General features: G+C 45.6%; 2 protein-coding genes across 3 annotated transcripts; one reads left to right on the top strand and one right to left on the bottom strand.

Moving 5' to 3' along the window:
• Window positions 1-7,702: 7,702 nt before the first annotated feature.
• LOC120836564 (probable glutamate receptor) lies at window positions 7,703-20,598 on the bottom strand. The gene is made up of 4 exons (XM_040205534.1): window positions 20,557-20,598; window positions 18,471-18,571; window positions 12,725-12,812; window positions 7,703-8,098 (listed from the first exon to the last, which is right to left on the bottom strand). Exons 1-4 carry the CDS (start codon window positions 20,596-20,598, stop codon window positions 7,703-7,705), a joined length of 627 nt encoding a protein of 208 aa, XP_040061468.1.
• Window positions 20,599-32,043: 11,445 nt separating this feature from the next.
• On the top strand, window positions 32,044-106,219 carry LOC120836186. Of its 2 annotated transcripts, none has more exons than XM_040205533.3 (4): window positions 32,044-32,578; window positions 85,291-85,423; window positions 97,777-97,832; window positions 104,566-106,219. In XM_040205533.3, the coding sequence occupies exons 1-4, from the start codon at window positions 32,125-32,127 to the stop codon at window positions 105,573-105,575; spliced, it is 1,653 nt and encodes a 550-aa protein (XP_040061467.2). In that variant the 5' UTR covers window positions 32,044-32,124; the 3' UTR covers window positions 105,576-106,219. The 2 variants fall into 2 exon arrangements, with proteins under 2 accessions (XP_040061467.2, XP_042144845.1); XM_042288911.1 differs by lacking the exon at window positions 32,044-32,578 and adding an exon at window positions 68,570-68,953.
• Window positions 106,220-143,794: the final 37,575 nt, after the last annotated feature.

Raw genomic sequence — 143,794 nt, 5'->3', positions numbered from 1 at the left:
TGATGACTTGCTGAGCCGCCACGCGTGCCAAGACTGAATGCCAGGGAAGGCGCGCACCGTCAGCCACTCTTCTTTTTTTTGTTCACGATACCGAACAACCTCATTTTCGTCCAGATATACAAGATGCACGCCTTTCAGTTTCTTTGATAAAACGCTCACCATTGTCCTGGCCGTCTGAATTGCACTTACTGAACGTTCTCTCAGGTTGCTCAGCGTGGCCTGGTGCTTCACGAGTCCGCCAACTCCGTCACATGCATTTTTCCCATGTCCAGATGCAGAAAATAACCACTGGGCTTGTGGGCAATCGTCCTTTGCAAATTGGTGAAGCTGGTAGCGATTCTTGAAATGACTGGCGGCGCCGTCACTTACGTACGTCACGTACGAGTATACCGCAACGTTGTCTTCAACCCACTCCTTCACTTTTTCTAGAGCCAAGCAAGCGTGAGCGGCGTCGTGACACAGGTCCTCACTGATGATGGCAAAGCTGTTTGTAGATTTTCTTGTCGTCACTACACATGTAAATATCGAAACTTGTTTTTTTTTTCCAGTGATATGCTTGCACTTCGTCAGGAAGCACGATGGTCCAGTTTTCAGCAAAGTCAAAATGAAAGACAATGCTCCCGCGTTGCATGCACTGTTTTTCATCGTAGATCGCTTTACCTTGCGTTTGCCGGATATGGTTGTGAAGTACCCAACTTCCAACCGTCACTTGGATGACTTTTAGGAAAGTCTCAGGTTTCAAAGTTTTTTTCACAAGGTCGCCGGACTCCCATGTTGCAAGCACAATCTCTTCATCCTCCGGGATATCAAGTTCCTGGAGTGTAAGAAACTGGCCTTTTGGGCAGTGATCACAGTCTCCTTGAAGGCACAGTTCTGTTGCTGGGTCGCACAGAAATGCCGAGTTCATTTCACCAGTGTTGAATGTTGAGCCTGTAACGTTCTCTAGAGCGGCAATACAAAGATAATAATTGGCGCAGCGCACACAAACGCACACTTCCTGGTGTGGAATACATTGGACCATTCTAGGGCGCAACGAATAAAATTTCGTTAGCCCAACGCCGGAATCGGGATGCTTGTCTTTGTATATACGGAAGGCCTCTCGTATTGAGCGTGTCATGAAGCGCTTTGGCACGAACGTTTTCTCTCCGTTGAGCATGACAGAGATGACGTCCTTCTGGTTGGGACTTTGGCGCGAACATTGTAGCTCGTCTTTCGTGAAGTACTCTAGGGCAGCAGACAGGTTCTCAGGGCTCACCTTGCACCTCGTGTAAGGATCCGGCTCATACCACACGCCATGCTTTTCCTTGAGTTTTCGGGATTTACTGATGAGGTACATTGAGGCCTGTGGAATCATCTTTTGAACCTCATTCTTCGTCAGTGTTGACGGCAGGAGTGTAAGCAGTTGACAACGTTCCCGGAGAGAGGTGGCGGTTTCAAAGGCCTGCCGAAAGTTGTCCACCCACTCAGTGCATGTGGAGCATGTTGGTTCGGACGACCCCGATGGTGCGTCCCTGTCGTACGCAATACGTAGCCTTGAGCGTATATTCTTGACAGCAACCTGCTCCAGTTCTGTCTGCTTTCTCTTGACATAGGCAGGCCTGTCCCGACTTCTTACGACGCTTGGTTGTCTCAGCGGCGACACATCTGTAGGTAGTATGCTGCGATTTAGATCTTCAATTGCTTCTTCAGCTGGCACAAATATGTCAGGGCACTGCTCTGAGCTTCGCATCGAGATCTCCTTAGTGATGTGCATGAAGCAATGGTAGCACAGGTAGTCCGTCGCACTCACTTTGGTGGAACAGTCAGGCGGAAGAATTTGCTTCAACGAGTTTAGGTCCAACTCGCCAACACTTCGAAAATTCCGTTGCTTTGGTATAGTCTTTTTGTGCTTGCAAAAGTAATCTGCACAAAACACTCGTTCGGAGCTCCAGGACGTCTTCATAATGTATACATAAATAATAGAAATTAAACCCCAACTGATGGCATATAATTGCCAAGTGAAAGAACTACTGGGTGCACAAGTGACAAGTCTGAGGCTGAGGAGCTCACTCACTGCAAACGTACATTTGAAAAGAGAGGTCACAACTGAGGCTGTCGGCAAAGCTTGATCCACGTCAAAGGAAGAAAGAGGGAAAGTCTCCAGACAAAAAATTGTGGTCAGCGGCCTTCGAAAAAGACTTTCCGGAATCGCACTGTCGTCCCTCCACGCGCTGATATGAAAGCACCCGAGCTTCTACCACGTGGTTCATGACACAGCCTGAGCCATGTCGGCGACCGGTTCGCGAGGGGTTGGCGGTGGGGTTACGTTGATGGTCACTCGAATTAGCCCTTGCTGTACTGAGCTACCGCCTGCAGTGCCTTATCGCCGGCTGGTGTCAACAACGAGAACACACACACCCTGTCTACACCAAAACTACAAGCGTTCACCGCACACGCGTCGCCGCCGCTTTTAAGCTTTTGTGAAATTGCTTTTTTTTGCCGCGGAGAACCGCCTTATCTTAACTACGCGCCTGAAATCCTTCCAGGCGGGCGTACACAATATCAAGCGTTTCGAGAAATGCCCGTGGAGTAGAACTATGGGAAAATTCGGAGCCCGCGATGTCGATATCGTCGCCGTTGTGTTAGTACGCCGTCGCGTACTGCAGTCCCCCGTTGGGGGAGGGGGGGGGGGGGTCTTGCTACGATAACATGGCGACAGCGTTTACACTCTATGTATTTACGCGACGCTCGAGTATTTGGGGATATTGCTGCCGGTTGGTGTGCCCCTTTGTGCCTGATATTATCGCCCGTGACGCCAGCGAGTGAGATGGCGACAGGCATGACTGCTCAGTAAACAGGCGTCGGCGGCCATGTTTTGCTGGTTGAAGCGAACCCCCTTGTCCTTGACAGCGAGCGGGGAAATGCGAAAAAAAGATTGTATCGGCCGTTTTGCCAGAACTAGCGACGAGTGTCGTCTGCGGTTTCCGGCAACTATTTTGCCATAATCGTGAGCTTAGCGAGGAAATGATTTTTGCTAGCCACAGAACACTACCACGCAGAAAGGGAATGCTTGAACATGTTTTTGTTCTGGATATATATCAGGGATATATATGAGAGAGAGAGAGAGAGAGAGATGAAGGTAGAGCGGAAGAGGGAATAGCATATAGTGTCGCAGGAGAATAAAGTAAACAAAGTTACTAGTGGCCGATGGCTGCATGATCTTTTCTCGGATCACTAGTCCGTAATATGATACCTCTTTGTACACAGTAGTTTCTCCTTAATTTAAGTGTGTGAACGATTTATTTAGTTATCATTGGCCTCATCTGAATAAAAATACATAAAAGATGTGTGTTGGTTTCATGAAACTGGAACTCAGAGTCAGTTCTTGTATAAAACACTGCTAAGTGTAGGCTTTGAAAAAGGACCCTACTTTGGGGAGTTGTATCTTCTTTCTCAATAAAATGATGCAACATGTTTTAATGGAAATGAATGCCGAAATAGAGTATAACAGGTTACCTAAATTTAAAAAAAATCGAGGGTGGTGTTTTTTTTTTTATTCGCATCGGAATTTTTCTTTGTTTGATTTTTTTTCCATGTTTGACTAAATATATCCTAACTATTGTATCACACAGATACCTTAGTTATTTTTTAAATATTAGCTATATATTAGTAGAATAATATCTGCAAATTATATCATAATGATTAAATTATTTCATGAGATACAGACCTCCAAAGTTTGCCATTTGTCGTTCGAGCAGGCATGTTTGTCAATTTTTAGAAAAATAAATAAATTTTAAATAAATATGATTACTTTATATTACAAGCAAGCTATACCCATAGTTTGCGCCTAAAACGTATTAGAGTTCTCCTAATGTTATCGCTTTAGTTATTCACTCTCAAACGGGCCCCCTCCATCAGTGCGCGTTAATGCAACTGTCCACCACCTCATGCCTTACGATTTTTCCTGTCCCCAAGTATTTTTTCTAGTCAAAACTAAGTTTGGATTGTAAGCAGTGAGAGAGTGCAGGCGAGCTGGTAATCAATCGTCATCTTGTAAACCCTGAGATGGGGAACGATAAAAAAACGGACGAACACACAATAAAAGATTTTGTTGTGTTCGTCCGTTTTTTTATAAGTTTGGATTCGTTCATACCAGACACTAGACAATAACATATAAAAACATCAGTTGATTTGAAAATGTCGACTAGCCATCCTTTGGTCGATCTTATCTGAGATCACCCTCCTATACTTCCCAACGAATGGCCAAACTTTCTACATTTACGGCTCTGCCTATTGCCGGAGCGAGTCGATGAACTATTCAACGATTCAAAATCGATGCATGAGCATGTTTCAAGTTTCAGCGGCAGAAATTGAAGGTTTATTTCCAGCTAAATTACGTAGTAATTTTGAAAATAAGAAGAATCTGGTCGCGTTGTGATGGTCAACACAGGTTCACGGCGCTCCGGTATCGCGCAGGAGATCGCGATTCAGGAAAACCGATAGAACTAACTTTTCAAAAATTTCGAGCCACACCCGGCGGCGGAAACGAGCCTTCAACTAAGTGCTGTAGATGATAAAATTGAGTAAGTGTCACCACTTCAAAATATCGCTATTGAGAGAAATTAGGTCACAAAATGTTACAAGCTGAAACGACAATTATCAGGAGAAAACTTGCACGCACCTTGCGAGCGTACCCCATGTACATCGACGGTACAGCGTTCGGTGCGCGCTCCATTCACAAAATGTTCCGAGCACTGTCCAGAGGATGGCGTTAGGGAAAAGTAATTTCGGTTTATAGGTCACTACCCACTGCCGCCGAAAATCAGCGTCATCTGGAAAGCGATGGAGCTTAAAGACAGTGCAGTCGCACTCACCGGATTTCGTGCAAGCTACACAGGTCCTCGGACAGCACAGCATTCGACGCTTTCTGTCGTTATTCGTGCACCCTATAACCGTGAAGTGGTGTCCGGATGACCGGGGAACTGTCGCCATCAAAGCCCGTGGCTCTAATTAAGTCTGGGAGATTAAAACAGAGAAGAAAGCGCGAACGAAGTTGGGGCAATACGTACACCCAACACCGGGGAAACCTGTCATCCGGAACTTCCGTTGTTTCGAACGCACCAGCAAGGGGCAAAGCGCCGGTAGCCCTTTCCCCTTTTTTATCTCGCCCTCTTTCAATCATGGCAATAATATTAATATTAATAACAGTAATGACAATGATAATGATGTTGCTGCTGCTGCTGCTGATGATGATACTACTACTACTGTTAATACTTCTACTACTATTCCTACTACTACTACGGCAACTACTACAACGACTACTACTCTGCTGATAATAATAATCAATCAATAAATGTTTATTTGAGTGTTCAGAAACAACTTCTTGGGTTTTTGGTGCTGGCGCTCTTGTGAGAAGAAAAGAAAAATAAATTATTTAAGCGGAAACACCAGAGCAGTGGTGGAACGCAGTCCGCCAGCCTGACGCTAAAACAGTAAGAAATTTGAAGACTGTTCAAGCAGAAGGATTAAGCAGAACAACGAATTTGCTACACCAAAGCTCGCATATTCTAAACAAAGGCAAGTAACATGTTATCGTAGACACACACAAGTGATTATCAACTCTTTTCAAGCGTTAACTGCTTCCAAACAGAGGGATCAAAAGTTCTGCAGCACGAACCAAGATTATCGAAGGCATCAGAATACATGTAGCCCTCCGCCGATTTAAGAATAGGGTTTAATCGATTAAAACCTGGGAGAGTTAATAAAACCGTGAAGAACTTTAAATAATAACAACAAATCTGCATTAGACCGCGCTGATGCATGCTCAGCAAGTTCAAAAGTTCGGAATCGGTTTCAAAGTTGAAGCGATGTACACCACCCTTGACGTAGCGATGTTTAAAAATGAAAAGAAACTTATTTTGAACTCTGTCGAGCGCCAAGGAGTTAGTTCTGAAAATGCCGTTCCGCACAACTGAGGCGTATACTCAAGTTGCGATCTCATTAACGAGCGACACAGTGCCAGAAACGCAAACGGATTTTTAAATTCATTATGCGACATGTGGCTCCTAACGTGCGGAGAGACGAGTTTACAGCTTTTGTTCTGTGATCATCAAACCTCAAGCTCAAAACAATTATAACCCCCAGGCCCTTCATCTCATACGAGGGGGGACCCAGAGGTAACCGGAATGAATTTCTGGAGGGCGGGCTGTTCGTAGTACCAATTTTCGCCGCTAGCAGCGCTTAGCGACACCCTTCCGAGTGAGTCTGCCGACCTGCGTTGTCTGCTAAAGTTCTAGCGGCATGTTATGAAATATTTTCCCAAGCGCTTAAAAATCATCCCCTTTTTTTTAATGTTTTACTTGAAAAAACAGCGTGCGGCCGTGAAATTTTTGTTTTCTTTTAGGGAAAACATCGGTGAAACGCTTGTGATGCTTCAGACAGCTTACAAAGAAGATGCTATTAAGAAATGGCAGGCCTACGAGTGGTTTTTGTCGGTTCAAGGCCGGCGAATTATTTATCGACGTCCAACCTCGTTCAGGGTGACCTCAACCTCCTCAACTGATGGAAACATCGAGAAGTTCGGGAATTGTTCACTCCGAGCATAGTTCTAAACCCAAGACAAATGGATAGGGACCCAGTCCTGGATTTACAACTATGCCAGGGTGTAAGATGAACAGGTGGGGAAACGGCCCATAGAAGCCTACCGCAGCGCCTTGACCGGATTCTGTACTCGTCTGCTTGCGGATACCCCCGATTTGCGACAGATGGCGCTGCGGCGAGAAGAAAAAAAATCGGAATCGGATTTGCATGGAACTTTATGGGAAAGTGCGCAAAATAAACCGAGAGCACGACAGTCCTTCACTGAAGATCCACGAGAAACCATCTCCGTCGGTTTAGCCGGTCGCCTCCGGTCGCCCACCCGGAGTGAGAGTTAGCGGTGCTCCACATAGAAGGCGCCACAGAAAAAGAGAAAGCCGAGGGGGACACAATCCGGTCGCTCATTTGGCTCTCGTTTCCCCACCTGTCTATCTTACACCCTGAACTATGCTCAAATTACACCAGCTAGCCTGCTCCCTCACCATTGGTTCACTCCTAGTTTGATCCTCCTGGTGACACTGTTAATCAGGTGTTTTACTTGGGAGTTTGGCGACGCTTGCGCAACGAAGTGAGGCATAAACGCCCCGATTTGAGGGAAAAGGAGTGGTAGTTCCATCACGGCAATGCCCCGGTACACACTGCCCTGTCAGTGCAACAATGTTTAAACAAAAATGACATGCCACTGCTTCTCTCCGTATTCAACGAACTTCGTCCCGTGTGACTTGTTGCTATTCGCCCGTATAAAAAATGTCATAAAAAGAAAACGTTTTTTTTTTAATTTTTTAATATGGAAGGTCTTTCAAATAAGACATTGCAAAAAAGAAAAATTATTTTAATGCGCCTGGAGAAACACATCACCAGATGCCGCTATAACTTAGCAGACGATGCCGGTCGGCAAACTGACTCGGAAAGATTGCGGCTAAGCGCTACAAGCGGCGGACGCTGGTACTACAGAAATACATTCTGGTTACTTTTGGGTCCCCCCTCTTACACACGCGGTGACAACTCACTGCAGATGCTTTAAGCGAAAAATGGCATTCAATCCTTTGCGTGAAAATGTCATAACTTTCGTTATCGATCGGTTTAGACAAAAACCATTAACCAAACACCAAATGAAAAAAAAAAGTCATAAAAAAAAGGTAATGATTTTTGAGCGTTTGGAAAAATATCGGATTACGACCTTGCTGATCTTACCCTGCGACAGGATAGTGCGGACAAACAGGCCGAAGGCACTCGAGGCCTCTGCGCGGCGTCTCACGGCTCGGAGACGCCCCAAGCGCGAAGGGCGAGGAGCCCCGGCCAAGCAGGCCACGTAGGCGGCCCAGGTGGCCAGTAGCGTCACGGCAATGACGAACCAGACGAGGCCGGAGAAAGCGCTGAGGAATCCGAACACGTTCTTGGAGAACTGGAACGGCCTTCCGGCGAATATGACGATGTCCTCGTAGGCCCAGGGAAAGGACGGGTGGGCCGCAGAGACGCGGGAACTGGTCATGATGAAAGGGCCAGGTGATATGTCCGCTTCCTGCAGCACAAATGTCCCCGTGAGTTTCTCAGCTCTAGAGGGACCATGTTTTAACGTTGAATGTTTGGGTTCCTTGAGCGCTAGTGCAGTAAGTTATTAACTTGGGCTGGTTCGGTTTCAAAAAATCGAAACAGCACAAAAGTAGACGAATGACACCAGGAAGAAAAAATAGACGCAATGCGTTGGTACACCTTCAACTACATTTATTACCGCAGCGTCTTGTGTTCGCACTATGTTCCTCGTGTCCTTCGTCTGTTCTTTTCGCTGTTTTGTCTTTTTTATGAGGTGGGCGAGTTTTCTGGCGGCTCATATTACATTCCCTCATTCCGTTCCCACTCCAGTCCGGGTGGCAACTCATGGCTGAAATAGGACCTCAGTATGAAGTTTAAATATTCACCCTTTAAAAAAAGGAGTTACAACTATAAAATCCCTGCGTTTTTATTTTTCACATTCGGCACGCTAACCATTTCGGTCTGGCAAACAGCTGAAGGTCACTGTTGGTTCATTTATGAGTCACGCGAAACCATGGTGTCACCTGACGTTACGAAGTCACGTGACGCCCCAAAGTCACGTGACGTCAGAAAGTTACATGACGTCACGCGACACCGTTTCATAGGACATCCCTATACGCGATGAGGAGCTCGCTAGGGGCGCTTCTGTTTTTCTCACTATGGTTAGTGTCTCGCGGGGAAGGAGCGACCAGTCACACCGGAGTCCGGAACCCAAGTGTTTCATTATCACTTTTCATCGAACTGAAGATGACCCAGAGCATGCGCACTCGCAGAGACGGAAGTACGCGTCGCCGCGAGGCGCGCGGGTGGAAACTGTCGAGTCATCACTACATCTCCCCTTCTGAGTTTTTACAAATCCAGACGTACCGTTCGCCTAACTTGGTGGCCCAACCGAGTCACTGTTATCGGCGTATTCTCCGCCGTCAACGCCTCCGTCGACGTTGTTGTTGACGTGGGGTTCGTCAAGTTCGTCGGCGCTGGTGTTGGTGCAGGCTCAACTACGGTCGCCAGTGGTTGGCCCAGACTTGTTCTTGCCGTTGAGACCACCGGGCTGGCTGGAGCCGTAGTCTCGTTGGTCAAACCGCCAGGATCCGGAGCGTCGAAGACCGCCAGAGACGCATCGAATGGTACCAGGTGACAGCGGTTGCGTTGCAGGACTCCTGTCCCGGTCTCAACTACGTAGGAGCGGGGCCGCCTCGCTGGACTGAGGACTGTTGCTCGGCACCGCACGTGTTGTACCCACACGTCCTCTCCTAAGGACAGCGGGCGAAGTTGGCGAGCAGCGTGACGGCGATTTAAGTCCTTTCGCTGTCGTCTTCGGGACTCCCCGTCTTTTCTTTTGAAGTCCCGTCGTGATGGCCGCCCCGGCTGCAACGTCTCTCGCATCTTCGGTACCCTTGTTTGCAACCGTCGGCCCATTAGCAGTTGTGACGGGCTGTAGCCGGTCACTCCAGGAGTGTCTCGATACACGAGGAGGGCCATGTGCGGTCCGCACCATACGCTCCGCTTCCCCATTCGCCTGTGGGTAGCGTGGGCTGCTCGTGATGTGGTGTAAACCGTAGCTCTGGGCGAACTCAGCGAACTTTTTCGAAGAGAACTGCGGTCCATTGTCAGATAGCAGCACGTCGGGGATCCCAAACCAGGTGAATGTGCTCTTGACTGCTGCGATGACGGACGTTAATGTCGTCGACGTCAGGCTGATGACCTCTGGGAAGCGGGAGTAATAATCCATGACGAGCACGTTGTGCCTCCCCTCGATCTTGGACAGATCCGCACCGACTCTCGGCCACAAATGACTGGGAGTCGGTGTACTGATGAGTGGCTCGGAGCGCTGTGCTCTTGTTTGGGCGCACCGCTCACAGGCTGTCATCTACGTGTATCTACGGCTGGCTGTAGCGAGTTTCGGTGGTCGTGAGAGCCCTCGATACATAGGCCACTACCCGTATCTCGCAAGAGGGCTGATCTTGGAGCATGACGGCCCCGAGTTCGTAAGAACTTGCATCAACTGAAACTACTGTCGAGTATGACGGGTTGTACTTGGCCAAACAGATATGAGAGCTAAGCATGCTCTTTAACTTCTCAAAGGTAGCTTGCTGGCTTGGTACCCAGTACCACGAGTTGCGCTGTTGCAGCAGTTCTCTGATTGGTGCCGTGACGTTGGAGAGGTGTGGGATGATAAGATAACCCAGAGCATGCGCACTCGCAGGGACGGAAGTACGCGTCGCCGCGGGGCACGCGAGTGGAAACTGTTGAGTCATCACTACAGTTAGTGCACATGTTACCCACCCGGTTATGTTTTCATTTTCATAGTGCATAGAAGCTTGGCATTGCACGTGCTTGCACCAGCAGTGGACGCTGAAGTATCCTCACTCTAGGTTGTGAAAAATTCCACCAGGCGTCGATACATAAACTCTTTGCCGCGAATAGGCTTCTTACTTATAAGGCCGCAGGGCCCATACGCGTGTAACGCTGGAATGTGTCGAACAGATTAACCTGTTGTTTTTCTCATTGAATTCGGCTTATAAAACAGTTTGGCAATAATAGTCAGAAAGGTCACGGCTTTCACAGATCTACAACTTATTTCCCATTATTATTATGTAACGAATAAATACAGCGTTTGTGCTAATATTCTGATAAGCAAGTTGACAGATGTATGCTGTGAATGGACGTGCTCAATATATATTGCAACATAAAAGAATGTGTTTAAGGTGGTACAGCCAGCACGGAGAATGAAGACAGAATTCTTCTGGACGTATTAACAGCGAAAGATTTACCTGCAACAACACTTAAAAAAAACAAGCGAGCTGCTGGTGATTCATGGTAATAAAAAAAAAGTATCTTACAACCCCCTGTAACACTGAATTAGAGCGCAGCTCTTGAGGAGGAGGAGGGAAGGGTACTGAGGGGAGCGTACCTATACCCGTCCCTCCTGCACCTCCCCATCCTGCGTGCTACTAGACTCTCCGGAGGACCACGTGACGTCGTCGGGGTCACGAGACCTCACGGGGTCAAGTGACCTCACGGGAGTCAAGTGACCTCACGGAGTCACGTGACGTCACCAGGGTCACGTGACACCACGGGATCACGTGAGCCCCGCGAGGTCACGTGACGTCATCGCCATCGTTATCATCACGATCACGATGACGTCATCAGTGATGGTGTCATCAGTGACGTCAGCAGTGATGACATAATCATCGTGATGATGCCGATGAGGATGCCGTCATCGTGATGGCGTCATCAGTAACGTCACTGATGTCACAAGGGATGACGTCACTGATGGCGTCATCAGTAACGTCATCGTGATGATGAGGATGACGTCAACAGTGACGTCATCACGATAACGTCACTGATGACGTCATCAGTGACGTCATCGTGATGGTGACGTCATAAGTAACGTCACAAGTGATGACGTCATTAGTGACGTTACCAGTGATGTCACACGTCCCATAATGCACCGCGCGGTTACGCCGACGCCGACGGCGACGGCGACGCCGCTCAAGTCGGAAACGGGCGCCTAAGAGCTGCGCTCTAAAACCCGAGACTCAGGAACACAGAAAGGGACGAACACAACACAATGTCTCAGACACAGCTGAAAGTTTATTTGCCAGACACTCGTCTATAAAGGCGAGCCCCCCCGTGCCCCAACCGACATCCACAGTCCCGAAGGTCAAGCCGCTTCCTCCTGTCTGGTCCATCGTCAGCAGCCCTCCTCGCACACACATACATGCACATACATACATTCACACACACAACAGCCCTCCTTGCACATGCACATGCATACATAGACACACAAGCTGCGGCACCTAGCGCGTGTGCATGTATGTGCGTGCGAGGAGGGCTGCTGACGATGGACCGGACAGGAGGAAGCGGCTTGACCTTCGGGATTTTGGATGTCGGTTGGGGCACGGGGGGCTCGCCTTTTAGAGCGCAGCTCATAGGCGCCCGTTTCCGGCTTGAACGGCGTCGGCGTCGGCGTCGGCGTCAGCGTCAGCGTAACCGCGAGCCCCCCCCCCCCCCCCCCCCCGAGGACCTCGGGAGGATTTCGGGTTCCTGCGGGAGGACCTCAAAAGGACCTCGGGAGGACCTCGGGTTCCTTCGGGAGGACTTCGGGTACCTTCGGTGAACCTCGGGTTTTAAACGAGTGTCTGACAAATAAACCTTCAGCTGTGTTTGAGACTTTGTGTTGTGTTCGTCTCGTTCTGTGTTCCTGATTATTACCATAAAGGTTTAGCATCGGAAATTCTGTCGTATTGTCCCGTTACTCTCCTGGTGTCATAAACTGCTAGAGAAGGATTTGGTAACACGGTGCCGTATATGTTATGCCCTTGAATGTGCGTCACGATGACTTCCGTCACGGAAATGCTCGTTCCTTATTCTGATGCCGGCGTTTCCTCGTGTAGAAATGTAAAACAGCTGTCCCTCTTCTATTGGTCATGGCATTGTAAGGTGTCTTTTTCAAATCTTGCGGTTATACATTTTTTTAGTTGTATCCTCCGCGTGATAATGCTACTGGAGAGCATGAATAATTCGTGCAACACGGAGAACTTATTTAGAAGCAGTTCGTATCGATCCATCTTGAATGAACGCGGCAAAGACAGCAGTGGTTGTCACTCACGTTACGAACGAGCATTCCTATTTTTCCGCTCCATGTTCCGTTTTGCAGCACTCCGTAGCGTCCGTCCGCAGGCTTGACGAAGGTGCAACTGCCCGGAAGAAGGAAATAAACAGTGATGAGAACAGGTGGCGTAGTTTGCATAACTAACGTTCAAAGTAAACTTTTGACATCCACGAAGCATTGAACAGGCATAAGCGTATGCGCGGCAGGTTTCCAAGTCAAGAAAAGAGCGATGCATTTCAACTTCAACGATGCAGTTCAACGACTTCTGTATACCTCAGACGCTCAGACACGTGAACAGAAGGCGTTCAGTTACATCGAAAAATCTTCGTTTCTGTTCCAAACTCTAGACGTTATAATATTAAGATCAGAATGAGAAACATTTAAAACCAGTAGCGGCTTCGGCGCTGGATACCTCCCTGTTACGCAGTGTAAACCACACTATGGGTCGCGATCGCAAAGGAGATCGCGAAGCAACTCGGGAACTTTAGAAATGGCCAATTTTGTGTCTCTGCGATGGCGTGGATGAAAACAAAGCACAAGCCGCAGCTCAACATCCAGCCGATGTTGAGCTGCGAGCAAATCAAGTGCATGCCACATGCACGAACGCTGAAAATGGCACCGGCCAGAAGCCCGAGTCGAAACGCCGTACTGCTTTTCGCATTCGTTGCATAAACCAAGGAGAGAGTTGATAGCGATCCCATAACAACCGTGAATGTCTATGGCGTCGCCATCTTCAAAAGTCAAGAAGACGCAAGTTCGGTTGAGCCATGTCTTGCAAGTAACGTCATTCATTTTAACTTGTTCTTGATAACGAAAACAAATTCGGTGGTACAAAGTGTACTCTTCAAAAGGTACATCCTCAGCAGCAAGGCCACCCTAGAATCCCAATTGCAGCTGGTGGGACATCAGTGCAGGCGATAAAAACACTGCGCTGGTTTCTCCAATTTCGCTCGAATTTACGATCAAATAGTAAGGTTATGAGCTAGGCCACCATAATAGACCATTATCGGAAGTGTGCCGTCTGTTGAGAGCTGTGGAATCCATGCACAATGGCAGACACAAAAGACACCGCTAACGCTGGAACACTAGAAATTCTACTAATGCCACGACATCTAATGGTTGCATCCCGAGAGAACCTGCGGGTAACTTTCGGAAATCGGGTCAAATGTGTTAGTCAGTCAACGTTTCTCCTGCACAAAACTTCCTTCAAAATATGATACGTACGCTTCTTTTCATCTAGCGGTAAATGAGGAAGACTTTGAAAAAAAATCTGCATTCCTCGGATTTGCGGCTAGAGGCTTGCCTTTTTCGACCGTTCTTTGGTCAGCTTAGGCCCTACGATGGGCATGATGCTGCGAAGTCTTCGCCAAAACAGGGCTCAAAAGAAAACCGCCCTTTAGACTGTTAAATCTAGACCCGCGAAGTGTCGTCAACAAAACTGAGAAACTGGAAAGTATTTTTTTTTTTTGCATTCGATTTTGACGTGACTGTAAAAAAAAAGAAACTTGGTTGCACAGCCAAATTGAAGATAGTGATACTTTCCTAGGGAGGTTTTAATGTTTCCCGGCGTGATCACGGGGTTCTAGGAAAGTATCGGAGGGGGCAGGGTCGTTGCCCTACTCGTGAAAGACAGCCTTGCATGCATGTTTATTAAGCACGGTTATGACTGCAAAATGGTTTGGGTTTCCGTTCGTTATGGCTGCCAGTCGTTGCTCATAGGAGGGTTGTACAGGCATCCTCAAGCAAGTACTGATGTTCTTACGAGTTTATCGGGTTCTCTTCGAGCCAAACTTAAACATTTATCAAGTGTTGTATTGACTAACGACTTTAAGTTACCAGGCATCGACTGGAACAATGTTATTCTTATGAGCAGCTGCGAGCATTCGAGGCTACTTGTTGACATAGCTCTTAGCAATAATTTGAGCTAAAGAATGCACCACACGCCGGTGCAATGAGAGCGAATCTTTACTCGATGTCATGTTTTTATTTCTGGCCTTAGCTTAAAAAAATAGTTTTGGTGTATCAATTGAGGAGGGCATATCGTATCATTCAATTGTTGTTTGTGACTTACACCACCTCAAAGTACGCGTAGTGAAAATCTGTTGAAACGGTTTTCCGATTTCACTCGGGCAAATGACGTCGACATTCCTGATTTCCTCAAAGAAGCAGTTGAAGAGTTTTTTGTGATATGCAAAATGAACGGAGATTGTGGCTATAGATTATGTTTCTTTTTTAAGCATGTTTGGGGGGGGGGGGGGGGGGGGTCCTAGCATGCATCGAAAGGTTTGTTCCCGAGCGTACAACAAAAAGAAGCAAAATCTATGGGTGACGCGCGATATTTTACATACGCAAGATACACCGCATAGAAAGATGCCAACCGTGTCTAAAGGGTACGCTTCTTTCCCTTCGCCAACAACTACCTGTCCTCGTATGTAACTCTAGATAATCATATAAAAAAAAAAAAAAAACTTTTGTCGAAGAAACAAACATAGAAGAGAACGTTCCCTTTTGTGTATGTTCCTTCGACTAAACATTCTTTTTTTTTTTGCCTTTTCTGCATTGCGCAGTGAGCGGTAACGGTATGGCAGCGCTTCAACGGAACGATCCTGAACTGAGCGCACTGACCGACCACTTGGAGGCACGAAGGGGAACGATTCCTTGAGCCTTTTCCTTGAGCTCCTGGTAACCCTTACTTACTAGTCTTCGAGAAGGGATTTTCCAAGCCTAAAACGACGACCCGACATCTGATCACATTGGCTACAGCAGGACTCGCGCGAGGATTCGAGAGACGTACTACTGGCCCAAGCTCCCCGAAGTCTGTCCATCTCTACACACGATCGTGCCACGAGGGACAGCGACGGAAGAAACCTTCGACGAAGCCGGCAGGCCTCCTGCAGCCGATCGCAGCTCCGACTGCACCGTTCCAGTAGATTGAAATCAATTTAATTGGACCTTTCCCGCCGTCGGCGCAGGGAAAGCGTTGAATAATTGCGGCAACTGATTACCTTACCCAGTACGCCGAGACAAAGGCACTCCCGTCAGGAACCGTTGTAGAAGTAGACAAGTTCGTCGAGTCCATCGTCCTCCGACACGGCGCTCTCCAAGTCCTGATTACGGACCGAGGCTTATTGTTCATGGCGCAACTGACACAATGGATACACCACCTGAGCCACACCGACCACCGCCGAACCACGGCATACCACCCACAGACCAGCGGGTTGACGGATCAATTAAACAAGACCATCGCCGACATTATCTCGATGTGCGTGGACGTGGACCAAAAGACGTCGGAGGAGGTTTTGCCCCACGTCACGTTTGCATACGATTCGGCGGTTAAGAGACCACTGAGATTACACCTCTTCAGCTGGTGCACGTTAGAAAGGTGACGACAATGCTCGACTCCATGCTGCCCCACGACCTGACAGACGACAACACCGACGACGCCCAGCTGGCCACCCAACGGGCAGAAGAGGTCCGCCTGCTAGCCCGCCTTCGGATAGAGGACCAACAACGTGTCGACGCTGGCCGGTACAACCTCCGTCAAAGCGACGTGGAGTTCCAGCCCGGAGACAGGGTGTGGATGTGGAGGCCCATTCACCGCCGCGGTGCCAGCAAGAAAACTATTAGAACGTTAATTCGGACCGTGCAAGGTCATTCGCTGCATTGGTCACTTGAACTACGAGGTGCTCTCCGACGGAACCCGACCACCAGGACGCGCTCTCCGACGGAACCCGAAGTGCTCCACGTCATTTCACTCAAGCCGTTATATGCGTGTTAGAACTGTGACGCTGCATGTTTATTTCATCTCGCAGTATTTTTTATTCGCCATTCTTGTTTTCTTTTCGCGTTGCATCGGGACGATGCGCTTTTAAAGGGAGTGATAGTGCCGCGCGCGGGGCCGAGCAAGCAACGCTCGGTCACAGACTTCTAGAAGATCCGCATTTATTCTTACTCGGGACGTAGTTTTTATCATTTCGTCCTGCTTTCTTGTTCTCTGAAAGTGCCTGTTCATTCTCACCCCCAACGCTCGACGGTCTAATCTTTTGGGTAGAATTTTCGAGATGCTGCCGCACGCAAGGTAAGGAGCTGGGCGAGACTTTGTCGAGTGAGTCTCGCTCGTGCTTGCTATTATGCCGCCAAATCGCCGCGCGCTTTTCTGCTGTCTCGACGCTCGTTTTCTTTTCAGGCCGAAAGCCTTCGATGTCTCATCGTTCAGTAGACCTTTAGAAAACACGTCGGCGACACGAAAGACATCAAATCAAAAGGTGCCAATGATACGGCGCCAGAAGTGCGTCGTCAGAGAGCGTGCTGTCTTCGGAGGTTTGCTATCACCGGGACCGCAGCCAACGCCACGATCCGAGTGAGCCGATGAAACGGCGCCAAAAGTGCGACGTCAAAGAGCGCGCTGTTTTTGGAGGTTCGCTATCACGTTTACGTGACCACTTAGTCGGATTAGAGGCAATACAAATAAGAAGGATGACAAAGCGAATTAGGTAAATTAGGTGTCTGTCTTTAATGCACCGGCGCTTGAGCTTTCTGCTTCAAGTCATCTTAGGGATAACAAAAGAGACCCTATGTGAATTTTGGGGGGACGTCAAGGCCGGGACGTTTCTTAATATCGAGTTTTAAAAGCATATTCAATGTACCACGCTCACTCATTTAGACATCAGGCATAGGTAAGGAGTGAGCATAGAAAACTGGCAACACATCATTGTCTTGAATGAAAACGCATTTGAAGTGTTCATTAAATGCACCGTAAATTATTTGTTTGGCACAAGCTCGCCGATAAAACGTTTATTTTCAGTTCATTATTCATCGCCTCGTCGCCTTCATCCTTTAGATTATGATCGCGGGCGGTCGGCAGCATCGACTGCAAATAGTGGCACCATCCTTAGAAGGAGCAATGGACATTTCCAGATGTACGCAGCGCCCCCCATCATGTTTTTGACGCATTATGTCGATCCATCCGATGTACGGGGCAGTCTGTGAAATGGTATCCATAAATAGAAAGATGGGCTCATGTTTGTTTATTAGCACTTTGCGATTTCGGAGCAGTGGTAAGAGAGACGGAACTGAGCCGGTTTCAGGATCTACGGAGGGTACTAGCTGGCCCGAGCGATGCAGTGCCAACACCTCCTAGACAGCTTTCAAACCTGCGCGTCACCTGACATGACGTCACGTCCCGTAGGCCTGCCCGGGCACTGATTGGATGCGAGTGCCGTATCAGCCTTCGCGTGGGACTATGACAGGAAACAAGTCCCACGCGAACGCTGACGCGGCACTCGCATCCAATCAGCGCCTTCTCCGGGACGTGACGTCATGTCACGTGACGCGCAGGCTTGAAAGCTGTCTAGGAGGTGTTGGCAGCGAGTGATTTATGAGAGGCCTTCTGGATTTTTAGACCTTACGCGTAGACTGCCCCTTTCTTAAATGGGGGGAGGGGGGGGGGTAGTCGTGTTTACTTATGACGCGATAAACTTTCTTACTGCCGAATTCATAAACCTTATTCCCAACTGAGGCGCCCCTCCACTTCCTCGAGGAAGGCGCGAGGGCCGGCGCTGGCGAATGGCGAGGACGGATAAGCAGCCTAGGCCGCCTATCCGTCGTCGCCATGGGCCAGCGCCGGCCCTTGCGCCTATCTTGGGGAAGTGGAGGGGCGCCTCAGTGAATTCCGCGGTTAGGGTGCATAATCGGCTGTAACTTTTCAGTTGTTTCTAGAACTGACTCGTGAACGGCGTCTTACTTGAGCTTCAGCGCCTGAATGATGTGCATCATGAGGTTTCCCACAATTCCAGTGAGGATCGTCTGACCATTTCGCTGCACAGCGTCCAGATACGGTGGAAACTGAAACCGAGAAAAACTTGGTGAAGAGGACGGGCGATCCAAGAGTCTCACTTGTGTGCGTCTCCTGAGTTAAAACAGCCATGAAACGATCTTTCTACTTTCACTAAATACTACATAGAATCACTCATCAACGTTAATAACTGAATAAACGTGCCTTAGTTTTTCTTTCTAGGTAATGGCAGTCACCGAAAACTTACAGGAGGACGCTTAAGCTTCACCTTTAAGAGTGAAAGGGATAGCTCACTATAACCCCCCCCCCCCCCCCCCTGCCCCTCGTTCCCAGCCGTCCACGTGTGTCTGCGCGACCTAGCCGGTAGCGTGTCTGGCTCGCAACCGATGCGTTTTGAGTTCCATCTTGCTTCGCCAACATTTTTTCGTGATGTTTTTTAAGGCAAATCAATCACTTATCGACCAATCAAGATTTTCTCGTCCCACCGACAGGAGATTGACTTGAAAAGTGTTTAGTCTGGAAACGGTACAATGTTTTGTTGTTGTTATTTTTTTTGTTTGTTTGTTTTCGGAGGATTAAAATAAAAATGGAGCGTTGTTATGTTTTGAGCGTTCGCTGGTTAATTTTGTTGCTCGATTCTGGGTTCCACACGTGAAAAAAAGCTTCTAAACGTTGTCCGGCTGACGCGACGCAGGTTCCAGTACTCCCCCGGGTGCGCGCCACGAAGCTTTCATCAAAACTCGTCTTGCACGCCGCGATAATTCTTGCACGTCCAATCAGCCTTTCACCGGACAAGACCTTTCTTGTGGCTAGGGTGTAGTTGAGTGTTGTGCACGAACGCGGAATGCGTGAAGGCATCTCCGACCGCCAATCCGCGAGCCCAGAAGTTCGTCGCTTCTGCGCCGAAGCCTTCTCCAGCAGGACTATGCTTGTGTGCGCCGTCATCCTTTCGGTTAGTAAACCTAGTGGCGCTTTGCGTGAAGCCTTTCACGGTGTTCTGTTTCGATCTGTACGTAACAGCCGCGTACGATTGGTAGCAAACATCGATTTCTCTCTTGGACAACGACGTAACGGTGCGATGTTAGATTTTCGCGTCACTGTGGAGTGGCGAGCAGGTTAGGCTCGTCCTTGCTGGCGTCTGCTCGTCGTCTCCCTCGTTTGATGCGCTTGGGAAACGGACGAACCGCGCACATGTCGTCACGTGATCAATTCGTCCGCGGATCAGTCAGTCTTGTGGATCGACCATTAACATAGGCGGAATAAGCGCCTTGGCTCTAGCCGGTATTTTCCAGATGGCAATTGTTACATTAGTAGGACATCGCCGTGCCATCACGCTGACGATCTGTTCGTCGCGAAACTGAAACCAGAAACTGATAAGGGCGCCATGCGCTTCCAGTCCTCGGCAGGTTTTGAAGTTCAGCCTCCCTGCAACATTTGAAATCCCTTTCTTGAGGTTGTCAGCCAAGTCCTTTGCCGACTGAGCAATCCAGGGTCGGTGTTTGGAACGCACAAAAGCGAACTCGTGTTATGCTGCGTCCATCCCACGGCGTGTGTCGAAAATGAGAGCGAATCTTCGTTCAGGCACCATTCGCTTTTTCCCTGAAAGGCTTATCACACATACTGTACTTACTACACTCCGTTTTACCTGATGCTGTACCGCAGCGAAGGCTAGAAGCTCGAGCCCATAGCGTTAACAGCTGCCCCTTATGCACGAGAGCTTGTGCCGCCGAGATGTGCCCTGGAGCAAGGAGCTCGCGCTTGTAGCCTTCCGTGCGGTACATCGTAGGGTGAAACAGAGTATAGTCTTTGTCAGAAAGATCGAGCTTGTAATTTTCTAACAAACTGCTATTGCTCAAGTCACACGGTCGGACGTGTAATCATAATTTTAAGTATGGTGGTCTGTAGTACAAATCTGCGATCGCCATTCGAGTCTGATAATCACAGCCACTGGTTCGTTAATGACTACTGCGAGTCTGGCAAACAGCATGCTCTCAAGACTTAGCAACGTATCATTTTGTATGCCGCTCGACCTTACCGTCAGATATGCTACTCGTATGGGAGTCACTCCGGTGGGCATGTCAGGTATCTGCTCAAGCAAGTAGATAGGTCCCACACGGAGAGGTATCTGAAATTACTGAATTGAAATATAGCCTTAACTTCCAACAAACACCACCTCGCACGAGGCAAACTTAAGTCGATCGTGGTTCCGTAAAACCATTTATACCTGTTCATATATATGCTTACTTCGGTGGATGTCGATTCCATTCCCAGCCAATAGAAGTCGAGAGTACGCTATCACTCGAGGGATCATCGCAGGGGGCGTCTTTTTAAACGGGGAAGGGGGTAAGAGGAAAAAAGAACGAACACTCTTGGCATAATATTGTCATTAAGTACACCCTGTGTTCCAAAAGAGATTCAGTGTAAGTCACTCAACATGTTCGATGATTCATTTTAGAATTAGAGCCTACTACGGGAGGCTCCTGACCAGCTTTCTGACCCAGCTCTTTTGTTTGCGTTTGTTTTTAGCATGCGATTGGCTACTTTGTACATAGCGCTTCCAGCGGAAACACGCGATCGCCATTTTTTGTTGTTTTTCTCTTCAGAAGTTTGTTACGAATATTTATTCACTGCCAACTCAAAAAGCGCTTAATATATTCGCGCTCCTCGCTTCGAGAGACGCTCTTTGACCCTCTTATTGGAGCTACTTAGAATTGGCTGCCATAATGAGATGCCCCGAGCCTCGTGTTTCTAAAGGTGTCAGTGAGTGCAAGAAGTCCGATCCAAACGCGGAAAGGTGTCGCGCTAACAGAGCAGCAGAGTGTACGTTACATCCTTAATCTCGGCCTAATAAACCGCTGGGCAATAGACACCTTTGTTTGTCGAGAGCGAGAATCGATGGCACCGACCTCTTAAGAAAGGCAGGGAGCCCATCTAATTTTAGGTCCGCAGTGATAGAGATTGCGGCGGCGACAAAATCACGAAGCATGATTACGCCCACCTTTCTTAAACTCTCGGCGACCCTCGAAGTGAGTTAAATCGCGCGCTGGGGGCTTAACGAGCATTGTCCACGTCTCCCCACGATGAACCGCAGCTGACCTTACGGGCAATCCCATTTAATCAGGTGCTGCGATTTATCACGCCTATCTTGCGAAGGTCACGTGCAGTGTTGTACACGTTGCTCTAAAACAAGGCGGGTATAATTAGTTGTAACACGGCGACCATCGGCCTATATGTTTGTTAGCTAACACGACACGGGAAACCCGTAAACGTACACAACTGTGACCCATCCAAAACTGTGACCCATCCGTGTGGACATACGGGAGTACAACCGATCTAAAAATTAGCCTTTGATTTTTTTTTTTTATTTCTAGGTCCAGTTACTCCCTGAACGTTGTCGCGAAGGGCTCAGCAGAGCCCAGAATAACCGCCGGGCAGAAGCTCGCAGGGACGAGCCCTTTAACCTGATACACAAAACTTAAACCGCACCTATGACGACACGACTTCAACAGAGACCCCCTAGGGCATGTGCCTGCAACGGCCATTTTTACCAATTTTGAGTTGGCCGAATCACAAGGAAGTAACCCTTTCTTCGATCTGGGATCATACGACCACCACATGTGATTGTCAGATTAATGCCCAAAAATTGCAAATCCATTTTGTTGGGACCTCGGGACCTTAGACCCTGAGAGCACTTTGTAGAAATGTCTAAAATGTTCATAACCAGTTGAACACAGTCGTGGTCATGGTTAGATATAGGGTCAATAAGATAATTATCGACATATCTTAGAACTCTCAAAACGCGCTCATCTAGTCTCCAAGCAATGGCCATATCGCACTTCGCCAAATAAATATCCCTAAGCACAGGGGCTACGCTAGACCTAATACAGATGCACTCTTTTGCAAGGGGGTATCGCCCTTGTAGGCAACGTAGGTCGACTCGAGGGAGAAGTGCAGCAACTCCAGAAACGAGTCACTCGAAATACCTGAAGAGCTACTGAAGGCAACGAACCCACTGGTTTGGACACATTCTTACACGCCCGTCATGAGCTCACCATGGGGCATGAAATAATATAAAGAAAATATCCTCAGCATGAAACGACACATTGTCACACTATCCTGGGTTATCTCCCCTCAAGTCATCAACCAGAGCCTTTGAATTACGAATGAAAAAAGGGTAATTTAGGCTGAGCGAGGAAAGGTGGCGCTGGAGGAAAGAGGACACATGCAGCTTGCCCAAATACATGCCTTGTTTCAATCCCCACCCTTGTCCCTTTCAATCAATCGGGATGAGCGCCTCACCGGTGTGTAGTCGTGTATCACTAGTGCACGATGAGCGTTAAAGACCCCAACCTAGCAGTGGCATTGAACTGGCAAAATTTCTCATCTTTAGCTGAGACACCAGACGCCCAGAAGGCTGACTAAACTTACGCATAACACAAAATTAATACACGTCTACTACAACGCTTGCCCAGTGTCGTTAGGTAGCGAGGTAAAGCGTAGCATTTCATTTCGTATGTTACGTTAATCGACCGTCACGTCTCCCGGGGGCGAAGTGCGAAACTACCCTTTCGTTTACCTCTTTTGTCATGACGCGGACGACGTGATGTGCGATATTGAAGATGGCGTGTTACAGAACATAAACTGTTTGCGAGGTTGTTCAGTCTGATGGACATCAAGTTTTTCTCTTAATATTAGTCGCTCACTGCATACATTTGTGGCAGAGATGGTTTTCGCAGCGAAGTAATGATCTACCCAAAGTTCTGGGGAAATCAGTTAATAATAACAAAATCGAGTGTCGTTATCGACGGTGCATTTCTGGATCAGATTCGTCAATGCAGTCTTTATAATAACAACAAAACAACGATATCAAATGAAGCGATCGCACGTTAATTGCCTTCAGGTACAGGCTATGAGATTAGCGGTGCCCACTGTTTCCGAATTCAGAACGCTCTGAACTTGAGGCATAAGTGCATTTTTAAACTTCGGGCTTGTACAGATAGGCAGTAGGTATTTGTTTCTTTCGCGGTAGAAAAACGCGTCCTTACTGTGTCGTGAATATCGTCTTTTATATCTCTGCGTGTTAATGTGACCGGATTTAAGCACAGAGACGAGGCCGATGTTGATGCGTATACGACCCTCGAAGACAGATCTGGGTGATTGATCTGAAAGAACCATTTTCGTGGTACACACAAGAATCGAAAACAAACCATACATTTTTTTTTATAAAGAAAACATTACTAGGCAGGCAAACTGGTTCTTGTTCGACATACTAAAACCTGAGACGGAGGCAAAATGAATGAAAACATAACGTCTCAATTACTAGGTAGCTGAGCTGCTTCTTATTTAACATAGCCTGAGACGAAGAGAGAGAGAGAAATAAAAAATATTTATTTTAACACGCCTAGTCCGGCGCTCCCAATATAGCTTTACTACTCTTCCCCAAGTACGTTGTGGACGTGCTGGATCAGAAGTGGCAGTAGGTGTTGGTGATCTTTAGGTGGAGTGATCCAGCTATCCCAGGAGTTTGGGTGTAGGTCGGGGGCAGTTGGTGTAAGGTTGCAGATATGAGGGGTTTCGCTTGTGGACAATCCCACATCATGTGTATGTTGGAAGGGTGGCTTCCGCAATGGGGTGACAGTAGGGGCGTCCAGGGAGTCCTTGTATGTAGTGTTTGTAATGAGGGGTCATTAGAGTGTGAGTTTGAGCACGGCGTAAGATGGCACCCTCCTCGCGAGTGAAATGTGGAGGCGGATGGGGGAGAGCCGAGGCGGTCATACGCAGTTCTTTGAGGATAGCCGTTCGAGCTTTGTGGAGTTGCTTTCGGTGTTCACGTGGGTCGTAGGACTCAGGCCAGAGGGTAGGAGGCCCCGGATTTCCTTCAGCGCGGGAGAGCGCGTGCGCTCTTGATTTTCATCCCATGCCCTGGTGGCCTGGTATCCATTGGATGGTGACGTTCAGATGAGGGTGAGTAGTTAGGTGTTGTTGGATGAGGGCGTGTATATGGGGAGGGAGCGTGTTGTCCCGAAACTGTCGACAAGCTCCTTGACTGTCGGTGCGTATGAGAATCCGATCGTGATGATGTGTGGGGATGATGATGGCCTCGGCGATGGCAAGTGTTTCGGCAGCCGCAGGAGAGGGTACACCTTCATGCAGAGTGGTATGGGAGAAGGTATTGTTAGTCACTGCCGTGCGACATCGGTCAGGGTAATAGCTGGCATCAGTGAAGTAAAGGTCTGTATCCGGCGGTTCCCCTTGCTTCGTGAGACGTTTTACACGATCTTCTCTTCGAGAAGAGTGGGCTTCCGGACACATGTTTCGCGGTAGAGGAAGGACATGTAGACGTGGCAGTGAGTCCCATGGTGGGGAGGTTGGAGGGATGGAGGGGAGCTGGGGAGGTATCATAGTGCTGGTGGTCTAGTATTCGTCGGCCCTGTCGCGATGTACCTAGACGTTCATGTTGAGCGTGGCGATGCATGGTAATGCGCTCGTCCAAGGTGTTGAAGATGCCAGTTAGATGTAGTAGGTGGTTGGGTGCGAACCGTGGAAAGCCAAGTGTGAGTCGGGTGCACTTACGGAGCGCGGTTTCGAGTTTGCGGATTTGTGTGGTGGTGAGGGTGGCATAAGGTAGGTTGTACATGACTCGGGTGTAGACCAGGGCTTCGACCGTTTTACGCATCTCATGTTCTTTTAGACCTCGGTTGCGCCTGGATACTCTAGTGAGCATGTGTTGAATTTCGTTTATCTGCATGCTTTGTGATGAGTGATACCCACTCGTCCGCTTTGCCGTCCTGTTGGAGGAGGAAGCCTAGCACCCGTACGGTGCAACGGCGAGGGATGAGGGTGCCATTTATATGTAGTTGAATGAGTGCGCGGTAGTCGTCTGCCTTCTGTCCCGTAGCGTTAGAGACAACGATGTATTCTGTTTTTTGTGGGGGAGCACGTGAAGTCAAGTTGCGTTATGTGGGTGTGGATTGTGTCAGTCCGGCCTGCACCGTGGCTTCCTGGTCTGCTGGGGAGCCGGTGCAGCACCAAACGGTGATGTCGTCCGCATAGATATTGTGCTGTGGGTGCGAGATTTCGTGAAGTTTACCCGGGAGATTCTTCAAGGCTAGAGTGAATAATGTGGGAGAGAGAATAGCCCCCTGTGGTACTCCAGCTGTTAAGGCATGGTCAGGGGATATGAAGTCATTGACCTGTATCTGTACTGTTCGATCGGTTAGAAACGCTTTGACATAATTATACATTCTAGAGCCGGGAGCCGTGTCCAAGAGGTTATCTAGTATTGTGTGGTGCGCTACAGAGTCAAAAGCTTTGTGAATGTCTACGCTTGCTATGGTACACAGTTGTGTAGTACTGGCATTCTGGTATATATCTTCGTAATGCGAAGCATGGCATCTTGTGTGCTAACATGTGATTGAAAGCCCGTCATAGTGTATGCTAAGGAATCTTTGGTCTCTAGATGCCATTGAAGGCGATTTAGAGCCATTCTCTCCATAAGTTTGCCAACACAAGAGGTGAGTGAAATAGGTCGGAGGTTGTTGATGTGGTTGGGAGGTTTTCCGGGTTTCGGGATGGGTATGATGAGGGCCGTTTTCAACTCATGAGGGAGGAGAGGAGAGGTTCGAGGAAGTGCTCCGGTAAGTTGCGTAGTGTGGTGTAGGTGATTCCATCCATACCTGGGGTCGTGTTCCTTTTCAGGTTGTGAAGAGCTGCTTGTATCTCGTTCATGCTGAAAAGGGAATTGATCCCGGTGGAAAGAGAGTCGGGAGATTCGGGAGGATGGTTGGGCAGTGGGGAAAGGTTTGGTTTGTGTGGATAAAAGAGTTTTTGTATGTCTCGTGCAAGGATTCAGGGTCTCCTCCTGCATGCATGAGAAGCTTTGTTAGTGTGTGCCTAGGTGTAGCCTGTCCCAGGAGGGAGCGAAGGATCTGCCACACTCGAGGTGTGTGTAGTTGTCCGTTAAGCTGATCGCATGTCTGGAGCCAGTTCTCGGTAGTAAGGGTGCATCCATATTCCTGCGCCTCCTCAGTGATAGCCTGTATAGCTTTCTTGAGGGGGCGATTGGTCTTGTTTTTTTTTCCAGCGTTGTATCATGCGGTGTCGTTTGTCCCACAAGAAGTGGAGGTGTGAGTCTACATGTTCCTGGTCTGGAGTGTTTATTATGTGCTTTGTGTGTTTGCGGTATGTGGAGTTTAAAATGTCTACCCACTCTTGGTAGGAGGAGGGGGTGGTTAGTTCCTCTAGTTCCGTTCGGAGTTTATCCCATTTGGTCATTCTAGTACGCAGTCCTCCCTGGGAACTCTTTCGGCGTATATGAAGGTAAGTGAGCGAGGTCTGTAGGATGCAATGGTCGCTCCCCAAAGTTTCCTGGAGGTTATCCCATGTCGCTGGCACTGGTCCGTTGTACCATGTAAGGTCTGGTGAGCTTTCGTGTTCTACGCTGTTTCCTGTGCGTGTGGGCAGGGTGGTGTCACTGAGAAGGGTGTATTGATGAACTTCCATGGCCTGCGCTAGCTTGCGGCCATTTGAAGTGGTGCGTTTATATCCCCAGGAGGTGCTGTGGGCTGTTAAAATCCCCTGCTATGAGGACCGGATGAGACTTTTATCCTGCTGAGTGTTTAGCTAGCCATCCTAGGTTTGCGTTAGGGTGTTTAGGTAGCCAGTAGGCGTTCGTGATGATAGTTTCCTTGGTGTTGTGCCCTAGACGACATTGGACAGTGACGTATTCATTGGATGGTGTGTTCAGGTGGGAGGTGTCAATTTGCGTAGCAGCTACGTGTTTGGATACATAGGTAGCGGTCATGATGGGGACCGAAACGCCCGTGGGTGACCGCTTGTCTTTGTGCGTGATGCTATAGGTTGTGTGAATAATTCATATCCAGGAATAGTGAATAATCCGTTTGTTTCTTGAAGAAGAATGATGTCAGGTTTGGGGTCAGCCACCTTTATGTACTGAGTAAGGAGGCCCTCTTTGCGACGTACGCCTCTACAATTCCATTGCCATATGGTGTACGTTGCTTGTGGCGTGTACGGAGAAGGGTTAAATGCGGTGGGTGGTGGCGGTGGAGAATTAGACATCTTGGTTCATATCCATATCTATCTTGGCTGTGCCGTGGGATGTTTCTCCTTGGCTGCTTCTAGTTTGTCGTTTGCGTGGTAGCTCCAAGGCCTTTATGGCCTGTTTTAGTTTCAATATAGTGGCGGCTTCGTTATCGAGGCGACTAGCCAAGTGTTTGTTGTGTTCGATGATTTGCTCTCTGAGTGCGTCTCGCCTTTGGTTGTCCTGTTGCATCTGCTGTGTGGTGGACTGAAGCGCCGAAATGGCGTTTACCGGTTTGTCTACTTTAGTCACAACGGCATGCTCTATTGGCGAGGAAGCGGCTGTGAGTGATGAGTGCGGTTGCGAGTGCTGTGGGGTTTGCGTATAGGACGGGTGTAATGTGACTGATTTTGACATGTTAGGGGGTGGGAGAATAGAGGAGGAGAAGGGGGTCCCTGGAAAGCTGGCTCGCTCACATTGGTGGTAGGGATGGTGGTTCTTTGGGCCGACCCTGGTAACTTGGGGCTCGGGGTCTTGGGTGGTGGTGTTGTTTTGGGTGGTGTGGTTGACAGCTCTCTTGATGTTTCGTCCCGGGTTCGGCTCTTGCTTCTGCTCCTTTGCGAGGTTTGAAGGGCTTCGAACCGGTTGTGGGTGGGCAATTCTGGCTACGCTTGAGACGTCAGTGGTGCCAGAGATTGGAGTTGATGTCGTCGTTTCTGTAGGGCTTGCGTCTGAGCTGCTTGGTTTGCCTGCAGTCGGGCGGCGCAATTAGGGGAAGTGGGCGGGTGGTCTTCTCCGCAGTTTGCGCAGTGTGGCTCGCATTCATGAGGAGTTGCAGGAGTTTGACCCACGGGGAACTGTTTGCTGCAGTTGAGGAATGTGGTGAATTGAGTTTTGTTGGGACAGACGTCGGTGCGGTGTCCGATCACACAGCAGAGCGTGCAAAGGATGTTTCGCGGCTGGTAAGGGTGCAGTCTTATGGCGACGCGGTTCATAAAGGCGTAGTGCGGTAGCCGTGGTCCCTCAACTGTGACCAGGATAGTGTTAGACGTGCCGATGCGGCGGAGGTGCAGGAGCCTGGCGTGTTCCACTTCGAGGGTGTTGCGGATGTCTTCTTCTGATAATGTCGCGGGGATTCCATGCACAACTCCGCGTGCGTCTGCTGGATCATTGGCCTTGTATGTCCTGATTTCATGCTGTTTGCCTCGGATATGTACGGTTTTCAGAGCAAGTAATTTGGTCTCGGCCGAAGGTCTGTAAGTGTCGATTGCGAGGAGGTTCTGGATTGTTCGTACTTTTATATAGGTGTCTTTTCGCTCGATGGTGTTGAGGCCAGCGGCGTGAAGCACGTCGGCTCCAAGCATATGCGTGTCCACGCTGCCGAGGTTGATGTTGTCGGATAGTTTCACTATAATGGTCGTGGTGTGGGGCTGCCGTGGCGCCGTGCCGACAGTCTGCCATTCATGGGAGTTTACTTGGTCAATATCCATGACGTCGATGTTGTCGGAAAGTGTTGTTGGACCCTGGTCGAGCGGACGGTGGCCGGGCCGAGTGCAGGGTCAAGTCGGCTGTCTTTCCGAATGTCAGGCTTAGCGAGTCGGTCCCCGCACGGGGGGGGGGTGAAGTTGACCTTGGGCGATAAAGTCAGGTCTAATAGGTCCGGGATATTGCTGCTCGAAGGTCCAGGTGAGGTATACTGACCTTTTCGTGCAGCTTGAAAGGTCACTGGTGAAGTGTTCCGGGATTTTCGGGAAAAATTTGCGGAGCTCGGAATGCATCAGAGAGCACTGGTCGGTGCTTCGTCTTCTTTTTCCCTGAGACGAAGGCAAAAAAGAGTCGCAACATCTCACCGTTTCTTCTCTGGGTCACAACAGAGTTTAGGAGGTTACACTCCCAGTCTATTTTGACCATGCCTCCGTTAATAGCCAAAAGACATTTTGTGGCACTGGTGTAAAAATGTGACGCCCCCCCCCCCCCCTCTAAAACAAATTACGCAAATTAAGATAATTTTAATGACGAAAATAATCCCTGGAGAAGGGGAACAAGGGGGCAAAGGACAAACACCTCTTGTTCCCCTTCTCCAGGGATTATTTTCGTCATTCTTGTCCAGCTCGCTTGCACCTTTGCATTTAATTGCATTATAATTATAATTTTAAGTTTTTTTGTTTCGTTTTATAAAACAGAACTGGGAAACATGATACATGTGCAATCTTCCTGCATGTTTTCTGTTGCATAGAAATGCATTAAGGTTACTGAATATTAAAACAGACCCTTTCCGGAATTCAGACTGGCAACTTTGATCACTATCATCATCTGAAAAAATGGCATATGTGCTATACTAATGGCGGCCATCTGTTTAGTGATGAAGGAAGAAGTTGAAGATGCTCCTAAGCAGATGACTCGATGCCTATGCATTCTAGACGTTAGCGCAACGTGAAGCAGAAATCGGATGCAAGAGCTGCGTAAGCGTTCATTTCTAACTCGGGCCCATTCAATCTGTCAGTAGCACACACTCGGCTTCAAAGCCTCTTGATGTATATAATTTATCAAGGCGTCTATGTGGGCTGGCGCTTCGTTCTGACTGTTTGCATCTTTTTCGCCATCGACATCGACAGCAGGCCCATTGTGCCCTTTGTACCGGAGGGCGGCTCGAAACGCGATGCCTAATACGGACGGCATCAGTTGACGTGGACTTCTCCTAAAAGGGAAACGCGATGAAATCGATCATACTGCGGTGAAAAGCGGAACTATTCAGCGACGCAAGAATTGGCCGTTTCAAAACCGATTTATACACAAACGAGGCATGAGCCTCCAACTGCGCGCATTCGTTCACACCACATCGCCTCGTCGTATGAGACTGCCCGTTCACGGGGCTTTTGTGTTGCTGAATACATCTGTCCTGACGTCGAGAAGAGGGAGTGATTGCGATGTGTACGTAAGAAACAGCTAGCTTACTAGTGGATGCTCTTACCTGGCAGCGCTAAGCATTTGCTGATATCAAGACAGTGGAAGTCCACAGACGGACACAGCCGCGCAAAACGGTCAAAATGGGAAAAGTCACCTTCCCGCCAAGATGTACCCGACAACTCGAGGTCCTGCTTTCTACCTGCGTGTGCACACCGTGACACCGTCGCACGCTTTGCCGGGCTCGACGGCGGCGTGCTGTGCAGAGAAGAGGCGCAAGGAACGACGCCAGGTTGCGGTGCGAAAGCTCAACTTCAAAATGTTTTTTTTTTCCTCTTTAGAAGAAAATTACTTTAATTAAAGTTTCAAGAACAAAAGGAAATACACCCTATTGTAGAAGTCACAATGTTACGTATTTATTTGGGGGCCACCTCAAGGCACAATTTACGGCTCTTTAAACGGCAAAACGCAATTTTGCAAAAAAAAATTTTTTTTTTGCAAGATATTTAGGTGTACTGCCTGAAACCTTTTTTGTGTACAGTATACCTACAGGGCTGTCATTAAAAGTATTTACAGACGCATGCAGCAAAGCCATAGTTTGTAACAAAACTAAAAATAGTCTAAAATGCTCATATATTCCTTTTTTTTTTTTTTTAACTGCTTCGAGGATACCAAATTCCATGACCATGATCCTTATTACATAGCAATCCAAATACCGTAGGGTTTTTAGGCAAAAATATTCCAGTGTTTCGTAAAAAAAAAAAATCTTTTCATCAAGTATTGAATGACTCGTAGTTCCACCCCTTTTTTACTAGTTCAAGCCGCCATGACCCTATGAAGTTAGTAACAATTAGTGGCTGGAGAAGCATTCGGGCAGTCGCCCGTGTCCTGTGCTTTGCCAACCCCGGCGCGTGGGTATGACCAACATTGGCGGCATATAATCGGCTCCAGATCACGCGGCCGCTTGTTCTGGCCGCGAGTTGAGGCAAGTTGAGGGGGTGAACGCTGCTCGTTGTTCTATAATTTTTTTCCGGGACTTCTATTGCGTGGGGTGAAAAACGAACGCGTGTTTCATAGGTCATTAACGTCGGGGATCCGTCCTAAGCGGTATTTGCGCAAAGTACAAAAAATTGTTGCATCGCCCCTTCAAGCGTTTGCTGTTGTTTTTTCTACGCGACGACGCGACCACAGCCGAGTAAGTGTGCATTTGTCACCAATAACGGACGAAAATCCTATATTACGCAGTTAATAAGCCCTTTTACAAGACCCTCGTAAAAGGGCTCGGAAACCACTCGCAGCACTCCCCTCGTCACGGGACAGCCCCTCTCACGATCCTCGTCGCCGCGTTCAACCGAGCACGTGTTCACGGGGGCACGCATACGCAACGCGCGCAACGGGGAACGCAGCTCGCCGCTCAAAACGCAAAGAAAACGAAATCCTTAGGAAACAATCTCAGGCGGCTTCCAGTCACGACTTGGCGTGGCCGCTGTTCCGTCGCCGGCAACCCCCACTCCCCACCCCGAGATGGACCGCGGCGGAGGCAACGAACCGCCTCACCCAATCCAACGCCGCGAAGGCACCGCGTGACGAAACGCTCTATGACTCACTGCGCCCAACTTGAAGGTCGCCTGGCACTCTCTCAGAACTGGATTAGCTCCGATGCACCTGTGCAGTCCATCTGAGTCCGAGCAGGTCTACAAACGCCGTTTGGCCTTCCGATGGAGCGCAGTGGATGCTACGAGCCATTGGGACCAATCCCATCCCTCGTGGAAGTCACGTGTCCTTGAGAGGTCGCGCAGGAAGGGTCGCAGGTTCGCAGCGCTGCAATTGGCTGGGACGACCCGTAGCGTCTCACTGCGGTCCATCGTGGGGCGAGCCGGAGTATACGGCCGTTTCCGGTTATCAGCAGTGACCTCCCGAGAGGCGAGATTTTTCTTTTTGCTCTTTGCCGTCGATGGCGAGGGCCCGTTCTCTGCCGCCACAATGGCTCCGGCGGCGGCGGCGGGAGAACCCGACGGCCACACGCTTTCCTTTGTCAACTCTCGCTTCTTGGCGGACTGGGCGCGTCGACGAGGACGCCGCCACGGGTTCGCCGCGATGCACCTCACACCAGGTGAGTCCCAGCCATCACGGTTTTTAGTGTGGATAACTCCGAAAACTATAGCCTTCGCGCATGCATCGTTATCGGGAGTCGTTACTGGCGGTATTGGAACGATCTACTAAAACTCCGGTCACTGTTTAAGAAAGGCAGGCTGTTTCAATTTTACGATAAAGAAAGAGGGACATTAGGGAGTTTTACAATATCGTTTTCAAAGGGCCGCTACCGCTACAAGCGCGCGCTTCAGAGCATGCATCGAAGTGGCAGCGCGAGCTCTCGCTACGATTAGCGTGGTCTGAAAACATGATCTACTAAAACTCTCTATTGAAGACAAACAGACAAGACAGGCTTTCGTAAGTATAACGTAGATGTAGATGGTTGAGCGTGTTAGTTTCTTATTTACGATAAGGAAAGAGGGACATTCAAGACAAACAGACGAGACAGACTTCTTAATTCCTTTTTCCGGCGTTCTTACCGAGAATGTACTAGAATTGTGTTGGAACCTTCCCGTATCGGTAATCTTAAGCTGCCGCGCGTGTAGACCACACTCGCGACGCTGCTGTCGCTAGAAGGTCAAAATGTAATATAACGGAAGTGTGGGGTAGTGGATGCGTCGTTACGAAAATAAAAGCGCCAGGGAACGGTACGCGATATGCGTGAGAAACAAAGCGCTTTTGTTTTTCTCGCCTTTCTTGTCCCTTTCCCTGGCGCTTTCATTTGCGTCCTCAAAAATGGCTCAATTCCGCCGAGTTTGGCCGAGAGTGCGTGAAGGCGTTCGCAATGCCGTCTTTGTATTGTTTCATCTTCTTGCGTGTGTATGTGTGCTTATCTTGCGCATTGATTAATTGCGTCTGCGCGCTCACTACGATATCCTAATTCCCTGTTTGATCGCAATCAATTTCAAATTCGGTGTGTTCTTCCGGTTATGCAGATAGTGGACGCGTAGGAATGACGTAAAAACGCCCTCGACGGGAGGGCGACGGAACAGCTGCTGCTAGATTGGCCGCCAAACGCGCCGCACGGACTTGAAGGGTGCGATGCTGTCTCTTTTCAGCGTTCCAAAGGACAAAGCCGCAAAAGACGCTCGGGAAAGGATATTGCAAAGACAGGGCAGACGCCTCGAAGGAACAAGAGTTGTCTGCGTTTAAAACTTCGCTTCATCCTTCGTGATATCTTTCACAACCTGAACTACTGAAGGGCTTAGGGGGCAGAGGTTCTGTCAGGCACCACACCTTCATCTCTGCCCCCTATACACAACGAACCCGCGAAACGAATTCAAAAGAACACTGCATCTAATTTTTTTACTTTTTCACCTACCGCATCGCACGCGCACAAGCTCACGATTGTGGCGCCGGTGAGGACACCTGTCGCGATTTACACCACGCGCGTCCCAACACTCTTCCGTATTCTAGTACATTCTAATATACCTTTCACCGAATCACCCGAGCATCAAAAAGAATGCAGGGAACGTAGGTGGCGCCTTCAGCTGTAACTGTTCGAAAGCAAAAATCTAAAACTAATTGCCCTTAAACAACCGGAAAGAATAAACACAAATTCGGGACGAAAACTGGCGCATACAACTCTTTCAACTGCAATGGTGCAGATATAGAGTGGCAGACAGAGAGTTCAAAGAGTTGTATGTGTCAGTTTTCGTCCCGAATTTCGGTTTATTCTTTCCGGTTGTTTAAGTATATTTACCAACACGCTCGTTTTTAATGTTAATGGCACTTCGCAGGCGCGTTCCACGGACGCTTCATTTTGGATAGTTACATCGAATCTTTTCTGTGGGGAAGGCGAGCACAGGCAGAGCGTGCACCTACGTTCCCAACATTATTTTTCTTCCTTGGGTAATTTAGCGAAAGGTCTATTCAGTCCAGGCTATGGGCGCTCTTGCGTTCGTACACCTTAAGCGCCGACCACCGTTGCGCCGACCAACGTCGCGCCGTCCAAAGCTATGCACGCCCACACACACTTGACCCCAAGTAGAATGAAGCGTTTCTTACAAAACCGTACGGCGCGTGCGCGCGTGGTCTTCCGCTGTGACTGATTGCGGCACGTTCTCGGACGGCAGCGGATAGGGATGTTCTTTTGTCCTGATTTCCACCTTTCAGAACATAAACATGTACCGTCTCTCTTCACCTTAATGATCCAAACCTCCAGAATGGTTCCACGCACCTGCCGCTAGATGTCATCTTTACGCGGAAAAAATCAATTGCTGTCCGGCGAAAAAAAAAAAAAGACTTTGAAGGCCCTGTTGCGTTGAGAAAACACGGCGGCGACTGGACCACAACATATCATCAACAGTTGTTCAACTTTGTCTTCGGTCGTCCTGTTGCCCGACAAACCTGTCATCGCGGGACAACGTTATTAGGACAACTCAGTTGGGAAACTGCCATAGAGCCTGCTTTGAAAAAGTGGCTCCGATCTGTACTCCAGAACCGAACTAAAGGCGATCGCAACGCCGCCCTTTCTCCCACAGTGGCCACTCCAGGAACTACCATACGCCTGCACGGATAACCTCCAAGATCCCGAAGGGAAGCGTTCGCGCGCTTCGGGGTCTCGGAGTCCTTGCTGCACGTATTGGTTCAAGTCGAGTCGCGCAAATGCCGGTGGCGCCATCTCGCAGTGTCATTTCGCAGTAGCTTTATAAATTCACTTTCATGCTTTGACTCGTCGTTAAAGGGAGGCGCTGTAATCGTATCTAGTTTGGTCTCGGTGGACGCGAGTGGTCCGGGTTTCAAGGGTGAGTTTCCGAACTGGGTGTTTTAGTAACGTTGTCGCTGGAGCTCATCATCCTCACGGAGGTGACAGCAACAGCGTTGCCTCGGTGTCACAGCTTTCGGCAACAAAAAGAGCAGCAACTTGTGTTGGACGACACGTGTTGTCTATATCGGTGGATGAGCGAATTTTGTGCCGTCAACACAATACAGATAGTTTCGATGGCAGAGTTCCCTATGAATAACGTGTTTCCTTTTTTTTTTAAGTGCTGATTCAAACAAAGGTCTGGAAAACGTTATACAAATATTAAGGGTGGCGTTCATCTATACTATTTTGAAGAATGTTTTCACTGGGCAAGTAAGGAAAGCTATTGTCCAAATGGTCACAGCTACGGTCGTGAACATTGATGCGGTTTTGGAAATAGAACTTCCGAGAGACCAGCTCACATTACTGCTATTGAAATCAAATGTCATGTCTACTCACCCATTTGATAAAAGAAAAAGAAAAAAAGCCTTCACAAAAGCAAGAGATTCAGAGACCGAAACATGAAAATGACCGCTGTGATCATGATTGTTGATGCTTGGAACTTGAACACCGCCGCTGCCAGACAGCTGCAACGTTTCGAAAATCCTCAGGAGGTTTTGGGGAACCAAGCAGTCACAACAAAGTGTGATGGCAAATATACAGCGTTAAAATATCTATCTATCTATCTATATCTCTATCTTTCTCTCTGTCTCTCTCTCTTTATATATATATATGTACCACCGATTTTTATGAAGGCCGATCGTGTCTGTGTTGTTTTTAAGTATATACTGACAGTTTAGCTCAACGTTACGCAACAAATGACACTTTTGGGTAGTGCCGCTACCAACTTAACTTTACACGGGAATATGAATCGCATGAAAGACATAACCCGACAGAAACACTTTGTATATGGTGGCGTATACCAAGAACATAGCAGAGATCTCCTCCCCCACCAAGCTAGGGCCCGCTTCGCCAGCGAATAAAGAACATTTTGATAAAATAACAAGCGAAAAGCACACTTTCTGTCAAGCTTTCTAATGGCAGTACCTGATTGATGTCGTTCCGTGGTAATGTACGACTGTGGGAAGCCACTAGCACTTTGTAGCGTCACATTTCCAGCGGCGCCCCGCCGCGCACGAACGAAAGTAAACAATCAAGATAGCAAAGTGTCCCCCGTGTGGGCCGCGCTGTCTGCGCGGTGTGTTGTCCGACTTTTGGACAACAAATAGACGAACACACGGTTGCCGGGAGTAAAAAAAAAAAGTTTTCCGACAGTTTCTGTTGCTTTAATTTGACAGGGCCGCCGAAAACAAGTTCCCCGTTTGTTGATGGACAGAGTTGTCCAGCTGTTTCTTCAATGGAACAGCGCCCTTACGGAACGCGTACTCAAGACAAACTTTGAGAGTTTTTATGTTGTAGAAAATGAAACAACTCTTTTTGCGACAACGGGGGTTCGAACGAACACAAATCTTCAAACACAACTAGGTGACTGGTGCGCGACCGAAAAACACCGCCTGGTCCTGTTAACGAACCAGGTACCTCTCCATTTCCAGTGGAGCGCTCTTCCAACTGGGCTAACCAGGAGGTAGACCTGAGTAGAAAAGAAATGAGTCGCTTATATGGTTCACTTGCTTCGTGATCGGTATTGGCAAAAGAGGCTCACCTATTGGCGGCGAAAATGTTCTGCTCTCGCCCCGCCCTGCGCTTTTTAACTGTCCGTCACAGACACTTCTGAATGAAGCGGTGGTAGTTAAACACATTTTTGTGCATGCTTCCGCAGCACCCACCTCGTGTTCATTTGCGCGTATAGACTCCTTAACCAGGCCCCTACAAAGCTGCCCGTCGGTGCATGTTAGCGTACGTCTACACTTGATCGCCTCGATTTCAAATTGAAACTGATTCCTCTTATGATAATCAAGACCAAAATTGTCCGCCCACTATCAGTCATTTACCGAGAAAAGAAGAAAGAGATTACGCTCCGTTACGGGGATCTGCGGCAACATGTCCCGAACAACGCAAAAAAAAAAACAAAAAAAAAAACATTAGATTTTGCCATCTGACGTTACAAAATCCGGGTTACTGCGACCCTATTATTCATTCGCATTATCGCTCGCTCACAAACGTAGCGTTTTTTGTCGGTGAAGCTGGAGCGGAGAAAAGACTTGTCCCCGAGCTGCGTTGGCTCTTCGCGGCTCTATAACGGGACGAGCATCGATGTGGAAATGTGTCGTTCCATAGCCTCCTCTATACTCACAAAGTCTGGCAGTTCGATGACAGAGCCATAGAGTGCCCGGTCGCAGAATTGGAGCACGAGGATCTGGTAGCACGGAGCATTTCTGGGGGAGTTTGGTATTCAGCGCACAGCTTTTGCAGCGGCGAGGACCCGAAACACGGTTTTCAAACCCGACGAGAAAAGAAGCGGCAGCGCGAGGAACGCGAGAAGCACGAGCGGGCATTCCATCCCTAGGGACAACTGTGTTTCGGCGTCTCAACGCAGCGAGGCTCCCGCCATATGACTCTTGTAAAGACTCTTGTATAGACGCTTTGCAGAAGCTGTGCATGGGCGCTACTATAACCGACCTTCAATTTTTGTGTTCCCCTATTACGGTTGCTTCACTTCATCATGACCACAGCAGGGCAGGTTATTGCCATTTTTAGATTCTACTTCGTCCTTCTCCCCAGCATTGGCCTTTGTGGGATCTCGTCAACGCTCGCTTCACTGACTCTACATCTTGGTAAGAAAAGAGAAGGTCAGCAATGGCGGCTGGAATCTAGCGCGTGTGTAAAGCGTCCTACATGTCTGTCTGTCTCAGGGTGAAGACATCCATTGTTGCCCTGAATGTGCCAGCGCGTGACGCTCTCGCGTACTTGGTGCGTGACTTGGGCGGTAAAATGACGTCTATGCATTAGCCAAAGCTACGCACTCGAGCTGAGTGACACCGGATTGCGCGCGCTTCAAAATGCATAAAAAAAACGATTGGGCGTAAAAATGGCTGCGATGTCACCACTCAAGCAGAAGCACGTGTGTGTATGAATGCACTCTATAGACGCTTTACACACGCGCCAGATTGAGCCGCCATAGCTGCCCTTCTCTTGTCTTACCGAGATGCCGAGCCACTGAAGCGGGCGTTGACGGGTCTTCACAAGGGCCTATGCTGGGCACAAGAACACAGTAGCATCTAAAATTGCAATAACCTGTCCTACTGTGGTAATGATGAAGTGAAGCGAACGGAATAAGAGGGAACAAAAACTGAAGGTCAGTTATGGCGGCGCCCATGCACAGCTGCTGTAAAGCGTCTATAGACTCCTGTCTGCCGCTCTACGTTTTCACTCTCGGCGGCCGCGTCACGTGACGATCTGCCGGCTATGGTCATTCTCACAAGAAAATGTGCTTTGCACCGTATATTTTACGGCGATAGCTGTTACTTGCTCAACCCCCCCCCCCCCCCCCCCCCCCCCGGCTTTGCGGCGGCGTAAGCGCAAACGGGCTCAATCTTCCCGCTAAATTTAGGTGAAAAATTAACGTCGTGTGACCTATGCAACAATTCAGGCTCCCTTCTAAATTTGGCGGGAAAATTGATGTCACGTGACCTGACGTCCCGGGACCTACGCACGAATTCAGGTTCCCCGCTAAATCTAGCGGGAAAGTTTATGTCACGTCACCGATCCAGCAAGTCGGTTCCCGCGCTACATTTGCCGGAAATGATTGGCAACGATATGACGATCGTCGCCGTCATAAGCAGCACAGGTATACCGCTGTCATAGCCTCCTCTAAACTCAGAAAGCCTGGTAGTTCGACAACGGAGCCATAGAGTGCCCGGTCGCAGACTTGGAGCGCGAGGGTCTGGTAGCACAGAGCATCAAACAGTCATTTCTTGGGGAATCTGGACGTCAGCGCACAGGCTTTTGCAGCGGGGAGGACCCGAAACACACTTGTTCGCCCGAAAGAAGTGTTTTCGGCGTCTCGCCGCAGCGGGGCGCCAGTCACGTGGCTCTCCTCTCATCTGTTGTCTGCCGCTCCACCTTTCTCATTTCATCGGCCGCTTTTCGTGGCGATCTGCCAGGCTTTGCCAGTATAGACGAGGCTAAGGCGATGTCTAAACGCACCACGCCGCATGATCGTCCCCCACTTTTGATTCTCTTCATTTTATATCGTGTATTCGTAGTATCGCGTCAAATTTGCACCTTTTCGGCGCTCATCGCCCGGCAGAAAAATGTCGAGTCGCAGGGCTGTGAACGCGCACGGTCAATATTACGCAGTGGGAAGCTTTCGCGCATGCGCAGATTGCGCCCCACATCCCAATTGATAACGATCTCGCAGAAGGAATGGATAGATTACCCGGAGCCTCGCAGGGCTCATTATGTTCGCGCTTCCTTCTTGGGCCTTCTTATAGGCTCATGCCATACTCGCATTGCTTGAGATAATAAGAATTGGCTGCGTGCTTCATAAGTGGTCGCTGCCCAAGGTAAGCGTTCTTTTCATTGTCGCTCCGCAGTCGATAGAAATCAGCGACCCAGAAAGGGGAACAGGTCATTCGCTTACAGGCTATTAGTGATTACAATGACGCCCTTAAAGGGCCCATGAAACGAATTTTGGGCTCGGATAAATCAATTTAGATTGGGATTTTACTAATAGTATATCGTTCCGTGGGCAAAAAAAAAAAAAAAGTAGAAATTCAAAAGCCGTCGCCTTTATAGGAAAATTTGAAAACACAGCGGACTATTTCGTACCTCATTCCCTTCGAAAGCTCTCTGCCTTTTCATTGCGATACATCCGCGGCATCCAAAGCGCGTCACCAGGACCAAATGCACGTCACACGACACCGGACCTCACTTATTCCCTTCACCCGTAAGCTGACAGTGCGGTGGAAGCTATGCGCTTGCCAGGCCAATCAGCTGCCTCCCTTTCATCACCTGAACTCATTCTCTGCGCGTGGGTACGTGCGAGGGCGCGCGATCCCCTGAAAAAAGTGTGGCTGGCCCAACGAGCACGGAGCTTCCACAGCAGTGTCAGCCTAGAGGTGACCCGGGTAGGGAAAGCAACTTTTGTCTGAATTTTGAGCGACGAGCTAATCTTCTAGGAGGAGAATAACTGAGTCCGGGTACACAAACGAGCGTCCGAGCAAGAGGGGACTTCCCCCTTTCCGACTTCTTGAACTGTTTAGTACAGTACGCGATTTGTGAGTTGAGGAGGAAAGCTAAGAAGGAAAAAGTTGAAAAATCGTTTCATGACCCCTTTGTTGTGAACCGAACAAATACTTTTTAAAGAATCTTATGCTGCATCCAAGAGAACGTCGGAGGGCAGAAAATGAGATAAAAGCACCGTCCGATGCGGCTGATGAGCAACCAATCACAAAGTGGAGGCCATCAGCATGCATATAGGCACGTCCTTCTGCGACCACGGAGTTGGAGGACGTCCGAGGCGTTTCCTGCATTCGCGCGTCCGTGTATGCCGCACCTCTGTACGGATCGGCGCCTTAATTCCGCCTTGACGACATTTGAGGCAACGGTGACGATGGCGGCTCGATGCGGAAAAAGACCTTCGGAGCGAAGGCGCGTCCGAGAAAGGCTGCCAACGATTGAGCATCCAGTCGCAAGGTGAACGCGCTGGATTGGACACGCAAGATGTAAACCGTGGTGGGCTTCTTAGCATTTTGTTATTGGGAAAATTAGACGATCCGTCTATCGCTAGATTTGTGGTGCGCCAGGCTGACCAGACTGGCCACCTTTCTTGTGGCACGTGTGGCAAGCCGATCGTTTTCATGAAAAGTACTTGCCGAGAGTAACGATGCCCCGATGATCGACGTTCACTGAGTACGTATAAAGTTTAACATCGTTAAGGATGAAAAAGGCGTCTTCTAGAGACTTATTGGTTCATTCTTTGAGCAATGTTGTTTTGTATGACACATGTTTAATTGGAAATAGGGTGCTGCTGGGGTGGCACTTTCTGTATTTCTGAAGATTGTAAAGTTAATGTTCAAGGGGCTCTGCTGCTGAATAGGCTGTAAGCGACTTTAGTTCCCTTCAAACAGCTTTGAAGGATGTTGTTTTAGCGCTTATGCGAAATAGATATTACCTAAACGAATAAAGCCCTTTGCAAAATCTAAGCGATGCTACCGGCGCTGTTCCGCGCAATGTATATTGGGAACTAAATTGTCACAGTAACGGTTTCCATTTTCCAACCTCAATTCACGACATCACGACACGACCAAATACAGTGTATTCATTTTCAAAATGTGTGACTTTCCTTACATTTTCAATACTGCAGGTCAGAGGTTGCCATGCTGACCCGGCCTAAAAGCAGGGTTGGGCAGAAATACTCAAAAATGTATTTGGAAATACAAATACTGGGATACTTTAAAATAGTAGCTAAAATACTGATACTGAAATATATCTGTTTAAGTGTATCGCGATACGTATCGGAAATACATTTTAAATAGAGGCAAAAAGTATTTGGAAATACAAATACAGGAATACATTTTAGGGAGGGCAGAAATACATATACAGAAATACTGATACTGCAATACATTTTTCAAATTTATTTGAGACCAAATTAGATGAAGCTTGGAGTGGGAAGTGCAAGTTTTTGATCCTGAAATTACTTTCCAGTAGGCTTGGCACTTTGCCTTGAAGGTAGTGATTTCGGACGGCAAGGAGTCTTCAATGGGCTCAGGAAAACATTCTATCAAGAGGCTGACCGTGGTCCTTTCTTTGACATCCCGTCTGTCTGACGACTGATGCGAAAAGACCTCGACCTCTAAATGAATTCTCTGTCATCCTAAATCCCATCAAAACGTCACCACGCCCCTGTCAGATAAGGACGCCCCTGTCAACATTTATCACATGACGTCACGGTGGAATGAACTGGTATTCTTTATCTGTAGGGCTCCGTGTTTTCGGAGTTTATTTTTCGTGAAATTCGGAGGGTGCTTTTCGGAGTTTATTTTTCAGCTAAAATTCGGTGTTTATCGGAGTTTATTTTCGTAAATCCCCAATTCTCCGAATTTCGGAGATTACTTTCGCAGTGTTTCATATTAAAAAATAATAAATAATAACCGGATGCAAACGTATGCCAGATAAAAAATAAAACGCGCTTGTATCAATTAAGATTTCTTCAGTTGAATTTGGCGTTGATGTCGTTGGCAATACTAATTTGTCCCACGACAAAAGTCGCACACAAGTGTGGCTTCGATAAACGTCGATACTTTAAAATCAATAAACTGCCGGAAATAGCCGCAAGGAAGCTCCGTAGTCATACCATCAATCTATCCCACGGCCACGCGAGGTGGAGGGGCTAAGGATGTAATGGAGAGGTTTCAACTGGCCCCTCCTCCCTATTTTATACAATCTCTATGATCCATAGCTTTCGCTGTTACCCCCAGAAACATACCCTCTCCTTTCTCTAAATCCCAAATCGCATGGCCCAAACTGAAAACCAAAAGAATGGCTTTTGTCGTGACAGGAATGGTACGATCACCTGTTTCCTTTTATTTATTCACTTTCCCAGAGCGCCAGGGTAGCATTACAGCGGGGAGGAAATTTTCATCAATGTGATACCATTAAGCAATACAAAGGAGCATAACAGAACGCGCACATCCATACCCAGTACACGGGGAACAAAAAAGAAAACACTTATCACAATGCAGCAGAGAAAGCGTCATTGTCGAAAATGTCAACAACCTCCGAAGGCAATTGATTCCATTCGCTAATAGATTTGGGGGAAAAAGAAGATTTAAACTGGTTTGTGTTACATTTATATTCACGTACCTTTCGTTCGTGATCGACACGATGAGAGATATAATCCGGGGGGAAAATGTAGTTTTCGCGCTGTATACTAATTCTGCAGTGGTAAATGTTATGAAATAATTGTAGCCGTAATTTTTTCCTTCTTTTTTCAAGAGATTCCCAGCCCAAGAATTCCTTCCGACTTGTCATGCTGAGTCGCCTGTTATAATTTCCGGAAACATATCTAGCCGCTAAGTTCTGATCTCTTTCAAGTTTATTTCTATCAACAGCCCAGTTGGTGGGTTTCAGTCTCTACACGCGTACTCGAGACCAGACCTGATATAACCCTGAACCAATCTTGACGAGACAAGCCGTAAGACCCCCTTTTGATAACGGTCCGAGGCTTGAAAGGTAATTATGGTGTTACTTTCCCAGGACCATACTCCCTGCGCTGCTAAAATTGTAAAAAAAAAAAAAAAAAAAAACACTTTTTTTTTTTGCTTGGGGGAGGGGGGGCGAGGCAAGGGCACATAACAACTCGGAATTTATCGGATAAATCCGAATTGACAAAAATTTTACCGGCGGGTGTTTTTCGGAGTTTTTCGGATTTATCCGAAAACACGGAGCCCTATAAATTATCTGTCAGTGTGGCCTTGAACTTGAAACTATAACACGCTGCTGTATGAAAGGACAACACGTACTTTCGTTGTAGGTTACCTCATTGAAGATCGTGTAGGATTTTTGAGAATGGTGGACCACCTGAAGCATCCTGTAACACATGTCTTATCTTCTTTTACGGCTGAAAAAACGATACGGTGGCATCCCTGTTGTGAAGGTTCTACCTGCTGACCCTCCGCCACCGACGCATGGATTGCAGTCATCAAGTTTCGCCTTGCATACTTCAAATAGAGACCTCGTGGATTGCGACCTGATATTGCCGGCAGAGGTGCGAGCTCTCCGAGAAACAGCGCGCTCGAGACGAGTCGCAGGTGTGCGAAGTCTGGGTCGGCACAGCGAGGCCACGTCTGGCCTCCTTCCTGGGTTTCGGATCACCAGAGCAGCGAGTCACTTTCACGTCGGCTGATGACGTACCCTTGAGCCGTGCAATATTACGGGCGCAGCCGAAGACGCATTCGAATATCTGTTGAACTTCACTACGCGAGCTATCCTACTATTTCAAGTCAACCATTGCCAGGTTTGTGCTGCAACGGACTGTGACTCAGCTTTGCCGGATGTGTACTGTGTACGCTAAGGCACGAGAGACGGTTAGCTGCGGGCTTTGGATGCCCGCAAACAATGACTCAAGAAACCCCTACCTAAGGACCTGCGGCACAAGATGCTCTAGCTAACTCGATTCCTGGCACGCCACCTGGTTCGAGTCCCCGACTGCGCAACAGCTCTCAGAAGAGAGAAGAGCAAGCATAGAAAAATAGTTTGGAGAATCGGAATGAACCTTGGTCAGCATAGTAACAATGCCCCAGCATCTCCTTGACCCTGGTGCCCTCAGAAGTGAAAAAAAAGCGTTCAGACTTTTTTTTTCGGGGGGGGGGGGGGGGGGGGGGGGGGGAAGGTCGAGGGGGGAGTATTTCTCAAGAATTGTAACGAAATACATTTCACCCTGATTTTATCGCGATACACAGGAACATTCAAAATGTATTTCGATACAGAAATACAGATACTGGTGAAAAAAAATGTATTGCGATACAGAAATACAGATACAAAATGTATTCCTGAAATACAATCGCGATACATTTGTATCTCGATACTGCCCAACTCTGCCTAAAAGCCACAAAACAAGACAAAAGAAAAGTTCAATCTTTCCACTTTCGTGAAGAAGGAAGACCAGCGGAGCAGTACTCGATACACTGTGTGCTTCTTCTTTGTCGTCGTCTGTTTTTCGCGCTGTTTCCTACGATGAATTCCCACCAACGCGCCCAACTATATCCATTATTCTATTATAGCTGGAAAGGTTGCCGCCATCTACGAGCGACGGCGGAAACCATACTGGTTGTGTGCTTGCCTCCGTCGCTTATACGTGGCGGTAGCTGTCCAGGTAGGTTTGTGTCGACATACACGGACACGATCCTGAGGAACCTAGCCCTTAAAAGCTTCGCTGTAAAAAACCCACAAAACTTCCGAGAGCCGCCTGGGAGATGAAAGGCAGAAAAAAAAGGGGGGGGGGGGGTGCAAACGTTTGTCCAGGGCAATAAATGAAACTTGAACTACTTTAAATCTAACCGAGTCGAAAGCAGTCCAACTGTACTTAGGGTAGCAGTAGCAGATGACTACCAAACCGCAACTGGTCTTTCCATTTAAAACGCATTCCATTTCTCTTTTCCGGGAACTGCTCGCGTGATCGGGAGGAAAAGGGGGGGGGGGGGGGGGCGGAGGGCTTAGGTTTACTAGGGAGTTGCGAGCCGCGTGCCGCACTTTAACACGCAAAGGGCCGTAGCTTGGCCATCTCTGCTGTAGGTGTTGCCTACCAATACGAATAGAATGCTGGGGCACGTTTTGGGGGGCTCCCGACGTACCAGAGTTTGTGCGCTGATAGACACAGAAAGAAGTGTACTGGGCCGCTCAGACTCTTCCTTCGTCTCGATGTCCCAGGCTTCTTAAAAGGGCAGTGCAACGATATTCAATTGGAATTTTTTCACTTTACACGAGCTTACTGGCTGTAGTGGGACTCAAAGATACTCGCACGTAACGTCATTGGCCGAGAAACTCCTTTGTTGCGGTGTAATTTCAAAGATAAAAGCGAGCATTTTCATTCAATCTCTCCTTTGCGAAATTTGATGACGTAACTGGGCGGTCGCAGTACCGACCAGTGACGATATTTAAATGCGGCTCATAGATTGGACCCGAGCATTGAGAGGGCACTCTATCTGGGCTCCTAATAATCGATAGCTCGAGAAGCATTCGGGTAGTGGCCCGTGTCCAATCGCTGTATGGCTACAATAGTCGAACCATAACAATGTGGAGCTCAGCGCGTGTCCTGTACCTTGCCAAACCCCAGCGCGTGGATATGATCAACATTGGCAGCATATAATCGGCTCCAGATGACGTGTCCGCTTGTTCTGGCTGCGATTTGACGGGGTGCACGCTGCAAGCTTTTCTTTAATTTTTTCTGCAACTTCGATTACGTGTGGTGAAAAACTAACGGGTGTTTTAGTGGTCTTTAACAGGGAGTTTTCGAGCCGCCCGGGTATTGTAGCGGGTTGCGGAAAGCGTTGCGGGACTACAAAAACGACCTTCGAAAACTCTATAACGTTGGGGATCCGTTGTAAGCGGTATTTGCGCAAAGTACAAAAATCGCTGCATTGCCCCTTTAAATAATCCGTGAACCGGGAGAATCATGCTGCATTTTAGAGTAGTAGCCAGGCTGCCAGAAAGTTATGGGACGCGGCCGGCCGTACTCTTACTTCTCGCTAAGCCTAAGCAGGCTCTTACAGCCGCTGGAGGTTCCTGTTTCAACGGTGGCTCTCACGTAGATGAATGGGCGCGATGGCGAGCGCGGACTTTATTTTCATGCAGCGATGAGATGCACTTGTTCCTCAACGGCAATCGTTTACTGCCCCATTTTTCTGATGTGAACCGTTGAAAATAAAACTCTTTCGTGATTCGAAGGAACGCCATTGTATCTTCCCGCGCAAAGCTGGCAGAGCTACCTTTGCGGTCTTGGGAAGGGCCGGAAAAACGTATTCATTGCGAAAAAAAACTTTTCTAGTGAAACTAGGCATAACGGAGTAGACTGCGTTTATAGGCTGAAAGGCGTCTTCATACTCGCAATGCCCGGCTGTCAGCTCCCTAACATGGAACGCAAAGAACCGAACGCTGACCTACGGAAAGTGCCGCGGAATTCGAAGAGCACCCTACAAACAATGATTAGCGATGTCGGAAACTTTTGGCAAACCTAAAATTCTCCTTCTGATTTCGTGCATGGAATAGCTCGGCCGACCTTCGAACTTCTGGCAAAATTCGACAAAGTTCAACGTTTCAGCAGTGCTTAACTATAGAGGAAAGAAACAAAGTAGCGCAATGGGACAAGCAAGACGAGAAACGCGGTAGGATTGTGGCTGTCCTGTCTTACTTTGTCGCCCTTGTCCTATTTATGCTATTTTATTTGTATCCAATTGCACCCACTTTCCCGCAACGTACTTGTACTTTATACAGGACTTTGAATTCATGGAAAAAATATTTTAAAGAATAATTTCTCTTACATAAAAAAAAAAACAACTTTCGATATTTTCAGAATATCAAAATCTTTTATTGACTGCATGCAGTAGTTTGCTAATGTGGAAGTTGAACAATATACCCAGTAAATGCTGTATCCCCTACCTTCGCCAGGTGTCACTAGTTCATTTCCACGTTTTGCGCATGCGCACAATAGTCCAACTTCGGTCTAACTTCTGTCCACTTTTGTGTTACAAGATCAACTCCGCTAAGATTCGCGACTCCATCCAGAATGGCGACACCACTAAGCACGATGTCCCGAAAATGGGCCGCCTCGAAAACGTGATTTGAGCAGGGTAAATACGAATGCGGGTTATTCTTTCACAAAGAGCGTTTTCGACCTAAATTATTTCTCGAACCCGCAAGATTCGCCGGACAAGATAGCATGCGGCGATTGGCATTGCTCGAGCTCTGTGCCAGTGCAGTCACTGCTCACGTATTTGCTTTTCTAAGAATAGAAAACAAGATTGGAACGACTTTTATTGTTCATTAAAGAAAAGAACACGAGCCGCTCGCACGCACGTATTGTTATACAACGCGTGCCTCGTCGTTCAGCACGCATAGGCCTTCCGGCGTATATATTCCGCGGAGCTGCGCGTGATTTTAAATTCCGCAATGAGCGATACTCCAACAAAGCAAGTGTTGAGAGTCGTGCCGCCATCGCCACTGTTTCCACAACCTCGAAATGGCTGAACGTTGGGTGCATATTAATTCGTTTCGCAGCTACTTTACGACCTTTTTTTACTTACTTTTACAACGTACGAAACCGGCAAATTCGCTATTTTTTGGCCTAAATCAACGTGTTTGGGAGCTACCAGAGTTTTTGATTTTGTTTTAGTTTCGTACGTCAGCCAAGAAGAGATATTATATGCACCCTTAGCTTATAAAAACCTATGCTTAGGATTTTTTTATTTGTTATTTTGACAGGCAATTATGCCAAACACCCTCCCCCCCCCCCCCCCACACACACACACAAGAAAAAAAAATTACACCAGCTCATTTTACACATCCACTCACCTATCACCCATCAAGACGGCGCGATGGCTCTGCTGCCTTCACTTCGCATGCGCGGACAATTCATACGAGTCTGGCTTCTGCGCAAGTGCAGTGCCCACACCTGGTCTGGGCAAACGCTCACTTGTTTCTACATAGTGTGTTGGTGTGTAAAAAGACAGTATTCAGTATTCTATTTGTTCTAGAGTTATACGTGAGAGCCTATTGTTTTAGAATGTAATTCCTGAAAGCGCAACGCATAAATAAAACAATAAGCGTATAATTCCTCCTGCTTTACATTGTTGTCGACAATGCGCGCCGTTGTGTGATGTGATGCGGTGATTTGCGGTGGGGCGTAAGAAATCTAAAAGTTTGAAACGTAATATACCGGGTGTCCGCGAGAAAACCGAACCCTGTCTTTCGCACCGGAAAAATAAACTAGACATCGCGAAAAGCTCAAACTCTGTCACAACGTAGCCCCAGCCTTTCGAGCAAGATGCCAAAGTTTCAGCACCAACCGTCTTCTTATTCAGAAGTTTTAAGAGATTTTCTGAAAGTTTCAATGGAAAAATGGCGGCCATCTGAGCTTTTGAACATACATGGCGCTCTGCGGCGCCAGAAACCGAAAACGGGGGAAAAATGGGCCCCATTTTCCCATCAAAAATTTAAAACAAAATCACCTATAGCTTTTGCAAAAGATAACGGTTGATGCTGAAAATATGGCATCTTGCTCGAACGGCTGGGGCTACGTTCTGACAGAGTTTGAGCTCCTCGCGATGTCTACTTTATTTTTTTCCGGTGCGAAAATCAGGGTTCGGTTTTCTCGCAGACGCCCGGTACTTTGTGGTGCATGTAAGTACGGCTCAGAAATATACTCTTTGTAGTTTTCATTGCTATCAGTAAAGAAGAAACTTTCCCATATCAGAAAGCGCATTAAAAAGAACATCACGAATACTAATGCTCTGTTGTACGTGTTCTTATGCAACTTGAAGTTAGTCAGCCTTAAAGGGGCCGTGAAACGATTAATTTCGGTAAATACTACTCAGATTCGCTTTCTAAAGTTGACAACCGAATAGACTTGCCTTAGTTTTTCTTTCTAAGCAATGGCAGTCGGCGAATGAATTCGAAAACTACGCGTTCATCAACTGAGCTCAGAGCCATAGCAAGCGGCCACGTGGCCTGGTGCCAATCCTATACCTCATCCCGCAAACATCTGCCGTGCAGACAAAGTCATGGGCAGGATCGCGTGGCTTTGGAAAATACGTTCTAGGCACGAGTTCTCATGCAAGCATAAGCATTCAGCTCAGCAAGGCTCACGCGTCTGTGCCTTTGTCTATACTGAAGACATTTGTGAGATGGACTATAGACGTTTGCACGCATGTTGTCCCTAGAGCCACTAAATGAGCTGCGGTTAGAGTATCGGCACTCCGTTCCCCGATATTGTTGTGGGTGCCACCATTTTGGTGCTTGTGCAGAGCAGACGCAACTGTCGATCGTCATGATTCAAAAGTGCGACTTCCTCAGCATTAGATGTGGTGTTAGGAAGCTCATGCAATATATTGCTTTGCTTTGCCGCGAACTGTTGAAACATTTGTGGAGGGCGTAAAAGCGTTTCCTGTAATTTCAGATAGAGTTTCAGGCGACTGGCAACCATGATTTTAAGCCACAGTGTGGCCAAGTGTCGTTACTCTGAAGCGTAGCTTATTTAGTGGCACTAGGTGTCCCGACTGGTGCCCCATGCAGGCAAGCACGTGGAGGAAGCGCGTGTAGATAGCCTTGGTAGGCCTGGAATTGCGCGTGCTTGCTCGCACGAGGAAGAGCATGACGGACGCCAGATGCCCTGTTTGGAATCGTCTATACACGATTCCAATATTTACAAGTCCTCAGCGCAGCCTGCGATCTCCCCAGCCCAGCACGCGTAAGTTCGTCGCTTCGGAAAGCGAGCAAATCACGCGCCACACGCACGAGCACTGAAAAGGGAACCGTCCAGGAGGCCTTTTGTGGAAATGTATATAGACGTTTTTCACAAGGGCGCCGCCGTCTTGAAATATCGTCACTTCCAGTATGGGCGAGAACATTGTTTTGCCGCCGCCACGCCAATAGAATGCATTTAGGAGATAAGCGTAACCGTCACCCATTCAACGGTTCATAATCTTTATGTAGTCTTTGACATGTACCATATAGAATTGTATACATTCACACGGTGATTATGTGTACACATATTGTTACGCGTCATATTTTTGTATTTTTTCATGGCATCCCCGTGGCCAGTCGACTACCATTCTACAAGTCACTTCGTCCAAGGAAACAACCACGCTACAGCGCTGATTGTAAACGTACACTTGCCGCGTGTGAACTTGCTGTCCTTAAACTTCACGTCGTATGGACAACCACTCCGCGTGAGCCCCAGAGTTGCATCGTCACAAGTCACCAGACCATCTTCGACTACAGCGCCAGCGCCTCCGGGGTATAAAAGAGCGACTGAGGCCAGCATCCACCACTGGGCTTGGCAGCAGCAAACCAACATGACGCCTAAACTGTTCTTCGTTCTCGTGCAGCTGCTGATCATGGCATCCCCGTGGCCAGTCGACTACCATTCTACAAGTCACTTCGTCCAAGGAAACAACCACGCTACAGCGCTGATTGTAAACGTACACTTGCCGCGTGTGAACTTGCTGTCCTTAAACTTCACGTCGTATCGACAACCACTCCGCGTGAGCCCCAGAGTTGCATCGTCACAAGTCACCAGACCATCTTCGACTACAGCGCCAGCGCCTCCGGGGTATAAAAGAGCGACTGAGGCCAGCATCCACCTCTGGGCTTGGCAGCAGCAGCAAACCAACATGACGCCTAAACTGTTCTTCGTTCTCGTGCAGCTGCTGATCATGGCATCCCCGTGGCCAGTCGACTACCATTCTACAAGTCACTTCGTCCAAGGAAACAACCACGCTACAGCGCTGATTGTAAACGTACACTTGCCGCGTGTGAACTTGCTGTCCTTAAACTTCACGTCGTATCGACAACCACTCCGCGTGAGCCCCAGAGTTGCATCGTCACAAGTCACCAGACCATCTTCGACTACAGCGCCAGCGCCTCCGGGGTATAAAAGAGCGACTGAGGCCAGCATCCACCACTGGGCTTGGCAGCAGCAAACCAACATGACGCCTAAACTGTTCTTCGTTCTCGTGCAGGTTGGTCAAATTGATTCTGACTCTCACAAAAGCAATAACATCTGTCTTTTACTGCTGCCAAGCCCCCAGGCATGTTCTGATTTCATTTCCGCTATAAACTCCATAATCAAGTTGGCCTTGTCGGGCGATGTAGAACTGAACCCTGGGCCTACAACTCAGGAATTGCTTGCGCAGATTCTCGAGAGTCAAAACAAGATGGCTCAAGACGTAGCGGACATCAAAACGTGGAAATCGTCATTCGATCAAGCGCTTGCAAAACTTGATAATCGCTTAGATTCTATCGAACGGACGATTGAAAACCTGAGCATGGAAGTAAAGAAAATACAAGATTGCGAGGAGAAAATAACAGGTCTAACATCTTCCGTATCGCATATTGAACTGAAACTGGACGATCTTGAAAACAGATCACGACGCAACAACCTAATAATTTATGGTATTCCTGAGGTAGCTCAAGAGACCTTTTACGGTTTAAAAGAGTATGTAAGTGTGAACATCTTCGAAAGCATGCTAGGCGTCACGGTAACTTCCATCGAACGCATGCATAGGCTAGGGAAAAATCAAAGAAACAAAGTGCGACCAGTTATAGTGCGGTTTTTTGACTACAATGATAAGATGGCCCTCTTGAAAAATGTTACGAAGCTAAAAGGTACTAATATCGCTATTGGCGAAGATTACTCTGTTCGTGTACAGTCATTGCGCCGTAACTTATGGGAGAGCTCCCAAGCCGAGAGAGCTAACAAACAAAAGGTTAAACTCGTCTATGATAAGCTCCTTATCAACGGTGACGCCTATGTTTGGAACTGTGATACTGCTCAGCGTGAAAGGCTGCATGCAGCTTCTTCATTTTCCCAACCTTGACGTCAACTTACAGGGCCAAGTAGTTTTAAGCTGATTAACGTAAATGCTCGTAGCCTTTTGAACAAGCTTGACGATCTTGACATTTTGTTAGCTGAGCATGACCCCGATGTACTGGTCATCACTGAAACATGGCTTCATAGCTCTATCAGTGACTCTGAAATTGTTCCCAGCGGATTCAAAATCATTCGAAAAGACCGGTGCTCTCGAGGTGGAGGGGTCGCAATAATGTTAAAAGATACGCTGAACTTTACGGTTATGAATGATGTTGATGGAACCGAGTCTTGTTGGGCTAGAATAAACTCATTTTCTCCTCCCATTATTGTTGGTGGTGTTTATCGTCCCCCTAATGCTGACTTGTCGTTTTTAGAAAATTTATACTCACACCTCACGCCCATTGTAAAAAAAAAATAAGCACGTTATTATTGCAGGTGACTTTAACCTTCCCAATATTAGCTGGGAAAATCTTTCTCCTTTGAACCACAACTGTAGTGATTCTGTCTTGTTAACTGAAATGTCGTTCAATCTAAACCTGTATCAAACCGTCACTACAGCCACACGTGTTCAAGGTTCATCGTCAAATACTCTTGATCTCGTGTTTGTTTCAAGTGATGTCGCGAAGCGCACCTTTTCATGTGAGGTCTCGGAAGGCATCTCAGATCATCGCATTGTTGTTTTTGAATATAATCCCTCTAGTGTAGGTTGTGCTAGTCCTGCTCGTAGGAGCACACGCAGAGTGTACGATATTAAGAACGCGCTCGACGAAAGTGTTATTGACCAATTTTCAATTAAACATGACGTTTTTCTTAGTCTGTACTCTTCGCCAGAAAATAATGTTAACGAAATGTGGTTGTATTTCAAAAACCTAGTTCATGGGTGTTTGAATCTTTATGTGCCTAAAAGAGCTCTCCGCTCCAAAAATCATAACAAACCGTGGTTAACGCGTAATATTATTCACTTAAAACGCAGAATTCATAGACTGCGCAAAAATAAACACAATCTTCTACTAGGAGAATATACTGACAAGATGAGGGAGCAAAAGCAGGTGTTAAACAATTCTATACGCAAATCCAAGTATAACTTTTTTAACGTCTCACTACCTCGTTTTTTAATAACAGACCCGAGGAAATTCTGGCGATACATTTCTCCCAAGAAGGAACAGCTAGATAAAATAATTGTTGACGGAGTAGACGTAACTGCGGGGAAAGAAATGTCCACCGCCTTTAACCAGTACTTTTCCAGTGTGTTTTCGCAAGACAACGGTGTCGAACCGAGCTCGCCAGATTTTCAGTTTGCACAGTCACTGCCTGATATTGCCGTCTCTGAGGAAGGAGTGTTCGCTTCTCTGCTCAGTCTAGATACTAAAAAAAGTTCTGGTCCCGACGATATACCGAATGAATTTTTAATGAGATACGCGGAATGGTGTTCTAAATATTTATACTGTTTATTCGAAAAATCGCTACGAGAAGGTTCAGTGCCAGATGATTGGAAATGCGCAAGAGTCGTTCCCATCCACAAATCGGGGAGCACCGATGACACTACTAATTATAGACCAATTTCTTTGCTCTGCACGGTCAACAAACTGCTTGAGCATATAGTACATAATCATATCTCTTCTTTTCTCGAAACAACCAACGTTATTTGTTCTGAACAACATGGATTCAGGCGTAAGCTCTCTACGACTACGCAACTTACGGAAACGGTTCATTATTTTTCGGAAATTATTAACAAAAGGGGGCAAACGGATGTAATATTTTTAGATTTTTCGAAGGCCTTCGACCGTGTGTCACACCCCAAACTTCTTGTAAAACTATCTAAATTATTACCAAATGGCAAAGTGCTTCGGTGGATTAAAGACTACCTATGCAATAGGAAACAGCTTGTTGAGGTAAAGAAGGAACGATCATCATTACTGCCAGTGCATTCAGGTGTTCCCCAGGGATCCGTGTTAGGCCCTCTCCTTTTCCTCGTTTATATAAACGACGTAGTAAAAGATAACATAAACATAAATTTTCGCCTATTTGCCGACGATCTGGTTATATTTTCTGAAATTAAAAATGGCGCAGATCAAGCTAATCTCAATTCGAGCCTGAAAAAAATCAGTGACTGGTGCCAGACATGGCAAATGCAGTTAAACCTTGAAAAATGTGTTTCGATGACAATAACGCGTAAAAAGTCTCCGTTGGTCTTTTCATACAGTTTAAATAACTCTGCTCTGCAACAAGTTTCTTCATTCAAATATCTTGGAGTCACTATATCTTCTGATCTCAGATGGAATGCTTACATTGACTCGCTGTGTCAGAAGGCGATGTTCAAACTGTGGTATCTGAAACGTAACTTAAGACACTCTACATCTGCAACAAAATTAATAGCCTACAAATCTCTCATCAGGCCACTTTTAGAATATGCTGACATTATTTGGGATCCACACACATTATCGAACATAAATAAACTCGAAAGAATACAAAAGAGGGCACTAAGATTCATTTACAACAAATACAAAAGATTAGATTCTGTGAGTGCCCTATACAGCATAGCCGGTATCCAGCCCCTCCAAACGCGTAGGAAAATTAACAGACTCACTTTCCTATACACACTGATAAACGATGGGTTTAGAATAGACAGGTCACGCTATGTCACTCTAAAATCTGCGAGAAGCACACGTAGCTACCATGCCTTATCACTTACAGACTATCAATGCCATACCGACTGCTTCAAGTTTTCTTTTTTTCCTAAAACCATTACTGAATGGAATGAGCTGCCTTTTGACATCGTAAACACGACTTCCATCCAATCATTTAAAGCCTCGCTCTTTTCATTATTTAAATAACCTCGAGGCTACTTATTGCTTATTGTTTTGATTTTGTTGTGACTGCTGTCTGTTAGCCAATTTTTCAATGCACTGCTCCTGAAATAGTTTGGCAGCTATATATCTCGAACAAAGTTGTGTTGGTCGTTTGTGTATATAACATCGTTCAATGTCTTGTTCGCTTTCTAGCGTAAATGCTAAATTGTACATGGCAAAGTGTAATGATGCTTACTGTTTCGTTTCATTGTTGTGCAGTATTTCGGTTGTCGGTTTCACGGTTTCTGCTCTTTAATATGTTCGTTGCACTGGCCTTGTCCCATATTGTACGTTTCAGTCATTGTTTAGAAGCCCGTCCTACAACGCCCTCCTTGAGAAGGCAGTAGTATCTGTAAATAAAATAAATAAAAATAAATAAATAAAAAATATGTTCCTGTCTGTATGGGCCCCCAGGCACTCTCAAGCTGTCAATGACAGCTTTTTCGCCCGGGGACCCCCAACATTGTGTTGGAAATAAAAATTGAATTGAATTGAATTGAAGTCTCGTTTTGTCTCCCCTCTATTTTTTTTACTACTTGCAGATTGAAACGTTTTTATATATTTTCGTCGCCCATACCGGATATGCCTACTTGGCGGTCGGGGGCGAGAGTAAGCGGAAAAGGTCGATAGCCCCGCGCTGGGATTCGCAAAGTATGTAGAAAACGCGCGCTGAGCTCCAGGCATTGTCGCCACCGCATGGGTTCGACATGGCCCGGGCCACTCTCCGAGTGTCTTCCGAGGCATTGATTGTTTCGAGCCAAACCCGAGTGATCACGCAGTTTTCGTGTCCAATAGACCCCTTGCAGAAAACCCGGCAACAGTGTGTCTCGGCATAGTAACCATGGCAACAGCGAGGCGGTCAGCAGCTGCGTGACATGGTGAAGGAAAGCAGGGCGTAACCTCGCTGTGCGCCAACTGAGCTTTAGGCGCTTCTTGTGTTGTTTGAAGGACAGTTTACGCGCTCCAGAGTATCAGTGAAGATGCCAGCACAGTTCTGGTGTCCCGGTCTGCACGCAATAAGGATACACTGACAAATTCGGACGGAAGGCAGTACTTATATATACCTGTCGGACCATCCGCTGCCGCGACCGTTTGGCTAACCTCACGAATTCGCATGCATTTGCTTAATGAGGATAATATATTGGTTCTGCATTATACTGATTTGCGTTTTTCTTAGTATTGCGTTTAGCCAGGTATACGTTTGACGCGGATAAACGAGCGTCCGTTTTACCCGACGGATCCGTTGCCTTTCGGCCGGCCTTACAATTTTGCATACAGTTGCTTCATACACTACGTTGTTATTTCATCGCAAATTTATTTGGTGTTGCTCGGTAGACAGATACCATTGGCGAGGCCAAACGAGCAGTCGAATTCCCGTACCAGTCCTGCAAACATCTTCTACACTTTAACAATAAACGCGCGACAAAAAAAAAAAAAAAAAACTTACTTTGCAGGTGCGTTTTTTTTAAAATCTTCTTTCATGTTACTGAGGCATCCACTAACACCATTTTAGTTTATGCTTCCATGCAGAATTGGGACAGCTCCGCATTAGGTTCCCCTTGAGGACATATTTTTATGTAAGTTTAGTGGGGACTTACAGACACATCATGATTTAATTATATTTGTCATGATTTTTCATCATCTCACCTTCTTTGTTTTCAGGTTTCATACCTAGCAAGCTAGCTAGCAAGGTGTTTTTCCCAGCCGGCGGCGGGAAACAGCCGCGTTACTTCATTTGCTATGCCACTTTTTCAGGCAGAGCCAGCAGGCCGAAGAAAAAACATTCCTTCACCATGGAGAGCGCGCACACTGTGCCCGAGGCGCACAGGGTTGTCACACTTTTGAAAGGGGTCTATTGATTATCCGATCTCGACTGTCGTCAGGCGGGTAGTTTTGATACCACAATTACGTTATCAAGCTTTGCGAGGGCAAGAAGGAAAAAAAAATAGTTCTTTTTTATCCTCCCAATTTCACCGCGACCAAGAAACCTCTGAATCAGTGGCGGTCCGTGCGAGTATACATGGGCCAGACCAGGACCAGTACGCCTCTGTAAAATCATGAACATTCCAACCCGATATCATTTCATGACCTCTTTAATCGGCGTCGGGTGTCTCAGTTGTAGATGAGAAATTTAGCCGGCGCAGTTCAATTGGCAGCCTGGAGTCTTTAACGTGCACCACGCAGTGGTGATACACGACGGGACGCCGGCACGTTGCTCATCCAGATCGAAGCGGAAAGATGTGGCGATTGTACAATGTACAGTGTAGGAGGAATTACATTTTTGGATATTTCGTTCATTATGCTTTCACAAAACCTCAAAAATCGAAAAAAATTTTTTTAATGTTTTATTTGCAAGCATTATGGAAATTCAATTAAATGATAAATTCATATTTTATTTATATATTTTTTAGATACCTACAGCGCCATGGGGTATTACGGAAAAATGGAGGGGGGGGGGGAGATAGATGACAACAAAAATATAAGTAGTTATAGAAAAGCAAAGTAAACAGTGACAACATATCATGAAGCTTACAGTCGCACAACAAAGTTCAGGCTTCTTAAAAATGCGGTTTACTAAACACTGCGAAGTTCGCGCTAAATAAAAATATATCCTTAGGAACAATGTCAACCACCGAGTCTGGAACACCGTTCCGATCCCGTATTGTTTTAGGAAGAAATGAGTTAATAAAACCATAAGTTTTACAGCGGAATTCCTTAACCTTGTACGTGTGTTCCTTTCTTTGCTATATGTAATGTGGCGGGTAGAGGTAGTTTTCGCTACCTCTACAGTCCTATAATGAAGTGTGTTATTAACCAGTTTGAGTCGAAGGCTCTTTCTCCTAGAGATTAACTTCCTCCCTCCTAATCTCTCTTTCTCACGCAACACACTAAGTAGACTTTCATTATTGTTTGAAACAAAACGGGCAGCCCGTTTTTTTTTTTTTACTTTTTATAGTTTAGTTATTTGAATATCAGTGGTAAGGGTCTCATATGGTGCAAGCATATTTTAATATTGAGCGAACATGCTAAGAATATGGTTCTTTCTTCAGGAAAGGTGGCACAGACTTAAACTTACGAGAGAGGAAGCCAAGCATTCTCGAGGCTTTAGAAACAGTATAATCAACGTGCTCATTCCGACTTAGGGTCGAGATTAAGAATACCCCAAGGTATTTGTGTTCCCAGGCGACAATGACGGGTCCGTCATCACTTGTATAACAAGACCAACTTGCGGGGACATGGCGGTTTAGTTCCAGATTTAAGCGACACGTGCCGTATCGACCTTCAAGCATTTTCAAACCGTAGGTTCGCGCGTCGATCACAATTTCGACCTTCTCTTCGCGTCCCTTCCCTCAGCGTCCTCGCGCCGTCCGTCTGCTTCCGCGTCCGCGTGCTGCGTCATGGGCGAAAAGTGTTGAAGCGATAAAAAGAGGAAGAAGAAAAAAAGTCCGCTAATCGAGCACAATAGGCGCTAACAACGTGGAACAAAACAGGAAGTGGAATGAAGACGCGAAAAAATAAAAATTTCTTTGAATTGCGAGATTCATTCTAGAGGCCTATTTCACAGTTGGCAGTTGTGTCCAACCACATATGAAAGATACTGAAAGAAGAGCGTTGAAAATCAATCGCTGATGGTATTTAGTCGTAGTGCAACGCTTTTTGTGCCCGTTTTGCCCCGGCAACTGTGGAATGTCCTCTTCTCACCGTTCATCCACCCTCGTTGTACCACCCCCCCCCCCCCTTTTCCTTCCGCCCTTCCTCCCCCCAAGCTGACCCCTCTGCGCTTCTTACGTGTGCTTTAGAGCAAAACAGATATGAATATCAAGGAGCAAAGTGGATTGAGCGCACCCGATAGGGCCGGCATGTAAGTATGCAATAGTAAATTATGAGACTTAGAACCAACGTAGTTTTGTATTCGATAGCTCATGGCCATTGTCATGCTTTATTAATTTGTTGTAATTTTTCAAGGGTCTTGTTCGTCTGATCACTGTTCTATTTTATCCAATTTGGTTATTTCCCCGAGCTATTGAGTCATGTCTTGTACCCTTTACCGGTGTTCAGCAATAGTAAAGAACTCCATCCCGTGAGCCGGGTAATCCTATACTTGCTGGTCTGGTTTAATAAAATTCAACAGTCCAGTTGTTCGTCGTTGTGGCTGAATCGTGGGCTTGCTCCGTGAATTATTTAGCCGTTGAATATCAGCGGGAAGAACATAATGGGGCAGTCTTCTTGATACCAGAGACAGGTAACGACGTTTTAACCATGCTGTCGATCCGAACGTGAATCCGAGCTGAAAAGCGGACCGAAGCCATTATTTTAAACAAACCGAAAGGAAACCGAAATATAAACCGAACAATTGCTAATGAACCCCAAATAAAACATATATATATATATATATACATTATATATTATATTATATATATATGTGTATATATTCGTTCACAATATTACTACGGCTGCACTTGTCAATCTTCACTCATTCCCAATATATATATATATATATATATATATATAACAACCTTTTGCGGCGGTTTTCGGTTGATTGGGAAACGGTTTGGCCAAATGAAAAGCGGGTCAGTTATTTGAATCTTGACTTGTCGCTCATCAAAACGCTAATAGCGCTGGGACACCGTGCATATCACTATAGGGATAGCTGAGAGCTGAGCGGGCCGCAGCGGATAGCAGCCCGCGCAGCGCAGGACAGCGGAGCAGCTCTACATAGAGATATGGGACGGGGCCCGCATCGCATATATCAGGGGTGGCCAGGCTGACCCAGCATAAGAGCCGCAAACAAAACCACGAAACTTCCAAGAGCCGCGTGAAAGGGGGGAGGGGGGGGGGGGGGTTCAAACTTTTATTCAGAGAAACGAACGGAACACGAACTACTTTCAATCTATCCGAGTCAAAAACAGTCCAGCTGTACGAAAGGTAGCACAAGGCTACCAAACCGCAACCTGTCTTTCGAATTAAAACACGTTCCATTTCTCTTCTTAGGGGTTTGGTTCTGTGACTGGGAGGGAAACGGGGGAGTGTGTGTGTGCAGGGGAGTGGGGGGGGGGGGGGGGGGGGGAGGGGGGCTGGGGAAAAGAGCCGCGAGCCGCACTTTAACACGCGAAGAGCCGCACCTTGGCCACCCCTGGCATATATGATCGGGTCACGTTATCGGATAGCGGAGCGGGCAGCATTGGTTAGCGGAGCGGACCGCATCGCATAGCTGAGCAGGCGCAACGGATATCGGAGTGGGCAGCATAGGATAGCTGCAAAGGGACCATAGCAGATTGCGAAGAGAGCCACATGTGGACAGCAGAGCGTGTCGCGATGGTATACTGGAGCGGACGGCATCGGATAGGGAAGCGGACAGTAGCATCATGTCAAAAAATTTCATCCTAGCGTATAAAGGGACACCGCGGCATCTCTCAGTTAAGGACGCCGCCCTGTGCGTCATGCGGTAACTGCGACGCAGTTTGTAAACTTCGTCGCGCTGTGCGCAATAGCGCGAGTGTGCTTGCATACGGGACGTTTGGGCGACAGATCAAAAGACGCGCCTTCAGTTTCTTGAATGCGTATTTCTTAAATACGCCGCATTACTTGGTGAAATGCGAGATACAAATAGAGTGGGCATGTGACTCATTGAAAGTCATGCCCAGAAAAACGCGCATTTTAAGCATAATAATAATAATAATAGCTTAATAACAGGTTATTCAGCATATACATATGATGGAAGCTGGGAAAAAATTGTTACAAACAGCTTGACCGGTTCCCAGCCCTCTAAACAGGCTTAAAGTAGTGGCAAAAATATATAAGGCAGGACCATTTTTTTATACAAAACAAAATAATAATAAACAAAACACCAAAAATATCACCCATAAGAACGCTGCGAGTAGGCAAAAGCCTCAAACAAAAATGCAACAGTCAAATGCATTACACACTGAATTATTTATATAACGTAAAATCACCTTGTTATGGGGTTGGCAGAAGAATAAAACAGTGGACAGTATTTATCTTGACAGAAGTAGTTAATAAAGTTCCGTAAGCTGATTGATGCTATATCAACATTGGTTTGCATGAATGTGTTTAATAATGAAGGCAAGGTTTTATGAAATATACGAAGAGGCGTTTGAGTACAGCTAACGACACATTACAAGTGTGACCTGTAATCCCACCTTTGGGGCGTGGAAAGGGGAGAGTATTCTGTGGATACGACAGCGATCTCTGTAGAGCATAGGGTGAACAGCTGACGCTACAAAGCTTAACGCAAAAACCTTTGGACGCAGGAACTCTGGGTGCGGCGCATCCCTGGGAACATTTTTCAATTGTGCGAACATTAATTATATGGCTTAATGTTTCGAGTGTTTTAATTACATTCGTGCTTTTGAAATAATTTTAATTGATTGATTAATTTTAATTGAAACAGGGCGCTTGTGGGGTAGAAACACCCAAAATAAATTCTATATACTGTGTATAAATCTGATATTTACGAAACATTTCGAACCTTTTTTTTTTTAACGAAGGGAAATAAATTGTTGTACGTAACAACTAAATATATTTATAATTGTTTTTACACTTATTTATTTAGAGTAATATATTAAAATACATAAATCGAAGTTTAAATTTTGCAGAAATATTTTATTTTTAGGAATGAACTTTTTTATGTTTTGCGTGGGACCTAATAGCTATAAAATAGCAATATGAAATATTCAATATCTATCTGATGTTTTTTTTTTTTTTTTTGACGGATGCGGGCTTGTGAGTGCTTCACTGTACATCTGCCTTGCTGGTCATTTCGGATTGAGTTTAACTTCCCAGTACTGGTGCCGAAATAATAAGTTAATTGGCAGGAGAATTAAGACGTTCGCTTCAAATGTGTGTCCTTTGTGAGTGCCCCATAGCATTGTCATAAAAGACGCAGACGTGAAAAGGCCCGAGCTTTAGTTATATGCTTACTGTACCTACATGCTGCCTATGTGTAGGACGCTTCTTTCTTCTGCGACAGCCTTGGCGATATCAAAACAAAACTTAGTATCTGCTCGAAATTGGAAAACCGAAGTCAATCCCTGAATAATATATACATTTTAAACTTTTTTTTTTTCTATTCGTACTGCTTATCTATTGAGTAAGGCGGAAGCGTGAGACCATCCTCGATAACTGTTGTGCGAGCACGAAGAAATCATCCGCAATCATCCGCGTATAACTTTATATTTGATGAAATTCCTTTTGTGATGTCATTAATGGAGACTAAGAAAAGCAACGGTCACAAGACGAAGCCTTGAGGAACCCTGGAGGTTACTTCGACTTAATGAGAAGAAACACCATTAATGATGACACATTGTTTTCTATTAGACAGATAAGGTTCTGTCCACTTGGGGACACCTGTCGGTAGCCCCAGTGACGATAATTTATCTACAAGAAGGGCATGCAGAACTGCATCAAGGCTTTCTAGAAAAAGCAAAAAAAACAAACAAACAAACAAAACAAACAAAAAAATTGTATTTAGAAGTTTGCGCCGTACAAAGACTAAATGTCGCGGAAGAACTCGCATGGCTATGTGACACATGAAAAACCAGATCTAAAACCCTGTTTCTGGGGTGTGAAAAATTTGTTAATTATAAGATATCTAATGATACAGGAGCACACAATATGTTCAATGACTTTACTGCATACGCTGGTGAGCGATATTTGCGTATAGTTAGTAACGTTGTTTTTAGCGCCTTATTTATGAATATGTGCAACGTTCGCAAGTTTCCATTCGTGGGAAAGCCTACTGTCTTCTGAGGATGTGTTAAACAATATCACTAAAGCGGTGACAAAGCACGAGCTTCTCCAAGACATGGTTAGAAATGCCACCAGGTCCGCTCGCAGCCTCCAATCTAATGCTCTGGAGCAAAGAACGCACACCGTTTTTCGAAACAATGTCAGACATAGGGACACCAATAGACTCCTTTACAGATGGAAAAGCCCCGTTATATAGCGGAGAAAAAACAAACTGAAGACAGGTGTTGAAACACGACGCCTTATTAATGTCCTCACAAAATGTTTCATAGCCATCCGAGATAGCGGGAATGCCAACCTAATAGTTTTGGTTATATTTAGCAAACTTAAAACTTTTTTTCGCGTTAGTCGCCAGTTTCTCCTTGAAGGGAGAAAAAATTCGATTTGGCCTCTTTTTTTTAGTTTGTTTTAGGACAGACCCAATCCCCCGAGCTGACGGAGTAAGCCTCCAGATTGCGTTTTACGGTATCGTTGGTACAACCAACGATTATTATTGGTAGCAGAACGTACCTCTTTATTTACCTAAGGCTTGTCTGTTCTACGTCTCGGAGTGATTATCTTGGACGGTACGTGACGACCAACCAATTTAGCAAGCGCACTTTTAAAAAAGATTCCACAAACTGTTAATATTCATCTGTACGGAGCTGGTGAGAACAAAGATAGGTTATCCGAAATGCCGTTAAAGTTACTCCTACCATAATGAAATACCTTCCTTGAAATCGTTTTTTTTTTCAATCTGACGTAGTCACAGTTAATATTACAAACAACTATCTCATGATCACAAACGCCTGCATATATATTAACCGACCGAACAAACGCAACGTTGTTGCAGAGCACAGGGTCTAAAGTCGACGAGCTTGATCCAGCATATCTGGCGGGAGCGTTCGCAAATCGATAAAGCACCCATTTTCGCTAATTATGACTTCATAAGTGGAGTAAGGACTAGACTTGCAATGTGAAATGGGTAGCTTATTTGACCAGTCGATATCGGGAAGGTTGAAGTCAGCGCCCAAGATTACATGGTAATACACTAACACAGATAAAACATCAGATAACACCTCGAGTGGTTTCGTGTCGATGATTCCCGGAGGCTTGTAAAAAGACCGAACGGCTAACTGCTTTACGTTCTCCAATTCTATCTTGCACCAGACAGCTTCACATGGAGTCATTAAACGGAAATGCAATGCTCTTGATTTGCTTTTCAACGAGAACAAAAGTGCCACCTCCGCGCGCATTACGATCTTTACGGTGGAGCTTTAAATGAGAAGGACATATTTCTGAATCATAAATTGTGTCGTCCAACCGGGATTATGTACCAATAACTATCAGGATTAATGACAGCAATGAGATGAGCAAACTCATTTGTTTTATTCCTAATACTACGACAGTTTATAACGACAAAAACAAGTTGGTTTAGGACAAATTTACGATGTTCGACAAGGGACCTTCATTTGCATCGGACGTGTTCAGCAACATGGTCAGTTGCGGAATCAGACATCCACGTTTTTCCACCCATAGCAAGCCTCTTCCCTGACCACGAAAAATGTTAAAATGTTTAAAAGAACCGTTCAAACATTTTTATTTTCCTAACTAATTTGCATAGGGATCGATATGATACATGAAAATGTGGCCCATTAGTTGTTCTTTTAAAAGAAACAGAGGTTGGTAAAGTGTGAAAAAGATTTTATAAGTTTATTTCTTGAAAATACAATGTACGTGCGGAAGGCGCATAAACGCCGAAACTTCTACAGCTGTTAAATTAAACGAAAGATAAAAGGAACACTCAGAGTATAGAAAATGTGCCACACACACACAAACGGCTATTACTTATGAAAGTTAGTGTACTTTAAATGACGTTGTGTATTTTTGGTTCGTCGGAGAGTTAACCTTTGTAACACGTGGACTTTTCATCAACGAAGGAATGCCTAAATTGAACAAGGACAGATTGTACGCCTCACGTCCTCGGCAGAATGCTTTCTTGGTGTTCTATACCTTGGTTTTGTCAAAGCTTCAATTGCAGTTCCTTCATATTTAGCATTTTTGTCCGCCTTGTTGGGAACAAAACGTGCTCGCCGGCTAAGGACAGCATTGAAAATGATAGTGAAGCTTACCGACAACCATCTGGTACGCGACGCCTATAACACATTTTAAAGTTTCCCCAGAGCTCTTGATGTCTAACAATTACGCCACAATACAGTTGAATTATGTAAATAATGCCATATTTGTTATGATGGATGATGCAAGCAGTTAGCCATGTTGAACAAGTGCAACCACCGTTCCCAGAACCATTTTTGACAGCCCACCAGCTTGTGATCAAGCTCAAACCTACGTTGAAACCGAAACTAGAGTTCTTCGGCTATTTACGAGATTGTAGAACATAATTCTCCGCACTCAATTTAATATCATGACGACGCTTGGAAACCATCAACCACCGGTGATCGATGACCTATGTGTGTGGTCAGAAAAGTTTTAAAGCGGAGTTTGAACCTGTATATAATTATGCTCCTTAGCATACTGGAGCAATTTCTTTCTCTCAGACTTTACATGCAACGTTGGCAAATGACTGCCCTTTAGTTTGTTGGCTTTGGCTAACATCTTCTGTTTTTTTTTTTGAACAAACGATGCTTAGCGACGATTGGCCTGCTTTTGGTTGAAGAGAAACGACCGATTTCATGGTGATGTAGAATACCCGAGACCGTGGTAAAAGATGGGAAACTTGGTCGAAGAAAAACTACAGAAAAAAAGACGCTCTTTTACCCTGTCTTTTTTCTTCGACCAAGTTTCCCAGCTTTTACCACAGTCTCGGGTATTCTACATCATGATCAACTTGCGCAGAAACGGTTTCATTTTTTTTTTGAGCGCCTCAGTTTGGTTTTCATTTTCTTCACGCTTTCTACTTCTTTTTCCATCCCAGCAATACGGGCTGTATAAGCGCAGCAAGCTTTTCGTCTGCTACCTGCTGATTTTGCTTAATCTCCCTCAAATTCGAAAAAGACCTTCTTTTGTGCCTCCTATAGCCTTGGTATAACACAGAGTGCTTCTAAAAGCTCCCTTTGCTACTCGGCGGTAAGGAGACCAGGGTTTGCTTCCACGTTTCCAGATTAAGCCTTTTTTCACCAGGGATAAGACAACCCGACATCTTAAAGAGAGCACTTCAGCACCACGTCCATAAAAACAGCTAACAAAGAGGGAACTTGAGCACCACGCTCATAAAAACAGCTTTAATGCCGCTTTGGAGTGTAAATTATATATGGGAATTTATATCTGCTTTTAGACTTCCTCGGTGCACTGTCGTTACGAAACGAATTGAGGAACTTTGCGCTTCGGTGAAATCAAAAATTCATTTGCTAATAAACACAATTTGGGCGATACGCAGTTTCACCATCCTGTGGTTTTGCTATGCTCCGTTTCTCATTATGTTGTGGCGCAGCGAAGTCTAAACTCTTTAAGAAAAAGTGTGTATATATTCCTCCTTAAAGGGAGGAAAAATCTTGTCCCATGTGTTCCTTTAGAAACGAAGCAACGTTCGTCCCTGCAAAACGGGGGAGCAAACTTCCTCTCTTGTCTGCTTAGCAATATGGCGGCTCCGAATCCAGTGAATCGAGCTCAGTAAGTCGCAACGAGGATGCCAAGACGCTACGAAAGCGTCGGTCTTTACGCAAAACGCTGCCGCGATTCAACCAAAAAGACCTAGCATAGTTTTCGGGCAGACAATTACCTCGCACCACCGGCGACCCCCGAGGCCTGCTAAGCAGCTATCGGAAGAAACGCAGTCAACAGCTTCACATACACCTAAACAAGTATCTACTTTCGGAGCAAGAGCTGTAGAAAATGAAAATATCAATCGGTCATTTATTCCTCAATCCATCAGCGACTGGAACAGTCTCCCATCCTTTATTGTCACCATCTTGGACCCTGTTGATTTCTCCTCTGCAGTAAAACTACACAATTCTTGTCATTACCTTCAAATTTGTATAATTTCTTCGAGTTCCCCGATTGTATCATGCTTGTGTTTTGGATTTTATATTGTTAAAATTCTGATTACGCCCCCCCCCCCCCCCCTTTATGTAATGCCCTTAACGGGCCCTTAAGGTGAAATAAATGAATGATAAATGAATGGATGAACACGAGCTTCTCACGAACTATATTTATTGCCGAGCCCCGCCTTCCCGTGTCGGCAAGGAAATTCGCTTCGAACGCTGTCACTCAGTCTTTTCGGTTTCAACACTGCGATGTTAAACGGAAACAACCCAAGTCCGGCCACTGCGTACACCTCATTTCTCACATTTGCAATTCCCCGCGGCACATTTCCTTCGTTAGCACCGCACGTCAGAGAGGAGTGGTAAGTCATTCGCGAAACTAAACGTTGTTCCCGAAAGAGCGGATTGAAAGTAGCCTTTGGCTCATTGCGCGGTCCAAGAAATATCGCGAAGCATGAAGTAAGGTAAAATCGTTAGCCGCTAGATGGCAGGCACAGGCAAAGAATTGCAAATGTCTAGTAGGCTAGGTGGCGCTAAATGCCGTCCAATTCATCGGCCACAAAAATAAATGTGTTGCTCTACTATTGCGATTTAGGCATCTATGCTATACACACGCACATACACCTCAGGTGCCACTATACATACGACACAGTACTGTTCACAAATAGGGAGAACACGCACATACACAACACATGTATACAAACATTAAGAGGAACGCGCACTACCCCCATCACTGACTTGGTACACTGCACTTCCGCCTTTTATACTCGACGGTTTGAGGGTACGGATTTTCTCGATGAGCACCTAAGCACTACATAATATTTCCAGCATGTTGATTTTTTTTATAGTATTGTGATACCTCCGTAAGCAGTTTTAGTGCTTTAGAGAATGAATCTCTTAGTAAACAGTTAACGCTCATGCCGTAATTATATGAAAGCCGATAAAACAAGCCGCTCCACTGCGGTTGCAAGTTATGTGTTTGTTTCCCCGCACAGCACGTGATAGAACGGCGCGAATGGACCCCAGTTTTTCTATTGTAGTATTTCTTTAAATATTTGTGCTGTTCCCGTGCAGCTGCAATTGAGGTCTTGAATTAATCTCTGTAGAGTGTTTATTCACTCAGCTGGAAGCGATACTTCAAGGGCAGAGAAATCGCTTTTCGACCAACATGAGTCCCGTCAAAGTCGCGACTTGCAGCAATTAAGTGTCAGGTGCTACGCCGTGGTGAGCTCGAGAACTTCCAGCGCGTTTATCATACCATCAATAGTATATACTATCTATAGTGCTATCTTTTACGGTATTCCACTATCGATAGTGTACTATCGCTAGTTTTACGATAGTCGACAATCGGTAGTTTTTTTTTTTTCACTATCGATAGTTAGACTTGGCTTCCAGTATCGATAGCATCGATAGTGCTATCGATAGTTTTGCACCACTTCTCGGCACGCGTTGTCTGGCGGCCCTCGAACTCAACAAAGGCCTCGGCTCTCCGCCCCGACACGGACGTATCCGTCGGCAGAGCGTATGCGAACCGAAGAGAGGCTCCTACAGCAGGCAATCCCCTCCGCGATACACACGCTCACGCACACACTCCCGTACCTGGCTGGATCCAAAGTCGACAAAAGAGATGCAAAAAAAGATAAAAAGGCCGACAGAGAGGCGCTGGTAACGTCACCGCAGTCGGTCTACGCGGGGCTTGAAAGAAGGAATATCAGTTCCGCCGAGCCACTCGCCTACCCGCCGCCTCTCCCGTTCTCAGGCAGCGTCTGCGGAGGTGGGAAAAGCCGCGTCGCCGCGTTATCAGCATGGAAAGTCGACCCTCTGATACCGCCGCCGCAGGTAGACCGCTGTTGTTGAGATGGCGGGCGGGGAGCGGTCATTTATAACGGTAATTTAGGGTTAGTTCCAGCGAGTTAGGTTGGGCGGGAGGTGTTTGTGAAAGAGAACGTTCTCGACGCGGGTCTCGTGACCTGGGACAAGGAACGATTTCGGAAGGGGCGCCTGTAAGCGATTACGGATGCGTCTTCGTGGACGACGATGCAGAGGCGATGGATATCCGAAGGTGAGTTTTCTCGGGGCAGAATCGAGCTGGACGCCGCCATTTTAAGTCACGTTTGTGCACCCTATTGTTGTTTCTTGACGGGAGTGTGTGCGCGTGTGTAAATATATATAAATTATTTATATAAGGAGGAGGAGGGGCGGGGTACGGAGGACCTTCCCCTCCTCCTCCTCCTCCTCCTTCTCCTCCTACTCGGGTTACGCCGACGGCGACGGAAATGCCGACGCCTCAAAACACGAAAACGAGCGCATAAGAGCTGCGCTCTAAAAAGGTAAACAAGAAACAGTCTATTTTTTTGGCGACGCAACTTTAACCGGATGAAAAAAAAAACAAAAAACTAACAGTGCTGCGAAATCGATTTATTGCACGTTATTGACTCAGCAGCCAATGCAATAATCCCTGTCTGATTTCTTATCTGATTTGAGCGGTCCAAAATCAACCCTTCTACGGTGTTGAGACACCCTCGTCGACATCAAAATTTAACACCAAGAATTTTGTCTGTAGCGAGACTTCTGTTTTTTGGGGGCTGCACATTTTAGAATTACATAACAGCGAATTTCTTCAAGTTTAATAGAGCGGAACAATTATTTATATATAAATTATTTTGAAATGATGTTAGACTTGTCTGTAGAAAGTGGTTTCGTATCTCTCACTTTTTAACTACTTAAAAAGTTAATGAAACGATATCGGGTAGAAGTCTTCATGACTTTGCAGAAACGTACTGGTCCTAGTCTGGCCAATGTATACTCACACAGACCGCCACTGATTCAGAAGCTTCTTGGTCGAGGTGAAATTGCGAGGATAAAAGGGGACTATTTCTTACAGTCCTACCTTCGCAGAGCTCGATATCATTGTGGGATGGAAACTACCCTCCTGACGACAGTCGAGAGCGGATGATCAATTGGACACGAGAACTGCGTGAGCACTAAACTTCGGCACGTAACAGTAGATACTTCGGAGGACACTCGGACAGTGGCTTGTGTCCAACCACTGCGGTGATGAGACCAACCGAACTCTAACAATGCCTGGAACTTAGCACGCGTTTTCTACTTTGCCAACCCCAGCGCGTGGTTATGATGAACGTTGGCGGCGTAGGATGGGCACCAGGACACGTGGTCGCTTGTTCTGGCTCCGAGTTTAAGAAATAAATGATGCTAATATCTCTCGAATCTTTTTAATGACTGTTATTGACTCGAAAAAAAATAATCAAGACACGTGCATTTGGTTATTAACGTTGGAGAGTGATTTTAAGTAGTATCCAACGTAAGCCTAAAAATCGTCTTATGGCCACTTTAGGCAGTACATATATGTGTACTCCGCTTGGACAAAACGCGGTAAAAAAACAACAACAACAAAGGCTACAGCATCCTCGGGCCAATCAGAGCGACTTAGCGAAGCGCGTGGTCTCTCCCCAGGAGGACTGCACACAAACAAACGGTGGTCACGTGCCTCAGTTCGACTTTCCGATTTGCACGCACGGGGGCGTTTTGCAGCTGTCGCCGCTGGCAAGGTCGTGATGAAACAAGGCATAGTAAAATTGGTTGACGTCAAAAGGTCTGCAACGTGTTTTCCGGACAATAACCCGGTGTTTAGTCCGAAGGCTCTGGTGGAAAAATGAAAGGCGTTTACAAATCTCTCTGGAATGCGAAACTAGAGCACTGTTCTTGAAGCGGAGAAGGGAAGCGTGCGGAGGTGAGGGTATGCCTCTTCTCCTCCTCGTCTACTCTTCCCTTCTCCTCCTCCTACCCTCCTTTCCTCCTCCCGCTGAGTTTGTTCACGGGTCACGTGACACGAAGACGTGACGTCATTTTTCCCGCCAAATTTAGCGAGGAAACTGAATTGGGGTTGAGGTTACGTGACGTCAATTTCCCCGCTAAATTTAACGGGACGATTTCCCCGCTAACTTTAGCGGGGAAACGTCCCATAATGCAACGCGCGCGGTCACGCCGACGGCGGCGCTGCTCAACACGGAAAGGGGTGCCTAAGAGCTGCGCTCTAAAACACATCGGAATAAAGAAAGGCGCGGAAAGACAAGTACCAGACGAAGAGGTAACGCGGAGGCAGCGCTGCGTCCGTGTTACCTTTTCGTATGGTCCTCGTCTTTTCGCGCTGTTTTCAATTGTCGCCGAAGCCTCAACTCTAAAACACAAGTTTTTTCTTCGATGGTGCGCCGCTGAGATATAGTCCGTTCATGTGGAAACATATGATTCAGTCTTTTTGCGAATCCAAGCGGTCACTTTCTTTTAAAGTTTCTGTTGCTTTAGTTGTTCGCATCTTCAACTCTTGTATCCAATATCGAACTCCTTTGCGGCTACGCGGTTCGACATTTCCAGTGAGATTTCCAGTGAGGTTGTGTCGTGTTAAAAGTAATTATTGATAACAAATTATTGTATAGTCCGAATCAGTAGATACTCGGCGTAATCTAGCCTATAAACTTCTAAACAAATTTCTTCCTCGGAGTTCCGCAAATAGGGTGCGTTTCGTTCTGTCCTCTCCTTGCCTTCTGTCATCATCCCATGGAGTTTGAATCTATTCCGAGCAGACCAATATGACAAGAAAAGCTTCAATGAAACGTCCGGTTCCTCGATTAGGATTTAAACTTGCTTCCCCATATGCGAACGGTTATATTTATATTTTTTCGGTCCTTTAACAATCGTATTTGCCTCCACATTAAACCGTTAACTGTTTCAATTACATGCCACTATTCAGTTCCAGATGGTTTATTGGTTACATGTAACTAATTAACCGGTTAAAGCTATTTAATTCGTGTACGGTTGTAAAACATACTTTCCATCGCTGGAATAAAGTTATAAGACAACAGATGTAAAGAAAGAAAGGACGAGAGTCGGAGAACATCCATTATAATGAATATTCAGTCAACACACTCTAAATCCAGCTTTCCCAGGCGTTAACATTCACGGGCATATCGGATGAGTAAGTTTTGTACCACTAATGATCGTCAACTGGCGCCGAATCTTGGGAGCTTCTTGAATCAAGCGTCTACGGCACTGTGCTAAGTTGACAGTCACAGCTTAAGAAGCAGGGGGCGGGGCTTGTGACGTTCACGAGCCTTGCGTGCGTTCTGATTGGTTTTCAGGCGTTCTCTAATGTCGCAGTCTTATTGGCTGAAAGGCAATAATCAGTTGGACACAAGTTCTTCAACCCCTCAGTAACGTTGGCTCTACCTTGACGCGTCTGCTCATTTTGGCTTCAGAGCAAGCTTCCTGCTTTGTGGGGTTTGGTGTCAATGTTTACGTATGTCGGTTAAAGTTGCTATTCTAGTACATGCTGCGAATGACCTCGAAAGCAGCGAAGAACAAACGCGGAACAAAACAAAAATCAACCAACACACCTAGCTATGAGCTTCCCCTCACGCGTGTAAACACTGCCTCAAATAAGAGATTCCAAGGCACGTCGCCTTTCCAGAGCACACATGGGGGTCATGTTGATGCATAAAGAAGCGGCTGGCTGGGAACAGGGGTGACAAGGCGGGACTTCTCTTTCCTTTTTTTTTTTTTTCTTCTTTTGTTTGCTGTACACGTTGCGCGAAGTTTACAAGCACGTTTTGCGAAAAAAAAAAAAAAAAAACTTGAATTTTCAGCATGCTTTTTCTAACTTTCTTCCAGAGCATCGTGCATAAACCAGCCTTGCGACCGTTACTTGAAAATTGTAACGGATTACAATTACGTTGTCAAGCCCCAAATATAATGGATTATCGTTACACATTTCTTTCGTTGAAAAGCGAAGGGGTTGTAATCCTCAATTATTTATTTTTTGTTGAAAAAAAAAAGGATTGGGGAAAACCCTTTAGTTTTCGTTGAAAAAGTAAAGGGTTTTTGCTTCTGTGATGGTTTCTTTCTGTGTGATTATGTGCGCACCCCCTCTGTAATGCCCGTCAGGGCCAAGAGAATGTTGCACTAAATAAACAAATAAATAAATAAATAAATAATTACTCTATTCGTTACGCTAGAAATTACTTCCCCATTACTTTTTGGCGTACACTTACTGAGAAAACAATAGAAACAATTTTGGTGGTTTCAAAATTGTTCTGCAACACTACTTTCCATTTTTCATACGCCCGCATTGTGGTAGTCCTTGCAAAAATAAACTATTGCAACTAAGAGAACGAATGCAGGTGCACTCCGTTCACCTGTCAGTGGACATTAAGGCACCGAAAGCTGCAACTACACCCGCCATCCCGTTAGCTTACGGCGACCGGAAATGATCAAATCAATTCAATGCGTTTATTATGAGTCAGATGCGTATACATTTTACCGAAAAAGCAGATGGACCCGTAGCCAGTTGGTTAGTTTGTGTTAATTAAAAATAAGAAATCTGAGCCATAGAATGAGCAACACAGGTTACTATGAAACTAAACGGGATTCTACAGAACAAAAAAAAAAAAAAATAAAAGACGTTTACAACACCCTGTAACGCCAAATTGGAGCGCAGCTCTTGCGGAGAAGGAGGGTGGGTATACCCCTCCTCCCTCCTCCTCCCCTCCCCTTTCAAGCTCCTCCCCTCCTCTGCTCCTCCACCCTCCCCCCCCTCCTCCTCCCTCACCTCCCCCTCCTCCTCCAGTCCGCCTCCCCCTCTTCCTCCTTCCCTTCCTCTTCCCCTTTCCTCCTCCTTCCTCCTCCCCCTCGTCCTCCTCCCCCTCCTCCTCCCCACCCCCTCATACTTCTCCCTTTCCTCCTCGCTCCTTTTCCTCCCCACGCGGTGCATTATGGGACATTTCCCATAATGCACCGCGCGGTTACGCCGACAACGACGGCGACGCCGCTCAAGCCGGAAACGGGCGCCTAAGAGCTGCGCTCTAAAAATATTTGAGGCATGTAATCATTATAGGGGTAACACTAATTTCATTAAACCAAGATAATGGTTTTGAGAGTGAAGGTGATTTAAGAAAGCAGAAGGTAGGGCTGTAATTCTTTAGAGAAAGCTAGCGGCGTGCATGCTCAGTAGCAGCGGCTACCTCCGCTAGGAAATTCGGAGGTAAGGAACCGATCTACGAGAGCTGCCTTTTCAAGGGGGCCTCTCAAGCGTGGGCGCAATGTCTCGAAGCTGCAGTCTCCTGCCTGTAGCTTTGACGGACTTTCAGCTTATCCAAGAACAGAGTATAGGGAGTATTCACTGGCGGCCATAGCTGTGTGCGCGAATGCTGAATGCGTACTGATGGCGAGCCTCCACAGTTCTTTTGCAACTTGCATTCCGCACCCTTCTTGCTTCTTTCTCTCCCCGGGAATTGCAAACGTCGAGAGGAGAAAGCAGGGTTGACAGACAAGCAGCAACGTCCAAGACGGCGGAATTAGTCATTTTTCGCATTAAACAAATATTTAACCTATCGGAACAAAACTGGTGGCTATAGAAAAGTAATCATTTATACCTTGCGTAAATTATTCAAGCATATTAATGGGATTTTATGACCTAAGTTAGGAAATGAAACAACCTTTTGCCTCGTAGACACCCAGCAAAATTTAGCAATAATATGGCGTCCATATCCCGTGATCCCCGATCTAGCAGTTGCATTCACCCTAACTAGAGCCTCCCTAGAGGAGAGCCACGTGATTGGCGCCCCGCTGCGGCGAAACGCCGAAACACACTTCTTCCGAGCGAACAAGTGTATTTCGGGTTCTCGCCGCTGCATAAGCTGTGCGCTGACGTCCAGGTTTCCCGATAAATGGCTCCTTGATGCTCTGTGCTACCAGATCCTCGCGCTCCAAATCTGCGACCGGGCACTCTATGGCTCCGCCGCTGAACTGCCAGGCTTTGTGAGCATAGAGAAGGCTATGACCTAGGGTGCCTACATGTTCCCGCCGCTCCGCTGTTTAGGGTGGCGACAACGTTTGTGATACCTGTTGCCGACAAACCAGTGTTGCCTACCTCGTTACCATGGCAGCCTCCGCTGTTTCGTCGACCATTTTGTCCCACTCGCCAGTCGTGCGCTCGCGCTACTCCGCTAATCCTCGTTAGGGCTAGGGAGCGCCCACCGCTCTCGTTCCGACGGCGAGGTTTCGGCGTGCGATGCCGGTCTGTTGCGTTCCATTTTGTCGAGGGGACTCAAGTTTCGATAAACGCAACGCATACTTCCTACTCGCAACTTCAAAGTATGAAACACCCGAATAAAGAGAGCGACAGCCACGACTGACTGCCATCCCGCTGAGCCTCCGACTCGTCCGACTCCTCTTATGAACGGAATCGGAAGTGGCCTCACAGTGTTGCCGGTGTGTCGAAACTACGAAAACTCAACGTTGTGCAGGTTTAGCCAAATAAAAAGTGGGTCAAAATGGCGGTTGGAGAGGATCTGGGAAAGGGTAACAAGAAGTTGGCGCCACCCTAAAGCGGAGCGGAAACATGTAGGCACCCTACTATGACCTATCACATATGACTGCCGTCTGCGTCCGTTGGATTCGATGTTACAGCGCGCAATTTGCACAGGCACACAAAAAAGAGCGCACTCGCACAGCGCCGCGTGAGTGAGTGCCCCCCCCCCCCCCCCCTCCCCTCTTTGTGTGTGCCTGTGCTAATTATGTTTTTTGCGCGTTTTATAGTCGGAGGTATGAGCACCCAACCCGGCGGCACTGCAGTCCGTTGGCTGTTTCTCCGGCGTGACGATGGAGTCACGTAGAGGGAAGACAACAGCGTGCCTATGAATCACCTGAGTCGGGCGGCGTGGCCTACAGCTCGTATCGCCGAGGGTATCAGTCGTCGAGAGTTAGCACGCGTACTCTTGGAACTTTGCCAAACCGCCACGAAAATAGAATTCTGCGAAGGACAAAGTTTTGCATTGTTCTCGGCTGGGTTGGCGAACGCCGCACCCTAGGGTGTAAGTTCCTTTAATCGATGCTACCTAAAAAAAAAGAAAATAATAATAAATGCAGCGAATGTAGTTTACAGTGTATATACGGTGCGCGAAGTAATCCTTACCAGGTTTTGTTGTTTTTCCTTTTTTTTTTTCGTTTCAAACGTTTACGTTTTGATGACTTAAATGAATGATCTCAAATGCACGTAAAATAGAAAGTAAAAAAAAAAAAAAAAGAAAAAACGCGGCCGAGTTGGTGGGTTAATTGAAAACTGAAAGTATAAAACATCGAGGACGAGGACGGGAACAGGAGATCTTTCAAAGATGTCCCGTTCCCGTCCTCGTCCTCTCTGTTTTATACTTTCAAGTTTTGTATCTATTAACCAACACGCTCGTTTTCAATTGTAATTGGGGTTAATTCCATCGTGAAAAACCACCCTGAAATGACCGCTATCCAGGAACGCTCTGCAGGACCAACTCCAGCTCTTCCGAAATTTGAGACTGTGTGCGTGCTTGTTCGTATTTTGATCTGTTTCCACTCTGGGGCTTTTCATTATGGGCGTACAAGTGCTACCTTAATTCACTTATGAAGGGGGAAAACGCTTCGCGGGGAGTATAAATGGAGTATTATACTTGTTGGTCGGTTAAACCCTACCATATGTCGATTGGTTTAAATGACCATCGGGCTCCTGTGAAACCTCGGAAATCATTTTCGATACCATGTTTGTTTACCACCTTGTACAGGTCATCAGTGGTGTCACGCGTTAGCACCGATCGAGTGGTTCTTTTTTAGACTTTGTTTTTATTCGACGTTTTGCCGATTCAGTCGACCACACGCTTTCTACCCACAAGCTTGTGATTTTTTTTATAACTAATCAATTACTAAAAAAAAATAAGAAACTGCAAGTTGTCAAAGAGGTTTCTTGATCTAACGGTCAGTTCATCATCTATTATTTGGAAAATACATTTCACTGTTTTCAGGCCCCTGACATGAATGATCTTTACAAAATAAATTCGAAATATCGCGCATTTATGCTTAGATATGTTTCTCGCTAGGTTACGTAAGCACGTCGAGAGACTAATTCATACGTTAATAGATCAATCACTCACCTGAAGCGTAGAATTAGGATCTGAAGAAGAGAAGGAACAGCAACAATTCTCGCCTTCCAGAAGAGCAGAGGGAATTAGAAGACGCATGTTCAGCATGTGAAGAGCTACTAATTTACAATACGCTTCCTAAATTCATAAAACCATGTCTCTGAAAAATTATAGAGTAACCTCGGTAACACCAATATTCCACTCGATCAGATTAAAGTATGTGACGTTTTGACTTCCGACCACAGTGAAATTGCTTATTCTTTGATCAGCATCCTGATCCTCACGACTGCAATGATGCCTGTTAGTTTTCAAATGCCGACTTTATACGTTATCAAAACGTGTTTTTGATGTTATTAAAAAAAAGGAAAAGGGACTTCGTGTCGCCCGGACAGCATACTGAATGCCTTTTAGCGTTGCTACGCTGAGGTTTTGGTTGTTGTGGCGTATCTGTAGCAAAGCTTTCTTAATGTGATCTTCTATGTTTCTTTTTTCACCGGGATTTCGCCCAATGTCTAGCTTACAGCGCGTGTTGTAATTGTTTATTAAAAAAGTGGGACTCTTTATCACTGAGAGATTACCGACCCATCTGCTTAACCTGTACATCTTGCAAGCTGCCGCACCATGTTATCGGTAACGTCAATAGCAAATACTTGTCAGCAGATAACATACTGGCAGTTTCACCACAGATTCACAAAGGGCTTTTCAACCACTACGCAATTACTGTCTACAGTTCATGAATTTCCAAATATACTAAACAAAGCTGGCCAGGTCGATGCTTTTTTTTTTTTTGTAGTAAGGTATTTGAGCGAGTTCCCCAAAAAAGCTTATTTAAGAAAAAAAAAAAAAAACATGGATTGAGCTTCCTCTAGAAATCGTAAACTGGATTCGTTTCTAATTACTGAAAGATAAAAAAAAATGGTCAACGAGCAGGCGAGCTGGTGCGTATTGATCATGATGTTTAAATCCTCAGACTAGAAAGGAAACTTTAAAATATATTGGAAGGAAACAGAAAAAAAGGTGACAGACAAGCATGTCAAAATCAGGTAACAAAATTTATATTCTGTAACACTTTTATACCCTTCTCCCAAGGTCGTCCACAACGGAAAAAAAAAAACACTCGTTTTTATAGCGGAGCTGTGAAGGGCTAGGTTCCCCAGGATCGTGTCCACCAGCAAAAAATGATGACACCGAACTCTGGATAGCTACCGCCATCTATGAGCGACGGCGGAAACCAGTCAATTGGTTACCGCCGTCGCTTATAGATGGCGGCAACCTTTCTTCGGAGGGAGAAGAACGGGAGCCGAACGAGCGTCGATCTGCGCAGCAGCGCGAATGGTTCCGCAACCGCCGCGAGGCCACTGCGTCGAGCGCTTCAAATTCCCTTGCGAAAGAAGAGCAGATCGCTCGCTTAAAAAGCCACCGTCGGAACAGAATCTACAGCTCCACTGTACTTCCTTCTTCACCGGAGTGGAAAGGCTGAACGTTTTCAAGGTGATTTAATTCTAAGTCATAAAGGCAGAACCTACATCTCTGAAATTTCGTTTTCCTTAGGGTACATATCTCTCATGAGCTTTCCCATTGTGCCTAAAGTTTCATCAATAAAGTCAGCTTAGTCAACTTGATTAGTTAACCTCGCTATTGTATGCACAGACCAGAACACATATAACCTTGAGGGTTTAATGTTGATACAATGATTCGGCCCTTTGGCGAAGATGCCCCCCGTTCGGAAGAACTGACTGGCATTTTATTTGATTATCATCCAAGGAGATGAACGGTGATGTCTTTGGACGTCAAGGAGAAGAAAAAGTCGGTGAACGCGGTGAGAGAGGTTCTGGAGTTAAATTTGGTTAAGTTTCAGTGGGAAGCGGATGTGCCGGTGGGCGGTTTTCTGATGTTACTGTATCTGTATTTACAATCGACGGTTTTAGAGTTGGAAGGCAAAAATGTGTACAAAAAGAAGGGGTTTGCATTGATTCTTTTATCGCACCCATTTTAGCGGAGATTCATCTTAACACTTTAGAGAAAATAGTGCACGACAAAATGGATGCAATGGCACCAAGTGTCGGGTTTGTCAGAAGGCATGCTGATGATATTATCATATGTATGTTTGAAGACGGTCTATGGAATCCTTTGAAAAATTGGTGTGATTGTCGGCGCCAGAATTGCAGTTCACTCTAGAAAATCCAGAGAAAGGGGTGCTGCTGTTGTTTGACGTACGCTTACAGGTTAGAGAGGGACTATGTTGGGAGTATAGTAAACTGGCAAAACAACAAGTTCTTTTGAAAAAGTGATGTCACTCAAAAATCGTAAAAGCCATGCTAGTGAAATACTGTATCACCGCTCTCCGGTTCTTTATAGCCTGGTTTCGCTTCACTCCCTTCAATTTTAAAGGAATTTGCCTTTTTATGAACGAATCTTGATAACCCGCATCTTCCAGTCTCTTCCACGACATATCTAAAGCATTTTTTTAGCAAAGACTTTTGGTAACAAATGCTTTAGACAGTTCGTGCACGCAATATATGAATCATGGTTTACAGAGGAGGTGGTTGAGACTGGAAGATGCGGGCTACCAAGATGCGTCAATAAAAAGGTAAATGTCCGTACAATCCGGGAAAGTGATGGGAGACCAAGCTCCAAAGAGCCGAGAGCGGTAATATCGTATTTTCCTGACATCTCACACAACATAAAGGCTTGTGCAAAAAGGTTCGGTGTTGACACAGTGTTCACATCAGACTTCAAGTTGAGTAAACTTACATCCTTCCAAAACGCTCACAGTGAATGTAAAAAAGCAGAGTGAAAAGTCAGTATCTTGCGAAAGTGAGGTAGTATATGAGATACCGGTGGTTTCTGGATTTAAATAGCTAGGCCAAACGTAAAGTTTTATTAATGACAGACTAACAGAGCACAGAAGAAGAAAATTAGGTGTTTAATGGCACAGCGGCAACTAAAGCCATAACAGAGCACAAACGAAACGTGAAGAACTAGGTGTCGAACTTGGAAATAGCTGCACATATTCAGGAACGTAGCAATGGTACGGTTGATTGGCCAGGAACAGAAGTGTCTTGCAGAGATTTCATCATTTGATTGCCATAGTTATTGCTGGAATGCGGTACTGACCATATCTTTGTGCTAGTATTGTACGTCTTTTTGTCTGAACACGAAGTGGAAAATTGATTGTGAAGGAATGGTTATTACATAACAATTTTGTGTATTAAAAGGCAAGTTTGTAGCTATGGTACGTAATATTAGTAAAATTACACAATATTGATTTTTTTTAATTGTTTGGTATGGCTATTTTAGGTAGTGGTGCCTATTATATGAATCACGTTTTCTTCTTGCAGAATGTATATTTGTTTGATATTTGTGAAAGTAGTATTTTCCCATATTAAAAAAAAAACAAAAAAAAAACAATGGTTATAATGCGCGTAAAATAGAGTTGTAAACGAGTATCAGCGGAGCTGGGAACATGTACCGATATATCTATATCTTAGTCACTGCCCTCGAGAGTTTACTGCACGTATTTTGCACCATCTCGCTCCAAACCAAGTTTTGATAAAAAAAAAATACCCCTAGCCACTTTCACGCTCTAAACCACCGTATTTACTTGAGTAATAGCCGCACTATTTATGAACATGGCCATTGCGTTGCGCATAAATAGCATCGAATAACCAGATCGAGAACACGATTGTCCATACAAAGGCAATCTTCACAGATGGTATCTTCGCGCGAAGACGTTATCTCTGTCCTGTAACCCGCTGGAATCATGCTGCCGATCCCGGTGATCGGCAAGCCGCGTGCTCCACCGAAAAACGAATCCTCAGGTTTTCTTCATAAACAGTGAGGCTATTACACGAGTAAATACGGTATATCAACAGTGCCCGTACGAAGAGAAAGCAGAAACGTAACACTGCAATTTGTACTTGGGATCTAAAAAGACGATCTTCGTTTTGCTTAAATTTATTTGCAGGGAATTCGATTCTGTTCAAGCAAACATGAACAATATTATTTGTTTCGAAGAAAATGAGTAGCCTTACTAATTATTTGATCAGTGTTGACTCTTGAAAAAAATCTTATTATATGCATAGGTAATGTTGTTCACCCTATCGTCAATATTTGCGAGATAATTTATATACAACTTGAAAAGAAGCGGCCCCCCAATGATGCTTTTTGGCACCCCAGTGGTTAGCGGCTGAAGATTAGTTCCTTTCTTATTTATTTACACACACTAATATCGGTGACCAAGCTTAGTCTTGATCAACTCTAAGGCTACGGACTACGGACCACATAAAGGAACAACTTCGTAAGTAATATCTGTCATAATTTATGCGGTCGAATGCCTTTGGGAAATCAGTAAATACACCAAGCGTCATCAGTTTCGTTTCGATATAACCTAAAAGTAATCCCTTTTGTTTAATAACGTTACTTCGGTCGAGCGACCTGTCACAAATTTGTATTGACAGGGCGTAATGATTGAAATTTTTTTCACATAATGCATATAGCCTTTGATAATAATAATAATGATAATAATAATAATAATAATAATAAATCTTTATTCTCAAATTGCCCAGTACCAAGATCAGTTTCGGGCCCGATCAAAGCCATCAGGGGCTTGTAGGATCAGACCCAGCAGTTTAATTGACAAAAGTATCACAGGCACGGCGACGACGAACACACAACCAACACACAGACAATAGGCAAAGCCTCACAGGGCCCAGGAGTCACACAGGCACGACGAGGACGAGAACACAACACACACTCAGTTGGATCAACATTGTAGATCCTTCGAGTCGCACAGGCACGACAACGACGAGCACACGCCAACAATCACTCAGTTGGTAGAACCACGGAGGGCCTTGGAGAGCAGTGCGAGGTCACGTGGCACGATAAGTCGTGGAATGAGGTGGAAGAGAAAAGGAAACTAAGCAAACGCAGACGAGCACACATGCGGCATCTTGGGCGACTGAATTCGGTATGATCGTAAATGAAAAAAAAAAAGACAAATTTAAGCATAATTGAACACTTGATGCTGCAGGGAGGACACCGAAAGGTAGGGCGGGTAGCATAAGCAGAAGATGCAGGTCGCTAATGTAGAAAGCAGGAGCATTCGCTCAAAGGCACAATCACATACCTAAAAAAACCATTGCCCAGGTTACTGTCTCGTAATGTCAGAAAATACATTTTGCAGCCTCCTTTTCAATTGCTTGTTAGAGGTAATAATAATAATAATAATAATAATAATAATAATCAATCAATCAATCAATCTTTATTACACAGTGCCCAGGAACAACCCTGAGGTCTTGGTGCTGGTACACTGGTGGATAAAAAAAAAACAAAAAAAAAAACAAAAAAAACACACTATACACATCTCCGCAGAAAATAAGATACATTTTTAGCATAATACTAGGCAGTGCACGAGTAATTAGTACAATGAAATAAAAACGAGGCAGTAACAGTAGAGACGGAACACAAGACCGAAGGACAACAAGTGCACCACCAGAAAACACGACATGGAGATGACGACATTCAGACATAACAAAGCAATTCAGCAATGCTCATCCTGCACGGGCAAGTTTTTAATAGAAAGGACAAACGTCCTGTAGCAAGGGTTGAAAATATCAAGTTTTGCAGAGTAATGATTCAAACGCTGAGCCATTCTCACAATTGGGTTTACCGGACTAAACGTTCTAGAAACATAAAAAGATGACAGAAGACGAGTAGGCACACGTGGGACCCTAAGGCACAGTTCAGATAACAGGCTCGGAGAATTGATGAGTCCATAATAATAATAATAATAACAATAATAATAATAATAATAATAATAGTAGAGCTTTTGTTTCGATTTTTAATTCTACAGTGAAAAAATGGAAGCAAGGTCGAGGTACACCTAAGCACTTCTTACGAGCTGTGAATGCGAAAGCATGCACTCCGCTCTTCCGCTCCCTTCTTTCGTCTGCGGCGTACTTGCGTCCGAACGGTCGAGCGAGCGCGCTCTCCTCGCCGCGGTGACCTTGGGCGTGGAGCGGTGGAGCCGCTGCCTCGCGGACACGCAGCGCCATGGAGAGGCGCTAATTGAAAGTGACGCGCGGCGGCGTCATATCACTGCCGTTTTCCGTGGCTTTCTGCGTGGTTTCAAAACTGGGATGTCTCAGATCGCGGCTTCGGGAATATATCTGCCGTTTGGCGCGACTGATGACGTCAGCTAGCTCCGTGGGACAGTTATTTCTTTCGGATTAAAAAGCTGCAACTGCAGCTTCACGAGACCCTAACCCCCATACACACTTTGGCGGGAAAGCAGCTTATAATAAACACACTAAAAAATTGCAGTGGCTTAGCTCGGCTATGCCAGGATATACGTAGCGTGAGCTTAGGTTCAGCTGGTTAATCTTAGCGTTCCTGGTTGCCTAGGATTAGCTTGATTATCATGCTTACTGCTGCTTCAATGACACACACACGGTTTACGCATTATGTGACAGCAGCAATTTCGCTCTCCTTCTCCATGGCTATACCACACTGGCAAATGCCCCGCTATATGTATACCCCACTGATACCTCTGCGCATGCGCACAAAATGAGAGGCGCTATCAAGCGGCTCCGGTGCAGCGTCAGACTTGGCTACCGCGCAACGGAGACGCACAGCTGGGTACGCGGCGGCGCCAGTGCGTCTGCCGCGGCTATGACGTCACTCCTCTGGAATGCGCAGACCGGCGAGGCGCGCGCGGCGGCGGCGACTCCGGCGCGCCAGCTGTGCGCCGTGTGACGTCACTGCTCCTCGCGCATGCGCAGCACGGCTCTCCAGGAGCCACGCGGAACTGCTCAACCTCGACCAGTGTAGCTCACGCTACGAAAGAAACAAGTAAACTACTCTTATCATCACATTATACATACAGTATCAATTAACGCGACATTTTCCAAGCAGAAAACGTATTTGACAACACTATCAATGATTGACAGCGCATAGAACATGAGATCGTAATATTATGTTCGCTAACTTTCGATCTGTCTTTCGAAGTATACACAGATCATTTGCTTCAAGTTCACTAAGTAAAGATGGCAACACGTACTTTAATTATGTAAAACCGTAATTAGTACTTGGTGTTGAAACACACGACGTCTCGCCATAGCGAGTTACATACTAAATCTAACTTAGTATGACGGCGCATAAATAAAAGAAAAAGTATTGTTTTGTTTAATGCTATTTTTAGTCACCAGCAATTGGAACGTGATTAATACCCGTGCCACACGGGCAACTCGAATGCTATTTACAACCAATGAGATTTGAGCGAAAAGCCAATCAGCGCGCGACACTCCGGGCGTAGCGCATTCCACGCGCGGCAGATTGCGAGCTGCTTCGCCGATCACACAATTTTCATTCGTTGTAAATGGCATTCGAGTTGCCCGTGTGGCACGGATATTAGAAGAGTTCCTTAAGATGCAAAATAGAAACATTTGCAAGAATTGGAAGAGCCCTCTTTTGGGTTAGTAGTGGTCTTGTTAAGTTACGTTTTGTGGTTTGGGCCCAAACTAAATGACAATACACATAGTTAATGTAAACCAAAAAAATATTATAAAAGTAACAGGCTAAAGTTGAGCTAGTTGCTATATAATGCAAAAAAAAAACGGTCTGCTAGAACGACAGGGACATACAGAGACATACACACCGCTGTGTGTACACACAGCGGTATGTATGTCTCTGTTTCTCCTTCTTTGTGTGTTCACCCTCGGCGTTCGGGGAATCGGAAAGCCACTTTAGTAGGGTTGGTGGGCTTGTCGTGCTGGCCTATCGCTTCGTAATGTAGGGTACCGAAGGCAAAAGGGCAGGGTACAAGGTGTTGTTTTGTCGTCAAATGCCACTGCATCGTATTAAACATGAAAGGAAATATGTGCCTTCCGAAAAGTTTTATTCGTTTCCTTGGAGAATGATCGATAGAAGAATGAATCTCCAGAAGCAGTGCGAATGACAAGGTTAATCATTATTTTCCTGTCTTGTCGCGTGATTCATTTGTGCATTTACCTTTACTTGGCACGTTAATAGGAACTATCGTTCATCGCGCGCAAGAGCATGCAAGAGTTTTGTGTTGCTTGCGGGAGCTCGTGCCGTCACTTTAAGGGCGGGCTGAGCTCGCGGCCGCAGGACTCGCAATCCGCATCTGATTTTCTACAATAAGTGTATGATGTAATAGTTTCCCTATGAAAGCTGTCTCTATGAGAGACTTGATTGTAGTATTAAAAAGGCTTTTACTGGAATATTACATTTATACTACTATAGTTTCACCCAACCAGAGAGATTTCTGTCTAAGATATTTACGTTTTAGTGACTTGATTGTCCTATTTCTCAATAAGAAAAATTCGGAAGAAACCAGATCATGTTCGGAGTTTACTAACAATTCAGCCACAACTAGCGAAGTATTTATGTCACGCATGTTGTCCTTTTCATTATCCAGGAGTCGCGGAGGATACCGAAGCCGAGGACAAAACCGAGGTGCTTTCAAGGCTGCCGAGGCACTCTTTGCGAAGACAGACGTCCGAGAACATCGCCTCTGAAAGCGAGTCCCAAGAAAATATAAACCTGAGCTGGTGGGTATTCATACGCGCAGCTTACTTCTGTATCATGAAGATATGTAGCACGAATGGCGTGAACCTCGAGTACGCAAAATATGATGAATCAAGCATTTACGCTGCTACCCTATTGAAAAATCTCTTTTGTATGATATTTTTATGTACAATAAACACACCTGAATCATCCAAGATTTATGATATAATATTATATAATAACCACACCACATAATATATCTAAGAGCATTTAAGAACCATATAGAACTTGTGAGAAGTTTTTTTAAGTGTCTTATATGGTTCTTATATTTTCTTATATATCTTGTATTGGTCATACCTGTTTATTGGACACAAAATATTTCTCATGCAAATGGCTTTTTCACTAGGGTAGTCATACATTCGATAGAGGCTTACAAAGTTCAGCAAGTAGTGAACCAGGTGCAGACATTTATGACGCAAACAAGCAGGATATGGTTGAACAATATTGTTTGAAACCCTGAGACTGGGAGAGAAGGGTTGGAAAAACACAGTCTAATACATGGCTGAAGTTTAATTGAGAAACGATTCTGCTTATATAGGCTTCAAGCTCCATAAAAAAATATTACTGAAAGGAACAGGAAGGGGGAAGGGAGAATACAAAACATTATTTCCCCAATAAACAGAGAGGCAGTGACCATCATGTGAAAACAAAACTACGAAGAAGCCTTTTCACAAAATAACCGAGAAGAAGCGACATCCACTGAACACCACTTTTCTCAAAAACATCTTCAATGTCAGTTCACTCCTTGGATTCATGATCTTTTAGTTTACTTTTTATTTAGTTCGTGCTGTCAGCAGAACATTGTGTGTGTTTGAGTGCTCCCAGATCAAAATCTGGGACGTTTTATCTGTTTCTTTATTTTGGTCACTGCCTTTGTGAAAATGTGCGTGAAAAGGGTTTGAGAAAAGTGGTGTTCATTGAAGGTCACTGTTTGTCGTTTGTTTTTGGGAAATGTGTTTTTTTTTTTTTCGAACGGTGGTCATTGCGACTCTGCTTATTTTGAAAAAAGTGTTTGTATTCTCCCTTCTACTTTTTCTTTATATCTTTAACTTTTGTTTTGTGGAGCTTGAAGCCTATATAAGCAGGATCGTTTGTCAAATAAATTTCATGTGTTTCAGGCTTTGTGTTTGTACGTCCTTGCGCGTCCCAGTCTTTTCCCAATCAATAATGTTCAAACCGGTGCATAGCGCTCCAATGTTGTATAGAACATATGAATTGTGTCTGTTCTAATAGAGGCAGCTGAACAACGTCTCCTTGACGTATTACTTTGGCAGGCTCGACCAAGCGATATCCCTATTAAAAATACACCTGCATCTTTGATTCAATGGTACCCTTTCAGCCCTTCCAACAACTTCAGCCCATCAACCGTTCAGGCCTTCAAACCCCTTCAGCTTTTCTGACCCTTCGACCGCTTCAGTATTTTATACCCCGTCTTCCCTTCAACCCGTAAGAGGCCCAAATGACAGTGAGCCATAGACCAAACATAATTTGAAGTTTGTTTTAGACCTTTGGTTTTATATGCATGTCGAAAGTCAAGACGACGATAAGAACTGACATGTTTTCAAAACTTGGCAGAAGCACGTGTAGACAGAAGCGAACAGACCGAATCGCGGCAACCAATTTCTGCATTGCCAAAAACTTTTTTCAAGGTACTCACAATGCCGTTGAGTAAATTCCTGAGATGTATGGTAGTTCAACACTTTCAATCAATCGGGTGAACCACATACAGACGCACACACACGTACTGTCTGCTCAGCGAAAACTACGAACGCGAAACCAACATCCGCCGCCGTTGAGAAAATAATGAACACGATCACGGTGCCTGGTGCCGTAGCGATGGCATCTCCGGCGTCTTTATTGCTCACTGAACGAACCTTTAATGCCGGAAGGAACATTAAGGGCAAGAGAGTGGCTGCGCTGAGTAATTTGCATGCGCGCTTATCGCCATATTTCGCATCTGTCCATTTGTTTCGACCGCACTTAAGTTAATTGTTTTAGTCCTTTATTTTCCTTTTTCTCGCGAAGAAATGATGCTTTGAGACAAACACCGATATGCCCTTGTATTCTATTATAAACATGATGGTTTTGTCAATTATGTTGCAATAGGCATTTAAAGAACTGATTTATCTACTCCTTAATTTTATTAAGTACCTCGCAGTGAAGTAGTAATAAACATATTGGACGTATTTTTATGTTGTTAGCGGCTTTTTTGTACAGCGCTATAGTACTCAATCACTGATGAACGTCTTTCGGGCAGTTCGATTGAGCTAAAGAAAAAGGGAAATTTAGTTTGTAGGGTCCTAATTTTTTTATTGCAAATTGTTGTATTCAGAAAAACTTTAATACTTTAAGCTGCACTAATGGCTTCTTACAGAATCGCTTGTAGAATATTGAAGTAAAATATCTTGAAGCATTTACAGCAGTCTTCGTTTCCTAATTTCCTAATGCGTCTGAGAAGTAATGGTTCTCGCTTGGCATATACGGCGCTAAACAAAACTGTTCTGACGCTATTGTATTAACTCATGAACACCCTTGAACGTTGTTTTCATTTTACTAGAACACTCAGTAAAATAACTGTGACAATTTTTACAGTTAGATATTAAACTAAGTACTTGTATGATCATACTAAAACTATCGCACAACTTATCTGAAATATTAAATACATTATTCAGATCTTTAAAAAACGCAAAAAAACGAGGACACGGAAGAAATGAAGATAATAGCGAAACGGCTGTATGGATCAGCTAGGCCACATCCAAACTTAAATATAAATATATCGCTTTCTCTCAAGATAATGTCGATAAAGTCAGATATATATTCGAGTGACGTCGCCTTAGCGCCTACTTCGTCTTCATATTGCTTATCAGGAAACTGTCGCGTATCGTGCTAAGACGAGAAATAATAAAATACATGTAGTCTATTTGTAGTTGTATTTTGGTTTGGGAAAAGTAGGGAAGTTTTACAAACATATTTGTCAATGTTAACACCCCCTTATGAAAGGTGATACATACAAAAGCAACTATTGGTATTTTTTTTAAATAAAGGCAAACAAAAACAAGTTACCGCAAAAAGTGGCGCCTCCATGATGTTTTTGACGGGGCCTTCTGACCCTTATTGACATGGTAACGTAGGAGCGGGGAACAACGCGACATATAACACGAAGTCTCAAGCACACCTGAAGTTTTAGTAGACAGAATCATCCTTCAATAGGCTAAAAATTAAGAAGAGCGCAAAGACTCGGACAAGAACTAGGACATCCTCGTTTTTTGAAGCTGTTACACCCATCATGTCAAACTTAAAACTGAAGTTTATTTGTGCTAACATCGAGTAGAAATAGTGCAGCGTATTGGGAGATAACGGACAAGCTGTTAGCGCACCATCACTATCAAGATAATGATGATGATGATGATCTCAGTGATGGAAATGCTGCGCATTTGCGGCAGATTGCACCAGGACCGAGAGGCTGCTGCATCTAGCGCGAAAAAAACATTTTTGCTAAGAATTACGCCACACCTGCACCGAGAATGACTTAAAGCAAAACCATTATTTTATTATTGGTGACTCTAATATTGGGAGAAGTAAAAGAAAAGAAAATATGTAAAAATATAAATTTAACAGCGTCTCTACTTACCGTATGGTTAGTTTCGTCTTAGGTCAGAGCACAGTCGAAGGCTCGAACACGTACAACAACCAACTCACATACTAAAAGTGCAAGTCACGGGACATTCGCTGCACTTGATTATTTTAACCGATGAAAGGGCACGTACATGGAGATGACGAATGCCATGATGTCGTGTTTTGATGCTGCCAATCAACCGGTCAGAGCCGTTGATGCTGGGTATCAACCGCTCTGGCCGCTTGATGCGCTGGCTGGCTGGTCACCGACATCGTCTAAATGTTCAGACAATGTCATCGAAGTCAATAACTGAGAGTCATGAAAAAACTTTGCAAAATCGTGGGATTGCCGATAGCGGCTACTGTAATAAATCAGGACGAGGGCTTTGTGCTCCTGATAAGATCACTCGGTTATCATGCCTGCCACATGCCTTCGTTTCGTAACTGCAGAGTACCGTTGCACTTGCGCTGCTCGCGTTTACCTTCACATCTCACAAGCATGCGTGCGTTAAAATTCACCGCTTTGCACCGGAGTGCTAAGACCAGCGACTGATCTGGGGTGCACCTGGCTCAGCGCGACGGCACGCAAATTGTTGCCAGGATTATTACACGTCGACCTCCTTTGTCCTAATCGTAAGTTATTTTCTGAGTAAAAGGAAACTGAATCGAGAAAGCAAGAGGAAAACACACGACACGTTATATATTTGAATAAATACAATAGTCACGGTAGTTCCCGTGCGGTTGTTGATCGAAAGAGCAGAGAACTTTAACGTAACCCTGATTCCTACACTGCTAAAGATCAGTGTCACCTTTAAAGCAGACGCGTGAGCTTTTATAATATTCTTGGGTGTGTTTTTGCTTTTGCAGGTTATAATATTAGAAACTTGAGTTTAGTAAGTTGATTAAAGGGACCATGAAATGACCTTTTTACTTTTTCCAGATAACTTTTACATTAAACCGTCAATGTTCACTGAATGCCGAACAGGCATCCGTTTTCGTCTCGGTTTATTAACTTTTACACAAAAAATTATTGAAATATCGACTTTTTCATTCTCTCCAACTGACCGCAAAAGAAGCCGTGACGTAGACCGTTTCCGGAACCGGAAGTTCTCTCGGCAGTAGGAGAATGGGAGTGTTAGCGGCAACGAGTTGGGGTGCGCCGGTAGGTTTTACTGCGCTGATGTCACCGACGTATTTCCTGAATCGGCGCCTCTCATCGCCGCATCGCAGCTGAGCGAAATTCAATGAGATATGTTGCGCTACAGCGACAGCATGGGACTAGTCCCATACGCCGGTATGCCTGTTGGGAAGTGCAGCGAGTCTTGTCACCACCCCGTCATTGTTGGCAGAAGGGCCGGCCCGTGTCAGTCGTTTGCAAAGCGACGTAGATGGCGTTTTTCGCGGCCTCGGAGATGCAGGAGCGAGCCGACGTTAAAAAAGATACGTTTGAACTACGAGTGTCAGCAAGAGCCACGTAAATACCTGTTTACACTCGGAGCGGACGCGCGCGCTTGATGGAAGTCTTGTATTCGCGCTGTTGGTAAGCGCTTCGGGACCGTTCTTTTACGATTGCAACTCGATACTGACGCGACACTCGGCAAAGAAAGGTTGGACCGGGGTCGACAGTGACGTGCAGTCTCTCAGAATAAAAATGGCATACCAATAACAAAGTGCACATACCGTGTTACGAAGGCAATCCATACGGCGTTTATTTCAGCTCTATATCACACAAAACAAGAAGATAGAATCGACGAGAGTCCCTTTTCGACGAGTGTTCGTCAACACTGCCTCGGAAAACAAGGGGAAGAGATTGACCTCCTCACCTCTTAATCTAGAATTGAGGTCAGTGATCAAACTATAATACGGGAAGGGTCCACAAGGGTCGCGCGGGCATATTCCATTTAGCACGCCAGCCGGTCGTAGGCAGACGGTCTTGCGACGAAGCAACGCAGCGCCGAGTCGGAATGCCTGCTAGGCCTATACGCTTCGTCGGAGTCGGTGAATCCAGCGTTCTTGTTCGTCGTGGTCTGTTTTAAGTACTGTTTTCTTGCTGCTTGAAGTCGGCACGCGCGGGAAGAACACGTAGAAAAATAAACGTTCAGTCAGTCAGAGTTTTGAGAGGAAGGAAAACAAAGAAAATAAATGTTCGTCGGTCGCCGTCACCCAAGTAACTGGCGGCCCTGCCCTACTGCGCACGCGCAGTAGTTGCTTCGTTTACCACACGATAGATGGCGCTTGGCTCTCAGCATTATCAAATTTGGCAATTTTCGCCACACATCTCTAATTATGCTACAAAATGTGGATCTGAATATTATTTAACAAAACTTTTAGGAAACATTCGCCGGCTATTTATTGTTTACGATCGCGGTGCTGGTGAGGTAGGCTCTTACCCAATAGGCGATGTGGATTCGGCTGACGTGCACCGATTCTGCGTATGCATCGTAGTGAACAGGCGAAGGAAGGAAGGCGCAAAAGAGTCCAGTTTTCTTTTAAAAGTTCTATAGCAAATAATTTTTTTGGGCTCCCTATTTTTGTGTTTTTGTGTTTCTTTTCACACCTTTTACGACGTGCGGTGGATGAAACTCGATTTTAAAATCATTTCATGGTCCCTTTAAACATTTCACAAACAAAAACTGGCATTTTACAGAAGTTATATTTACAGGCTAAACAAACTACAGAGTATGATTTGGAGAGGGGAGAGATGATTTATACCAGTGAAGTATTGCGCGATGAGTCACTTTTCAACCATTTTTATGCCCATTTTAAATTAAACCTACCCTGACTAAAGCCTTATATAAGGAGACTGTGTTCGTTTTACGCCCTCTCTATTCTTATCACAAACGGTAATATGTAATATGCTCGAGTATCAAAGAGGAACCACTGACGACAATCATAATTGAACTGGTTTAGAGATGCAATCACTTTTTTTTGCAATCACTGGAGTAATACGTGACTGCGTATTAAAGGGAACGTGGCTTCCTTTATTGTTTTTATGTTTTTTTTTGTTTTGTTTGTCTGGCGTTACAGTATTTATACTCGATGTAATCACAAATAAATTTCAGTTGTAAGTCAGTGCTGTTTTTCGCCCGGCCTTCGCGTTCTTTTCCGTGCCTTTGCTTTGTTTTTAATTTTTAACCGTAAATACCAACTAGCCCAAACGTCAACGTTAGACAACTTAAATAAACCCACAACAAATGCAGAAAGAATAGTGAACACCGCTAACTACCGCATTAAAGAACAAAGCCAGCAAGGACACCAACAGAAAACAAAATACAAAGCAGACATCACAACGAAGAGAAAACTACATAGCTTATATCACCACCTCCCCCTTTCCCCTGTCGTCCTCCCCTCCCCACAAGAAATTAAATTCGTTTTAGCAGGTTCGTTTAAAGGCCGACGTACACTTGGCTCTTTCCACTTTTGCCCGCCTCCTTCTATCCTATATCCTGTCCACTTTTTACCTTGCCCCAACCTGGCTCCCCTCGCTGCTTACGAGAGAAGAGCGCTAAGGGAGTTATCTTCCCCGCAGAAAACCGAGGTCGTACGTGGGTCTTTAAGAGCACAGACATGTAAATAAAACATGCGACCTTGCTAGCTGTACGGAAGACTCCCTTAGGAGCCGTTTGTAAAAATCGGTCTCTTTAGCTAGAACTTTAGTCTAGTTCCAAACACAGAAATTAGAGCAACTAGAAACATGCTTGGCCAGCTCTGAAGAATCACTGTTATTTTCTTACCGAATGCTTGTGTTCCCATAACCTATTGTTGAGACAGATAATAGTCTGATTTACATAGCTAGCTCCACGTTTTTCATAGGGTTTCATAAACAACTCCAAGGTTACTAATCACCGACTCTTCATGCGTTTTGTTAGTTCTCTATGCTTCTTGATTTTTCGAGCCCCTGATGTTCTTAAATGCAGATCAACCGATGACTGACATCCAGCCTTTCTAACGCAAGTCAGCGGTCGTGTTTCCTCTAGACATCAACGACTTGTTTTATTCGTTAGATTATGCTGTTCTTTTTTTGAGGTTGCGGGGGTTTCTTCAAGATAATTTAGTGAGGTTTCAGTCCCTGTCGAAGATTGACGTGGGTAGTCTTTTTAATCATGTTCAGCTTGTTTGGCTTCCACTGTTACTAAAATGGAGCAAGGGCTGTTTATACAAAAAATCGATATTTGCATCGGTTGTCGTCTTACGCCTATCCTTTCGGTTGAAGCGCTGGAGGCGTACCCAAGGGATGCCGTCTTGGTTCGTAGGTATTGAGATTATATTTAGGCATGTTGTTCGGACAACGTGGTGGGCGATCTAGTTATGGTTAGCTTCCTTGGAAAAGCTCCGAAGCCTTGTTTTTCAAAGGACGTGTTCAGCAAAGAGTGGTTAGAGTTTTTGCGTATCAGCTGATTGGGAAGGCGGGCTTAAGATATTTGCTCTCTAGGTTAAGTCGTAATTCAAGGATTGTAAAATGAGGTGTGGTCAAATTTGTCTTAATGAATGCTCTGAAATGTTCATCTGTGCGTTGTGCAGTGCCCGCTTGGAAAAACAGCTTGGCATGCTGTCGTTGGTAAATTATAGTCGGGAGGATGTGTCAGCTGTTGTTTTCCCGTTATTAACATGCTCTAAAAGGCAACCCGTAAAGGGCTTACATAAAAGCAAGGTTGTCTGCCTGCCTTACTTTCACGCCGTTTCCTATAAACTGTGGGCGTTTTCGTTTGGATAGACTAACGCCCTTTTTGTCGGAAAACGTAAAGTGCGGCGAGGAGCATAGAGAATCGTCGGTGGCTTGCGACCTTCGAGAATTGTTTATGAAATTAGCTATGTAGGTCCGACTGCTAGGTGTCTCGACAATAGGTTACGCTTTTGTTTGGCGCAATATGGCCTAAGTTGCCTGTGCGCCGTAAAACCCCAATCATCATCAATAGGTTACGCGAAAATAAGCGTGGGGTAAAAATAAGAGTGAATCTTCAAAGCTGGCTAAGCATGTTTCAAGTTGCTCTAGTTGCTCTGTTTGGAAGGCGCCTAAAGCTTGAAATAAAGACAACAAATGTTACCAACGGCTCCTGAGGGAGTTTTTACGTACAGCAAGCGAGGTTGTGTGTCCAGTATCATGTATTTTTTTTTTCAAACAAACCTGTTAAGACGTTTCTAAGTTTTTGTGTTTTTTTATTGGGGAGGATGAAGAGGAGAAGGGGGTGGGTATCGATCTAAGTTGAAGATTTTTGCCTTTGTGTTCGGAAGGTGTAACCGTTGTTTTATATGTTTTAGGGAGCGTGTGATGGATGTGTGGGTTTTGGTGTTTTTTTTTTGTTGGTGTCCATGGTGGCACTGTTAATTAGTGTGCTAGTCGGAAGTGTCCAAACTTTATCTTTTCTTTCCTTTTTTTTTACTTTGTATGTACGTCTCTTGGTTGTTGGCCTATTTAAAGATGATTCGGCCTAATAAAACTTCAGGTGTGTTTGGAGCGCTGTTTTGTCCGTCCCGTTTTCATCCGCTCTCGGGTTGCCATGTCAAGAAGAGTCGCGGAAGTCATCTCCAAAAACATTAGGGAGTTTCACTTTTTTTGGTAACTCACCACTGCTTTACATTCATTTCAACCCGAAAAAATAGCAATAGTTTATTTAAGCATTTCAGCTTTCATAAGGATGAATTAACATAGACAAATACTTCTGTAAAACGTTCGTACTTTCCCCAAGCCGAAATACCCTGACAAATATACCAAAGTTTTTTTATTATTTATCGCGCACGACAAGCCACCGTTCTCTGATAAGCGATGGCAAGATAAAATAGGCGCAAATTTAAAGTCACTCGAATGTATACCTGATTTTATATGCATTTTCTTTAGAAAAAGTCCATGAATTTACATTAACGGGTAATTTTTGTGGTTCTTAGATTTAGTAAGATCATACCGGTAATTGTGTTATATCTAACCGTGAAAATCAACATATCTCTTTTACCAACTTTGCCATGAAATGAACAAAAAAAAAAAAAACGTTCAAGGGTGCCAGTTTTGTTTGCCACTCCATATGCCATGCGAGAACCGCTGCTTATCAGACGAATAAGTAAATTAGGAGAGAAAGACTACTGTAAATACTTCAAAATGTTCTACTTAAATATTCTACAAGCGATGTTATAAGGAGCCATTCAGTGCACATTTACGGTTTATACCTTTTAATCTTATTTGCAACAAATGTTCAGTACCCTACAAACAAAGTTTTTCCTTTTTTTGTTTGTGTAGGTTAGTCCATTGGCCGGAAAGACGTTCTGTGGTATTCAGCAGCGTCGAAGGCCATGGCCCTAAAGAATATGAAACCTGTTCAATGTTTGTACTACTACGTTACTTTTAAGTACTTCATAAAATTAAACACTAGATAAATTAGTTCATTATATTTCTATCGCAACATGGTTGACAATAAAATGTGTGTTTATAAAAAATACATTTTAATGTTTGATTCAAAGCGTAATTTTTGTAGCAAAAAACCCAGGGCCATCAACTAAATTGTGGACAGAACAAATAAACAGGCAGTAAATATAACATGAAGCGTGCGTGCAAATCACACAGCGCGGCCACTTTTCTGAATAGGCCGCATTAAAGGAATATAGGACTCTAGATTTCAACTAGCTACAATCTAAAATTCCTTGTGGGTTTGACTTTGAAATTCAAGATTTCTCTCGACGTCCAACGAAAGAGGAAAAAGCATCTGTGTGACATCTGTTTGGGGGTACACAGATTGAACAGCCCCGCCACTGGAGGTTCAATTCACAATTTATACTCCCTCTTCGATGCACAAAACTTTATTAAGATTCAAGTATGGTCTATAGTTGGTACATCGTTGGACGCAAGCGCCGAACAATCAGGCCGAAAAAACAGGCACAATACTTGCCGCAAGAAGCCTTTGTGAATTTACCATAATATCAACCATGTTTAAATCCGTTCACTTACATTATGTATAGCGTCCGCGTTACCTCTATTGGGCAAAGGTTGTTGATGAAAAAGCTCCGAAACTTGCTGAAAGTTTGCAAGCCTTTTATTTCATCTATGGAGAATTACAAAAACACAGTGGACACTTCATTAAGATTTGCCAAAGATCTGCCACTTCGTACAACTCTTTTTCTAGAGTTTGAAGACTACAAAGTCAGAACGGGTACCGCGCTCAGTCCTTACATTGTATATTCGTCGAACAAAACTTTGTAATCTATGTAAAACGGTTACGGGTGGCTTTGTCTGTGTTTTCTCGTGTTTACTATCCAATCTGCATTTCATTTTTTTCTTGCTATATTCAAAAGAGCGGCGGCACAGCTCAGAAATTATGCACACTGCCCCTTCGGGGGTCTTTTCCGTAGCCTGTCGTATTTGCTCAAAGAATATATTTAAAGGGACTTTCTAGATTGTCGTAACAATAAACTCAGGTGTAATTAGTTTACAAAACAAAGAAAAAAAGAGAATTAATGGAAAAAATGTAGCAGACAAATTTTGCAGAAAAGAGAAATACAAAAACCAGAAATGGTCATATTTTTATTTTTACTTTAGACCTTTTGATTAGACAAACGATAAAGCCGCGTAGGTCTGTTTAGCTAGTGATGGCAGAACGGAAGTTTCCAAGCGCACAAATGTGCGATGGAATTGCATATCCATTCAACCATTCAACAATTTAATTTAGTATTCTTTATTTTGCTAAGAGAGTCGGGAGAAATGCCGAAAAACAAAAGCCCGTACCCGAAGGCCTGCAAACACGAATACCAGCTTAGGCGCAACAGTGACACGCTAGCTCGGTCGCCTTTCACGTGTTTTTTTTTTTTTTTGTTTTGCGGCGTTCGTGGTTTAATAACTGCGTTAATCGTTCGCGCGGTCGTCCACCCTACAGTCTCCAATAAAATCGTCTAGCAACATAGTGAAGGTAGTATTAAGAAACAAACAGTATATATGTATGGAGACACTCATGAATCAAATTGGTAATATTTGTTTGTTCCCATCATGGTTGATCTCTGGCTGACATTTAGCTAATTTGCGTCTAGTGGGTGAAATTACAACAGCGGCTATTTTTTAAATATTTTTAACAGATTGGGGTCCGCCCCCCCCCCCCCCCCCCCCCTCACAAGGAAGGCCAGGTTTTGAGGCCCTTTAACCCTAGATATTCCAGCCCTGATCTTTTCGGCGACCTTAACGACTTTGACCGGTGTCGTGCTGCTTCTTCGTACATGTGTATATTTGTGTTCAGTTTGGGGGGAGGGGGGTGATCGGTGGCCGAGTGTGCTGGCGCACACCAGCTCGGAGCACGGGGAGCGTAAGGTCGCACGGCAGAACCCAGGGATCGTGTGCTCAATCCCCACCCCTGCCCGTTTCGATCTGGATGAGCATCGTACCGGCGTGCGGTCGTGTATCACTTATGAGTGGTCCACATTAAGGATCCCAAGCTAAAGGTCGTGCTGCACAGCCTAAATTTCTCACATACAGTGAGTAATAATGACGCCATGTTCAGCCAGACTAACATTCCGCGGCGCACACAACTAACGACAAATTACTTCAGTGGGTGATGCTCCAAAAAACTTAATAAAAGCGCGACAAGTTCTTTAGCGGGATATTTTCAGTTTGTCCGCGAGAAGCGTTTCTTTCTCGTTCGCCTAGTGTAACGAAGCCCTAAAGAGAGATATATGTATATTTGTTTTCTGGTCCCACGATGGATTACGGAAATCATTCGTGCATGCTGAGAATACGTTCTTTTTGTTTTAGGAATGCACCGGAGTTCTACAAAAGGCTGAAGCGTTTGCAGCGTCGCACAGCTGAGGGTGAGTATAACAAAAGGTTATGCTCTACTTTATTTTTAATTACGTTGGTTTGTCATGCGGCACAGATTCAAAGGCAAAGATGCAGTCTCGTTTCCTGGAAGAAATCCAGAAGGGAGCTGTGTATCGGGCCATGTGTCCAACGTTGAAAGTCTGGCGGCCGCTTAGGATGGAGGCCCACCCGGCTAAGGTGGCGCCGACGTGTCGGTTAAAGGCCCAGCACGTCCAAAGGAAATGCTCGAGATCCGCTTCCCGAACTGGGGCGGGACAAAAGGGACACCGGGTGGATGTCGTGTGGATGTCGATTCGTTAGATTATGCTGTTCTTTTTTTGAGGTTGCGGGGGTTTCTTCAAGATAATTTAGTGAGGTTTCAGTCCCTGTCGAAGATTGACGTGGGTAGTCTTTTTAATCATGTTCAGCTTGTTTGGCTTCCACTGTTACTAAAATGGAGCAAGGGCTGTTTATACAAAAAATCGATATTTGCATCGGTTGTCGTCTTACGCCTATCCTTTCGGTTGAAGCGCTGGAGGCGTACCCAAGGGATGCCGTCTTGGTTCGTAGGTATTGAGATTATATTTAGGCATGTTGTTCGGCGCTCAGTCCCACTAGAGCGACAGACAAAAACAAAAGACAGCGACAAGCCTCAAACCCATGCAGCATGCTCGCGATGGTACTTTGGCAGGCTTTTAGTCGTTCGGTGCTCGTGAAGTAAGCACGTGCGATTGCAAGTCTGCCAAAGATACCCTCGCGTGCATGATGGTCGTGTGTGAGCATAGCCTCCTTTATTTATAAAGCCTCTCAAATCGCGAAAGACTCTGGTTTGAGGCTTGTCGTTGTCGTTTGTTTCTGTCTGTCGCTCTAGTGGGACACGGGCGTAATGAGCACATCTGGAGCGGACGGCCGGTGTGATCGATGCCTTCACGCGACCACTGGAGCGAAACCTCTTCTAGGCGGGTAAGACCGCCAGGGAGGTGGAACCTCACAAAGGATTAAGAGGTGGTGTGGTGCGTCGCAGTCTCCTTGTGAATGACCAGACTATCCGTGGCCGCCGGCAACTTCATGTGGTCATTCACGAGGAGACTGTGGCGCACCACACTTCAACGGGTGATATTGTATAAATTTGAGGAAAGTGCAACTTATATATACATCCTCTAAAATGCGCAGTAGCACACAGGATAATCCCAACCAGGGTGGCACACGTATCTGGAAACAGTAGGTTTTCACCGCTATCATCATCATCTCTTCAAAAGTTGTTTTTACTGAAGGATACCATTCAAACCTTTTAATTATTTAATGTTAATCCATCACCATTGCACAGCTGGGCGCCCACGTACGGCACAAAAGTTCGCGGAATTTCAGATACACCGTAACTGCACCTAAAACCAATTGTTCTGGAAGAGCTTTTGCAATGGCTGTTGAAGAAATACTCTCTAGAGCTTCTTAGAGGATTCGTTATGTAAGCGTCTAGGAGCTAACGTTACGTAGGTGTAAAAAATTTTCATAAAGGCAAATATATTTGACCACAAAAAATTACGAAGACATGGTTTGTAATAATTAGTTCAAATGGTTACTTATTGAGTTTTAAAGTGCTATACCAACTTCTAGCGCATAATACATTAGGAGTCACCATTTCGTAATTGCGTAAGTTACGAACGCATAACAAAAATAATCTACACTTTGGAGCAGTAAAAGTGAAAGTAGACTTTATTTTGATTTGTTTCGAAAGTCAAACATTTGTCGAACAATAAAAACGTGGCGAATCATGAGTTTATTTTTAAAAAAATAACAAGCATCTTTTGTGTAAAAAAACGCATTGATGCGGAGTGCTAACTGGGAGACTGAAATTTTGAAATATGAAACAAAATATATTTCTTGTATATAGCATTTTGTGCGCACTTCCCACTTTTTTAATTTCTAATATATTTCATACTCTCTATGAACCTCTGGCATGCTGCGTTGTAGTGATAACCTTCTCAGTAAAAAGGCCCGGCTACAGAACAGATGCGTATCAGCTTTGGGGCGTAGCTGTTTTAGCGGCCACCGCACTCACACACGCGGGAAACCGACGTCATAGGCATAAAGTGGCCGGACCGGCTGAGAAGGTAGCACGTGTGCGAAACCTAACCCTTGGAAGGCAAGAGCACACGACGGCATCACAAAGCATCTTAGCGAGGACAGGGGGTAACCCCTGTCCTCGCTAAGATGCTTTGTGATGCCGTCGTGTGCTGATTCCAAATCTGCCAAATCGAAGCAATGCATTCTAAGCGTAAAACGCTGTTGCTATCCTAAGGTTCTAGATAACTGAGAATTCACGGGATTTGAGATACATAGTTAAGTTACAGCACCACCGTATTATGCCTCGTGCAATCCAGGCACTTATAAAGACGGATGTTAAAACAAACTGCAAGCTGAAATAGATAACCTTGTTACAGTTCACGCCCCGCATTTTTTTTATCGTTTCTTCAATTATTGATTTACTTATTTACATCGATTTTCTTATTCAGTTATAATTAATTCTTTCATCCATTAATTCTGCTTCTCAGGACCCGAAGGTGTCCCAAAGGGCGAGTGGGCTGAAACATCTAAATAACATATCAATTAGGCACATAGCGGCATTAAAAAATCAGAGAAAAAGCATAGTTGGTCGGAACGCAAAATGAAGTCACACATAACGTTTATAAACTCAGCGCAGTTGGCGATGTTAACGATAAGTGGGCGAAGGCGATTCCAATCCAATGATGTCTTGAGTAAAACTTACAGAAACGCAAGCGCTTGACTGCTTTTTTGATGATCGACACGTGATAGTTCTGTTTACAGAAGGTGCCGCTGTGCTGGTTATGATGATAGATCTTATGAAATAAACACAGGCGTGATACGTTTTCAGGTAGTTAGAGGTCAGACAAACCAGAGGTTGTTTCCATGGCTGATATACTCGATATTGGGGATAGCTCTTTATACAGTTTTATTTTTGTTACTCTTTAATCGTCCATGCTTGTGACAGAACCATTTGCACACACGTGACAAGTCAGCATCTGGCCAGGTCATGTGTCTTAACCTCCTTCTTTTTAATCCATCACTCACCTCTTCGGTACCAATGAATTTTCGAGGGCTGTTCTTGTTCTACGCATAAATTACTGGTGGGTGAGACCGAAAATACGAAGCTTACAATTCGCTTTGCTTCGTGTTTTCTTATTTTTTATTGATGTATCGTCTTTGATACAGTGGGTCACGAGAACGTAATAATATCTACACCCTAGCACCCCGAAAAATATTTTTACTGAGCGTGGATTCCATTAAAATAATTGAGGGTACTGTTAAAGCCACATCTATTTCGCACGAGATGCATTCTTTTGTTGTGAGTGCTCTACACCCCGAAGAACTGACACCTAGTACGCCGTTCTTGTGTTATTTCTTTCTGAGGCAAGTGGCTTTGCCCCAGATCTTTTTGATGCAGGTGAAAGAGGACTGCATTTCTTACGCTTCCAAATTGGTTTGGCTTAGTCAGTGCTTTTCTCAGTCCCCCCCCCCCCCCCCCCCCCCCTCGCCTGCTCCGTCGTCGGAATTGTCGGTGTCGACATCCTTTGAAAACACTGATTGTCCGTCACTGTCGTCGTAGTATTCACTTTCCGAATTTTCATTGAACAACACATCCAATATCCCGCCATCTGTCGAAAGTTTGGACGGAATGGCAAAACGGCGAAACATGAAGAATGGCTGGGTAGCATTGGTCCTAGTCAGCACTGAGACCCATTGCATCAAATGTATTTCATGCAGAAAGTGCTTCGCCAAAAAAAGTTGATTGATCTACAGCAAAGAATAATGATGGCTAGTTCGGCTAGTTGCTTTTGCATCATGGTTCTGGCGTATTACACCATGAAGTAAAGGATAATTTGATATGTGTTCCCGAGTCATTATTATCTGAGTGATGCCATTTTTGATAAAAATGGTGGCTCTATTGCAGAAAGAAAAAATAAATATTACCTTTCCCGTGTAGATGCAGAACAATTGAGCACGTTGCCGCGATTTTTTAGACGCGGGAGTTGCCATATTGCGCCATCTTGCAACTTTATTTTATGGTGTACGAAAGGGACCATGTAAATCAATACAATGTAGGCAAGGTAGGTTGTATTTGCAACAAAACGATAATTTCAAAATTCTAGTTAAAAATTCTTTAAAAGCTAAATAGAAAAAGGTAAATATTTCGAATGCCTTGGCATGTGTCTACCACCTCACTTTAACTCGGAAATTCACGTAATGAGCATATTCACCGAAACGAGCAGACCACTAGCTTCTCTTAAATGCCGTTTGAAATTCGCTTCTCAAAATACCAAGCTAACTGCATATAACACCCCGTTAAACATAACAGCGCACAAGGGACGATGACAAAGAAAGGGAACACAAGACACAGAAGCGCTGTGTGTTCCTTTTCTTTGTACACGCCCTTAGTGCACTATTATGTTCAATATGTCCTCATACAAACTTGCCCAGCTCACCACAATTATATACAACACCAGCGACATATCAAAGCTTGAATTTTCCTCATCAGTACAATCCTTCCTAATTTTGGTTTAATTTGTAGAGCTGAATGCTTTATATTCAAAGATTTCAAGAAAATAGGCAGCCCCTTTGAAAAGAACGAACAATTTAACATCCCCTCTTAGAGCATCGCAGAACTTGTGCAAGTCTGTTCATGTTGCAAAGGTTGCATCATCATTTGCCAAAATTGGAAAAGCAGCAATAAAATACACCCAACGAATGCATTAACCCTGCGAACTGGCAGACAGTTGCCGGCCTACCTCAGCTATTTTATGAACGAACCTTTATAAATATTCACCTGGCGAATGTTGACCGCATTGTAAAACATGCTGCTAGATAGCATTGTTACTCAATCTAATACAGGTTATTTTAGAGATGCGCTTAAAACACATGACCCAGTCAGCTGCCCGAAAGCGGCTTGTGCGGTTAAGTTCGTTCTACCTTGTGATCCAACCCCTTTATTTAAAGCCCAAAAATAGGCGATTTAAGGGTAATCAAAATTAAATGAAGTAAAGTAGTCGGTATGCAGGACGAAATTAAAAGCAAGACAGCAATGCGACGTATTGGGCTAGGTGGTTTGAAGTGAACATCTTGGGAAGGAACAGCTGCAAAACACATGGACAAGGGTAAAGAAACGCACACGACAGGACGGCACTGAACTAACGACTGGCTTTTTAATGCACAAAAAATAAAAAAAAATAAACCAAAAATCATGTGATTTAGACAAAAAAAAAAAAAAGTACAGACGCGCGAACCAGGCAGCATATTTTTTGTCAAGATAACCATACCAGTGGCTGCGTAATGCCCTTCATAATTCATCGAAGGTACCCGAATTCTTTTTCAGATAAAGCCACTAACAACTCGCTGACACATCTCTGGCAAGTTTAGAGATAAAAAAAAAAGCCTCGACGATTTCCCTTGCCACTCTATCTGTATTTTTATCCAAAACAGTGACTTCACTAAAGTCAGGATGGCACTTGCAGTCCCTGCAGTGTAAATGAAGCAACTCCCCAACAGTGGCCCTGAGAGAATAGGAATGTTCTCTAAGTCTGTCATTTACACAGCGGCCCGTCTGTCCAACGTAGACATTGCCACACGACAAAGGGATATTATTAAACACGCCAGACACACAAGCCACAAACGGTACTCCGTGCTTTTTGGTGCATCTCCTTTTCGACCGCTTTTCGGTGGTAGCACCGACCTTTGCACATATCTGACCCATTTTTCTGTGGGGAAGAAAACACCACTGGGACACCATACCGACCTCCGACATGCTTAAGGTTATGAAATACCCGGTGAAGATAGAGGGCACAGCCAGCATTTTGTTTTGTCGAAAGTAAGACAAAAAAACATTGAATAAAAGAAATATTGAAAAATCAAAGCAAGATTGAGTGACCGTTGCGGTTAACACATCAGCACCTTCCATGGCGTGATCAGGGCAACTGCCACGTGTTGCGACATACCGGAAGTTCAGCTCTTAAAGATGCTGAGGGCCGTGCAGAAATTGTACCTGGTGGTATGGTGCCAGGAGTGTGCCTCCGACGGGTGGAGCGTGCCTCCGACGGGTCCGACGGGTTAAAGACCCCAGGCTAGCAGTCGCACTGCACTGGTTAAATTCTTATCTATAGTGGGTAACAATGGTCGCCATGTTCTGGCAGACTAACCTCCTGCTGCGTAAACAACTAACAACTAATTTGACTTTTTTTTTTTTTTGACCGACGGTGTGTTTGTTGCGTGCTGAAATGTATCTTTTTTTTTTTTAAATTATACTTCAATGACCGAATCATTGAAGTTCGATGTTGTTGCCTGCCGCCATCCCGGTGGTGGCACAGCTGCGGAGGCGCATACGATAGAGTCCTGTTCTGCTGTCGCTCGATCCCGGTGTGACAGTTCAGGGAACCTTCTTGAGCAACGAGCTGGGACACCGCGACTACAGTGACCCTACCCTTCGCTTGTAATTTAGGCCAGAACTTCACGGCCAACCGCCATGATCGCGACATCGCACACGCCGGCTCATCTGTCGTTACTTGTGACCACTTTGGGACCACTTTGATCTGTGGGTGTACGAGACGAAGACGCGTTACAGGCACCGTAAGAGAGAGGGCTATGGTTGGGCAGTCAAAGTGCATGACGTGCGCTTTAAAGTTCGAGATGTTCCATTGAATCTGCCCTTATTTACTATTTCATTTTATTTTTCAGTCGAGACCTGGAACCCGAACCGCTGGGCCAGCTGCCCGGAAGTCGTCGATCCAAGCCTGAACTCCCTGACCCAGGACGTGCGTTTCTACGTTGGCACGAGTCCGTCTGGTCGCAGCATCAACGAGGACGAGGAGCAATACAAGACGTACCTCTACTACCTCCTCAACACCACGCGAAGTGCCAGCTCAGAGCTCAGGTTCCTCGAGCTCTTTCAGGAGGCCCAAGACAACATTCGAGCTTTTCAGCGGCAGGACAGTAACTGCACCCTCGACATCAAGCCTGTGAGGACCGCTCAGTCGGGGACATCGTGGTCCTCCGGTGTAAATGACGTGCACCTTCGTGATAGATGTTTCGATGCCTATCACAAGGATGACGTTGTAAACTTTGGCAAGACACCAAGCGACGTTGTTGGCGGCTGCTCGAGGAAGTCGTGGTCTTCTAGTGTCGGTGAGGTGTACTCTCGGCACAAAGTCTTAAGTTCCTACCGGCAAGGTGAATGTGTAACTCGTGGTAACACGCAAGTCCTTCAGGAGGATCAGTGTTCTAGGACGCCGTCATCCACTAGTGTAGGCAACGATATCTTTCCAAAGAAACTCTCCCCGAAGTGCGATCTCCAGAGGGAGGAAGCTAGTCGTTCGACAGGAACCTTACAAGTTGGAAATGAACTGTGCCTCGATTCGTCTTCAGCAGATGATGTGCCTGCGGTCATACCGAGTGTGTGTCTTCAGCTTGAGAGGAGAAAAAAAGTTGTTAGTTGCGTGCCAGGAGCGTGCGAGGCGTACGACAACCCCTGCTACGAGACTGGTGGAAGCCCCCGGTGCTCCTTCGTGGACGACGCTTCAAGTCAGTGCCGCGTTGGACAGCCAGCGGGCGACGGTATTAGTGCAGACAACTTGCAGCGTGGACTCTTCAGCCCCGCAAGAGTGAAGGAGCTGTTACGCTATGTGTTCTGCTGCGAGTGCCACTGGTGGAACATGAGCAAAGTCCAACGGAGTTCGCATCCCTTCTGATACACGACGAAAACGTATCGTCTTATTTTGAAATACACAGCGTTTCTTTGTTGTTTTTCTAACGCAGGATGAAATTTGAAGTCTATTACGAAAGATGTTATATTTTGAAAATTAAATATAGAAGGAACAAATACCAAAGCTCCCGCTTCGAAGCAAATTTATTGGCATTGCATTTAGGAATCTTTTGATAAAGGTTCACCCAATAAGCCCTTTGCAAAATTACGCCCTCATCTGGCAGAGCTATAAATGCAACAAAGTGGCGTTTGCAGAAATACATAATCAAGCTGGTGATCTTAAAACGTTTGAGTCAACTGCATGTGAATATAGAAGTGCCTGCTTCGCGATGTTGATCGTTCCGACAGATTTCTGTTTCCAGAACTTTTAGAACCATAACAATACCAAACAACTGTATTGTTATGTAGTATTGTATCAGGAAGCCTTTATACAAGAACTTCTGGATCGATGCATACATTTTCGTACTCACTTAAGGGAGGTTGGAAACGGCTGAGTTGGCACGTTCGTGGATCGAATGGAGAGGTGGTCGTCTTTTCCGGAATATTCAGTCCACCTCCATCAGAGACGGAACACATTCAGAATAGAAATTTATTGAATACCAAAAAATAAACTTGGTGGCCTTTCGGTTTCATGTTTTATATTTTTTTATACGAGATTTGGAGTAATTAACCTGCGTTAATTCTCCTGGGAAGCTATCAAACGGTGCCAATTCTGCAAGCACGGCAATCAGTCACATAAAATGAGTAAAAAGAGGCGAATGAAGAAAAGTACTATGAAAAAAAAAGGAATAGACCGTTGTTTGGTTATATCTACAAGGCTAAACAAAAGTTGGACGTTGGTAATATCTAATAAGCACGTGATCTCACTTTGGGATACGGATGCTGGTCCCACGCTGTAAACACACAATTTGATCAGAGAATCACGACTGCCAAAGGTATTTCGCCAGCATCACGTAGTGGATCCCACCCGTTGGTATCAAAACCAACGGGCATATGAATTGAATCCCAAAATCCCCGGGTTATGAGCACGAGCTTTTGTACCCTACCATAAACTTTGGTACTTGCAGAGTCATATCACAAGGAACGATAAGAAATACACGACAAACAAAACAATGTATGTATTTTTCGCATGGCTCTGTTTAACTTCTATGTTTATTCTTTCTCGTACACTTTGCTTACATTGCTATGGCAGGATTAAACACTTATCATGTGATTCTACTACTACAAGAGGAGCAAAATGGTAATTTCAACGGGGTTTCAAACTGCGGCGGCAAAAACACGCGTTAAGCTGATTATAATTACCAAGAATGTGAACACCAGAGGCATATGCGTTCATCCGAAACAATGGTGACGTCAGGGGAGAATGCTCTCAGGATCCTGGCGACACAGTCGTTGAACTTTACTTAAGGAATACTTAACTTAGGACGGAAATTTCGCTACCTAGTTGCATTTAGGAATACAGGAGAAATGGGACAAATTAAAAAAAGGCAAGAAAAAAAGTCATGATTTCGACACCGAAAAATAGATGGAACTGGTGTCTGTGAAAATTGAAAATGTAATGTCTCTAGACACGCAAACTGAATGAAATTTCGCGAGTCTAACTATACCCGACGTCAACAAGTGTGTGCTACGTTGTCGAAGCTAGCGTTGCCTCCGCTGTGCTCCAACGCGTCTCCTTTCCACAAGAGCGAGAGTGAATGAGACGCAACGCGAAGCCAGCTGGTGCTCTCGCTGCAGTGGTGCAGGCTTGCAGCACTGTCGATGCTGTGCTAGCCTTGACAACATGGCACAAAAGAGTTGACGCCGAGTATAAGTTATTTCATCGAGAGCTAGCATAAAGTGTGAAGGAAGCAAAGAGGAAAGCGAGGACACAAACCCGAGACTGGTTGGATGGCGAAGTAAAGGCAGCAAAATAGATATACCGAGAGGCTTCAAGAGAACGCAGGAAATCGGAGCGTAGAAGGAAACCTAAAAGCGGAAGTGAAAAAAAAAAAATGGGACGGAACTAGGGCTTTCTTACCAAGAAACCACGGTGTAGGAAGGCTCTTTAGGCGCAGAAACTCCGCTCTCCGCCGCGACCAGATGATGACACTCCGCGCGCATCGCTTCACGGAGCCACCCCCAGATGGCGCCGTAAGTTGCCCGCTCGGCGTGCCGCTTGCTTTCCGAAGACTAAAGTTTCGCGTACGACCCGGTATGTAGGTGGGGCCATTCAACTATCATCTCGCTCAGCTAACAGAAATTTTCATAACCCGAACGACGAACAAATAAGGGTAACTCCCTAATACAAGCCGACGCGGCGGTCTCCTAGTGAAATAAATATCCCGCTCCTGATAATTTCTAGCCTAGCTTATATTCCGTCGTCTCAGTTTCTTCAGTAGCTCAATACTAACGTCGGTAAGTGTTTGTAAAACCATTAGGGAGTTTTCGTAGATTGTTTTCGCCGTCCCGCAAGGGCCCTCCGCAACCCGCTGCGATAGCGGGAACTCCACAGTCAAGGCTATCGGCGCGCAGGTGCAGTAGCAACTTCTTCGTTGCGGAACGCTTAGCGGAGGGGGCAACGCGGTCTACGAAAAGTCCCTATTAACTCTTATTGCACCGCAGGCAGGCACGTAGCCAGGGGAGACCTTGGGGCCCAGGCCCCCTCAAAATCTTCCATTTTGCTGGGACCTCTTCTTCCACCTCCTCCTCATAAAGCATTTTGTCATGGGCCCCCCCCCCCCCCCCCCCCCCCCCTCCGAATCAAAATCCTGGCTACGTGCCTGACCGCAGGTAAACAGTACCGTAAGTGCGACCGAAAAAACAAATTGCACACAAATAAAGAATGGTTAACACAAACCTTGTTAACTGATGATAAGGAACTGAAATGTTTTCACCGTTCACAAGAATTTTCTCAAAAAATATCTTGGGTTCGCAAATTCCCGTTGATTCGGCTCGACTATTACAATAATTTTTTCAACATGTGGGGCGGCTAATGTGATTATTCGTTTACATTTCAAGGCAGCCTTTGAGTCCTGCTAAATTGAACTGCTGACCACATTGGCACAAAGTTACACATTTTGCACGTAGAGGTTAATGAAAGCAGCATTCTTTGAAAGGTTCACTTTGTTAGTACACTTCCATTTGCATGTAGCAGATTGCAGCAAAAGTTTATAGTAACCACACACGTCAAGGAAAGCAAACCGGTCTTATTAATGACATTTCTGATATAAGTCATAAGAATGTCATCACAAACTTACTTCAACAGAAAATTAGAAAAAGCTGTAAACAAAAACGCTGTTAATACTAGGGCTGGGCAATTGATCGATTAACCTTTCGATTAATCGATTAAGGCTTTAATCACGATCAAATTTTTTAACCGGTTAATCGTTTTTTTTTTTAATCGGTACCAAAAAAAAGTTAAGTGGACGCACGCATGGCTCTATGCTGGACGACCTGCCCGAACTAGGGGTGACTCATGCCGCCTCCGCACCCCCCCCCCCCCCCTTTCCCCCTTAAGGAAACCGCTGCGTGAGGTTCATCCGGTCGTTCTGTCCTAAGTGGTTTTCTGTTCCCAGCCAGGTGCTATGAGTATGAGCAAGGTTCAATTCTCGCGCTCGCGAAGCGTCACGTGTTCGAGGATATACATTACAGTTCTACCAAGGCCAGACGAACAAGCCGCGTCCGCGATTGATCCCTTTACGACCGCGAAACTTCACGTGTTGAGGATCTATTACACATTCTGCCCAGGCAAGACAAACAAGCAGAAAAACAAGCTGGAAAGCTAACAACGCCATGGTTACTTGTTCCAGTATTCGGCCCGTACAAATAGACGAGTTCACGACTATGAAAGGCAATCTCGCTGGAAAGTTGGGGTTTAAAGTAAACTCCAGCGGTGAAGTTTTTAACTCGACGGAAGTCCACAGCATCATCTGCAAAAAGCCGTTTTCATACAGTGGAAGCTTACGATCACTTCAGTATCGCCTACGAGCGAAGCACCCATATGCGCCACTGCAGCAAGGACCATCCGCCAAAACGCAGAAAACAATCAACGCCTTCTCGTCAAGGCCCCTTACTCTGAAGAAAGAAGTAAGCACCGCCCAAGCCCTGACTTCTTGTCTTTCTGTCAGAAAATGTGGACAAACTTCTTTATCTTCGGAACTGAAGCAAAACTATGTGAGCCTTTGAATCGTTGCACTATATGTATCCTCAATTGTAAATGTCTTTTACGCCGTATAACAGACAGTTAAATAAGTCTTCAAAAGCAAGACGAGTTGTTGCATTATTTTTAGTATAATTTTTATAAAAAATCAACGCAACCGATTAATTATTCGATTAAAGGGCGGCGATTTATCGGGTTAAAATTTTTAATCGACGCCCAGCCCTAATTAATACATTGTTTCACGTGTAACACCCCATACATGTATGTAACGCGTTACAAGTAACGAGTTACTTCTACCTAGTTACTATTTTCGGTAACGAGTAACGTATGTAATTACTTTTTTAGAAAAGGAACGAGTAGCAGTATTTAGTTACTTTGAAGGCCAAGTAACGAGTATCTCGTTACTTCTGAGGAGTAACGTGTACAACACCGCTTAAACGGCCTCGTTTTTATTCTAACCTGACTATGCGTCTGTTGCGAGAACGGTAGGTGGGCAACCCGAAAAACAGCGAAACCGTATGACAGTACAGCAACGTTTTTTGCTGAACATGTTAGTCGAACAGCTCGGGTGACGTGTCCAGCGATAAACGTTGCTGTACTCAAGTCTACAGCTGGGAATGTCCTTCACCCAGCGAACACAGAAAGTTTCGTTGGTTGAACCTTCTAGAACCGGGTACGGACCGAATGTAAACCCAGAGGTTGCCAACACGGGAAGGCACAGAACCCCTTACCGGGTGCTTATCATTTGAGCCCGTTCTCGTTTCGACCTTCTCACTTGGCCCTTCTCAAAAAAAAAAAAAAATTACACCATCTTCCCGAGGGGAACCATGGGGTGATGCGGAGCATCGTTCCATCACACTTCATCGGAAGAACGGAGTGAAGTGCAGTCAACAGCGGTGAACTGAACGCGCACAGAAATTGGTTTGCTCTTTATGTTTATACAGCCTTGATGGAGACGCGCCTCAACGGGTAATCGGTCTCTTAGCTGTAGATGAGAAATTTAGCCAGCGCAGTACAACCGCTAACCTGGGATTCTTAACGTGCACCACGCAGTAGTCATCACACGAACGCGTGCCGGTACGAAACTCATCCAGATCGAAACGGGCGGGGGTGGCGGGGACTCGAACCCACGAGGTTCCCAGCGCAAGCTTTCGCTCCACGCTCCGAGCTGAGACGCGTTATCCCACTCGGCCGCTTCTTCCCCTTGAACGCGCGCAGCGCGCTACCGCTGCTTATATTCACACTTGAAGAAGAGGAAACTAGAGGAGGATAGTTGCGCTTGCGCGCGCGGTGTGAGTAGAAGCGAACGCACGCGAAGTGCACGCAGCTGGTAGCTGCGTGCACTTCGCGCAGCTGTTGAAGAGAGAGAGAACGCACGCGCAGCTGTTGGAGAGAGGGACGCAGCTGGTAGCTGCGTGCACTTCGCGCAGCTGTTGGAGAGAGAAAGAAGGCACGCGCAGCGAGGCGAGTTACGCATGCGTAGTGTGAGTGCGGACTACGACGCCGCGGGACATAGCCCGAGCAAGAGATGCTCCGCATCTAAAACAACCATTCTCAATAAGATCTTCTCTCTTGGACCTGTCGCATTTGGTCTTTTCCCGTTTCGTCTTTCGCATTCCAACCCTCCTCATTTGGGCCCGTTCTCGTTTCGCCCTCTTCACCTGGCCCTTTTCAAAACAGCCATTCTCAAAAATATCTCGCTTTGACCCGTCGCACTTGACTCTTTCTATACCAAAATCGTTTTTAGGGTAATATTAATCAATACATTGATATAATTTCTGTATGTGTTTGTGTGTGTGTGCCACGCTACAGGCATACTCTCTCTGCTAAGGATTTTAGCAGTGCGTCGAGGTCGTCGTGAAAAGCTACTAGCTGACAATAAAACAGACCAACTATTTATCGCAGCCAGATAATATTCCGAAATGTCACGTTGTTTGAGGTCTCTCGACTTGGGACAATGCCACCACTACACCAATATTAGTGGTCTTTCTTCACGTTGAGAAGAAACGTTCCAATTTTCGAGAGAGTACTCTCGTGTGTATGTCAATGAGATAAGTCTACTTCACATTAGCAATTAGTTATATCCATTTATTAAAATATCATAATTTATACCTTTCTATTCCTTTCACCCGGAACGAAGTCCTCCATCATCTCCGCCTTTCTACAAGGGGTCCGCGAAACATCAATGGTTGAGAACCATTGCTATTATGTATGCTATTTCTGTTCAAACAAAGTTTCCAAATTAAATGTTCATCGCTTTTTTTTTTTCTCGTTTGCTTAGAGGAAGGGAAGCAGGCGTGAATGTACGATTCTCAGTGCGTGCCTCTACACATAACATATATATCTGATGGTATGTTGAGGGCCCAACTAAGGTAAGGCGCGTCAACAAAGCCGCGAAGGCATAACGACGTTAGAAGCATGCCCAACTAGTGCCATTCGGTCGTAGCGCGAACGGGCGAAATGAGAATGGGTCCAGTTGGCGAAAAACACGATTCGGATCTTATGAGAAGGTTCAAACGAGAGGGACCATATGAGAATGGGTCGAAATGTGCAAGGTTCAAATGCGAATGGGACGTTTTTAGATACACCCCCCATTACCTGCTGTCCTCAATAAAGGCGCAGTTCTCGAAGATTCATCATCTCTTCCTGAAGCACAACACTGCCGTTCCTTCGAGCACGTTGGTAGAACGACTCTTCAGCGTCGCCGGAGATGTATTTTCAAGAAAGCGTGGAAACATAACTCATGAAAACTTCTACAGGCAGCTGCTGCTTAAGGGCAACGATTACTAAAAAGAAAACAATAAACCATGAAACAAAAACACTTGTGTATTTGGTCGTCAAAGTAACGTGAAAAGTAACTCGTTACTTTTGAGGTAACTCACGTGTTCCTTTTGACAATCGGTAACGAGTAACGTACTTAGTCACTTTTTGAGCGAGTAACGAGTAACGGTATTTAATTACTTTTTTTGGAGTAACGTGTGCATGTCTGGACACACCCTATAGCTGCTTTTGGAGTTCTTTTCCGCATTATAAGGCGCACAGTCGACACACTTCCTTTTCTTCTCGAAACTGCTTCTTCGCATCTCGGATTTTTTCCCTTACAGTACTGTCGCGCATTCTCATGAGCACGTAGTACTGAAGTATCCTGGCCATGGCGCCAGTCTTGTGCTCATCGCAGGGAAATAACACTTCGCCAGTTTATATGACGTGATCGATCGTGTTCGAAAAGACATCATGCACCTCACAGTGCTCCGAGAAGTACCGCTCAGCTACCCTCAATCAGTGGCGTAGCCAGGATTTTATTTCGGGTGGGGTTCAAAGGCAATATATCCCCCCCCCCTCCCCCCCCCCCCCCCCCAAATGACGAAGCTAGGTCAGCTCGGCGCTACGGAAGCTCACGCAAAAATAAGGGAGGCGCTGTTAAGGTAAGACAGTTGAAGCTGCATTGTTATTTTTTTAAAACGTTGCAGGCTTCATTTGGGCTCCCTGTTCTACTGTCGTCGTAGTTGCGGCCCACCAACTTTAAAAGCTTCCTCACAGCATACAACTTCCTCCGTTTTTTGAGGTAGCACTGCGTTACCAACGCGTCCCAGCCTGACAAAAAAAAAAAAAAAAAATAGCTGCCACAAAACGTTAAACAGCAACACACATAAAAAAAAGATTTCGACGCTGAAAAATCGGAGCAAACGTCCACTGACGAACACCAGGCCATATTCCAAGCCCCTATTAAAATGGCCGAGACAGCGGAAGTTGAAATTCAGATGCCGCGAGTAACAAATCAGAAACGTCACTGCTGCAACATTCCCGCTAGAAGCACGAAAGAGCATTTCAAGCACTCCGTGTTCCTTCCTTTCATGGATTACCTTATCACACAGTTAAATGGGAGATTTAAAAAGCACCGGCGCACGTTGCAATTACTTTCGTCGCTTCTGCCTGCAAATATCTTGGAAAGCGGGGCAGCTCCGGGCGCTGAAGAGTTTTTTGAGATTTCAGTTCCTGAACTCCAATGCGAGCTGCTCATGAGCTGCTGAAAGCAAGACGGAGAAACGTGAAACGCCCGTCACGTCCGCGCTACAGGTTGTTGCCCTAGATGTTTTTGGTTGCGCCACCTCGCGGGCGCCCTCCTACGACGCATCTGGTAGGATGCCAGCAAACGACGCGGTAGGTCAAAGCACGAAGTGGCTATGTTAGTTCGCAACTATGCAGACTAAAACGGTTTATTTATTAAAGAAACGCGTATAACGTTTCTGTGAGTAATCTTTCTAATAAATAACAGCGCCTCGAAGTTGCTTTTTTTATTCAAAAACAAGCATGGAGCACTACATTACAGCTTGCGCGGCCTGCGTCAGGGCTATTCAGAGCCTCTCTGACTCTTTTTTTTTTTTCGGATCTGTAGAGGTTGTTTTAGAAAAAGGTTTTGCATTCACCGGAGTAATTGACGTATTGTCTTCTTAACTGTGCACGTGCGCACAGTTGCGTTGGAAAGCGCCGCACACTTGTTTTAGCTACATTGAGCTTGCCGATACCGTTGCTTCTATCCTGGTGTGACTCGACAGTTGCTGCCGAGCGAACGCTCGTCAGCAACTGACGCTTAGCTCCTTCCGAATCGAAAACGCGGCAAAGAAGTTTGTCACATCGCAACTTCTGGTCGAAAGAAAAAAAAGAAATTTTCATAAATTCTTCAATTGTCGGCCATGGCCCGGCAAATTCGGGCTATTGAATAATTTGTTCTATCCTATTTTTGCCAAGAATCGTTTACAGACTTAAAATCGCTCGCTGAGGAGCGCATCACGCATTATGCGCATTTGGGTTCGCAAAACAAAACATACAAACGGTAGTAATTTATAGCAGGTATATTCCTCATTTTCTAGGACGCATTAGCTATCCGATAAGCTTCGCTCTATGGGATAGCTAATGCTTTCGCTTTAGAAAGGGGAATGCCATTATCATGCTCCCTGAGATTTTCGCGCTCCGCGATCCATGCAGCTTTGGTATTTCCATTCTGAAAACCTTATCAGTGTGACCGGTATTTCGTTTGTGCGTAGCAGAAGATGGTACAAGCCATCGACGTTGCCGTAGGAGAGGAAGGGCAGATGGAGCCTTGGTGCGAAGTTTTGCGAGAATGTTTTCTTTTTCCGTGAAGGGTAGGCCACGCAGTTTCATAATTTGGCGCCTTCTGTAATAGTGCAGTTCGTTTAGCTTCGGGGTTAATTTTGTTATCTCTCGTTTATCTTGGCTGCTGTTGAAAGCATCAATTCTCCCGCTAAGGTGTTTGACTCTCATGTCTATTCATGGTTTCCAATAATGTGTCATAAGAATCTGAGATGGGCTGAACAGAATGCTGAATGCCAGGTAAAGCGTGATTTAAAGTTAACAGGTCATCTTCCTTCGTCGTTTGGTTTGCCCAATTTTTGCGTATTTCCACAAGTTGTTTGCTCACTGTGCTAGTTTGACCACTTCGCTATGACGGGCAACTCAAATTCTTCTTAGTTTTTTCCGTCTTTTGTTTTGTGCACGCGTTCGGTTATCCCCGCACATTTTCCTAGATGTCTTATGCAATATTGTGCGCAGCAAGGACGAGGACAATAGTGAGAACAGGACGCAACAAGGCGCCTTGTTGTGTCCTGTTCTCCCTTTTGTGCGCGTCCTTGCTGCGCACAAGATTGCATCATATGTCAAACAAACTCGCCCAAACAACCACTCTTCTTTCTTAGGTGATAGCATTGACAGCATTCCACACGTGCATGTCATGACCACTTCATCTTGGCGGAAGTCCTGATAACAGGGAAGGCAGCTGTCAGCAGCTGAGGCAGCAGGGACAGCAGCAACAAAAATCGAAAGACGCAGCCAAGTCAAAATTTAGAATTGGCCTGCGTAGGTAAGCACATAAGAGTGTCTTCGGACAAACACGCTGCTGCAAAAGCTGCCCGATGTGTGAGTCTGCAGTCCTTCTGTGGTGCGTTCTTGTTTTTTTCAGGCTAAGTTTGACAACTTGACCGATTAATCTACCGATTAATCGATTAATGCCTTAATCGTGATTATTTGTTTTAACCGGTTAGTCACTTCAATTTTGAGGAATAAGAGACAAGTAAAACTTCAACGTTTTGCCCATGCAGACGTGGACGGGTACACCTGTATGAAGGCAACATTTAGGTGAAATGTTAACCTAAAATGAACTGTAGGGCTGATATTTGCAACTCCAAACAAGTGGAGTAGGTTACACGCGTCCCAGCCACTCGAACGCCATGCGAATGTCCGTTTAGCGCAATTGATATTATTGTGAACGATCAAAGGAGTTCGGTGTTGCCGGAGAATATCAAGGAATAATTTTGCTTCTGCGGCTGAAGTAATAATTTGCGAGTGTGGGTGTCTTTTGGCTGTTCTCAGCATTGATTAAAAATTCGAAATTGTTACACTGCCCCGTTTATCACATATTCAACACAGGCAAAAATATTATTTTTAAAACCTTTGAACTATTACGCGTAGAAATAAACGAATCCGACAAATCAATTATTTAATCTATTAAAAGGTGGCGATTAATCGGGTTAAAATTTTGAATCGACGCCCAGGCCTAGCAGGCGATGTCAAAAATCTTGACAAAGTCGCTTCGTGTCTAGCCGGCCTAAAGCATCTATCTACCTGCAACATCCCAATATATTTGCCACCCTGTTTTTTTTTTTGTTTTTTTTTCCTTTCCTGATTTAGAACATTAGTGAGCAACACTGAAGCACACCGCCCAGCGCAGCTCCTCGTGCGGCAAGCACCAGCAAAAAGGATAACCGACGTATAGTACGCAATAATCCAGTTGTCATCGTTATCCCTTTTGTCAACCACGACATAGTGATAGCGGTGAGATCCTGTTTGGATCTCACCGCTATCACTATGTTTGGATCAACAAAGGCGATAAGAAAGTAGAAATAAAAGCGATAAGTAACAAGTGAAGATTGCTTTTCCTATCTTTATTTCAGCCACTGACGGCTTCTCAGCAACCCTTAAATGGACCCTTTTCAAAAGTGTGCGCCATCTAGTGGCTGCAGCGTCAATTATCGGAGTTCGCCATTGTTTGGGCACGCACTCTGGGAACGCATGCGGAGCGCAAGTTCGTCTGCTTCCTTTGCAGGAGTTACGGTGACGTCAGAAAGACGCCGAGCTCTGATTGGTTCTGAATGAAGGATAATGAGTGAACCTCAAGGCAGCTTGCTTTGAGGTCTACCCATTATCATTCAGTCAAAACCAATCAGAGCTCGGCGTCTTTCTGACGTCACCGTAACTCCTGCAAAGGAAGCAGACGAACTTGGACACGAGTGCTTCGCCATCGTTCGGCAAGGACTCGGTTGCATTCGCTGACTGCGTGCCCATGAAAGGGTGACCTCACTGATCTCTATTGTAGTAGGCTGGATCGCGGACCGCGGCCTCGGCAGCTGGGGCCGAGTGTCGCCACCGGCGGCCATTGGTTGACACCAGCCAATGCATGGGACTCTATGGGAAGAACGAGAAAAAGTGACGTTTTGCCCTGTTTCTAAGCTGTTGTCGGCACTGAAACTTTTTGGATGCTTTTCGATAAGCCCGTCAAATAGCTTGCGTACAAACAATTAAACTGACAGCCCTCGCAGTTCTTATAAATAAATATTTTGTGGTCGAGAGTGACTCCACTGTAGTGCAGCTCAATGAGGCGAGAGTTACCTAGAGTTACCGCGGAGTTGGCGGCGGTTTCGTTGAATTGGGTTTAGCAGACGACAAGCTCGAAGGCTTTGCAACGCGGAATTTACTCACTCCCGGAAAGCCGCTGTCAAGATGGAACGTTTTAGTCATTCATCAACTTTTGGACTTCCCTAAGGACGGTCTTATTGACGACGAGTTCCTTTATTTATTCCACTACGGGAGCAAGCTTGCCAGCTCAGCCGTAGGTTCTCCCGTACGTTTGATTTTTTTATTCGGCGACCGGACGTTTGACGAAAACCGATTCGATCTCCAAACACCCGACATAAGGATCGCAGCGCACCATAAAATACTCACCTCCGAGCACAGCGTATACGTGCTTCAATATGCTTACTTTTCTGCGTTTCTCCCATAGACTTGCGTGTATTGCTTGGTGTCAAGCAATGGCCGCCGGTGGCGACACCGACGGGCTCCCGATCCGCGATCCAGCCTACTAAAATAGAGATCAGTGGGTGACCTCGAATGTTGCTTGATGAGGTCTTGAAGTAACACAAAAAAAATGCCTCGTCTCAAATGGCACAGCAAACAAAAAACAATTGATTGGTTGTCTTTTTTTTTTAATAGGGGAAGTCGATAGCATACACTTCGATATTCGAAAGTTTTGGGTATAGTGAATCGCACGTTTTTTATTGAGACTTTGGTTCTATGGCCCATTGCCGTGCTTGGTGTAAATCATATCTCTAAATGTTTTAGATGTATTTTCGATAAATTCGTTTTAAATCATGAATTGAATGCAGGTTTGCATGTTCTGATTGTCTATTATGTTTGTAATGTGTGCATAACGTTGTTGTTCGTTATATGTTCACTCTTTTTATGCAAGTTAATTGCTTTGATTGCATTCATCCCCTTGTCCTTGTGTTGCATTCGTTGCCACCAACAGCTCAAGTAATTGCGCTGCTGGTAGCAGTGCTCGTTTTGTGCATTCCCCCCTTTGTCCTGGTGTTTTGGTGCGTTGCTACCAGTTGTATAAAAACTACTTCACGCAGAATATGAACTACGCGAAAAAAATGCTCGAGTTTTTAAAGCGGTACGCAAAGAGTCATGAAAATATTTTTTTTATATTGCTCTACGGTTTTTCTTCAATACTAAGTTTTACCTACACATTGAAAGAAAGAAATTTTTTCCCCCACCAACAAATCTATTGGTCGTAATACTTGAAGTGAGGCGCCAAAACAACGAGGACACAAGGAGAGAAGCAGACAGGACGAGGCGCTTCAGCAAATTGCAGACCGGTTTCATAAACTGTAGTACTTGCTGTAAACTTCTTGAACATATAATCTTTAAACACATGATAGAATATCTCGAAATCGATAATATTCTGATTTCGTCTCAGCTTGGTTTAGGAAATCCCTATCAACCGCTACACACCTCATCACAGAAGTAGTGCATTCGTTCGATAGCACAATAAATGATAGGGGACAAACAGATGTAATCTCCCTAGACTTTTCACAAGCTTTTGACCACATCTCACGCACAAAGCCCCTATTCAAGCTCACATCAATTTTCAAAAATTAGCAATTAATATTTTGTCTTACATCCTACTTTACTGGTCGTTCACAATATGTCCAAATTAATGGTGAATCCTCCGCACATATTCCTATCACTTTAGGTGTACCTCGGGGAACGGTGCTATGTCCACTTCCATTTCATATCTTTTCGAACGATATTACAAAATACATCCAGGTACGAGTTAAACATTTTGCAGATGATGGCGTTATTTCTTCTGAAATATCAGCCCCTCAGGATCAATTAAAGCTTAATAGTTCCCTACCAAAGATAAAGGAATGGGAAATCAGGTGAGAGATGCAAATAAATAACGACAAAACTGTAGCGTTGTCCAAATCTTGGAAATATAAAAATGGCCAAGTAAAATTTACTTTTTCCTCTATTCAGTGAACGGAAGGAAAATACAAAATGTTGACCACTGTCAATACCTTGGTGTTATCTTTAGTAAAATGCTAACCTGGAACCAACATATCGATAATGTTGTACACAAGACCAGAAATTCGCTTTGTACTCTTAAACGAACTCTTAAATGTGCAAACCCTGAAAAAGAGAACAGAAAAAAAAAAGAACTTATAATTTGAAAGAAAAAAAACAAGAAAAACAAGAGACGACGGACGAAGAGACGTTTTGGTTTGTTCCCTTCTCGTTTGTCGTCTCCGTTTCTTTCAAATATGTGTAACATCCAGCGGCGTAGGTCAGAGGGGTTCGGGGATCGAAACCCCCCGAACCTAAAACTTTATACCAAAAAGTGGAACGGAGAAAAATGCGTTCAAAGTGCTCCAAACCCTGCCTTTTCTTTAGCTTCGGTGGACAGATAATAATTAATAAGTTATAAAAAACTTAACTATGCAGTGTAAACTAATTAAACTTTCTGGGAAACTTTCTGGGAATCGATTTTGATGGTTGTAAATATGTCAGTTTTCGAACTCAACTCTTTGCAGATTTTTTTTTTTTTTTTTTTTTTTTTGCGGGTTGTGTCTCTCCTTAAAGTTGGTGGGCCGCAAGTACGACGACGGTAGAACAGTGAGCCACCACGCCCGTATTCCTGTAAATGAAACCTGCTCCGTTTTCAAAAACGACAATGCAGCTTTGCCCGTTTTATCTTAACAACGCCTCGCTAATCTTTGCGTGAGCGTCTGTGCGGCCAAGCTCATGCTGCTTCGTCATTGGGGGGGGGGGGGGGATATTCATGCCATTAACCCCCCCCCCCCCCCCCCCCGCCCCGGTCCCTCCCCCCCGATTTAAAATCCTGGCTACGCCACTGGTAACATCAACCAGCTTGCCTATTTAATTACACTTTCTTCATAGACTATAAGACTCTAAGTAGACCTGTGCGAGAATGCGCTAATACCATTTGGTTTCCCCACACAGGGGAAGCTAGGATTGAGGAAACTGGATGGCATTCAAAGAAAAGGTTGCTGGATTCATTTTGAATGCATTTAGTAGCCGTAAATCTGATTCGCACTTGATTAAAAAAAACACGCACCCGTTAGAAGCTATGGCGACAATAAAGAAATTCAAATATGTGTGTTCATTCCTGCATGACAAATTTCACATTAACGTTGAAAATTATCATATTTCCATCCACCGTATCGACCAGGATCAATCACGCAAGAACTTTGAAACAACACAAATTTAAAAAGAGTATTTTCAAATATCTATCTTTTCTTCGGGCAATGCAAGATTGGAATTCACTTGAAAATGATGTTCTAACGCTTTCTTCCATCGAACAATTCACCGCTGCACTGAACGACAAATTTTCTTAAATCGTTTTTGAAATGCTTATGTTTATGTTCTCTGTACATTGCCGTCGATTACACTCCCGCGATTTCTCTCAATATAAAGCCGCGGTACCGATAAACAAATAAAAATAAAAATAAATATTTCAGATCGCTGAAAAACAATTTTTTTCTTGTTAGGAAAAGATGCAAAGGTGTTCGCACTGAAATTGTGTTGGGAGTCTAGTGCAGGTCCTGTACGGGTTACTGAAAGAAAGGAACCCATCACAATTAGAATTGTCTAATTGAAAAATATAAACAAGTACAGTTAATGCTGTACTTGGTTACATTAATGCATCATAAACGAAATTTTAAAATCACCAGAAAGTAATCCATCCCTTTTTACGTTGTTTCTTTAACTTCCAATTACGAAATCTAAAAAGCATACACATGTTCAACGTGGTTCCATTTTATTCTTTTTTGTCATTCCCACCTTATTAAGCTCCAACCGCAGTTGTCCTTCGAAGTTCTTGTCAGTCATCTTCCCACGTGTCATGGTTTTCTCTACAAGCACGCGCTAGTGAACTCTTTCGAGATGGAAGAGATGAGGTCCGTGCAGAACACAGGCCACGCTTACATGGATGCGACCGCAGCCAATCGGATCCAGTTAACGAATCGAATCGGTTCATGTAAATGGCTCGGATCGCATCGGATCGGATCCGATCCGATCCGCTGGGACGGGGTGGTTTGAAATGGTCAATCCGAATCGAAACTCTCCATGTTGTGGGAGCCGAGGGTGAAAGACAAGGAAGAGGGCACGTGACAGGCGGTCGGCGGAGAAGACACGAGCTGGCGCGAGACATTGCGAGCTGAGCGAGGCTGGAAGCTGGACAAAGAACGACGGAGCCGGGGCTGCCTAGCCTGGCCCATAACGAACCCCGGAGCGGTCCACCAGCGAGGTCTGGAGCAAGACCGGTGGAAACGGCGAGCCCGGGCCATATGACCTGGGCTATGACGATCCCGGGGTGGTTCCGCAGCGAGACTCGGGCATTGATAGCCCGGGACAGACAGCCTACGCAGCGCTGGCGTGGGAAAGGCGATCCGCAGGCCTGGACACGGACCCCGACTGTGAGCTCTGATCGACGGGCGACAACAAGGGTCGGCGGGCCTGGACTACCGGCTCTCGACGACGGGCAACCGAGAGGTACAGTAAACCCATTCGCTGTCTTCTCGTTGCAGTGTGCCACTCCCTGGGTGACGGGCGGAACGCATACCGATCGGGCGACGATTATTAATATAGGGATCTCCGTAAAAGAAACCCACATTAAAATGGCGCATCCAACGTGGGGCCCGTTCGGTATGCTTCTGCTTCCAGTCGTCCCCAGGGAGTCCCATGGATTCGTTAAGCGCTTGTTCACTGACGCTAACGATGCCCATTGAGACAAAGTATGTTGGAATTTTGGTGACTTGTCTCACAGCAGAGCTCAGCAGGTGTCTCCTTGAATCGAGTACTTAAAGGTCTCGAAGGACGAGGTTGCGGACGCTCGTTCTCGGGTACCCCAGAATAGTGGTTGGCAGAAGGTGACCCAACCGGGGGGAACACAAGGAGCGCGGTTAAGATGTAAGAAAGTCGTCTTCGGAGGCAGAGGAGAGCCACGGCATGTTCGCTGGAAGGCAGGATAGCGACTGGCAGGAGGGAACACAGCCAGGACTTATTCCATATTTAGGATTTAGGCTTGGAGTGATGCGGTAGGCAAGCAAGCGCTTGTCGAGGCCCGGGGTGCAGATCGGTTTTTGTCAGTGGGTGTCGGAAAGATTGCGGGAATTGCAGTCGACACCAGGAACACTGGCGGAAGAGATTGTCAGCGGGTGTTGGGTAAACTGGCGTAAATTGCAGTTGACACCGGGAACGCTGGCAGGTGAGTTAAGGAGCAGTATGATTTGTAACCGCTGGGCCAAGACGGCTAGTTGCTTCGCGTCACTCCAACAACCGACGAAAGGCAGAGGGACGACTCTCCCTTGAGGGGGTCGTTCCGAGAAAGCTACGAAATGGTTTATAGGATACTTTTTCGGCTTCACTCTGGCCGGTCGTGGCAGTGACAGCAAGACTTTTAATAAGTTATGTCGCGTCACGACCTGGCCGGGGATGAGGCAGTAGACATTCGAGTGGCTTGTAGCTGTCTAGCTTGCCTTGAGTCATGAACGGTTAAAGCGGGCTTGCTCGCTAAGCTGCCGCCCCCTCCGAGGACCGAGCAGTCCCTAGAGCTCGTATGCACGTGGACGGAATGGGACGCTGACGCTTACATCGAGTAGCACATGGTATATGTAGCCGTTGCGGAATTGCGGGTATGGTATTTGGTCATCCCGCCACAGGCTTTGGATCCCTCCGCTTGCGCAAAAGATGGACTAGGTTTACGCCATCGTTACCTGTTCTGAACGAAACTCACGCTTTGAGCAACGCACCTAGGGGTTTTGCCGCGTCGCTTGCTCCGAGGTGAGAAGAGCACCCGAGGTATAAAGACGCGAGCGTCGTGTCTTACTTCTAGGCTTACTGGGCGAGATACAAACGAGGAGGCTTGCCCGGTTCACATCGCTGACTTGAAAGGATACTACCGTCGTCGCGATGGGGAAGACGTATAGCATGAGGTTGCGGTAGGACACAAGAAATTTCCTGTTCTTGGCGACCCACGAGCGAGCTCTGGAATGCAGACTTGCTGAGTTGGCCGCATGGTACACGAACCCGTCGGCAAGCTATGTGGCGTTAGGGGCTATGGCCACTGCCACAATCTGCGGCAGAGTATTTGTCCGCTCTGTGTTGTTTTTACAGTTTGTTCTGCGCAGAATAGCTTCTTGGAAAGACGGCCGTATACAGACGGCGTAACCCAGGAAGCCCACCGGGAGGGAAGACGGGACAATTCGTTTTCCCAAGTGCTCAGGGTGGCTGACAGTTGTTCGGCCTGACGAACGGTTCAGGCGGGCAGTTCTAAGCCCGCTGTGACCTCTAAGCGGAACGGGGCAAGTCCGTCTGCGTCGGCCGGACCAGCTTAGAGCAAGCCCCCTGCTGCATCGCGGTGAGTGGGACAGCGAGCGACAGACAGGTCGGCATTGTCTGCCGGCTTCGCTAGCCACCACCAACTACGCCGCTTTCGTACGCTGCAACGTGGACACTCCGGCAACAGCAACAGCGGCCGCCCATGAAGCCCAGCGGCTCCCTGAGGCCCATGAAGTCCCCCGAAGTCCGGGCCTTGAGGGGGGGAGAGTGTGGGAGCCGAGGGTGAAAGACAAGGAAGAGGGCACGTGACAGGCGGTCGGCGGAGAAGACACGAGCTGGCGCGAGACATTGCGAGCTGAGCGAGGCTGGAAGCTGGACAAAGAACGACGGAGCCGGGGCTGCCTAGCCTGGCCCATAACGAACCCCGGAGCGGTCCACCAGCGAGGTCTGGAGCAAGACCGGTGGAAACGGCGAGCCCGGGCCATATGACCTGGGCTATGACGATCCCGGGGTGGTTCCGCAGCGAGACTCGGGCATTGATAGCCCGGGACAGACAGCCTACGCAGCGCTGGCGTGGGAAAGGCGATCCGCAGGCCTGGACACGGACCCCGACTGTGAGCTCTGATCGACGGGCGACAACAAGGGTCGGCGGGCCTGGACTACCGGCTCTCGACGACGGGCAACCGAGAGGTACAGTAAACCCATTCGCTGTCTTCTCGTTGCAGTGTGCCACTCCCTGGGTGACGGGCGGAACGCATACCGATCGGGCGACGATTATTAGGATAGAGGGAGCTCCGTAAAGAACCCCACAATGTATACGCTAACGGATCGAATCGAGTGCTCGAGCGAGGGATCACGGGAACGTTGCGCTGCATGCCGCTAGGCAAACCGGCAACCTCGGAAACAATCGAAAGGTCACGAGGTTTGCGTTGTGATCCTTCGACACGAGGTCGACCACTACTGGTCGATCCGAATCCGTGTGAACGCAGGGGTTGAAGTGGATCCGATGCGCTACTGTCGCATCCATGATCCATGTAAACGTAGCCACAGTCGTCTATGGTGCGGCAAACCCGGATCGGAACAACCCGTATACGCACTAAACGGGGCACTTACGACAGAGCTAGAACGTCGCTGATCGTATTGACAATCTAATCATTCGGTGGTACGCTTTTTTAGTCCTTTAGGGATTAAATATGTATCCAACGTTGGTGCAACATTGACGAGTGACGCACGGGCAGACACTCAATCTTATGCGGAAACATATAATTGATTACAGAAGAAATAGCAATTGAATCACAGCGAACCGCAGAAAAAAAGTAAATGAAGCGTTAAAAAGTTACAAGAAAATGTTATCGATTACAAGTAATCAGTTACTTGAAACTGGTCACGCACAAGTCTGGTATAGAGTGATACAAATATTCCGCGAAATAGAAGTGCGCTTTCGTTTTCTATAGGCACCTTAATTTTAACATCATAGTTTTCTGATAAAAGTCAGGGCGCAGATTATTATACCGAAGTCAAGGAGATTCGGATAACGATGGTCCTCCGCTCTGATACGGCGTTACAACAAAGCGGTCTTGCCATGTCACCCCGCACACCCGCACACAGGCCGAAAAAGAAAAGTGTGCGAACCCCGAGTCCAGATGCCTTCCCGACCCACGAACACAAAAGGCAGCACGCCGAAAAAGAAGCAAAAGAAGAGGGGAGTTCCCCCAATCCCCTCCCGCCTCGCCGGGGGACTCGATTGGACCGGGCAGCCTTATTGAATTAAAGGCAAGTCCGCGATACCACGCTGGCTTCCATCATGACCGTCCTGATGGGAACCGCTCTCACCCTACACGCGGGGTTCCCTCCCCGCACACACCATGACGTCAGCACCCCGAGCCCCTACTAAAGAGGGGCGGGGATGTGGGGACATTTTCCCTCGCCCTAGTCTCCGCCCGCTTCACGCCCGTCCCCAGCCGCATTGTCATCCCGGGGGCCAATCCCCGAGCCCCCGGAGCAGGGTCGCAGCCACTCGAACAAAGCAAATCCCCCCTCGTCGACCGAGTCCTCGGGACGCACGCCTGCCTTGGGGACTCTCGATGGCGTTAAAGGAGCGAGAGGCACCCCTCTTCCGGCCCTGGTCTCCGAAGCCACGGGCCCAGGAGCCCCGGCTCGTGGTGCCCGAACCCTTGTATCTGATGCCGGACGTGTTCGTGCCCTCCTGGAGTTGGCCCTTCCATCAGGAGTCCGTCGCGGCCGCCGGGTTCGAGGCCGAAGCGGTGACGCGGTTCAAGTCCAAGAAGCAACGTCCCAAGAGGTTTCAGTGTCCGCACTGCAAGGTGTCCTTCAGCAACAACGGACAACTCAAGGGACACGTGCGAATTCACACCGGTAGGTTTTGGGAGATGAGTTTCTTATTGCAGTGGGGGGGACATACACGAAAAGAAGCGCGCGGTGTCTCCTTAGGATGTTCGGCCTCCATCACGCTCACAATGCCTTCTGTCGTGCTTTCGTCTCCGTGTGCACGCTCGAAATACACGAGACTTCGAAGTGGTGTCGGAAGTAGGATGCTAGCGCTGCAGGCGCGACAACGGGAAGATCTCACTCCCGTTCTTAACCTGTCAATCATTACGCTTCTCTTTTGTGCTCGGATTGACCCTCGAAGTCACATAAGAGTTCATACTCGTCTAGATGTAGATGAGCATTGTGCCGGCGTGTTATGGTGTAATTATCAAGGTATGTTTCACATAAACACCCCAGACTAAGAGTCCTTTGGCACCGGCAATACCACTTTCTGCCGCGTTGACCTTATAGTATTTTTGCCACGGGAAAGTTTCAAGTCAGGCAACAGAGCTACAATCCTCACAAAAATTACGGTTCTTTAATATTGATTAATGGAGAAGATAACACATTTTTTATATGGGCCATATGTAAACAAAGAAAAAGCATGAGAAGGTAAAGAAAAGTTTACATCATGTTTATTTGAGGGCTAACACCGGTTAAAACTCGAACCAAAATAAATGACTCATCAATTTAAGGGAGACTAAATACGAGCACTGCAGAGGGAAGCCGTGATCAGCTCTAGAACAGATATTGAAATCGCTAACGCCAGCTTCTCAGCGAGCATTCAGTGAGTTTGCTGTCTGTCAAAGCAAACTTGTGCCCGAATGTCATGTTTATACTTAAGGAGGTTGCTTGTGTGTGCTGCCCCTTTTTTTGCCGTGTTTTTCTACAGTGTTTCCAGCCGCCCCAGCTGACGATTTCTGCTTGTTATGTTACGTTTTAGAAGGCTTCGTTTTGTAGACATTTTCAGCGATTGCGCACAAAGAATAATGACTCCCTACTTCCTTACGAGTGTAGTAGACGTTGTGGTGGCGTCGAAGCGCAGAAGCCCAAAGGGCTGGCATCGAAGTGAAATGCAGAGCACACCTTGCAGTGCGGTGGGTTGCATAAACAACCCGCTGCGCAACCCCTAAGCGCGTTTTCACCAGTTCCCCAAAACTCGAAGTTGAGGAAGCTGTGGTTCAACGCTGCTCGTCGAAGGGAACTTGGAAGGCCGTAAACTTCGAAACCCAAATTGAAGCTGTGCTCGAAATATTTCACACCGCACTGTTTTACACGGTATATTTGAGTGCTGGATACTGCGGGTTGCTCTATGGTTAGGTCGCGATGCAATCGCGAGGCACGCTTTAGGCCGGTACGGAACCTGTATTTATATACATTTATTTTTGCTATAGGTGGGTGTTCACTGCCGGCCAATATACAGTTTGTTCCTGCTCAACGTGAGCTTACAATAAACTTCACCAAGGCTGCTACAACATGCATTGCACACCATCAATATTGTAGTTCTCAAAAGAGGCAGGCTGGTTCTGAACTTGCGCTGTCCATCGTGACAAACTCGCTTTTCGGACGGCAACTTTACGAATGTATGTTACAGATGTTCGATATCTATAAAACAGCCGTGTCATCTTACCTGGCGGATCTGAACTGCTCTTGCGACTAGGCTAGTCCCACGTTTTGCGGTACAGCGGTACAAACTTTGCATTACACAATAACCATGCAGCTCATTACCAGGGCTGCCATCGAGTTCGAGCCAGTAGTTTCGCTTTCGCCCAGGATACCGAAAAAAACTGGGGAAAAAATATCTACAAAACTTCACGAGGCATCGAAAAAAAAAAAATACACATCTTAAATCAGGGACACTTCCTGTACTAGAAACAGACGTAACCCAAAAATCGAGAAAAAATGTACCAAAATTACCCTTAAAAATTATATATGTAAATATATATATTCTTCGCCTTTCTATAACCGTTTTTACCTCAAGAACAGTAGTAAAAAAATAATGGTCCTCGCGAAACATTAAGTCTTAAATTATTTTTAAGTTATCTCATCAATATGTACACGTTTCAAACGCTAAAAGCATTGTTTCTTCCTTCAACAATTAGATCTTGTAAGAACCAATTCGCGCAGCAGATTAAGATTGCGCGAAACTTCCTTCTTTCTTAATGCGACAACGAGGATAGAGGTCACTTGTCTCAGATATGCAAATATTTACTGAACATTAAACCTCGCGTCGCTGAAACATTTTCGATCCATGTTTGAGTTTTAGCGTTCTTTGTACTTCTTAGTTTACTGTACGTCTCGGTCCAGTAATTTATATTTAACATGAAAATAGGCCGACCAGCAGAACAGTGCTACTCTCGTCATTTTGAAAATTATTGAATAAGTTGAATTTTCTACTTTGTTTCGGTCGTTTGATCTCTCTAATGTAATCACTTGTCCTACTCGCCTTACTTCGTTCAGTAAAACGTTACTGGAATTATTTATCGCAAACATAACTCCAACTCGGCTCTCTGCTGGTGTAGTGCGTTCTGATATCGGTGACCATCTTTAAGTTTAATTTCTTGCTGATTTAGACAATTTAGGAAAAGCCCCTGGTTATGATACCATATATATATTATTCTCAAGCTGTTTACGTTCAAACACTAGAAATGTTCAGGCATTGTGTGGAATTTAAAAACTGGAATGTGGTGCTTTCAATGAACTCCGCTGGTAAAGCGTACAATTGCTCTATCAATTGATTTGATGCTATATATAAAGATTGTTTTAAGCCTTGAAAAGTAACTATGTCTGAAAAGTTTAAGAAACCATGGGTAACCAAAGATATATTAAAAATGATAACTGAAAGGAACAAGCTCTATGCACGTTTTTGAGCACTACAGAGCTATAGATGTGTCTCAAAAGTCTAAAAAGTGTCAAAACGAAATAGCCAACATGCTAAGGAAAGCGGAATTTCCATATTTTACAGAATGTTTTGTAATGATAATAAAAGTGAAGTAATACAGAAAAAAATGTTATATTTTATTAGACCGGAACAATCACGTTAACGTTATAAGAGAGGCAGGAGCAGCCACATTTTGCCGCAATCGAATATCAAACGACGCAACCCTTTTGGGCTCGGCACGATGACAAAGCATAGTGTATCACTCGAAAAATATTCGCACGTTATGTACGCACTAACCTCTCGGACAATAAAAAGCGGCGCTGTGGCAGCATATCCGACGATGTTCCCGTGGCGGTCGCGCCGAGCTGCGTGAAGGAACCAGTAATTGTCCAGCGCTACAGCGCCGTCCGTCAGATGGCGCCTTCCTTGTTCCGATGTTGTGCCATCCATCGATTACGCACGGCAGGCGGATGGATGTACCGCATTCAGGCAGCGACGAGGCTCCAGCTGGCGACGGTAATGCAAGCACGTCCTAGATGTTCAAGACGAGCGCCAGCAGGAGTAAAAGGCGGTGGCATATCCGATGATGTTCCAGTGGCGGTTGTGAGGAGCAAAATATAGTTCCACCCAAACGATCTGTGTCAAAGATGTTCACGTTACAGTAAATATTGATTGTGCAGCGCTCATCCGCCGTCATTATAGGTGAATACCGATCAAACACTCACTGAGGGCTCAAGAAGCGCAGAGCGTGGCTTACTGTGTGCACTGCTGTGCATGTCCTTGGGCGTTTTCGGTCGGCTAAGGCCACAATCTCATCCGTAACAATAAGATCCTGTGACTCCCTACGCTTCTTAGGCGGTCAGTGACATGGAACCGCTAAGTTGTTGTTCTTTACGTAAATTACACGACGTTGTTAGTGCGAGCACGACACTGGCACTTTTGACATTTTACTTTAAAAGAGCGTTGGTCACTTCAAATTTTATGGCCTGGATTAGTGCTGCAAATTTCTACTCTCCACCATACCAGTAATCTAAAAACGGCGCTTTGATATTGAGAAAATAAAATTATTAAAAAAAGTCTCTTCAGAGCGATTTAAATAAATAAAATGCTTCAATTAATTTTGATCTTATTGATAAAGTGACTGTACAGACAATGTGCTTTCGCCGCATTCTTTGGGGCTTTGGAGTTATTTTTCTTTTCATCTTATTTACTTATCTAAAACTAACACGCTCTTTAGCGTGTTACTTTTACATCTCTCCATGACGCCGAATCTCGTGATATGATCATGTGACATTGTCACATGGTTACATACACGCTTCCTGCCCTTGGCGTAGATTAGGTTTATGCGCGCCGTGAGCTTCGATCCTTGGCACGGTGCACAGTGCATGGTAAAGTGTGAGGCTCAAAATCGTGGGGCCATGGGTTCGATTTTCGGTGGCGTTTGTTCGGAGTTTTCTTTTTTCATCTTAATTTATCACTATTTCTTCTCGATTACGTGCTCTTTCGTGCAGCCTCTGAAGTACGTGTTACACATTTTATAACGGTTTCCGTGGTCTTCGGTCACATTTTCCTCGGGGATGCCAGTCTTTAAACAAAATTTGCGTTAAAAGCGGAGATCGCCTGTTCGCGGGAACAATGTCACGCAGCGTACATCACGAAGCTCTTTTACATCAGCGCGCGCGTTGCCCGTCGATGTGAAATTTGTATTTCGTTTTGTCAGTATGATCGCTTTCGACGAAATCTATCTAGTTCTTCACCCATTCATTCTGTCCCCTACCCTATACTTCCCTGTTTCGTTTTGTTGAGAAGTGGCGATTAAGCCCTTTTGCAGACTGACCTTTTTTTGTTTGTCAAGAAATCATTCTTTTCTTTAAGAAAAAGCGGACTTATGACGTCAAAAAGCAACTTTGGTGCTGCCGGAAACACTGCGAATGCCCAGACGCTTCATCTCCCGAAAAGATTTTGAGCACATTCATTCCCAAAACCTAGCGTGGAAAAGCGCGCGCTTGTTTGGAAAAAAAAGAGTAATAACGTCTGCAAGTTCAGGCTTTAGGTTCCACCATTGTTCTCAAACATTTTCAGCTTTTGCCTAAGGCGTTTCCGCGGTTGACGTACTACTTCTCAGGGGAAGCGTTTTCCCAACCATGCCACATTACTTTCCGATGAGCGGTTGCTCATAGATGTAGAGCTCCAACTCATATTTATGACGCCACCTAAAGGCGGTTCGCTGGATGTGAAACGGGTCATGTAAACGCAATTCGCCCTTTAAAAAGCTGAATCCTGGGCATGAACGGCGTCAACATGTCCTGTTGGAAATCGCGCTTCTTTCCAAAACATGAGTTGATGTTCTCCTATCGCCAAAAAGATCCGAATATAGGGGGCATTTTGTCTAGCTTGTTTGTCCCAGAGCGTTGTTTCAACCAACCAAGGTCTCTGGGCTGTACGTCATCTTCCTCGCTTGGACACAAATGCTGCGTCATCGTTTTCACTGGGTCTCGTCTTTTTTTGGGACTCACTGATTGAATTGAGCCCCAGCCGCGCACTTACACGGCGTTCAGCTGCGTCAGTCGAGCGGTGAGTCATAAACAAAAACGAATAATTGATGTTGTCTACATGGGTTTAGTTCTCAACCAATTCGCTAACGTTCCGACAGTTTAGTATCCACTACAAAAGTCACTAAAAGGATGAAAACGCATGCAGGACGTCTGTTGCAGATGCTAAAGTAGCTTTATATACCTCCGGAAACCGCTAGGTGCTTTAAGCGCAGTGCTTTGGCTACGCGTGCACGTTTCAATCTCACAATACATCGTTCTGGAAAGTGGGAAGCTCGCGCTGGAAACGAGAGAACTGCCAAACCTCTGCGCCGATCTCATTAGTGCCTATAGATCTAGCCGGTGACATTTTAGGCGTTCGTGAGTATGGTGCGTGCTTCGCTCGCTTTCTGTTCTGGGCCTTGAAGATTGCACGCTGGGCATTTCCAGCATATGAAAGGTGTAGATTCGCTACAGCTAGTCGCACTTGTGTTTTGCAGGGGAGCGTCCATTCGCCTGCGAGCACGACGGCTGCGGGAAGACCTTCACGCGCAACGAGGAGCTCACGCGCCACAAGCGTATTCACAGCGGCCTGCGACCGTTCCCATGTCCCCTGTGTCAAAAGCCGTTCGGCCGGAAGGACCACCTCAAGAAACACATCAAGACCCACCAGCGGGCTCTGCTCCCGGGCCTGCCTTACTTCTTCGGAGCCCCCGAGTTCCTGCTGGCGTGATGAACGCTACGGGCTCCAAAAGAGTGACCCGTAAATTGGTGTAGAGAGAGGCTGGACTATGCTTTGCTGGGCCTTAAGCACGCCAAAGAAAACGAGGGCAACGTGGAACCCTAGACTCGACGCGCGACTTCACTTTCCCTGTGCAGTATATATCGACTTTGTGTGTTGCTGGTCTTTGCCTCCTGTGTGAGAGAGACAACGTCGATTCATCGTCGAGTCAAAACAGTTTATAACAGGCATGATGTGCCCATGCACCTTAGGCACAAGATGCCAATGCTAGAATCTAGAGATTTCAGTTGAAGGTTGATAAGATGTTGCAAATTATGGCAATCGTCGCGTTGCGATTGGTTCCGAATTGCTCTTACCGAGTAACGCTGGGTTCGAACTGGTTGCCGGATGGCATTGCATGTGGTCATCGGGGTTGACCACACCCTGCCGCCCTTAACTCGTCAAGTGATTTTAGAATGATTCTTTTTAGCATTCGTGGGAAGCTCTGAAACTCTTTTACTTCTCATCGCATGTATTTATTCAAATGTTATTTAAACCTATTAGGCGCAATTCATGGTGCGTGTATGTAGGCCTCACGAGTAGGCCTAGGTGAAAGATACCAAGTGCATGCTGTGCCTACTGAAGAACCTTCGTTGCCTCTGTTCAACGCAACAATCGCTATTGAGAAAAATTATATAGTCAGCCGAAAAACGGCCTTTAACTCCCAGGAGACGCCAGGATGCAAAAAAAAAAAAACGCACTTAAAGTCACGCAATTACTTGCACCTCATCTGTATTCAACTTCGGCGTACTTCCTCTATCGTCCTGGTCCTCCTGTGATGTTGCTTTCTACAATAGTAGATAAGATTCATGCCCCAGCGTAAAGTGGTTATAGATAAGGACCGCAGCAATGTGAGCATTTCGTTTTGGGATCAATTATCAGCGCCTGACACAGCAGCGGACTCAGTATCAGAGGTTCCGGGCCTTGTAAATTCACTCAACATGTAACAATTACACTAAATAAGTTTCGAAACATTTCTTTCAAAAATATAAAGCAGTGTGCTTTCATAACAAAAACGACGGTAATCCTGCCTGATATAGAAAACAAATCAAGCAGAAGTGGCATCGGCATTAATACGAGTGTATGTTGAAAGAAGCGAGTAAGGAGGATTCATATCAAGAAACCATATCAATGTTTTACTTGTCAAGGCACTAATCTTTCCGGTTTTAACCAAGAAACACTCATAAGCACCTCTCAGTGTCAAAACTACCAAATGGGCCAAAACTGAAATACATCATTTTCGGAAGCGTTTGCTCCAGCTAGGACTGTCTTTTGTCAGAGACCTAACTTAGAACTACTCTTTTTTTAAAGATTTCATCACTGATAATCACAGTTTTGAAAACGCGGGGATATTTATAACCTACTTGTAACGCATTTTGAGGTATGTCAAATAGGTGACGATGCATGAGCTTAAGTAAAACTACTTCCCATTCCTTGCCTTCTGGAATTTTTATCAGATGATTCAACGGAAAGCCATAAAAGTGAAGTTCTATAATTTTTTGCTTCGACATGGGCTCGAATGCTTGAATGCATTTATTTCTGCTTGAGAAAAACAGAGAGGCCTGGAGTGTTTTCCTCACCGGCTACTCTGATCGACACAGGTCTCCGCGCGGCGTTATATAAGTATTATCTCAATAAAATATTTGACCGCAAGCGGGGGGCTTGAGGACACGCATCACGTGATGTGAAAGGTTGAATAAGCATCGATGCTCACTCAGACAATCGAAGGCAATGAGTGCCGATACTCTGAACGTTACAAGCCCGGGCAGCACTTTGCGAAAACCATGACAAAATATGACTCGTCACAAAGTTTGTCGATAAGAAAATTACTTATGCAAGTTATTTACTTAGCGGCAAACTTCGTTTATGGGGATTTGTTAATATTTATGCGCAATCAAGTGTTTCACCAGCTTTTTTTGTTTGTGCGTTTCTCCCAGTATTGTGTTTGTTTGCGGATGTCGAGATGCGTCAACTTGTAGTTTCTGTCAAAAGTAGAAACAAATGCACATTTGGTAAATGGAAGATTTACTTGAGATGTCTTGTGTGGTTGCGATGAATTCAATTAAAATGTAAATAACACAAAGTATATATGTACAATATCTGCACTTTGTCTGTGCTTGTATGTTTTGTGTGGTTTCTGTGGGTTTTTATCGTTTTTTTTCCTTCGGATTGAGTGCGCTTGCATTTTGTTTGTTCAAATGTGTACATAAGGCATGTGTGTTGAGCGATATTATTATGAAGGTGCCTTGTCACTGCAGCTGGTACCACAGAAGCACTCAAGTGCGAAATATGTTATTTTTTTACATAACCAAAATGCATAAAAATAAATCAACGTGGAAGGTAAACTTCTTGTTGTGTCGAATCATTTCAAAAGTCTATGCGGAACGACGTCAATACGACGCCTCCATTAGAGCAAACTTTCATGGCTAATAGTTGGGGACAGATTAATAGTTCAGGGGGAACTTCTTCATCGTCTTTCCTTTTTAGCCGACTCATACGAAAAAGATATGTGGACGTGTATGGGGAATCCTACGGTGAGCTATCACCGTCTAGGACCCTCTATGGTCAGCCATGAGATATCATAAAACACGCTTAGCCGCATACAGAATAATCTGTCTTCAAAGCTGTATAATCTCGACCATTCAGATTTCTATAGCCAGCTATTGAATAATATGTGTCGAGGAAGCTGTACACATGCGACTGTTCAATGAATCAATCAATCTATATATCTATTATCTATCAATACCTTATTTCACATCAATTGTTGGTGTAGGCTGCAGGAGCACAAAGTCAAATAGGTTTGACTTGACAAGGCTTTTGCGGGCTAACAATTTGGTACACTGCGACAGCGAAAAGAAAATGAAAAAAAGAAAAAGCACTTACAACAAACACACACACGCACACGCACATATACACACATACATACATACACACATATATATACATACATGCACACATACTACATTTCAAGTGCTAATAAATTACAATTTACACCCTATACTTGGTTTAACTTATGTCGGAGCGCGGCCTATGTTATAGCCGAAGGGCCAATCAAACAGCGCAAAAAGCGCAGCGTCATGGAGTGCTTTTCGTGCTTGATAGGACTAGCCGGCGGAGGAGCACACACAGAGAGACGGCGAGTACCGGCTGGTCATATCAACTGCAGAGAGCACGCCGTGACGTTGTGCCTCTATCGCTGTTTGATTGGCACTTCGGCTCATAACATCGGCCGCGCTCGGACCGAAGCTGAAACGAAGTACAGTAAAGATTACAAATACGAAATGCAATAGATAGATGAAAGCCACTAAAAAGACAATACATGTTTTACAACAGAAAATAATACTGAAAACACTCATTTCCACTATACATGCAAATTTGTAATGTAGAAAAAGATTACTTATTGTAGAAAGATTCAGGCATTCAATATTTGTCAAATTCTTCTGAAGTTTACTTAGGACGAGTGGAAGATTATGCTTTGGCATTCGGGACCCGTAATTTGTGCAATTTAATGGCATTTTCCAAAGCTCCCCTTTGCGAACGTCGTATATCCTGGAATTATGAGTCAGGTTTGAAATTTGTACAAGGAAAGGCTCACTAGAACGAAGGGTAGATCTATACAGTGTCAGTAGAGTATACTTAAATAGGTCGGAGACAGGTATTAGACGTAATTCCTGAAATAGTGAGGTGGTATGTGCATCAAAAGGAACATTGAAAATTATGCGAACGGTTTTTGTTTTTCCAAGAAAATGGAATCTGCTTTTCGAATCTGAGTTTGACATAGTGTCGGTACCCCACATTAAGTTACAGTAATTCAGATGTGGTTGAAAAAGCGCCTTATATAAGCACTTTCCAGGGACGAGGAAAAAAATGTTCAAATTGGTATAGTTTTCCAATCACTTATGATAACTTTTTAACTTTTTGATAATCACAGGACATCTGTTCATTAAAATATACGCCGAAAGTTTTACCGTTCCTGACAGTTTCTATAATTGAGGGGCCCAGGATAATATCTGCGGGAACTGAGACATGCACGCCTGTTCTTAGGTTTAAAATACACAGCTTTAGTTCTGCTTGTATTTATTGCTAATAAGTTGGTTTCGCTCCAGACGTACAGCTTCTTTAGTGAAACATTTGCTTAGTAACATCCTCTTTCGTCGCGGTTACTGAAAGAAATCAAGTGGTATCGTCAGCATGAATGATGAACGAGGGGGTTTTGCTGATGTTAACAATATCATTTTGATAGAAACTAAATAGCAAAGGGCCTTAAATTATATTTTTCGGTACTCCAGCTCTAATGGGGCTGAGCAGAAGAACTGTGTCCATTTAGTACAACATATTGCTGACAAAATTTAAGATACGATTCTAGAACTAATGACACGTTACGAATTCCATAATAATCGAGCTTTTTTTTTTTTAGTGTAATGTGGTTAATACGGTCGAATGCCTTCGAAAAGTCGATTAATAAGCCTATAATTAACTCTTTTTTTTTTCTTCAAACGACTTTAAAATTAATTCCTTCTGCTCTAGCAAGGCGAGCTCCGTTCATTGACCTTTACTAAAACCATACTGTGAGTCTATGATTAATGCGGATTCTGTGCAGAAACTTGTTACTCTATTGCGAATACTTTTTCACGGCATTTCGAAAACACAGGTAGTATCGCTATAGTCCTATAAATCGAGAATTCGTTTGTATTCTCTCCCTTAAACGAATTGACGTCTTTCGCGGTATTTTTTAACGAGCTATAAAAAATGTATATCCTTAATGCTATTGATTCGCGACTATTTAATCTGCTTTAGCCGGCTATAAATTGGTGTATGCCACTAAACTTATCGAGACATTTGAATTTTCCTTAGCCGACTCGATAGTGTTTTATGTCACTAGAGCTATAGGTCTCCGACCTTTCGATGTGGTTTAGCCGGCTATAGAGGGATGTATGTCTCTCAAGCTATAAACTCACGACCATTCAATTTTCTTTAGCTGGCTCAATGGTGTTTTATATGTCTTAGGCTATAGACATGCGACCTTCTTTTTAGCGACGCAGAGAGTGGAAGAGAGTCACTCATGCGGTCGCTCGGGGCAAGAATTTTCTTTAGCCAGCTTAATGCCGCGTACGTCGCCGGTGCTATCGACCAGCGATCACAGAAGCGACTATAGCTGCCTATTCGCGCCTCCAGCGTGTTGCTCGCCCTCTCGCGGCGGGGACGGGAAGCGCTCTAGTGAGGGTCCCCCGGTTTTCCTGCTCAGCCGGCATGACGGAACTGCTCACGATCATGGCTCGCGAAGTGTCATTTCTGAATGAAAGCGACACTCTTCACTGTCCCAATGTAGCTCTGCAGCCGGTATGGGATTGCGCCTTATTATAAAGTTTTAGTATTGCGTGTAAAAAGCAAACGGAAGCGATGTGCGTTTGCGTTAGGGTTGCGTGCTCCACGATGTGCATGCGCCTCGTCACCATGCTCCAATCTAAGACCGCCATTTCGGGCTCCGCGCACGCGCAGTGTGGAACACGCAACGATAACGCAAATGCACTCGCGTTTGCTCGTACACGCAATGCCAAAACTCCCTACTGTTTCATCGGTATCCAACGACAACGAAACGTGCTGCAGTGAGCAGACGTTCAAAAACTGTGTGTGTCTGTGTTCGTCCTTTATGCGTTTTATTCTTTCTGTGTATTCTGTTCTCGTGCAAGCAGGCAGGCGTTTCTTCGAACTGGAAAGGCTGAGATTGGCAGAACAACGTCGCGTAAACGTTAGAGAAACTAAATTTATGAAAAAAGACTGTTAAATAAAAAAAATTTAAGATATCCGTTTTTTCTTTCTTTTTTTTTTTTTTGCGGGTTTGGGGGGGGGGGGGGGTTGGAACAATTGGCGGCGACTTTGAAAGTTTAGCTGATTGTCAAAAGCCGAGATTTTGATAGCACTATCGATGGTTTACCGTACCCACAATTAATGCAATTGGATTTCTCAGTTTACCTACAATGTTTTCATTGATTTTGGACTCTTCTTTATGACTCGTTAATTAAAAATGCAGCAACTAACACCACTCATGATATTTAACACACTTTTGATTGTCATATATGTTCGCCCGTTTAAAATGAGATCATATTCGATTATATTAGAGCTTGAAAAACTACGTATTATTTAATATACAATTTGCCGCAATATAGAACCCTAATGAACGCGACGATCGCAGAAATGTGGCTTTTAATGATAATAGACTTTCCGGAAAGCTCTAATTTTCTTGTTTTTTTTTTTTGTTTTTTTTTTAGCGTATGAAAATCTTTGACATCGTCATCAAGGTAGACATACAGTCAAACTCTGGATGTAATATTAAATTCTATGCGTTACGCGTTGCTTTGAAAAGACACACACACTTTTGCTATCTAACTCGGATTCAGTCTTTTTGTTTTTGTAGTGAGAACAGAGTTTCTTAATTTATACTATTTGTGAACATATCCTGAACTCATCACCCGTGGCAATATTTTTCAAAATTTGGATTGATTTTGGTATTCTTGTGCTGGGGATAATGTTAAAGCAAATAATCACCTAAATAGCCAAACACGTATAAAAAGGCCCGCAGCTCAGTATTTCACGTAACAATAATCTTAGCGAGAAAAGGCAGCACGAACATCAATATCAGCAGTGATTTTTTCGAAAAATTCATTATTTCATATGACCTCTAAGGTGTTTAAAAGACCCCGTCTTTGAAAGGACACTGAACTCTCCAAAATATTTCGAAGTGCCTGGATCGGACACATATATCACAAAATAGTGTCCGCAAACAACTTCTTTAGTTCGATAATAATGCTGAGACACATATTAACGTGTGAAATAATTCGAAATTAACACCAACATCGAAAATTTAAATCCGAAATAGAGGTTAGTTTCGGTTTCGTTCCAGAATTAAAACGTGCCTCCTGGCGTAAATATAACGCTAAACACCGATTTTGTTTTCAGGATAAAGAGCTGACTTCCGCTCATAAGATCCTAGCTTCGTCCTATGAACAGGAATAGTATGTGTCGTTCAGTGAGCACTAGACAGTATCAACAACTGGTATACCAGCACGCATTACCGACCCTCACTATATCCGCCATTGTGGAAAGCGAGTGGCGCCACCTTTACTGAATTGGAGTCGCTAATAGTCCTATTGCAGTTTCTCAGGCTGCTCTCTTTTCGCAATCTTCCGTAATCTTCCGTTTTTTAGTTATAATTATCCCCTTCTATCTCTTCCAGTGTATTTTTTTTTTAATTTATGTATTTCGTAGCGGAAACATTTTCTATATTCTGTCCGTGTCCCGTCCAGATTTGTCATCCGTTAATATTTCTTCCTTTTTGAGGGCTATATTTATTTATGTTTTTGAGTATATCTTGTCGTCCTCGAAGCGGGCGTCAATTTACATAAAGCCGCTGCTTACGCCGCCACCGAAGTGAGTTCTACTCTTGTCACGACAGTCTATCGAGCTTTAAAGTCGCCTATTGGACTCGAATAAAGTCTCGAGAGGGCTGTTTCGAATGCCAGTGCGCATGTCATCAGTGTAGGCAGAGCAACGACGTAGCAATCGCGACGCGAGAGGCTACTGCGCCTCGATCTGGCCGACCGCGCGCTTCTATGAGATGGCTGAAGATGCGAGACGCTACTTTGTCGTGGCGATTCCTTTGCCGTTCCGGCGCCCGGTGTATACCCTACGCCGCGTCTTTCAACAACCGTTCGCTCAGCGTCGCAACCCGCCATCTGCGAGCGCCGGCGGTTCATCGTCGCGGGGGTTCATGTTCGCGAGGGTTCATAAAAGGCTCGCATTCAAGTCGCGACGATGAACCGCCGGCGCATGCAGACGGTTCATCGTCGTCGAATTGAAGCTTCTAGCCGAATTGAGGATGTAGCCGTACTGGAGCGTGCAGCCGAATTGAAACTTTTAGCCGAATTGAGGCAATCGCCGAATTGAGGCTTCAGCCGTATTGGGATGACACCCATGCAGACTGCCAACTGACGCCAGACAGGTTGCGGTGATGCGCGGGCGTGCGTTGACAGGCGCGTCTGCGTAGGGTACGCGGAACACTGGAATGTTTTCGCGGGTGCTTGCAGGGTAAAGGATTATCAACGACAAAGCAGCGTCTTGCATAATTGGCAAGCTAACGCTGCTCGAGAGTCCCAAGCTTACATTTCCACGGAGCGAGCGCGGCCGGCCAGATCCAGGTGCAGTCGGCTCTCGCGTCGCGATTGCTGCGTCGTTGCTCTGCCTACACTCATGACATGTGGACGGGCATTCGAAACAGCTCCCTCGAGACACCATGCATGGGCCTCAAATAGACGAGTCTATAGCGCGATAGAATGCCCTCACAAAAGTAGTACTTACCAGTGTTATTAATCGATCATTTAATAATTGTCAAATAATATCCTGACTGATTTATTGGTTAAGAATAAACTCCTTTGCGGGGTTGTGCGAATCACCTTCATAGGCAAAATCATTCTTCCATCACGCCAATTTAGTGTTTTATATTTCAGCAAAATGAATGTTTACAGCGAACTAAGGCATGTTATACATTAAAACTAATTTATAGAACTTAATATATTGAAACTTAGCGTGCCTTTTTCTCTACTTGTGCCATCAGCCCACTACATCTGAATGCCTGCCGAACCATTAAGGATATAAAATGACTTTATTCGAGTCCCGCGATGCTCGGGTCCAATCTATGAGCCGCATTAAAATATCGCCACTGGGGGCCTTGCAACACTGAAACCTCCTAACTATGTCATCTAGTTTTGCGAAAGAGAGATGGAAAGGAAACGTTCGCTTTTATTCTTGCAATTACTCCGCAACAAAGAGGTTTCTCGGTCACTAACGTTGCGCGCCAGTGTACTTGGGTCCCACTAGTGCCAGGGCCGTTTAATATGAAACATGCATTCCAACGAAATATTGTTGCACCGCCCCTTTAGATATGTTACGTTCATATCTACCACTAGAAGCAAAATTAAAGAAACTCGTTCCAAATGAGATTTAGTATAAAAGTTGACCGCTCCAATTTCGTCAGTGGTAAACGTAGCGGTGGCATTTCTCTTTTCCTCATAAAATAAAACTATATTTGTTTGATTTTTTTTTTTTTTTTGGCCTCTCCGGAGCCATACAGAAAGGGCAGGCCAGCTGGATCAATATGTATGTGTAGTCTGAAATATGCGATCGACTACGAGTGTTATTTTTTACATTTTGAAGCTGGTTTCACCGGAGGGCAGGCCTAGCCTGTGTAAAACGCGCTTTTTTTTCCTCCTTGTGCGAGGCATTCACCGGGCTTAGGATATCGAAAATAAAGCGCAGTCCCGTTCTGCGGCAAACATGCCTGGCAGTGTAGTTTGCATTCGAGGGGCGGTTAGCTGGCAGGTTAAAATGTGCAGCCTTGCACCAAAATATGTTATATCCGCTGGGAAAGACGAACTGTGTACCTTGAGGAACAACTCGATGCAAACACAAAGGTGCTTGAAGCTGGTTAAAACAAACTTGGGAAGTTCCCCTAAGCCTTCGAGTGGAAGGCCCGGCGTACACGCTTGTTCAAGATTGTTCAAGAAGCTTGTTTAGCAAAACATTGGCAGCCACTCTGAGGCTTCCAGGTATATTTTTCAGGCGCAATTAAGGTAACAATAATGAAAAATGTAGTCAGTAGATGAAGCTAATTATATGAAGGTTCTCAAAAGGACGCGGATACTCAGTGGTTAGCGTTGTTTGAACCGGCTAGAACAAATGAAACACGACTTTTTTGTAGAACATCCACGTCAGTGCGACCTTCAAAGAAGTCCCGCATTTATCTTCTAGAAAATGGATGCAAAGCGTTACGAGATTAAAATCACTTTCGAAAGTTACCCCTAAACACTACAATTTAAAACCGAATAAATTGAACTACGGCTCTAATCGTCTTTTAACTGGCTGGCTAACTCTAAAAGACAACACGCGTCGTCCAGGTAAGGGAATCGGGACGACTCGCTGTGCTTGGGATGAGCTTAGCTCCAAATATACGTGACATCGCTGCTCAATGATAGGCTTAGAAAGATCATGGCCAGCACACGTATTCAAAGGGTTTATGGATGATGTGCAGCGTATTCAGATGTCGTAGGCTTGACTACACCGTGGCCGCCTCAGAGGAATGGTCGGGCTGGAGTGAAGCCTGGAATGGAAAGTTCGAATGCCCGCGCCAAGAAAGAGACATCATCGGGGGAGGTTCAGAAGGGGAGGAGGCGAGGAAAGGTCTGTGCGTCGGCGGCGAGCTTCAAAGCGACCAGTTGGGCGTGAACTCATGCATCAAGCCAAGCAGAAAGCACGGTGTCATCAAGACGCGACTTGTAAGCAGGGAGCAGTTTCGGTGGCCCTTCTCTCCCCCGTTACCCCCGCTGCTGCACCATGGAAAGAAAACAAAAGAGCCCCTGGTCGATGGAGAACGCGTGGGGAAGCTCGCGGATTTGGGGGTAGAGTTTTTGTCCGTACAACAGTTCTCCTGATTGTATGGGCACGAGGAGAACGAGCGTTATACGAGCTCCTTTTACGGCACCCGCGCTGTGCGACTTGGAGAGAGGGGCTCTTTTTAACGGTCAAGGGCGCTTGTTCCTGTTCGCCAAAAAGCGGTTTTAAAACGTTGCGCAAACCTCTCGAAAAAGGAGTTGTTCGTGGGCAATAAAGAGGTGTGGACTTCTTCTGCGAACTAGACGTGGTTCGTCGACTCTTTTATTCGTCATATGGATGCCAGTGTTGCGGAGTTGCCACTCCGGAGTTGGAATGATTCCGGAATCATTCCGCATTTTTGCGACCCCGGAATGGAATGGGAATGGAATGGGCCAGGTTTTATATATATATATATATATATATATATATATATATATATATATATATATATATATATATATATATATATATATATTGTTACAGATCGCTTTTTTCCCGCTGCTGCCACTTCGTCCTTCGCCCGTCTCCGACCCACTTCTTCTTCTTTTTCTCCTTTTTGTCCCGCTCGTTGCACCTCAATGTCCTACTCTCACATTTTGCCCCCTCCTGGTTGACTGTCCGTCCTCGGCAGTCTGTGTCCTATGCTGGTCTTGACTGAATCTATGTCTTGACACGTACAGCTTCAGTTGACTGCGGTGAGCCGGGAAAGTCCGGGATGCTTCTCGAGATGCATTGAGGTCTCGTAGCTGGTAGCTCACGGGTCCTGTTTGTCGAAGCACTTTACAGGGTCCTTTGTATTTTGGAAGTAGCTTGGTTGCCTTTCCTTTCCTTCTAACGGGACGGCGTACAAGAACAAGGTCCCCTGGCACGATGGGGGACATTCGGTCATCCTGTCGGTGATTGGTTAGCATCCGCTGCTGGGCTCTGGTTATTGCGACGCGAGCCCGGCGGCGAGCCTCATTGAGTCTGTCCTCAAAATGATCGCTCATTTCTTGCCTTCTATGGTTCCACGTGGTGGATAACGTTGATTCCTGCGGCAGAACCGGAGTTCTACCGTACACCAGTTTAAAAGGGGTCGTCGTGGTACTTGCTTGTTGCGACGTGTTCAAAGTAAACGATGCGTATGGTACGTACACATCCCAATTGTCATGCGAAGCATTAACATAAGCGTACAATATATCGG

Source organism: Ixodes scapularis, unplaced genomic scaffold (assembly GCF_016920785.2).
Source record: "Ixodes scapularis isolate PalLabHiFi unplaced genomic scaffold, ASM1692078v2 PGA_scaffold11__112_contigs__length_91849675, whole genome shotgun sequence".
Classification (NCBI taxonomy): domain Eukaryota; kingdom Metazoa; phylum Arthropoda; class Arachnida; order Ixodida; family Ixodidae; genus Ixodes; species Ixodes scapularis.
Note: the sequence above shows the minus strand (reverse complement) of the source record. Positions and strands in the feature narration are given on the sequence as shown.

Excerpts from the sequence above, each read along its gene's own strand:
- LOC120836564 (XM_040205534.1), bottom strand. The coding sequence starts at position 20,598 with ATGCCCACCGGAGTGACTCCCATACGAGTAGCATATCTGACG. Across the intron at positions 12,813-18,470 it reads ATTCAGGCGCTGAAGCTCAA|TTGCACCTTCGTCAAGCCTG; the intron begins GTAAGACGCCGT and ends TCTTCCGGGCAG. Across the intron at positions 8,099-12,724 it reads TAGGAATGCTCGTTCGTAAC|GAAGCGGACATATCACCTGG; the intron begins GTGAGTGACAAC and ends TTTGTGCTGCAG.
- LOC120836186 (XM_040205533.3), top strand. The coding sequence starts at position 32,125 with ATGCACCTGTGCAGTCCATCTGAGTCCGAGCAGGTCTACAAACGCCGT. Across the intron at positions 32,579-85,290 it reads CGCGATGCACCTCACACCAG|GAGTCGCGGAGGATACCGAA; the intron begins GTGAGTCCCAGC and ends TTCATTATCCAG. Across the intron at positions 97,833-104,565 it reads GCAGCGTCGCACAGCTGAGG|TCGAGACCTGGAACCCGAAC; the intron begins GTGAGTATAACA and ends TTTATTTTTCAG.